The sequence below is a fragment of the Myotis daubentonii genome, chromosome 1, assembly GCF_963259705.1.
Source record: "Myotis daubentonii chromosome 1, mMyoDau2.1, whole genome shotgun sequence".
Classification (NCBI taxonomy): Eukaryota; Metazoa; Chordata; class Mammalia; order Chiroptera; family Vespertilionidae; genus Myotis; species Myotis daubentonii.
The window spans coordinates 185,205,653-185,349,831 of record NC_081840.1 but is presented as its reverse complement, the minus strand read 5'-3'; the positions used below and the strand labels follow the sequence as shown (position 1 = coordinate 185,349,831).

Here is a 144,179-nt window from a genome sequence, read left to right as displayed (position 1 = left end):
TCATACACCATGACCAAGTAGGATTTATCCCAGGGATGCAAGGATGGTACAATATCCACAAATCAATAAACGTGATACATCACATAAACAAATTGAAAGAAAAAAACCACATGGTCATATCAATTGATGCAGAAAAAGCATTTGACAAAATTCAACACCCATTTTTGATAAAAACTCTCAGCAAGGTGGGAGTAGAAGGATCATACCTCAACATAATAAAAGCCATATATGACAGGCCCACAGCCAACATCATACTCAACGGACAAAAACTAACACCATTTCCCCTAAGAACAGGAACAAGACAGGGATGCCCCCTCTCACCACTCCTGTTCAACATAGTACTGGAAGTGTTAGCCATTGCAATTCGGCAAGAAGAAGAAATAAAAGGCATCCAAATTGGAAAAGAGGAAGTAAAACTGTCCTTATTTGCAGACGACATGATATTATACATACAAAACCCTAGAGATTCCATCAAAAAGCTACTAGACTTAATACATGAATTTGGCAATGTAGCAGGATACAAAATTAACCCCAAGAAATCTGAGGCATTTCTATACACCAATAGTGAACTTTCAGAAAGAGAGATTATAAAAACAATCCCGTTTACCATTGCACCAAAAAAACTAAGCTACCTAGGAATAAACTTAACTAAAGAGGTAAAAGACCTCTACTCAGAAAACTACAGGACGTTGAAAAAAGACATAGAGGAAGACATAAACAGATGGAAGAACATACCGTGTTCATGGATTGGTAGAATCAACATCATTAAAATGTCCATACTACCCAAAGCAATCTATAAATTCAACGCACTTCCCATTAAAATACCAACAGCATACTTCAGAGATCTAGAACGAACTTTCCAAAAATTCATCTGGAATAAAAGAAGACCCCGAATAGCTGCAGCAATCCTGAAAAAGAACAAAGTAGGTGGGATCTCAATACCAGATATCAAGTTGTATTACAAAGCCACTGTTCTCAAAACTGCCTGGTACTGGCACAAGAATAGGCATATAGATCAATGGAATAGAATAGAGAGCCCAGAAATCGGCCCGAACCAATATGCTCAATTAATATTTGACAAAGGAGGCAAGAACATACAATGGAGCCAAGATAGTCTCTTCAATAAATGGTGTTGGGAAAATTGGACAGATATATGCAAGAAAATGAAACTAGACCACCAACTTACACCATACACAAAAATAAACTCAAAATGGATAAAGGACTTAAATGTACTACAGGATACCATAAAAATTCTAGAAGAATCCAAAGGCAAGAAAATTTCAGACATATGCCGAAGCAATTTCTTCACTGATACAGCTTCTAGGGCACTTGAAACTAAAGAAAAAATGAACAAATGGGACTACATCAAAATAAAAAGCTTCTGCACAGCAAAAGAAACCATCAACAAAACAACGAGAAAACCCACTGTGTGGGAAAACATATTTGCCAATGACATATCTGATAAGGGCCTAATCTCCAAAATTTATAGGGAACTCATACAACTTAACAAAAGGAAGATAAACAATCCAATCAAAAAATGGGCAAAGGACCTAAATAGACACCTTTCAAAAGAGGACATTCAGAAAGCCAAGAGACATATGAAAACATGCTCAAAGTCACTAATCATCCGAGAGATGCAAATCAAAACAGCAATGAGGTACCATCTCACACCTGTCAGACTGGCTATCATCAACAAATCAACAAACGACAAGTGCTGGAGAGGTTGTGGAGAAAAAGGAACACTTGTGCACTGCTGGTGGGAATGCAGACTGGTGCAGCCACTATGGAAGACAGTATGGAGTTTCCTTAAAAAACTGAAAATGGAACTCCCATTTGACCCTGTGATCCCACTTCTAGGAATATATCCCAAGAAACCAGAAACACCAATCAGAAAGGATATATGCACCCCTATGTTCATAGCAGCACAATTCACCATAGCTAAGATCTGGAAACAGCCTAAGTGCCCATCAGTAGATGAATGGATTAGAAAACAGTGGTACATCTACACGATGGAATACTATGCTGCTGTAAAAAGGAAGGAACTCTTACCATTTGCAACGTCATGGATGGAACTGGAGAGCATTATGCTAAGTGAAATAAGCCAGTCAATAAAGGAAAAATACCACATGATCTCACTCATTCATGGACAATAGAGACCATTCTAAACTTTTGAACAATAATAGATACAGAGGCAGAGCTGCCTCAAACAGATTGTCAAACTGCAGCGGGAAGGCCGGGGAGGGTTGGGGGGCAGGAGGTAGTGGGGTAAGAGATCAACTAAAGGACTTGTATGCATGCATATAAGCATAACCAATGGACATAAGACACTGGGTGATAGGGGAGGCTAGGGGACTGTCTAGGGCGGGGGGATAAAATGGATACATATGTAATACCCTTTGTAATACTTTAAGCAATTAAAAAAAAACAATTTTATGGTTGTCTTTATGTAGATCTTGTATCTTGGCATCTTTATTGCTATGTATATGTTAGATATTGTTGCTATATCAACCATAGGACATGTTTTTCACATTTCCATTTTTAGGTGACTTTTGAAACTTTATCTTGCTTACAAATGCTTTATAAAATCTCATTATTTTTAATAGTTCATATTATTTCACATTGGTTTGATCTTTCTCTGGTCCCAAAGTGCTTTTAGAGTAAAAACAAACCAAGAGCCGACATCCCTTTTCTACCTATAAGCATTTATGACAACATTCAGCACACTCCTCTTTTCCCCTTATACTCTATTACTTGCTGCAAACATGCTTATTTTTGGCTGTTTCAGCTCTACTCAAAAGAAAAGGATGAGCCCTACAGGAATGCCGTGCATGAGAGACACTAGATCTGGAAAAAAATAAATCCAGATGAAGCAGTGGAAAACAAAGAAGAAGAAGAGGAAAATAGAATTAGAATCACAGTTAGTGGTAAGTGCCGAGTACCAGGCTGAAGGGATGATACGGAATTGAAAAAGATTAGTAACAAAGTAAGAAGACAGAGGACCTGGGAGCAGGTTAGGATGGGGAACAAGAAAGAGGTCAGGGAAGGTAGTTCAGAACGAAGCTGTGACCCTGGCAAGGATGCCCAAGGCCTATGTGTATCTGGTGCCGGTTATGGAAACCCATGCAAAACCCAGGATGCAAGCCCTCTCAGAAGCACTGTGTACATTTCTTAAAAGGAAAGTGGCTTCATGTAGCAGACACTTCCAGAGGAGCACACTCACATTAGTGAATGCCTTTTTCAGAACTCTTTGCTTAATCCAGACACCTCCTTTGTAATGTTCCTCAGTGCTAATCCTGCTCTTTTTTTTTTAATTCTCTTTCCCTCTGGGGTTTAAGATAAAGTACAAAGGGAAATGTGGTTATTATCTTTTTATGAATAATATATCAGGACTTGGTTTTGTGTAATTTAATCATAACATTTTATAGCCTATAAAAATCACTTTCTGAATTCAAAATAAATTGTCTTTTACACAGAAAAAATATCCAGCAGGAGCACATATGTTTTTCAAATCCATTTGTTCTTCATGTTAGCAATGTTAAAGGAGGCCTTTCCAGCTAGGCCATACTTGTTCTAAATGTCACGATTGACAGGCTATTACCTTAGAGGAAATATCTTCATTTGCCATCATCTGAATCAATATTGTTGCAAGGGACATTTGATCAGACTAATGAATCACCAGACTCCTTTAGTTTGGATAAATGGAAAACCAGTGAAATATGCTGATATCATTTTTCATGGGGCCAAGAAAAGAAATTCTGCAGACAGAACAGCTGTATTCCCTTTATACTTAAAAAAAAAAAAAAAAAAAAAAAAAAGGACACACAAAAGGAACAACAGTCACTGCTTTCTAGGCTTAACCCATCGCCTCCCACCACTAGACTCCAAAAGACAGCCGTGCCCCCTTGTGTTGTGATAGGCATACACATCACCCCAAAGGCCAGGATCTCTGTGGTACTGCTTTACGCTTTCCATATGCTTTTCTTATCCTTATCTACCAATCCAGCCATTGGGAGAATGGTTTCTCCTCTGATCACCACACACCTGGCTATTCCACAGGCAAGTGACTTTCCAGTTTTTCTTAGCAGGCTCCACACAAAAAATGTTTTACCTTGCAACCCAGAACGTAAACAGACACAAAATAACTAAAATAAAAATGTTAAGAAACAATACTTACCCTTACAACATGTGACATACTCTGATCTTTTCTCATTAATTTTAGCCTCTGTTTTTTAAAATGCTGGCCAAGACCACCAAATCAAAATTTCAGAATCTAATAATGGGTCTCAGACCTCATTTTGAGGAAAAATGCATGAGGAGGACATAGCCATACATTCCCACACATTTCTAATGAGAGTAGGAGGGTGACACCCACTTGAAGAATCATTGAATTATATATAATATCAGCTGGCTTAAATCTACCTTCCTCTCAAGATCTAAAGTCCCAGATTGGAAAGCCATTCATTCACCCATTCATTCATTCATCATGTAGTCATTAAATATGTGTGTGTGTGTGTGTGTGTATGTATGTAAATACCTACTGTAAGTCAGAAAATAGAAGTTAACAGGTCACTATCACATGTATACCACATTCTATCTTCTTTGTAATAAGGCCTATAAGTATCACTGAATGCTGTCATGTTCCAGAAAATATTCTAGCTGGTGGAGACATAGTAGTGAATAAGAACTGTTCCCTGTGATGTTGTTTGCAGGAGGATGTGCTCCATAAAATCATTCATATTTTCTTAGCCAATAATTCCTCACTGGGGTTTGATTTTTGCCTTCTGGGGGACTCCTGGGGACATTTGGCAATACCTGGAAGTAATTTTTGTTGGCATGACTGGGAGGTGTTACTGGCATCCGGTGGATATAGGCCTGTGATACTGCAAAACATTCTACAATGCACAGAACCCCACCTCACACACAACAAAAATCATTCAGCCCAGAATGTCAACAGGTTAGCCCTTTTCTTTATGATCAGTGCATATATTTGACAAAGAAAAAATTTTGAGATGTTAGTAGGCCAGAGGGCAGGAGGAATAGACAGAGGAGGTTGACCAGTTAGCAGCTGTGAGTCAAAGCCAACAAAAGACTGCCCACATTGCTGAATGTATGTTGAAATTTTGAATCAACTTCCAGGCAGCTATTTGAGTAATCAACTTCCAGACACCACCATATCCTTCTTACACATGAACTTTCTGAACTATTGCCTATAATCAATCCAGAAGAAGCAAATATTTCCTTCTTATGTACTACTTACCTATCTCAGAACTCTCTCACTTCACTTCCCATCCCCTTATGGACAGCCATAAGTAAATTTTTTCAAAACAACTTACATCTTTCTTCCCCAAACTTATATAAAAGAACCCATCAACCCCAGGATGGCAGACATGTTTGTCTTCTCCCTCCAGTCCTGCTGGTGGTTTAGACTGCATGTCCCAGGACCTGCCCTTTCTCTGGTTAGCATATGGCTCAATAAAGCCTTTTCTTTCAGGGTAACTCTCAGTCTCAAAGGTTGGTTGGTTGGTTCGTTTTGTTTTGTAACATTGGACAAGATGAGATTCAGGTAAATCCATAGCTGTGAACAGCATTTTCTTCTTGTGATGCTAAGTGGCTTGGTACAGCTTATAGACAAATCAAAAAATTTTGAAGTGTTGGGAGGTGATGGTGAGTAGGCTAAAAAGGGCTAATTCTAAAGTAACCCTGATATTTTGGGGGCTAGCAATTGGAATCCATGCCAGCAAGCTCGGTGTACATTCTTGATAACCTATAATTAAGTCATTACCTCCTTCCCAGAAACTGGTCTTGCAGAACCTGTTACAGAGGCCATAAAACTGAACAGTTCACTGCCCTGGAGGGAGGGTTATTAATGCTGGCACCAAGCCAAACCATCAGAAATGGCCTGGAGCCCCCCAACACCTGGTGGCCTTCTTGCAAGGCCCGCAAAAAGGACCGGAAGCATAATCCATATTTGCGGGACAAAGACCACAGGGAGATATAAAAAGAAAGCCCCCTGAATGTTTCAGTACTCAGATTTGGAAAGCTATTCCCTGAATCTGCTGGTATAATTAAACAGTGTCCCTCCATTTCTTTAAAGCGTCACTTGATTTTTCTTGGGTCTTCTGCAACAATGGGGAATAAAGCAAAAATTAACTGAGTACCACCTGTATGCAGAGGGCTGTGTCCAATTGTTTTGTGTCTATGTGTGTCTGTGTGTGTAGGTGTAGGCTGAGGGCTGGAGGAAGAGCAAGGTGGAATACACAAAGCTTACTCTGATCTTCTTAAACTCTCTCTACAACAAATTCACAATCTGATCTTATTAACCAAAATATTTAATTAATAATATATAGTGGGACTCTAGTTACATCCACATTTTTCAGGAAGCAACTGAATTCTTAAAATAAAGACATTAAACATTAAAAACAAACCAAAGAATGTGAGTTCATGCAGACTAAAGGTAGCATTTCAAGCCCATAAAAGCAAGACACCAATGTTTAGATGATCCAACATGCTTTAGAAGGGGAAAAGATTACCATAAGTATAATAAACAGTAGTAAATCTAGACCAGGACCATGTAAATGGCTAAACTTAACTTTTCTCAAGTATTCAGATTCAGGGAGCAGGGGGTGAGGTGGGAGAAGGGAAATATAGAAATCCAATTACTTAGAAATGCTGAATTGTCTGCAGGGGGGAAATGCTCTGTTCCAGTGTCCACGTAAAATCTATCTGGAATAACTCTCCTGGTAAATCTTTCAAAAAAACAGATTTTCAATTTCATTTTTAATATTGTGACTTCTGATTTTCAGGTATGGCATTTTGTCTTTGTTTTTTTAAGCCTTTGGTTCTAAGGAGCATTCTTGTTCTTTTAAAAATAGGGAGTTCACCCATTAGGTGTGAGTCTAGAGAAGGTGTTCTCAAAAGTATCCTTTCAACCCTCAGATTCCACAATTTCAATAGAGCGAAAGTTGACAGCTCTCTGCATTCATATCTGAGCCACATCTGCTGTCCCCTGAAAATGACCCAACTTCTCAAAAGCCTGTGTTCCTGTTGAATGTATCAAACTCTCCCTTAATTCCCACCATTTGGGAAGGCATGCATTATATTAAACCCTGAGTACTTTATTTGGCACCAGAAATACATAAGACAGTATTTTGAATATGAAGCTTATTTATAGCATTGCTTTCTGAGGCCGAGTTATGAGTTTAGTGACAATTACTATTCCTCATCTGGCTTCAGGGTCTCTCACAAAGGCACACAGATCAGGGAGCAATTACCAAAAGTAGGCAGAAGTCAGCAAGAGGAAAAATGTGGCTCCTTGAACAATCACCAAGGAGAAGGATTAAGGAAAATCATCCAAAGAAATTATCCCAAAGACCAGTGGGGACATGGCATATCCACAAGTTCTCAAGATGCACCCTAATGTCACTGAACCCAGGATGACTAAAGGAATATTTGCGTCAATGTTTTGCTAGAATAACGAATGCAGTTCAAAATATCCGCAATCAAATACGCATTTGTAGATTTGCTCTACCTGCAGTAGTGCTGTCTTACTTCCTTTCCCATCTCAGGTTCTCTCCCCCTCCCCCTCTCCTTTCATCTCCCCTCCCACTCCCCCTTCCCCCATCTCTTCCTTCTCCCCCTTCCTCTCCCTCTCCCTCCATATGCATGTTTATGTGTATGAATGTTTGTGTGCATACACAAAAATCTATTTAAAAATTTTTTAATGAAGAGCTTTTTTGAATTTTTATCACCTTCTTGCTTATCCCAATTCCCATTTCTCACTAAAACATTCAATTTTGAAGTGTGCCTAAATAAGCTTTCTAATGAATAAATATTTCTTTTTTTTTTTTTATTGCTTAAAGTATTACAAAGGGTATTACATATGTATCCATTTTATCCCCCCGCCCTAGACAGTCCCCTAGCCTCCCCTATCACCCAGTGTCTTATGTCCATTGGTTATGCTTATATGCATGCATACAAGTCCTTTAGTTGATCTCTTACCCCACTACCTCCTGCCCCCCAACCCTCCCCGGCCTTCCCGCTGCAGTTTGACAATCTGTTTGAGGCAGCTCTGCCTCTGTATCTATTATTGTTCAAAAGTTTAGAATGGTCTCTATTGTCCATGAATGAGTGAGATCATGTGGTATTTTTCCTTTATTGACTGGCTTATTTCACTTAGCATAATGCTCTCCAGTTCCATCCATGACGTTGCAAATGGTAAGAGTTCCTTCCTTTTTACAGCAGCATAGTATTCCATCGTGTAGATGTACCACAGTTTTCTAATCCATTCATCTACTGATGGGCACTTAGGCTGTTTCCAGATCTTAGCTATGGTGAATTGTGCTGCTATGAACATAGGGGTGCATATATCCTTTCTGATTGGTGTTTCTGGTTTCTTGGGATATATTCCTAGAAGTGGGATCACAGGGTCAAATGGGAGTTCCATTTTCAGTTTTTTAAGGAAACTCCATACTGTCTTCCATAGTGGCTGCACCAGTCTGCATTCCCACCAGCAGTGCACAAGTGTTCCTTTTTCTCCACAACCTCTCCAGCACTTGTCGTTTGTTGATTTGTTGATGATAGCCAGTCTGACAGGTGTGAGATGGTACCTCATTGCTGTTTTGATTTGCATCTCTCGGATGATTAGTGACTTTGAGCATGTTTTCATATGTCTCTTGGCTTTCTGAATGTCCTCTTTTGAAAGGTGTCTATTTAGGTCCTTTGCCCATTTTTTGATTGGATTGTTTATCTTCCTTTTGTTAAGTTGTATGAGTTCCCTATAAATTTTGGAGATTAGGCCCTTATCAGATATGTCATTGGCAAATATGTTTTCCCACACAGTGGGTTTTCTCGTTGTTTTGTTGATGGTTTCTTTTGCTGTGCAGAAGCTTTTTATTTTGATGTAGTCCCATTTGTTCATTTTTTCTTTAGTTTCAAGTGCCCTAGAAGCTGTATCAGTGAAGAAATTGCTTCGGCATATGTCTGAAATTTTCTTGCCTTTGGATTCTTCTAGAATTTTTATGGTATCCTGTAGTACATTTAAGTCCTTTATCCATTTTGAGTTTATTTTTGTGTATGGTGTAAGTTGGTGGTCTAGTTTCATTTTCTTGCATATATCTGTCCAATTTTCCCAACACCATTTATTGAAGAGACTATCTTGGCTCCATTGTATGTTCTTGCCTCCTTTGTCAAATATTAATTGAGCATATTGGTTCGGGCCGATTTCTGGGCTCTCTATTCTATTCCATTGATCTATATGCCTATTCTTGTGCCAGTACCAGGCAGTTTTGAGAACAGTGGCTTTGTAATACAACTTGATATCTGGTATTGAGATCCCACCTACTTTGTTCTTTTTCAGGATTGCTGCAGCTATTCGGGGTCTTCTTTTATTCCAGATGAATTTTTGGAAAGTTCGTTCTAGATCTCTGAAGTATGCTGTTGGTATTTTAATGGGAAGTGCGTTGAATTTATAGATTGCTTTGGGTAGTATGGACATTTTAATGATGTTGATTCTACCAATCCATGAACACGGTATGTTCTTCCATCTGTTTATGTCTTCCTCTATGTCTTTTTTCAACGTCCTGTAGTTTTCTGAGTAGAGGTCTTTTACCTCTTTAGTTAAGTTTATTCCTAGGTAGCTTAGTTTTTTTGGTGCAATGGTAAACGGGATTGTTTTTATAATCTCTCTTTCTGAAAGTTCACTATTGGTGTATAGAAATGCCTCAGATTTCTTGGGGTTAATTTTGTATCCTGCTACATTGCCAAATTCATGTATTAAGTCTAGTAGCTTTTTGATGGAATCTCTAGGGTTTTGTATGTATAATATCATGTCGTCTGCAAATAAGGACAGTTTTACTTCCTCTTTTCCAATTTGGATGCCTTTTATTTCTTCTTCTTGCCGAATTGCAATGGCTAACACTTCCAGTACTATGTTGAACAGGAGTGGTGAGAGGGGGCATCCCTGTCTTGTTCCTGTTCTTAGGGGAAATGGTGTTAGTTTTTGTCCGTTGAGTATGATGTTGGCTGTGGGCCTGTCATATATGGCTTTTATTATGTTGAGGTATGATCCTTCTACTCCCACCTTGCTGAGAGTTTTTATCAAAAATGGGTGTTGAATTTTGTCAAATGCTTTTTCTGCATCAATTGATATGACCATGTGGTTTTTTTCTTTCAATTTGTTTATGTGATGTATCACGTTTATTGATTTGTGGATATTGTACCATCCTTGCATCCCTGGGATAAATCCTACTTGGTCATGGTGTATGATCTTTCTGATGTACTGCTGGATCCGATTTGCTAAGATTTTGTTGAGGATTTTGGCATCTATGTTCATGAGGGATATTGGCCTGTAATTCTCTTTCATTGTGTTGTCTTTACCTGGTTTTGGTATTAGGGTGATGCTGGCTTCATAGAATGAGCTTGGAAGTGTTCCTTCCTCTTGAATTTTTTGTAGTAGTCTGAGGAGGATAGGTTTTAGTTCTTCCTTGAATGTTTGGTAAAACTCCCCTGTGAAGCCGTCTGGTCCTGGGCTTTTGTTTGATGGAAGCTTTTTGATGACTGCTTCAATTTCTTCCATAGTTATTGGCCTGTTGAGATTTTTAGATTCTTCCTGATTGAGTTTTGGAATGTTGTATTTTTCTAGGAATTTGTCCATTTCCTCCAGGTTGTCTAGTTTGTTGGAGTAAAGCTGTCCATAGTATTTTTTAACAATCATTTGTATTTCTGTGGGGTCTGTTGTTATTTCGCCTCTATCGTTTCTGATTTTATTTATTTGGGTCCTCTCTCTCTGCTTCTTGGTGAGTCTGGCTAGAGGTTTATCAATCTTGTTTATCCTTTCAAAGAACCAGCTCTTGGTTTCATTGATTTTCTGTATTGTTTTTTTTGGTCTCTATGTCATTTATTTCTGCTCTAATCTTTATTATCTCCTTCCTTCTGCTCACTCTGGGGTTTTCTTGTTGCTCTCTTTCTAATTCTTTGAGTTGTAGAGTTAGATGATTTACTACCATTTTTTCTTGTTTTTTGAGATAGGCCTGTAGAGCTATAAACTTCCCTCTCAGGACTGCTTTCAATGTGTCCCATAGGTTTTGGATTGTTGTGTTTTCATTGTCATTAGTTTCCAGGATGTTTTTAATTTCTTCTTTGATCTCATTGGTAACCCAATCAATATTTAATAGCATGCTATTCAGCTTCCAGGTGTTTGAGTATTTTGGGTTGTTTTTATTGTAGTTTATTTCTAATATTATGCCATCGTGGTCTGCGAAGACGCTTTTTATGATTTCAATCTTCTTGAATTTGGGGATACTTTGCTTGTGACCCAATATGTGGTCTATTTTTGAATATGTCCCATGAGCACCTGAGAAGAACGTATATTCTCTGGCTTTGGGGTGAAGTGTTCTGAAGATGTCTATTAAGTCCATCTGATCTAGTGAATCATTTAGGATTGCTATATCTTTGCTGGTTGTTTGTCTATAGGACTTATCCAGTGCTGTCAATGGTGTATTAAAGTCCCCTACTATGATTGTATTGTTGTCGATCTCTCCTTTGATATTTTCCAGGAGTTTTTTTATGAATTTGGGTGCTCCTACATTGGGTGCATATATGTTTACCAGGGTTATATCTTCTTGTTGTATTGATCCCTTTAGTATTATGAAGTGGCCTTCCTTATCTCTTGTTAAGGCCTTCACTTTGAGGTCTATTTTGTCTGATATAAGTATTGCTACCCCAGCTTTCTTTTCCTTTCCATTTGCCTGAAAGATATTTTTCCATCCTTTCACTTTCAGTCTGTGTGAGTCCCTTCTAATGAGGTGGGTTTCTTGTAGACAGCAGATGTATGGGTCATGTTTTTTTATCCATTCAGCCACTCGATGTCTTTTGGTTGGAGCATTTAGTCCGTTTACGTTTAAAGTTATTATTGAAAGGTACTTGTTTGTAGCCATTTCTTTTTTTGTGTGGCTGTTTTCTTTCTGAGCTTTTTATTTCTTCTTTTTATATCAGTCCCTTTAGCATTCCTTGCAATGCTGGCTTGGTGGTGACAAACTCCCTTAGCCTTTTTTTGTCTGTGAAGCTTCTTATTTCCCCTTCAAGTTTGAATGATAGCCTTGCTGGATAGAGTATTCTTGGATTCAGTCCTTTGCTTTGCATCACTTTGTAAATTTCAGTCCATTCTTTTCTGGCCTGATGTGTTTCTGTTGAGAAGTCATTTGACAATCTAATGGGAGATCCCTTGTATGTAACTTTCCATCTCTCTCTTGCAGCCTGTAAGATTCTCTCTTTGTCCTGAACATTTGCCATGGTGATTATGATGTGTCTTGGTGTGGGTCTTTTCGGGTTCACCTTGTTTGGGACTCTCTGGGCTTGTGTGACTTTTTTCTTCCCCACCTCAGGAAAGTTTTCTGATATTATTTCTTCGAGTAGGTTTTCTAATCCTTGTTCATCCTTCTGTTGTTCTGGTACTCCTATTATTCGTATGTTGTTTCGTTTCATGTTGTCCCAAAGCTCCCTTAGGCTCTCCTCCTGTCTTTTAATTTTTTTCTCCAATTGCAGTACATTTTGGGTGTGTTTTGCTTCCTTGTCTTCTAATTCACTTATTCGGTCCTCCGCTTCTCCTAGTCTACTGTTGATACTTTCAATGGAGTTTTTCATTGCAGCTATATCACTCTTCATTTCTTCTTGGGTCTTACTTAGGTTGTTGATTTTTTCATCTGTTTCTTCTAGCTTCTTCCATATGTTATCGATTTTTTCATCTGTTTCTTCTAGCTTCTTCCATATGTTATCGATTTTTTCATCTGTTTCTTCTAGCTTCTTCCATATGTTATCGATTTTTTCATCTGTTTCTTCTTGCTTCTTGAAGAGGTTATCGATTTTTTCCTCCATCCGGTTTATGCACTCTAGGATCCTTATTCTGAATTCTTTATCTGTCATGTTGCATGCCTCTGTATTACTTAGCTGCTTTTCTGGAGAGTCCTCCTTCTCTTTCCTTTGGGGGTTTCTTTGTCTACCCATGTTTGATCTCAATGACATATCTAGACCTTGAGTTGTTCAGTGGTTGCTCCCTTGGAGGCAGTGACTCCTTGGTCTGTGGTTGCTCTTCGGGCGGTTGCGGTAGCAGCTGCTCTTCAGTTGTCAGCAGCTCCTCTGGTGGGTGCTGTTCACAGCTGTGGTGGCTCTTCTGGCTGGTGGGGCGAGGTTTCACGTACAGCTGCTGTTCCTCAGCAGAGGATGTGGTGCTCAGGAGGTTGCTGTTGCTTGGATCTGCTGCGTTGATTTAAAGGCACAAAATACAACACAACAAGGCACCACGTACCAGGCACTATACACAAATATATTTACGATATTAATAACCCCAAGTAAAGGTGACCACCTGAATTAAGAGAATTAGGGGATAAGGAAGAAGGAAGAGAAAAAGATAAAAGAGAGAAAGGAAAAGAAAAGTAGGGACCAAAAAAAGGGAGTGCAAAAATGAAATTGGGAAAAAGGAAGGGGGAAAATAAAAGCGAGAAAAGAAAAGAAAAAAAAAGAGCGAAAAGAGAGAATGAAGTGGAAGAGGGGAAGAGACTTTTTATATGAGGAGAATACTCCTATAGAACAGCCATTAATCCCAACAAATTCCAGCAACAGCTCCCTGGATATGAATGCAAACTAGAAACAACCAATAATATAACGATGAAAATAGAATGGTGAACACTAATCCCAAAATAAAATAAAGAAAAAATAAAATGGCACTTTAAAAAATGGTAAAATGGTAGCAGTAATAATACTGGTTAAAAATAAGAAGGTAGTAATTAAAAGGGTAAAATCAGGTGATGGAAAAAGAAGAAAAAAAAAAAAGAACAGAAAAAAAAATAAAAAAAAAATTGGTTTCTTAGTTAAAAAGTGAAAAAAGAAAAAAAAAATTGCAGTAGTGAATGTCCTTCGTTTCTTCTATTCTTCAGTGTGGCTCGCCTTAGACCTTCCAGGTATTCAGGAGAGTGTTGAGTTTCCCTGCGATATACTGTTCCTCTGTGTTGTAAACCACAGTCCTTATTTTAAAGCATGCCGCATTTATTTCCCAGACTGCCTTATTTTGTGTTTAACAAAGAGTCAGTTTGTGGGTCAGCCTCTGGGTGGCAGTGTTCTGGGGTTGGCCTCTGAGGCTATAGGGCCTCTCTGTCCAGTGGAAGTTCACTGCCCAGAGCTGACTGCGTAGTAGTTAGTTACCGGCGCTATGTAGTTGCTGGGATTGAAAATCCCCCTTTAGGCCAGACCCTGTTAACTCCCAGGGACTGATCAGGTTATCTTAATCCTTGATCTCGTTCAGGGTGGAATCTGGGTGTGGCTGTGCTCCTTGCCTGGGGGCTGGGGGAAGGAGACTCACTCTCAGGAGCGGGTGGCTGCCCCAGTCCTGGCCTCAGGGGTGTCTCAGCACTCAATTCACTACCACCTCTCCCGGCTCCCCCTCTTTCCCCAGTCTCTCCCCAGATTCCACTCCTCAGCACACTCTCCCTCTCTTCAGCACAGGTGAGTGTCTGTATCCGAAATGTCCCATGAACAGGATTCAGTGTAAACAAACAAACAAATGCCGGCCGCGGAAACGGGGAAGGCTTGGTTTCTGTAAGCTTCTTATCTTACCGGGACTGCATGGTCAGGTCAGCTCTTCAGGCTGCCCCCTTTAGGCTCAGTCCTCCGTGATCACAGAACCCAGCTCTCAATTTCCCTGGCGGCGCCAGGAATCCCGCAGTTCTCCTTTCCCCCGTCAGGGGCTGTGCCTGTCCCAAAGGACGCGGCTGTCTGCCACGCGGTCTCCCTCTGACTCTCTGGGCTCAGAGGTCAGGCAAACTTTCCTGCCCAAAATCCCTGGGTTTTTTTTTACCTTTCCAGGGGAGTTCTGCTCTTCCCGGCTGCAAACCCTCTCACCAGCTGAGCAATTTCGCCAATTCGGTGTGAGTGTTACTAGCTTCAGCTTCCATTTGCTCCGGGACACGACCTGGGACACGTCTGCCTATATCGCCGCCATCTTGGTTCCTTAAATATTTCTTAAGGATTACATTTTTATGCAACTAGATGTATAGTAGATAGATTTTATTGGTCAACCAGTTTTAAGACAAATTTCAAAGTTAGCCAAACTACCTGTCAGTAGTATCACTTGATTTTTATAGTTTTTCAAAACTATTGAATTATGAGCATCAGATAATTTCTTAGCAACAAGAACTATAATTTAGAGTTTGGGATAGCTGCTAAATAGAAAGTTGGTGTTGTTTTCACATCCATTAGGATTCTGATGAGATTTTCAATTTGAAAGCATTTGACAAATTAATGGAAATTTCATTTCTTAAGAGTTTGGCATGGAAGGAGAGATTATGAAGAAAAAGTGGTAAACGTCAGATAAGACTTCATATGTAGCTTAGGCTGCTAAACATATTTCCATTTTAAACGTAGGACTCATTTTCCGGTCTGTGTTCTGAAACTAATTCCATCACGGAGGTTCCTTCAAGCACAACAGAATGTCTAGGTTTAAGAGAGTTTTCTAAAAAAAAGATAATCATAAAAAAACTGTGTAAGAAAATGGCATTTTAGAATAAAGTCTGGAGTTTCTCACTTAAGAGACTCAGGAGTGACCACTCATGTTTAGGAAAATGTGCCCAGCTATTCACTCCTACCTCTCAATTCCATAGCAATACAGTATTTGAGAGATTTCTAGGAAGTTGGTCCTTCCAGCTAAGACTGCTAATTATCAGGGCCTGAAGTCCCAGGCCCCACCTCCACCCACCCATCCCATTTCTTGCCCAATCCCAACAGAATGTTTTCCCTATCTGGTGCGTCTTGGACTTAATTCACACTCCCAGTTGCTAAAATAGTTTCTAGGCTCCCGAGAAGACCCATAGTTAAAGCAAGCACTTGGAGCTTATGGCACTGAATTAGCCACCAGAACTTGTTTAGGAATTTTGAGGCTAAATCAATCGTCAATCCTATATAATAATAGACAAACATGGTAATTGGCCCTACCTTCGCTAAGCCTCCCATTGGCTAATCAGCGTGATATGCAAATTAACTGCCAACAAAGATGGCGGCTAATTTGCATACTGCAGGCAGGGTGGGTCAGTGCCATCCCGCCTGGCCCACCGGCATCCGGGCCTGCTATTTGCCACCCGGGGCGGTGGAGCAGGACAGCGCCATCCCGCCTTCCCTGCCACCATCCGGGCCTGCTATCTGCGACCCAGGGCAGCGGGCATCCCGTGTGCAACCCGACCCAGGGCAGCCGGGTGGGGCAGCAGCGATCGGCGGGCCCGCCTGACCACCGTCCGGGTGTCCCGTGTGTGACCTGACCCAGGGCAGCGGGGTGGGACAGCGTGGCTCCTCTGTCACCCCAGTTTCCTCATCACAGCTCCCTTGGGGGCCTAAGCCTTTAGTCGGATATCCCCCAAGGGCTCCCTGGCTGCCAGAAGGATGTCTGACTGCAAGCTTAGGCCTGATCCCCTGTGGAGTGGGCCTAAGTCGACAGGTGGACATCCCCCAAGGGGTCCTGGACTGCAAATGGGCGCAGGCCAGTGCAGAGGGATCCTCCCCACCCCACCCCACCCCCACCCCTGAGTGCACAAATTTTTGTGCACTGGGCCTCTAGTCTTCAATAATAATGATACATTCAAAATGAATAACTTGGTTGGACCATAGTCTGGGTAAACACTTGTACCCTAGCTATCAGCTCAGTTCCTGGTGCCTGAGGTCAGTGTCACCTCTCTTATATACTCTGAAGTCCCCCTGGATTGTCCCACCAATTGCCCAAGTTTAGATCACCTGCCTGTGGATTTTCCATGCTGTGGGAAATCTTTACAGCAAAGTTAAAACTTCAGCCCAAATTGGCTTCCTCTCATCACCCCAGAGAGCTCCTGAGCTGTCTTTATCTCAATCCAAAGAGCTGGGATTAGACAAAGCAAGATCATTTTGACATAATTAGAAAGATAAAATGCAAGGGACAAAATCTTTGGTGTATACCAAAATCAAGAAAGAAAAAATCCATCTGAGATGGTCAGTTCTCCTTATTCTAGAAGCAACTATACACACCTCCACAGGTCAGCTATTCCTACATGTTCCGACAAGACAGGGTCCCAGTGACTCTGATGCATAGCCCTACGGCATTACTTCCATCAATTTTTTAAGAATAATCTGGCTTTTCTGAAAAATTATTCTCAATAAAAAGCTAGAAGCTTGTCATGAGTGGTAGAGTCATTTCTCTCACTAGCCCCCCTATATATCCTGAGTGAGTTTCCACCTTCATAGGCCATTTTTATCGCCATCTTCCTAAGGCTAGGTGAACAGCAGCCTCCCAGGAAGGCATTACTATGCTGTTAGCCTGTTGCTCTGTGCACAGTTTTAAACACAACTAATATATTTCCTGTGAGTTTTTCTCATCCCCTTTAAGCCTTAACTTTCTCAGAGTATGTGTGGTGCTGCTGAGCTGTCAAAGGAGCTGTCCCTGGAAAGCTTCTCATTTTTCTTTTAGTGCCACTTCATAAAGTCACAAAGCAAAACAAATCACCCCCATTAAATTATAAAGGCGAACAGGAAAATTCATGAAGGCCTCCTCCAGGACTGTCACTGCCACAATTCATGCTGGCCCACACCCGCTCACCACCACCTCCTCACGCTGGGTGGGGTGCCGGCTCCAGGGAGCAGGACCTCGGAGGCCAGCGTGTCCTCCTCACCAGTTATTCAACTCACCCAGACCGTTTCCACCCTTATCGCCACCAAAAGCGCTCTCGCCAAAGTCACCAGTAACCTAGAGGTTGCATAATCCAACAGGCAACTTTCAAGCATTATTTTTTCTGGCCTCTCAGGAGTATATAATACTCTTGACTACTCCTGTCTATGAGAAAAATACTCTCAAGCTGGCTTCCAAAACATCTCTCCTCCTACCTGGTTTTCTTTTAAGTCCCTTACTGTTTCTACTCCTCTTCTCTCTTAAACTATTGGCCCTTCTCTCTCCTAAACACTTTACTCTCCTTATTCACAACCTCTCTCTAGGCAGACTTGCCCTAACTTCAGAGATTCAGTTACTATCAATATATGAATAAGTCCCAGGAGTTTTTCTTTGCCCAGATATCTTTGTCTAGGACATGTATAGCCAACATCCTCCTGGACATTCAATTTGCATGTCTTTTTGACAAGTTAAATTTAAAATGTCCAGACTAACCAAAGAACTTATATGCATATACACACAGCCCTGGACACAGACAATACTGAGGTGAAGGCCCCGAATGTTGTGGGGGTTGGGTGGAGGAGGACGTAGAGGGGAAGCGGAAATGGGTGACATCTGTCAACAATAAAAAATAAATTTCTTAAAAATGTCCAGAATTGAATTGCTAATCATCCCTCCACACCCTCTCTTCTTCCCCATCTCAGGAAATGTTCCCAGATCTACTCAGTTGTGTAAATCAAGGATGAACCCTTCTCTCCATATTCCTTTCTCCTGCCAATCGCTCAATCCAATCTAGCCCATATCCTAGCTCAACAAACCCAATCCCCCCTCACCACTTCTGCCCCAGGCCTACAGCACACCTCCTGGCTATGACAACTGCCCCTCACTCACTGCGTCCCCTCCAACAACTCACTTCACGTCCTCTTGTGACTCCCATCGCCTCTTGGGATGAAGGAAAGAACACCAGCCTGACTTTCTGGCTCTGCACCACCTGGCACTTACTCTTCCACTCTCCTTTCATTCCAGTCCCTCCACCCTGCCCCAGCCCTACCTCTCTGCTCCCGTCAGCTGGACATTTTTCTGTTTCTCGGTCGGTCTGTCCATGCTCTTCTTTGGTTCCAGCTCTCCCTCAAATGCACTCCCACCACTGTGCCTCTTCTCCTTTTCCATCTGCCTAACTCCTACTTACCTTCAAATCTCCACTGAAACAGCATTGCTTCCTGGAGACCCTCCCTGACCCCTGAGACGAGCGAGGTCCATTATTTTTGCTACGTATCCCACAGTCACTGAACATGCCCTTCTCTAATAGCCTGTGCACTTGGATTTGTTGATATGATGTCCTCTTTTCCAATAGTCTATGGACTTCATTAGTTCAGGGCCCCAGTCTGTCTCATGCACAACAATGTCTCCAGTGTTTGGACAGTGCCTGTCACATAAATGATGTCCAGTAAATATCTCATAATTAAAGTGAAACAGATTTTCTAACGTCCTGGGGAGCAGGAGTTAATTTTTATTTTCTGTTTCTGCTGAACACCTTACATCTTTGTCCGTCGACATCCAGGAGGTTGTTTAGGATTGCCCATGTCTCTTCTATCTTTTGTGCTCACAGTGCCTCACACATTATAGGTGCTTGATAAATGTTTAGTGATTGAATAACAGAAACTAGGGCAGCATGGAAAAATCATGAAGAACACAGGCTAGCCCCTAGCTGGTTTGGCACAGTGGATAGAGCGTCGGTCTGCAGACTGAAGGGTCCTGGGTTTTATTCCAGTCAAGGGCACATGCCCGGGTTGCGGGCTCAATCCCCAGTGGGGGACGGTGCAATGGCAGCTGGTCAATGGTTCTCTCTCATCTTGATGTTTCTCTCTCTTTCTCCCTCTCTCATCCTCTCTGAAATCAATTAAATAAATAAACAAACAAACAAACAAACAAACAAACACAGGGTAAGTATCAAGAGATCTGGCAGAGGGTCCAGTTATACCACTCATTATCTTTAGGATTTCAGGCAAGTTTCTAAAGCTTGATTAGTTTCATTTTCCTCAGTTGTAAAATGGAGATAATAATACTTACTGGTTGAGATGTTGAAAAGATAAAATGAAATAATGTCTGTAAAGCACAAGAATAAGTGCTTACATTCAATAAGGAACAGACATCACTATTTAACTAAAATCCTTAGACCAAATGTCAAAGCCTAATTATGCCTCTAACAAATGAGGAATTATTAAATAAATGACAGTATGCATATACCAAGAAACACTTTGAAGTCATTAGAAATACCTTTAAATACTATTAATGGCATGGAAGAAATGTTCATGCTATAATGTTAACAAAATTACATACTAATTTAATAAATATACATGAAGTACTTAACATGTGCAAATCAAAGTGTTAATGCTGGGGCTATAATGGTCAATAAGATAGCATGGTCCCTGGTTTCATGGAGCTCTATTTTAGTTTGCATAAAGTAACTAGTGGCACATTAATTGAAAGATAATAATATCTCAAATAAGACATTTACATAGAGCCCTACACAGAGTAGCATGTCAATTATATATAAAGTATATGACTAAATTAATGATTGAGTGAAAATCCAGGAAAATAAAAAATGTATTGTGGGCTTATGAGTAATTTGTATATACTTTTCTGTATTTATACAGAGATTGGCAAAAGTAGGTTGTGAGGAATACTCTCCACCAGAGAAGCACACTAGCGCCAACCCCTTCCCCTTCTTCTCTCTAAGGGACCCCGTAAGACTTGCAACCGGGGGAGCAATGGGCAGTGGCAGCTCATCTCAGGCTAACCCCCCGAATCTGTCTCCAAGGCCCCCTTTTCTCTGACTTCTCAGTGAGCAAAATTTTATTCAAAATTTTTAAAAAGTAGGTTGTGAATATGTGAAGCACTGAGTTTATTCTTGCATTATTATTCATTTACTGTATTATTTACTTGTATTACAACTATAAACCTATTTTTGCCCACCCTTGCATATTAACCAAAAACATGTACTAATTTTTTAAATGCAAACCTATTATATACTTCTATAAATCTGCCTTTTTATGGGAAGCTTAGAACTTCTAAATTCTCTATCTGGAATCTACTTTTTCTTAAAGGGAGATATATGTAATACTTCCAACAATAAAATATTTTTAAAATAATAAATAAAAATAAAACCTCACCAAAAAAAATAATAAATAAATAAATTCTCTATCTAGAATCTACCTTTTTTTTTATTTTGTCTTCCTTGGTTTTCATAATAAAGTTGGAGGTAGGTCAGACCTCAGCTTCCTGCTGTCTACACCACACCTGACTCTCTTCCCTACAATGCCAGAAGAATGTGTCAGACAACCAAGTCATAGGCTACCCCCATTTCATTTCATTCATTCTTCTGTAGGGCAAGCCCCTTCTTTGCTATCTCCTTTATCTGCATGTGTAACCTCTTCCTCCTGAGGCCTCATCCTGCTCTCCGCTCTCCCCTTAAGAACTCTCCAGGACCATGTGAACTATCCTAGGTCCTACCCTCTCTCTCTCCTTTCACTCACAGCTAACATTTTTGAGAATGATCCAGACACTTTGTTCTCATTCTCACATCCCACTTATTCTTCAACATCAGCAAACGTGCTCCCACCCCCAGCACTCCACTGAAACGGCTCCTGCAAGTATCACCCAGAATATTCGGTGCCGCATACAATGAGCACTCTGCATTCTAATTTTTAAAAGCCACCTCGCTGGGTTTTGCACAGGCTGATCCCACAGCCTAGATCAGTGGTTCTCAACCTTCTGGTCCTTTAAATACAGTTCCTCATGTTGTGACCCAACTATAAAATTATTTTTGTTGCTACTTCATAACTGTAATGTTGCTACTGTTAAGAATCATCATGTAAATATCTGATATGCAGGATGGTCTTAAGTGACCCCTGTGAAAGGGCCGTTTGACCACCAAAGGGGTCTCGACCCACAGGTTGAGAACCACTGGCCTAAATGCTCCACCCCCTCCCACCCCACCCCTAGCCCGTTTGTCTTTCAGGTCTCAGCTTAAATAGTATTATGTCAAAGCTGTCTTCCCGATTTCTCCTCTTTGCATCACAATAAAGATAAGCTGCCTTAGTTCCGCACTGGAGCTCTCATACACTGCTGGTGGAAACAAGGAGTTTCTTATAAACATGTATTTAATATGACCCAGCAATCTCACTCAGGTATTTATGCAAGAGAAATAAAAGCTTATGTCCACACAAAGACCGGGACACAAATGTTTACAGCACCTTTATTTATAATTGCCAAGAATTTAAACAAAACAAATGTCCTTCAACTGATAATGGGTAAAGAAAGCTACCAAGTTGGTGAACCCATCCATGTGCCAGGAATACAGTGCACCCCCAACTCTATGGAGAAAGAAACTCGTGCCCCCAGGACTTTTCTGGACCTCTCTCTATGCATCTCTCTCCCTGACTGTTCATCTGTATCCTTCATAATATCCTGTATAACAAACCGGTAACAGTAAATAAATTTTGCCCCTGAGTTCAATGAGCCACTATAGCAAAGTCCCACATCTGAAGAAGGGAGTCATGGAAACCTCCAATTTGTAGCCAAGGTGAACAAAAGTCTGGAAAACCAGGGGACCCACTACTTGTGACTGCAATCTCAAGTGAGGGGCAGTTTTGAGCCTTAACTTATGGGGTCTGTACTAACTCCAGGTAGTTAGTGTCAGAACTGAATTAAATTGTAGGACAACTGGTTAGTGTCCACAGAGAAGTAGGGGGATAGTACAGAACTTAGATTGAGAAGATGTGCCATACTGAGTCCAAAGAAAGAAGACTCTGTATTGATTCTTAGATTGAGAAGATGTGCCATACTGAGTCCAAAGAAAGAAGACTCTGTATTGATCTTTTAACATATATGCTTGCTAGCAGAGGAATTAAGGTTACTCCCAGTCAGACAGAACATTTTATACAAGAAATACGTCCATGCTTTTCTGAGGAAGGAAAGGTGCCGGAAAGGTAAATGTAGAGGCATGGGAGAAGGTAGGCCCAAGGAGCCTTATCCTTAACCCCACTGCAGCCTTTCCACCCCGGGAAAGTGCAGGATTGGCAAGCTCTCCCTGGGGTGATAGATCAGGACTCAGGTAATAGCAGAAAGCGCCAATCCTACTCTTAAAATGGATACAAGAGAGCATTTCGGGTTTTTCTTTTTAATGCTTGCTTTTAAAAAATAAAAAAAGGGGAATTTGCCGGGAGCCGGTCCATGCTTGCTGTTTCAAGGGACCTGGCATATATGGCATACTGTTCTTAATATGTTTGCTCACCTTCTTGGCACTATGTGTTTTAACCAAGGTCTCTGAGAAAGGTTGTTTTCCCCAGGTAGGGATTTTCCCCTGAAGTTAGGGAGGGAATAAAACCCCTCAACTAAGTGCCAGGCGGGTAATTAATCCCTTTAACTACGAACAATCATGCTTAAACTACATAATCTTTTCTCCCTGGAATGGAGATAAGAAACGCCCTAACCTTTGTAATAGAAATTGATAGGATTGAATCAACTGGTATAAATACAGTTGTAACAAGACAGAAACACTCAGAACTCAGAACTCAGAGCTTAGAACAGAATTCAGAAGACAGAACCTACGCGGGACCTGGAGATGGAGGAGCTTCGCTGGAGAGAACATGGCAAAAGATCCTGGACTGAACCTGACTGCTGAGATTGGCAGGAGAGCCTGACTAGAACCTGGTGACTCAACCTGGCTGGAGAACCTGTACAGAACCTGGCTGGAGATCCTAACCAGAACCTCTCTGGAGATCCAGACCAGAACTTGGCTGGAGATCCTGGCTGGAGATCCTGGCTAGGCTGCTGATCAACTGAACGCTGTCTCCGTGTCCTTCCTTCTTCGCCGACTCCGTCCACACCTTTGGGGACCCCTGGACCTGCTGGGGTTGGACCCCGGCATGCATGGTGTGAAAAATCCCAACATTTGGTGTCAGAAGTGTTGTGAATAAAAAAACAGATCCATAATAGGAGTTATCATGTGTTTGACGCCTTTTGATTCCTAATGACCAGTTTCCAGGAAGTCCATTATTCTACAAGAAGACACAGATGAATTTGGGAAGGACAGGCATGACACAGTTACTCAAATGGCTCCTCTGGTGTCATTAGGATCCCTTTTGCACTTGAATTATAGATTGAAACCAAACCCTTTATCTTTACTGCTTTCTCCTGAGAGTCCTTCAATTAAAGAGAGAGAAAATATTTCAAGGGAGACATCATGAAAGAATGACTTGCTGCTATTTTCCCCCTTCAGCCCACTAAGGAGGACCTCTTTGCATATATAAGTAATCTTTTTCAAAGAACTACCAAATCATTCAAGGCTGTATGATTTATTAGGGTGGTTTCCACCTAGCAGTCGGGCCTTTCACAGCTAGCCTGGGGGTAAGCAGGAGTTTCCCAACAATTTCTAAGTATTCACTTGTCTTCCACTTTATTCTCCTCCTAAAAGGGCGATGTGTTGGATCCAACCAAACCCTTCCTACCCCAGATTGCTCACTCTCCTGTGACTGTACACCATGCTCAGAGCAGCCCAAAAGAGATGCACCCAGACAGGATTCTATAAAGGAGGCTACTTGCCTAGTTTTGCCCAGTCTGAGCATCACTGTCAGTGAAGTAGGGACTACCCTGTTGCTATTTTCCTGAAGAAAGGGAAAACAGTTTTTATCCCATTCTAAAAGTCCTTATCCTAGAACAGGTCGCTTTTAAAATGTTCATACGAGGATATTCATGAAGAAAAATTAATATGTTATCAAAAATTTTAATAGAAGGTATCCTATGTTTGGCACAATAGGATAATCATTAAGCACCCTTAGGATCTAGTGGCAGGATGGGGAGTCTGTCCCCTAGCCAAAAGAGTGATTTACCTTCTTTTCATGTTCTCTCATCTGAAATCTAACCGCCTTGTGCCTGGCAGGAACCATGCCAATATATCCCAGTCCCTGCCTCAGTGACGCCAAGGCTCTTGAGTCCTCAACGTTGAATACCTGGGGCCTTTCTAGGGGCTTTCCTCTGAACCCATGCTCCTTGAGCTACCTCAATACCTTGCCAGTCACCCTACAACACCCACTGTCTGTACCTTTTTCTGCTCTGACATAGTGATCCACCTGTTTCCTTTAACCTCAGCCCCACAACATGATCACAGAAGTCTCAGGACACTTGTGAAAAGGGGCAGGATTATTTGTAGACAGGCCCCCGAGGTTATGGAACCCCCGAAGTGTGGACCCCATTCTTCTCCAAACCCTAACTTTTTCCACTCCATAGTCCCTTTCCCACATACAACCACCTACCCCCCTCTACCACTTGAGTCTTTGGAGCAAGAGTCTGATCAGCTCAAAATTAGTTATGATCTGCCTGAAATATATGTTAATTATTTGACCACCAGTGGTCCCTTCTACAGCCAAATGCTTATCTTATGACATAACCAATATTTTGCAGTAAGAGGCCAGAAGATTCCTGAATCCTCTTCCATTTACAACCAGTTTAAATTCATTTACTACAGTGAAAGCCACAAAAGGGAAAGAAAACAGGCTACAAATGAGACTTGCCTAGAATTAATGTTTGCAGATTTGATGCTATTTTTGTCACAGAATTAGCATATATTCTGCCTGGTCCAAATAGCTTCCTCTTTCTCCTCTCTGTCCCCTTCCAGAACTCCCAGCATTGGTTAGAATGTAGGGCAGAATTTCCCACAACACACAGATATCACCCATCTGTCTCTAATTTCACAAAATGACAAACTGGAATGGCCCTGAGAGCCAAAAATTCTCTTTAAATCTTTTCTTTAATATGCTAGTTAGGCCAATGGATTTTCTTTTTCCGTCAGTATAAATCAGGCATTTAAAGCCAACTTAAGAAAGGAGAGAGCAGCCTCCAAGTATCTCATTGCTATGCTGCTGATGAGAATTTACATGAAGCTAGACCACTCGGACCCAGTCAACTTGCAATCAGGCCAGGAAGGAGTTTAGTATTGTGGAACCTACTGCATTTCCTCTGCAAAGTAGAAATGGAAAGATCCCACCTAAAACCAAGCTCACCCTCTACACTGGAGCAGGGTGTGTTGAACGTGTCACCCACTGCTGAGTCTAATTCTGCAATGACCACCAATGACCTTGTGTCTCAGTACATGGACTCAGTGGTGAGAGCCAGCATCTCTGACACAAGATGATTTCCGTATTCTCTTGTTTAGAATTTTCTAATACACAGTGGTGTGCTTTTGTGCATAGATAACTCCAAAACATCAGCAATGAGGACCAGATCGCATTTTCAAATGCTTTGCCTCTGATTGGGATTATTCCTTTGAGAGAATGACTTCTGACAAAAGATACTGAATAAAACCAAGGGAACGCGACACAGAATTATTCATTCCCTTAAGAAGCATGATGCCCCAAATGGAGCAGTCCAGAAGGTATTTCATTTGAATTAAGAAATCCTGAGCTTTAATCCTATGTTCCCTTGAGGTGGGTTGAGACTTAGCTTCATCAACATATAAAAAATGAGATGGCTCAGCAGAGCATTCTTCAGAGAAAGTGGCATTACAAGTATGTAAAAAACACAATTTATGACAGTTGATAAAGAGAGAACCCAATTAAAAGTGACGGAAAATTACACTTGACTTTGGGTGGCCAACTGTTGAAGTTGGGCTGCCCCAAAGGCACAGCTGTAATGAGGACTGAGGTGCGGGCGTCTTACTCGGCATGTGATCCCTGGAAGCAGGAGAGAGGGATGGGCGGGAAAAGGAAGGGAAGCCAAAGCAAGGGCTCATTAGTAAGGTCACCACTGTGAGCAATTTGAGCTTCATTCTATTGGGATTCCTGAGAAGGGTACAGAATGCCTCCCAGAATGGGCCACCTGGGAGATGGCAGAGCACTTATGCACCCGTTTCAGTCCCCATTGGCTGAGGGTTAGCCCCAAAGGCACCAATTCTATCCTGCTCCTGCTGCAGCTAGAGAAGGACCTGGGCTGAGTGAGGAGAAACCCAAATTGAGAGCTCGAAACATCCCAGCAATAAATGTGCACACTGCCCATGAAGTCTGAGGGGGTTTGATATGGGTGCCAGAGTGCTTCCTACACTAACCCAAGGCTCTCACCGTGTTCTCTTGCTTATTCGATATGCAGAGGTGTTAAACAATACCTCTCCTTATTATAAGTTATAATGCTTGGGATGAGCTTCTTGAAGAATCGTGTCCCTTCACTTCCAGGCCTTTGTACATGCTACTCCTGATGTTTAGAATACTCTGCCTGTCCTCTCTTCCCCACCTCTACGTTGCTATCTAGACTCAACTTCAAAAGTATGTGCTCCAAGAAGCTTTCCCTGAACCCTAGGGGAGGTTGGTTGATCAAGTTATATGCACCCAAGGAACACTGTGTGATTTGTTTGTGCTATTTATCAAATTTTATATTATTTTTAATATATGTTTTATTGATTTCAGAGAGAAAGGAAGAGGGAGAGAGAGATAGAAACATCAATGATGAGAGAGAATCATTGATCGGCTGCCTCCTGCATGCCCCCCACTGGGGATCAAGCCCACAACCTGGGCATGTGCCCTGGACCAGAATTGAACCTGGGACCCTTCAGTCCGCAGGCCGACGCTCTATCCACCGAAGCAAACCGGCTAGGGCTATATTATTTTTTTTAATCTGTTCTTCTAGTCACACACACACACACACACACACACACACACACTTACACACACACACACCATTCAATCTATCAGTACTGTGAGGTCAAGAAACTTGCTACTTTGTTAACAAATTATATTCCTAACAACTAGCAGAGGGCTTATCACAAAAGTTAATGAATAAATTTTTCTTAAATAAACTAACAGGTGACATAATGAATAAATAAATCAATGAGGGAAACAAAACATCTGTCATCTCTCAAAATGCCTGAAAGCCTACTTTTCTCAGGATGTCCTAGTCCCTTCTCCCCGCTGTGTTGCCTTCAGAGTGATTATTCCAGAGCTTTCTATCCAGGATCTCATATCTGGTCCTTTCTTGGAATAAAAACGTGCAAGTCAATTGCTACAGGGGTATCCTCCAGGTTTTGTCCTCTCCATCTCTGCACTATTCCCAGCGGGCTGTGTCCCACGGGTCATTTGTTTGTTTTGTAGAGAGCACCCACAGGGGTTGACAGCATTGTTAGTTTAATCCTGACCTTTCAGTTTCCTCCCTTGGCTTCTGATAATAATTCTGTCTTGCTCCTATAGGCACAGATGATCTCCATTGCTGTCAAATTGTCCTGTCCTCCACGCCTCTCATTCCTCTTAACCTCGTCACTCTCAAAGGATGACAATGCTGGCCAAAGGCAGAGACAAAAGGAGGCCGATGGGAACCCTCCATCAACAATCTGCATTCTTCCCACCCCAAGGAGCCAAGAAAAATGTCCTCAGGGTTAGGGCCCTTCCAACTCAACTCCCAGAAGACCTAATAACAGCAAAAAGAGGAGAGAACATACCAGAAGTCAGAAAGTCTCTGCATAAGTTCAGGGAGGAATAGCAGTGCAGTACCAAAGCAAATGACAGACCACTATACCCCAATAAATGGGCAGAATTCTCCAATGGGGGATCCTAGGGCAGGCTCCAGAGGATGCCAAATCTGCACAGGGAAGCAGACCTGAGTTCAGGTACACAACTGTCTCCTGGGAAGAGTAACATAAGTACAAATCCTGGTGTGACAAACATGTGTCAAGGAGCTGATTGCTGCTGAGAGTTCTTCGCTCACAGCACGCCACTTCTCCTCTCCTCTGTTCCTGCCATCTTTTCTGCCTGGAAATCTCCTCCCTACTCTCTACCCTGCTCCTCTTACCTCGCTACCTGGGCCTCTCTTTCAGGCAGCCTTCCCTGAACCTCACAGACTGTGCTTCCTGTCACTGCACTCACCACATAGCTTGCCTCTCTTTTACCCTGCGGGTACCTCAAGGAAGGAGCCTCTTATTTGCCTTTATATTTCCAAGGCCTACACCAGTGCCTTGCCTAGAGTAGGCCCCTCAATAAACACAAAATAAATAAGTTAAATGAATGAATGCAGTTATGAGAAGTGCTTGGGACAAGATCTTCAAGAGAGGCAGAAGCTATGTATCAGAACAGGCACAAGACCAGAGATAGGCCATCAATTGATATACCAGCCTGAATCCCCAAGTCCTGGGCAATTGCTCCTTATACTAGTAACCCTGCTACCAGAAGGCAAGATGTCTACGATTCTGAGATAAAACCAAGTATATAGATGAAAGTTCCACAGCCTCAACTCTGATAGCAAAGACACAAACCAGGCAGCCTGGCAGTACTTGCAATGGTCTAATTCTTTCATTCCCCTGGCTTGGCAAATATTGGGGAAAATTTGGAAGTGAAGTTGGATGAGAGTAGAGTGACACGGCATTTGCCAGTGGGAGTAGAATCCATACAAATACCATTGACCTGAGAAAATCACTCCAACCTAGTTTTTTTTCTTCTTCTCCTTCACTCAATATGCTCTAGCCCAGTGGTCAGCAAACTGCAGCCCCTTGAGTGTGGCTCTTCCACAAAATACCACATGCGGGCGCACACGTACAGTGCGATTGAAACTTCGTGGCCACACTTAAGGGGCCAAAGAGCTGCATGTGGCTCATGAGCCACAGTTTGCCGACCACTGCTCTAGCCCCCTCAGCTTTCTCTCACTGTTGACTACACCGAGTTCTTTCCTACCTCAGGGCCATTGGACATACTATTTTCTCTGCCCTGAATATCCTTCTGCCCAGACTTTGAAAGATAAACTCCTTCTCCTCTGTAGATTTTAGCTTAGATGTTAATTTTCAGTGGAGCCTTTCTTGGCCATCTTATTACAAGTAGGTAACCCCATCACAGCCTGTTTCAGTTTGTCCAAGCTGCTATAACAAAGTACCATAGGCGGGTGGCATGTACACAACAGAAATTTAGTTCTGGAGACTGGCAAGTTCAAGATCAAGGCTCTGGCGGATTTAGTGTCTGGTGAAGATGTACTTCTGATTTACAGATAGTTCTTTTTAAAAAATATATTTTTATTGATTTCAGAGAGGAAGGAAGAGGGAGAGGGAGATAGAAACATCAATGAGTGAGAATCATGGGTTGACTGCCTCCTTGCACGCCCCACACTGGGGATCGAGACCGCAACCTGAGCATGTGCCCTGACCGTGAATCATAGATCGATCGATGCTCAATCACTGAGCCATGCCGGCCTGGCTAGATAGTTGTCTTCTTGACATGCCCTCACATGGTAGAAGTGGAGAGGAAGCTTCCTGGGGTCTCTTTTATGAGGGAGCTAATCCTATTCATGAGGGTTTCACCCCCATGACCTAATCACCTCCCAAAGGCCCCACCTCCAAATGCCATCACATTGGGAATTAAGTTTCAACATATGAATCTGTGGGTAACACAAACATTCAGTCTACAGCACACCCAATGATCTCAACCTCTTCTTTTTGCTTTTATCATAATATGTATACAACTTGCAATTACTTTATCTACTTACTAGTGGTGTTGGGGGAGAGGGATGAGCTCTCATTCTGGGATATTACTTCATAAGGACAGGGACCTCACCTATCTAGCTTGTTCACTGTTTTATCTTTAGCACCTAACATGTAACCTGGCACCTAGAAAGAGGTAATTGTTGTTGGTTCCATTGTTGTTGAGTTCTCTGTTACTGTCAAAAGAATTTCAAATTATGAGCTCAGGCATGAGTCTCTTCATTTTTCCACATATTTTGTGTATTTCATATTAGAAAGCATCTATTAATGCTTGCAGAACCATGCCAGCATTCAGTAATGTATAATAAAGGATGCTATGTAGGTCTAAGCTAGCCCTGTGAATAAATCCCTCCTAATAAAAGAAATTGAGATTTCATGATTAAGGGGTTTAGAAATAATCAAGAGGAAGCTAAAAATAAAACTAGCAGAGGAAGAGTGGACCAAAGAATAGCTACTGGCATGCCTTCCAAAATGATGTCCCAGATTATGATTTCATGAGAAAAAAAAATAAAACAACTGCTTGCCAAGCTATATTAAAAGGATGAGTTCTGGGAGAACTTAGAAACTAATCATCGTTAGGCCTATAGACTTTAGCTACTCTCCACAACCTAAAACTTTCCAGGAACCCATTTTTCCTGGCCATTCTGTTCCCTAGTCTGACTTCCCAACATCCTGATGATGTGGTAGGATCAATGGTCTGGTCTTCATTACCCAAACCAGGCCAGCTAAGTTAAAAAAAAAAAAAATTGTCCTAAGGAAACAAAATGAACTTTTCTGGTTTGCAAATACTCAGTGACATCTCTGCTCAGGCCCTAGGCAATTCAAACCTTAGCCTGTTCTTTTGTGTGTGTTTTTCACGTTTGTCTCATTACAGCAGTGAAACCATGTCCCACCTCCTCTAAGCTACATTTCAAAACTGAGTTATAAATAAAATGTTCCTTCCTACATGGAAAGCTAATCTCTTTGTCTTCATCTTTAGAAGGCTTGAAAAGAGCACCACTTTCGAAGTCAGAGAACAAACTCTCCCAGTCATCCCTTTATTCAGCTCACTCCCCACCAACCTGTGAAGTTCAGTCAGGCCCTGCCACCCCTGGGCGTTTGCTATTGCTCCAGTTCACACTGATCATCCTGAACCCATGCAGCTTAAGTTGCTACTGTTTTCTAATTGCATAAGGTAAAGGAGGAACAAAGTGGGAGGAGCAAGAGAGAAGAGATACTAAATTGTGCCAAGGACTATGTCATGCATGCACATTACATAGACAATCTCATTTACTTCTCACCACAACCTTATAAGGAAGAATTACTCTTCACCTTTTTCCACTGTACAAACTGAGGTTCATAAGAGGCTAAGAAACGTGCCCACAGTTCAAGAAAACGTAGTCAGGATTCAAACCTTGGGATCTGACCACACAACTCATGTTCTTTCCTCTGTATTGAAGAGTCAGTTTTATCTCCTCTCCTACTTCACCCCCAAGCACAGGTCATACAAGGAATCAGATGAGGAAGATGAAGGATATGAAAGCTGTGGCATGTTTCAGGAATAAACATCCTAACAGGTATCCATCAGCTGTAAAGCAGAGCATTCAGAGTTTTGGAGATGGGAAAGTGAGCGCACATTATGGTGAAAGAAAGAGCTATTTATAGAGCATTGGGCACATGGTAGAGACACTCCTAACCAACATAGAAGTATGATATCTAGAACCTAGGAAGTAATCACACCTCTGCAGACTCTACTCACCTAACCACATCTCTAATGTTTATTGCAGTTTTAGTCACCTGGGGATGTGTGCTGTGGGATCCACACGAAAAACATGAGAATACTATCAGGAAATGAGAACTCTTTAAGGAATCATGGTTAAATCTTCAAACAATTAAAGGGCCATCTTTTATTAACAAGATACTTGGAAGAGTTCCATTAAATTCTAGAAAACAAAAACAAAACTAAAGAATTCATGCTACAGGAAAGCTCATTTCTAATTTGCTGGGTAAAAGAACTTGGACAATTCAAACCATCCAAAAATGAAACAAGCCATATCTGGACATTGGCAGTTCCCAGTGTTGATAGGTTCACCACATAGCCTGGAAGACCCTTTATTAACTATATGGTAGAAGATATTTGTAATAAGGAATTAAGAATGGACTAAAGCTCTACAAGATCTCATTCAATGCTGTGATTCTGCGACAAATTGCATTTTAATAGAGTTTTCTCTCATTGCAAGGAAATTTGTATTTGTTTCCTACTGCTGCCACAACAATTTACCACAAACTTAGTGGCTTAAAACAATACAATTTATCATCTTACCATTAGAAGTCTGACAGGTCTCACTGGGCTAAAAGCAAGGTCTAGGAAGGGCTGCCTTCCTTTCTGTGGGTTCTAGAGGAGAATCCATTTCCTTGTCTGCTCTAGATTCTGGCTTATGGCCCCCTTTCTCCATCCTTAATGCTGCAACAGCATTCCAAGTCTCTCTCACATATCGCTTCACTCCAACTTCCTCGTCTGCTTCTCTTCCATTTCTAAGGACCCTTGTGATTACATTGGGCCCACACAGATAATTCAGGATAGTCTCTCTAGGTTAAGGTCAAATGATTTGCAATCTTAATTCTATTTGCAGCTTTAGTTCCCTTTACATGTAACTTAACACAATCACAGGTCCCAGCGATTAGGAGACATGAATGTCTTCGGGGTCATGCGGAAGGGGCACGATTCTGACTATCCCATCAAGGTTCTGACAAATGCCACCAGTACATCCCACCAGTGCAAGCTGACATGTGACTCTTTGCCTTCCCTAAAGATCACAGGGGAAAGGAAAGGGATTTGGTGAGAGTATATCAGGCCTCCTCAAGTAAACTTGAGACACTCAGCCTCTACTAACCCAAATCAAGCAAAGAAAATTGCAAAAAGTATTTTTCTGATTAACTAGATCTTACCTCTTGACACAGGATACCAAATGGCTCAGGTGAACATTGACCCCCAAACATTCCTTGGGACCTAAGGCCTAAATAACTAAGCAAATATATCAATAAAAATTATCTAATCAGGGAGCCTCCAAAATTGATAGGCTATAAGATTAGTCAGAAAGAAAAAATTAAAAGGTAGCTAGCTCTCCTCTCCGCTCTCTCCTTTTGTCACCAGTATATATTAGAAGTTAGATGTGTCTTCCTTGTATCTCCCTTCCCCATGGCAGACACTCCTACTCCTTCAGCCTTTCTCACAGCCTGCAACAAGCTTCAGAAGTCTTCCCCAGTCTGCACCCAAACCAGTTACTAGCAATTATCACAGTTGGCACATGAGAAAAAACTATTTGCTCTCTCCTTAGGAAAGACTCTCTGTTTGGTGGGTTGGGGTTTAGAATTGTTGTTATTGCTTTAATAATTACTTTGTACAGGGCAATGAACTGGAAACCATGCCTTCAGAAAAAAAATGTACAATTCATAATCTCAACTGTCTAAGGAATACAGTCTAGTAACATTTATTGCTATTTTGGCTTTTTAAAATATGTTTTTATATTTAAAAGGGAGAAAGAGATAGAAACATCAATGATGAGAGAGAATCATTGATGGGCTGCCTCCTGCATGCCCCACACGGGGGATCGAGCCCACAACTTCAGGCATGTCCTCTGACAGGGAATTGAACCGTGACTTTCTTGTTCATAGGTTGACACTCAACTACTAAGCCACATTGGCCAGGTACTATTTTGTTTTTTATAAGTAGAACTCCTTATTTCACACCATCCTTGCTTGTATTTACATGGAGTTTTGTCATTATACTACCTTAGGAACTCCCTAATTTGAATCACAAAGAAATCCCTGATTGGTCATTTCTTTTCCATAGGCATACTTATCTTATCGTGGAATATTTTTCTAAGGGCCCTTCCAGCCACCATAAAAGGTCTATCAGTCAGGATTCTTTCTGTTGTAGTTGACAGAAAACTCTATTAGAACTAGTTGAAGCAAAAAAGGGAATTGATTGACTAACATCCTAAAAAATCAAGGTGTAAATCTGGCTTTGGCCATTTTCAAAGCCTCCAATGATGCTCTCAAATCGTCTCATCCTCAGCACCACTTCTCCTCTCTTTCCCCTTGTTGACTTCATTCTCCAGCAGGCCCTTGCCTTGTGGGGACAAGATAGCTCACAGCAGCTCCAAACTTACCTCTGGTCTCCAGAAACCCCAGTAGAAAAGAAAATTCTTCTTCTCCTCTATCTACTTCTCCAAAGGTCCGGGACTGAATTTAATTTTAGTGGCTTATTATTGATCTAGCTCAGGTCATGCGCTCACCTGTGAACCAATAACTCTGACAAGAGAAATGCAAACCTCCAATTAGCCAGCCCTCAGCACCTGCCAAATTCTGAAGGAAAAGTTCAAAGGTAGCTGCATTGAGTGCCATTTGAACCACATGAGATAAAAGAAGAAAGAAATGGATTCCCCCAAGAAAAATCTGGATTCTGTTATCAGGGAAAATGGATGCTGGGTAAGCAGAAATATCAGGCAACCCCTATACTTGGTGACAATTTGAGTTAGATTACTAGCAACTCTCTGGTTCAACATGAGCTGAGAACAGGACAAGGAAAAGAATGCCATCATTTGGATAGGAGAGTGTATGGAGGACGCTGTCCAAAGCTTAGACCACAGTCCAAGGAAGTGGGATTAGATGGGACTTCACAGTAGAGGGGCCCCGGGCAATTTGCCTGATATTTTAGGATCAAAGTCCAGAAGATATAGACAGCCACTGAAAGGGGAACACTCACCAAATTCACAAGTCTCATTCATATTGCTTAAGCCTGAAATAACTTCTATGTTAAGAAAATAGAATAAGGCCCTAGCTGGTTTGGCTCAGTGGATAGAGCGTCAGCCTGCGAACTGAAAGGTCCCAGGTTCAATTCCAGTCAAGGGCACGTGCCTGGGTTGTAGGCTTGATCCCCAGTAGGAGACGTGCAGGAGGCAGCTGGTCAATGATTCTCTCTCATCATTGATGTTTCTATCTCTCCCTTCCTCACTGAAATCAATAAAAATTTATTTTTAAAAAAAGAAAAGAAAATAGAATAAGATGACAAAATGATTTGGTATCAGGCAACCTGGTTTTGAGCCCCAACATTTACCAGTGGTATGGTCTCAACATGTCACTTAACCTCTCACAGCCTAAGTTCCTTGGGATTAATAATACTTCTTACCTTGCAGAGAATTAAATGTGACCTAATGTGTAAGAAGGATCATTTCTTAAGGTCATTTCTTAAGATGGCCCTCCCATCCACATGGCTATTGCAATGAGACTTTGCTGCTCCTCTCTTCTGTTCACCCTCCCTTGGAATCCAGGCTGGCCTGGGAGTTGCTTTGTTCAATAGAATGAGGCAAAAACGATGTGTGGTTTCTAAGGTTAGCCTGGAAGAGGCTTTACAGCTTCCATTTTTTCACTTTTGGAAAACTCCCTCTTGGAAGCCAGCCACCACGCCATAAACAAACTCAGGCTAGACTACAGAATAAGGAGGAGCAACATATAGAGAGACCCTGAAAATGGGAAGCTATCTTGAATGTCCCAAGCCTACTTGAGCTCCCAGCTGAACGCAGCTGCAAGAACGTCCTCAGCTGCATCACATGAAGAACATCCCATCTGAGCACAGTCAACCCACAGAATAATGAGAAATAATAAAGCACTGTTGTTTCAATCCACCACGTTTTGGGGTGGTTTGTAACACAGAACTAGTAACTGAGACAATGTGTAGAAAGAATGTTTCTGCAGCTCTTGCTATACTTTTCCTGCAGTATTCCTTAAGAGCAGCGGTTCTCAACCTGTGGGTCGCGACCCCTTTGGGGGTCAAACGACCCTTTCACAGGGGTCACCTAAGACCACCGGAAAACACATATATAATTACATATTGTTTTTGTGATTAATCACTATGCTTTAATTATGTTCAATTTGTAACAATGAAAATACATCCTGCCTATCAGATATTTACATTACGATTCATAACAGTTATGAAGTTGCAACGAAAATAATTTTATGGTTGGGGGTCACCACAACATGAGGAACTCTATGAAAGGGTCGCGGCATTAGGAAGGTTGAAAACCACTGCTCAAGAGGAATTTTGTTTGCACTTTAAGCAAAACAATTCCTTATTTGTAGGACTGTCTTGTGTTGTGCAAGAGGCCCTGCATCACTGACCCTTACTTGCTAAATCCCAGTGGTGCTCTACAATCATTGAGAGAATCAAGGGCACAGGCCCAAAAGCCCCTTGTTATGATACAAATCCAAGACGAGCACTTCCTTCTGGGAGGGTGAGGACTTCAGAGGTTAGCCTCACTAATCAAAGGCAGGAACTGTATTCTTCCTGTGTTTCCTGATCCTCGTTATGAGTTGAAATGCTTTCTTCCCTGGCATTGTATGTTGCCTTAAAAAGAAAGGACTGCATACCAAATATATGGACGGCATGGCAAGCCATAGCCCCCGAGGTGGGAGAACTGAATGTCCTACTTCAAGAATGGCCTGGGCTGGACTACACTGTGCACATTCTCTGTTCTAAGTGCCTAAAGAGAGGGTCGTTTAATCCACACACTTTCCTAGGGGAGCTGCTGAGTCAGCCCAAACCGGAAGGCGTGGCCGAGATCATTTGCCCCAAGCATGGCAGTGAGCGAGTGAATGTTGCCTTGGTTTACCCACCTACACCGACTGTGATCAGCCCCTGTTCCAAGAACGTTGGTGAAAAGCACAGAAACCAGTGACCTTTATGGCTGTGGAATTTCCGTGAGGAGACTCACCTGGACCATGTTTCGTACCTGGTAACCCTCCACACTCCCCGTGTGTCGTGAACTTGAGCGCATGGTTCAGGGTGCTCTCAGAGGAGGGGGCACGCCTAGCCTGCCCATGAGGTGAGGAGGGGCAGGGGGACGTCGGGAGAGAGAATATGGAGCAAGTGTTTTTCAATCTGAACCTCAAAACTGTGATCCTCCAAGGAGAGCGTTACTTGAAGAAAAGACAAAAAAGGTCGAATGGCTTCTCAGGGACTTTGCTTTCTGTGCACATATAAGCCATAGTTCCAGAGCAGGTAGCAGTAGTATTTAGAGCACTCAGATTTCAGCTCTCTTCAATGTGAATGAGGGCGCACCTGCCCATTCATTGCTATTCCGTAACTAGTGTAAAATATGTACATGTTTATCTTTATTTTTATAATGTGCAAATACATTTAAATTTATACAGTTAAAAAAAAAGGACTGCTAATGCAAATACCATACCAAAAGTGAGTTTAGAATGCCTATAAAATTATACTATATCATTTGATAGTAAATAATGCAACTAGATGTGGTAAATCTGGATAGATTCGGCCTTAAAGGGGCTCCAAAAAAAAACCTGTCTTCTGCAGTTAATTAAAGTGTGGTTAATGTAGAAATCATCAGCATTCTTTCTCAAATTTGTCTCATTTACTTAGCACTTGAGGCTCAGGAGAAAATAAGTAAATGAACATTATTCTTGGCTGCATGACCATCCTTGTCTTTTTCTCTTGATGGATCTTTGTAATAGAAACTCATAGTTTAAAAGAGTGACATCACAAGCTAGGGTGTTGCGGAGATGAAACTTCTTGAAGATAAATACCGCTTCCCAGGAGGCAGAGGACTTAAGAAGTGACCTCCTAAAAGGGAGTTGCCATTAACCATGACTATTTATCTGTTCTTTGTAAACAGCAGGGAAGACCAAAACGTTATCTGTTCATTTCACAACAGTGGAATTCCAGAGCTTATACTTTCTTTCCCGGAGAGCTTCAAATTTCCAAGGCCAACTTCAAGTGCAAGGTTTCATTCAGTCAGTCTGAACCATCACTACTTCTGACTTAATAAGATATAAAATATTCCTTCTACCCAATCCTTTTACCCATATCCATTTTCCCCTTTCATATTCCTATTAGTTTATAATCTCATGTTCCTGCTAAAGTATTAGCTGAAATTGGGATGGTAATTTATTTGAACACATCTCTGTCGATTTAACTCTAAACAAAAGCTAGTATGCTAGACTTGCACATACCATCCAAAGAAGACACAGGATGCCAAGTTAGAATTTGGAAAGAAGCTTCCAAAAATAACAAAATTATACTTTAAGTCCTTGTATTATACTTACTCAAGATTGTACAAATTCCCTACTAATGTTAAAGAAGTAGAATAAAGAAGTAACTATATTATTAGACAACGATAAGATCATCTACACTAATAAAAGAGAAACATGGTAATTGGTGTACGACTGCTACCCTTTTCATTGGCTAATCAGCGAGATATGCAAATTAACTGTCAGCCAAGATGGCGGCCGGCAGCCAGGCAGCTTGAAACTAACATGAGGCTTGCTTGCCTCAGTGATGGAGGAAACCAACGTTCCCCGCCTGCGGCTGCAGGCCTCTGAGCGGGCAGTTTAAGAAACTCTGTAACAAATACGCCCAACTTCAGCCAGCAGATTCGCAACATTGTATGCAAAGGCCAGAAACCTACTTTCAGGCCTAAGAGCTGGAGCCAAGCCTCAAGCTAAAGCTGGCCCAGAATAAAAAAAAGAAAAAGAAAAAAAGGAGCGGTTGGGGACTTCAGTCACTCCCAGCCTGAAAACAGCCCTCAGCCCCTCACCCAGGCTGGCCAGGCACCCCAGTGGGGACCCCCACCCTGATCCAGGACACCCTTCAGGGCAAACCAGATCAAGATGGGACACTGGTTACTGTCATTGGGGCGAGCCTCTGGTGGTTACTGAAAATTCTTTGCTCCTGCGCACTGCAGTCGTACCCAGCACTCGCACCCACTGCCAGCGCCGGAGCTGCTGCTCACACCTGCTGCTGGCACCCGGCACTGGCCCCGATTGTTCGGTGCCATCAACAGGTGTGAGCGGTGGCTGCTGGCCCTGATCGCCCCTGAGGGCTTCTCTACCTCCCCCTTCTCCTGAGGGGTAATCAGGGGCAGCAGTTGCTGCTTGCACCCACTGCTGGCGCCAGCCCCAATCGCTTCGCACTGTCAGCGGGTGCAAGTGGGGCTGGCGCCATCAGCACATGGGAGTGGTGGCCATGGGAGCGGGACTGCCTGCAGACAGAGGTCTGGGGGTTGCTGCGGGAGGGGCAAGGTGGGGGCACAGAGGATGGGTCAAGATCTGCCCCTGTGCCCACCACAGCTTATCAGCCCACAGTTCCTTTCAAGGTGCATGAATTCATGCACAGGTAGGATCCCTAGGCCTGGCCTGTGATCAGGGCTAATCTTCCCTTGCTGCCAGCAGCCAGCCCCACCCCCTGACACCACTGCTGGTTGTCCTCTGTGTGTGGGGCAACCGGTGGGGCGATCTGGGCCCTGGTGCCACCTGCGTTCACTGCCACCCACCCCAGTTCCCAGTTCCCCATCGGGCAATTGGAGCCTGCTGGCCAGGGAGAGGAATCAAGAGGTTGACAGGCAGGCCCCAATGGGGTGGTTGGGGCCTGTGGGCTGTGGGCAACCCCTGTGTTGAGTGTCTGCCCCCTGCTGATCAGTGCACACCATCACTGACCAGTCGTCTGCTGTCCGATAAATTTGCATATTACACTTTTATATATAGACTAGAGGCCTGATGAACGAAATTCGTGCAAAGGGCTCAGCCCTCACAGCCCCAGCTGCCTTGCCCCCTGCGGCCCCAGCTGCCTTGGCCCTCTTGGCCCCGCGGCCCTGCCCACTGGTCGTTCTGGAAGGTCGTTCTGCTGTCCAGTCTAATTAGCATATTAGCTCTTTATAATATAAGATACTGACATCAGTGTTTCTTGCGGATATGTACAGATCGGACAGTAAAATAAGCAAATGCAGGAGCTCTCAGATTTGAAAACTAACTACTATATTAAGGAAAAGAGAGAGACCTAAACACCCAATCAATTAAAGTTTAAACGTAAAATATATTACTTAGAAAAAATATATATATGCTAGAACAGTATATTACTTTTTAATCCTGGTCTATTTTAGAAAAATCTGTTTCTTAGTAAATGAATACTACATTTATACTGCAAGTATATTTTTAAGAGTTTACATTTCAAATCCATATAACATTTATTTTAATAAAAGTTGATATTGTAAAAATAAGAAGAGAACATTTTTCACTTTACAAAAGAAAGGACTTACAACCAGGTTTCATTACATAGTAAGACCTTTTGAGAAATTTTAATGTGATTATACATATTAAAAGTTAATGCTTATACAAATTTTGAGAAATTGATCTTTTGTGTAAATTGAGATACACCTCTCTAACAAGGGCTATGATCATTTTCAATTCCCCAAATATCAATCTCTCAAAAGCCCTCTACTCTTTATCACCTTAAATTGTCTGTTATTAATAGTCAGTGAGCTCTGCCAGGAAGAAGCCTCCTTCATCAAAACCATAACTCTTTTTTCTAGTGTCAACCAAAGAAACAGCAAAGGACAGATATTTGCTTACTGTGGTGCCATCAGCCAATCCAGAGAACTAGTCAATTCAAACTTCAAAATAATTCCAAGAACCTGAAACATCTAATAGTCCATTAACACCTATGAGGACTTCAAATAAAGTAATCTGCAGTGAGATTTTCTTTTTTAAAAATTTAAACTCTTCCATCCACTGTGGAATATAAAAAGCATCAGGAAAGTTGTGCATCTCAGATGGACAAACTATTAGATCTATTAACTAAGCAAAAGTAGGAAAAGAGGTCAACTTACGCTAATTAATCTCAATCCTTAAATCTGCCCATGTTTCAAGTATAAAATGGTGGAGAGAGACTAAAGTGAAAGTCTATCTTAATCTGAAGCCAAGCTCTCTCACACTGTCTCCTGATTTTCCTCTATGAGTTTTTATCTGAATCATGAACATCAGTTAATGTGCTTTATGGCTGAATCTTGGTGAGATTGTTCTTGGGTTGTCTTAGCTTCCACCAAGCTCATTTCTGTTTATCTTGATCATGAAATATGCTATATTTGAATTAAAATATAAAGAAAAGGAAAAAGAAGAGGCCATCAGAGAAGCTGAAAATTTTTGAAGCAAACAGGAAGAAGCAAAGAACAATATGAAACTTTGTGCAAAAGAGATAAAAGAGGGGAAAGGAAGAGGAGAAAAATTGAAAGATGTAGAAGATGCAAGTACAAAAAGATCTAAGGACTTCCTTCCAGAGGTGGCAAACTGGGTAATTTGGGCCAACTTTCTTCCAGAAGGAAACTAAAATATCAGGGGAAAATATATAAATCATGTTTTTTAAAGTATCAAAAAGCTAAAAAGAGAGTGTGGAATTACTGGGCCATGACCTATAAGAAAATAGTAATCTAAAGGTATGAGTCTGGTATTTTGCTAAAAGCATGTTGGCCAATCCAGAAAAGGCAGCTAAGGGGTTCAGCAGTGTTTCTGACATCTCATAGGGCCAGAGAAACAAAATGTGCAGTACCTCTGATAGAGAAATTTGTAAGTCTTCTCCGAAAGACAGTTAAGGGGGCCTAGACAGTTTGGTTCAGTGGAGAGAGCGATGGCTCTCAGACTGTAAGGTTCTGGATTCAATTCCAGTCAAAGGCATGTACCTTTGTTGCAGGTTTGATCCCTGGCCCCAGTTGAGGTGTGTGGGGGAGGCAACCAATTGATGTGTCTCTCTCACATCAGTGTTTCTCTCTGTGTGTCTCTCCCCCTTTCTTCCACTCTTTCCAAAGATCAATGGAAAAAATATCCTCAGTTGAGAATTAACAACAACAACAACAACAACAAAAAACAACAAAAAACAAAGACAGTCAAGAGAGATATAAATAAGTAGAAAGATACACTATGTTCATGGATTGGAAGACTCAATATTGTACCGATGCCCCAAGACATAAATAAATCTATGGAACAGCAAAGAGCAACTGGACATGGGCTCATTTATATATGGCATTTGGCATACTACAGATGTAGCACTCATAGAAGTAGGGAAAGGGTGCTTGCTACAACTTGAAATCCATATGAGGAAAATGAAACGACTTCCAACTTCACATTCCATCAATACCTACACCCTACATAATACACATTAAAAAAACTCTTGTATTTATTCATTTATGACATAATTTTTATAAAATCACTGTAAGAGTAAAACTTCTTAAACTTGAAACAACACATTTTCATAAAAAGTAGAATAAATAAATAAAGTGTGAAATGTTCATACAATGAAATACCTTAGTGCCATGGAAATTAATGTGACATGATGGATAAATCTCGATCATATTTTATCTTCAAGAAATCCATCAAGTCTAAGTCCTGCTTGTTGGTATTGTTATGTGTTCAGGTAGACTTTTAAACATGTAGTAGCTACTCCTCCATCCTATTTGAATATTTTGTATGTGAATTTGACAAGACAGTTCCAAAACCTTTGTATGTCTTGGTGCTTGCCTTTGGCTAAGGAAGAATAATAAGTGGCCTGCTACCTTAGAGTCAGTAGTCTGATGATAGCTATATTGTAATTCCTTTTTGAATATATTAGTAAAGACTATGAACATAACATATCTTCTAAGTCTTAAATCATTCATACCCTTTATGATGTTTTTTGCAATATTAACAGCTCTTGGGGAAGACTATTTGGGCACTTGTGAAACTTCAGGCAATTGACATAACATCTCTAAGCCTCAGTTTCCTCAAATGTAAAATAGTAATGCAACCTGCCTCACAGTGTGTTTTGAGGATTAAATAAGATAATCATTCATACAAAGCACTTATAAAGTCTCTTATCTATTACTAGAAGCCTGGTGCACGAAATTTCGTACACTGGGGAGGCGGGTGTCCCTCAGCCCAGCCTGCACCCTCTCTCAGTATGGGACCCCTTGCTCTTCACTGCCCACCTTGCTGCTCCTTAGCACTGCCTCAGAGGTGGGAGAGGCTCCCACCACCGCAGCTGCCCTCGCCAGCAGCTGGCTTCTGGCTGAGCAGCATTCCCCCTGTGGGAGCTCACTGACCACCAGGGGGCAGCTCCTGCATTGAGTGTCTGCCCACTGGTGGTCAGTGTGCATCATAGCAACCAGTTGTTCCACAATTCTGTCAATTTGCATATTAGGGTTTTATTAAATAGAATAATTATCTCTGAAAAGGGGTAAAAACTCCCCACCTTAAATGGTTGTTATGAAGACTAGCTACCTTCTCCAGGCAGCTATTGGAGCTGATTGGATTCTGTCTGGGCACCTGAGGTATGGTGACACATGGCGTAACTGTAAAATTATTTCTTTTCCTGGGGAGGGAGAGGAATGTGTGTGTGTGGGGGGGGGGGGAGTGTTACACAGTATTATGTCCTAATTTGCATTTAGTCATTCTTCCCTTCCCTACTGACAGGAGCCTGGACCCATTTACATTGTCTCTCAGCCCACTGAGTTAACTCCACATCAATACAGACTTCAGCTTGTATCTTCAGCCCTGTCCCAACAAAACTCACCATTTCCTGCTTCTTCAGTCTCCACCCCTCACTTTCACTCGCCCAGGCTAGGCTGCCCCCACAGAAGGTAGACATAGCAAGTAACAAAATCAATACTGATAATGTTTCACATCTTTATTCAAGTCTTAATTTGAAATAAATACTCCAAAGGCTCAATTCTGAAAAGAATGGGTTCTTGTCTAAGATTTAGGATAAATTCATAACAAATGATTGTGTTTTGTTTGACATATGATTTAAAGTAGAATTTAGAATTTGTATTCTAAATTCAAAAATAGAATTTAGAATTTGCATTCTAAATTCAAAACAATTTAGAATATAAATAAAATGGGTTTGTCCTACCTGGCTTGACTCAGTGGATGGAGCATTGGCCTGTGGACTGAAGGGTCCCAGGTTTGATTCTGGTCAAGGGCACATGCCCAGGTTGTGGGCTTGATGCCCCGTGGAGCACCGGCAGGAGGCAGCCAGTCAGTGATTTTCTCTCCTAATTGATGTTTCTATCTCTCTCTCCCTCTTCCTTCCTCTCAGAAACCAATAAAAATATTTTTTAAAAGGAGAGAAAAAAGAAAAGAAAGTAAAAGAAGAGAAGAGAAAATGGGATTAGCGAAAATGCCATGTCAGAACACATTATATAAGACTTTATAGATTTGTGTATAATATCTGCATCTAGTGGGCTGGCCAAGGATTCTATTAACTTAGTAATCAGAGGAGCTAGCATTCATTCATCTATCACTACGACAAATAATGTGAGATGGAAACAGATCCAGGTTCATCAGCAACATTACTAGAGCTGCTACGCTCCCTTTGCACTTGACTCACAGTTCCATTACCAATAACCCATGGCCTCAGAGTAACTAAAACAACAAACAAAACAAACAAACAGCCACGGGACCACTGGGATCCAATGCAATCATCATTCAGCAAAGCTATAGCTAATGGCTACTGATTCAAACACTAGAGTCCACGCTGACCCTGTCCAGTTCTCATTACCGCATGAACCTCATCCTGAAATTCTCCAAAGATATTTTTCTCCCAACAAGTTCCTCTTTGGAGATGTACCATGAAACACTGTAATTCATACATTAAATGGTTTATTCCAGACATCCACCTAATACTGATTTCCACTGTTTGCCTGACTGAAGCCTGCTTGTTACTATGAGACTTTGCCTCTCCAGTTAATTAATATTTTCAGGCACTTGTCTGGAAGACAACCACAGGAGTTGCTATGTAATTGCCATTGTTTACCACGAATTGCAAGGTGCCATGGTTACTTCATCCTTGTCACTGTGATCACTAACATCATCATCACCATCATTATCAATATTTATTGAATGACCACTTAAATGCACTCGGCTCCACTAAGTGCTCTAATGTGCCCTACAGCACAGCTGGCCAATGAAGGCTAATCACCAAATAGCACACCAGAGTCTTACTACTATTTCAGTGCTATTTTTTTAAAGTAATCATTTCTACTCACTTTTGGAACCTAAACGTTAGAAGCATAAACATTAGCAAATTATCCCTTTATTGGGTAATCTGTATCTTTTTAATCTATGTGTCTAACACATATAGACTCTCTTCATATTTGTTAATAAATGACGGTATGAATGAACTTAATAAACAAGTATGCAGAAACTTCTAACAAAAATATCCAATGAAATCTGAGACTCCAGATAAAAAAGAGAGAGTAAAAAGTAGCCGATGCCTCTTAAGCATATTGTCTTCCTTCATCCAACATTGCGTCCAGGGAAAATTAAGTCACATTTTTTCCCTTTAAAGGAAAAAGAAAATTACAGAAGGCAGGTGCTCAGAGATTCTCTTGAGCATCATATGATCTGACATTGCGGAGTTTAAACTTACTCTGCTGAGACACAACTGATGCTCACCTATGCAAAAGACTCTCATGGGGTATCCCAGGTTGACTGTAACCCCCACTGCTTTCTCTCCTCTTCAAGAAATGATAGAATGTAAGGGATATGGACATGAGTATAGGGATAACCTTGAATTTGCTTTTATTTCTTTAAAACAAAAAAGTAAATCTTTCAAATATCTTGGTGCCTGAACTTTATTGGTAAGGGAATTACTTGGAAATATATTGTAACTTATTGTAACATGTCTTGATCTCTCAGCACAGCAGCCAAGAGACCTGAGTTCTAGGTCCTGATCATACAATAATTAGCCCTATGAATTTAAGCAAGTCATTTCCCTTCATTGAATTTCAGTTTTTTTGTAACATGAGAAGGTTGAACAAGGGCCCCACTTCAATTCTAATTACTCTACCTGAGGGCTGCTTTGGAGCCCTCCTTGGATGCTGAAGTTAGTCAAATATGGCCATCCTGGGAAAAGCTAAACAGGACTTCGAGCTTTATCAAGAGTTTTTATATGTCAAAGCAGTTTACCTTCCCAATCCTTCTTCCAGTAATTTCCACATCATGTAGACAAGAGTCAACTGGAAACTTTCCTCAAGCATCAAAGGTCTCATATGGCTGGATTCTATAAATTAGCTTTTTGGACATTTATGTATTCTTTGCTCAAACTTTGTCCCATTGGAGATCCATCTTCTCCCCTTCTATAATAATCTTGCTCAGTCTATGTGGTTCAAGTACAAATCTCTGCATCCTAGAATAGACACATGATACAAGCTTTATGCTTACAGGACTCTCGATTCTCATGACAGTTTTGTGAGGTGGACAAGGTAGGTATAATTCTGCTTTTCACTGTAAATGTAATAAAACAATTAATTGGGTTTCATGACTTCATTAAAACCATGCATACAAGAGCTGCTGCTACACAAACCCCAGAGTTTTCCCCACTTCAAATCTGGTGTTATCTCCATTTCCCTACAAGATTGTGAACCCCTTCACTTGTCATTATATCCTTATTCTGTAAGTAGACAGAAGACTTACCCAAGATTCTGAGAATAAGGTTAATATCATCAACCAATGTAAAAGAAGAAAGCAGACTTTAGCAAAAGCCAATATAAAGATGCAGAATGTCTCTACAAGATTAAAGGTAGGAAGAGCAACACTGGCAGTAGCTTAATCAATAGTATTGATTTAATGTCAGGAAAGAGCAGTTTCAACATGGAAAATTTAAAAACAAGGGTCCAAGAAGGAAAAAAAGGCAATGCTAATCCAACAATGTCTATTTGAAAGAAACTTATAATGAGGGTGACAAAAGAATTTTAGTCAGCGGAGAAATATTCTACAATGAGGGGCAAGGCTAGTTTATCAACCTCACAATAGCCTAAATAAAATATCTCTCAAGTTGATCCTCTTCACTTTACTTGGTATCTATGTACTAACTCGTGACTTTAAATAACCTGGTCACTCTAATTTAATTTAGTTCAACAAGCATGTTTTAAGTATCCTGTGTACAAGGTATTGTGTTGCGGATTGGAAATAATAGAATGAGCAAGAAACAGTCTCTATACTCAAGGGGAATGAACGAGATAAAGGTGAGAAAGAGCCCCATGATTCTGACTTGGGCAACTGGTGGATGCCATTACCTGATGAATATAAGAGGAACAACAAGAAGGAAGATAGGAAAGAGAAGTTTGGTTTTTGAGACATCAGATCAGTTAGGAATGGCTTTGGCTGCAAGAAACAACCTCAAGCAACAGACATTTAATTACCACAACATGAAATCACAATAGGAAAAATGCAGTGTAGGCTAGCGCAGTGGTACAACAATATCACCATGGATGCAGGCCTGTTCCATCCTTTCTTTCACTGTCCTTGGTACTTCGCTTTACTTGGTATCCATGTACTAACTCATGACATTGTACTACTAACCTTGGCACAATGGCATTTTGTCATTGTGCTTGTTACCTCATATTGCAAATTCCAGGTTATATATCAGCTATGTGACTAAAATGCCATCTGTCATCCCTCTTTAATCACTATAATGTCTCTCCTAAACCCCAACATATCAAAAATCAGAATTGGGTGAGGCGGGCCATGAGTGAGCTGTCAGTGTGCAGGTGAGTTGGCGCAGTGCTCTGTATGGTAGCTGTGTCATTGTGTTATGGTGCTATCTCGTACCAACCTGGCTACTGGAATCCCTAGTAGTAAAGTAAAAAATACTTATGACTCTCCAGCACAGATGATGGCTCCATTGACCTTCAGTTTAAGAAAAGCCCACCTAAGATCCCACTTAAGGCCATTGCGCTTGCTACAGTGCTGATTTTGATTGGCACCTTTCTCATTATCATAGGCTCCTCCTGCTGGTGGGCTGTATCAGCAAAGGGGGTGTTGCAGGCCAGCAGGTCCTGTCCTGATCATGGCATCCTGGTGTTCCTGCCAGGATTTTACCACCTACTTATCACCTACTATGCATCTAAAGGCTATTGGGGTCACTTCTACATAACAATTCAGACTTGATGACTGGTACCCACCTCAGCCCTGAGAAGTAGTCAGATGGGACTGAGCTCAGCTTTAAGATACTGAGCAGAAACTATGGTTGAGAGCTAAGAAATTCTACAGTTTTCAGATGTTTAACAAAACAATGGCCAGGTTTTATGGGTCTATCCTAAAGATGTTAACTGAGTTTACAATGAGCTAATTAGGGCATGCTCTATTTTTCATCTCCTAGCCCTGACAGAAAGCTGACAAGTTTTTCCACATGAACCTGTATCATGGAAGAATAGCAATGTTAATTGGAGAAAGTGGAAAGTATTGCTGCCACCACCCTTTTAAGTAGAGCACTTCTTTTAAATAGTCTTTATTGACGGTTTGTTCTTATAACAAATGGAAGAATGCAGTAAGTCAAATTTCTTATTACTAAGTAATTTATATTGAAAATACCTAAGTATCTTACTCTCTATGTTCTAACTTCATGTTCTAGTGAAAGATGTTGGCAAAATCCAATATTAGTGTGGATGCATCTGTAATATTTTTTACTTGCTTTCTTATAAGAGCAATGAGGAATTTTAAACCTCAGAGCAAGTTTTCAAAATGTTAACACTCTCTGTTCACCACTCCTTGACTAGCTCTGATCTGGCTCACCATTAGGTTGGGCACCATATAATTGGGTAATTCTATCCTTTATAGATTCAAATGGATATCATGCCATTAAGGACTGGACTTTCTACTGTTTTCTAAGGAAAAATGTAGATAAGAGTTAGAGTTTATAACCTCATTGTTAGCACCTTGTATTAGTGATGTCATTCTCAAGATTTGGCCTAGATCCCTAGGGAACTAGACTGCCGTAGTGTGATTGTTTCCTAGCTTGCAAAAAGTGACTTATGTTCAAAAGAAATTAAATTGTCAAAATCTTAAACCCTACACTTAAGTAAGTTAACTTTAAACATATTTCAGAAAGCAATTTAATGATTATATGATATCTGAGATTCCCTCCCAAAGAACTCAACAATTATATAAAATTCAGTAATCCAACATGAAAGATAAAAACCAAAAATGTATACACAAATCTACTCATTATTCTCCATCCAGTTACTACACTGGTGGTAAGAAAAATAAAAATACAGTCGTGAATGCTAGCTGGATGGAACTCAGTTCCAGAAGAAAAAAAAAGCAAACAGCCATTAAACATGTAAAAATCTAAAAAGTAAATTGTAAATGGCATTTTCTTTAGAACTCTTGGGCAGTCGGAGGCAACGATGAAATGGCATTCTACAGGTCATCCCCACTGCCCTGTTCACACCCGTTGTTAGAGCCATAGCGCACCTGTTGAATGTAAATTGCTTTATGAACAGAGCCTTCCTGAAAGTAAACAGGCTGGATATTGAAAGAGCCATCTAGTTTGGAGCTTGCTGATATTATAGCGTCTTGATTTCACCAGATGGGAAACAGTACATATAATTTTATTTATGCATATCAAAGATAAGAGAATAGTTTTGGGGTTTTTTAACCTAGACAAATAGATAAGCCAACAACTCCTGTAAATCCACGAATGAGAGTTAAATAGTTACTATCAATGACTCATTAACACGTGCCCACTTGAGTAAATTGCTGTATTACTGAACATATGTTCACTGGAATGTGTAAACAAGGCAAGAAACCTGATTCCATTCATTCTAGAAAGTTGTTCTTTATCAAAGGTAATGATTTCCAAACAGAATTTCTGTTTAGAGTAACAGGGCAAGAGGCAATAACACAAAACACATCCTCCGCAGCCCAGAGTGTTTATTCCTCTAGAGAAGACGCCATCCTTACAGCATGGGTGGGAAACATCCGGCCCACGGGCCATAGAAGGCTCAGGAAATCATTTGATCTGGCCCTGCCAAGGCATTAGGGGTGAGTTAGTTAAATGTTTGACCAAATATAGCAGGCTAATTTTAAGTTGATCATTTTTTTTATGGCCCGAAAATGATGTTATAAATATCCAAATGGCTCTTGGCAGAAAAGGTTCCCTACCCCTGCTCTAGAGACAGACCTGGACAAAATGGTATTTAAAAAAAGCACTGATTTCTTCTCACCACCCTTTTGGCAGCTGCTCACTCAAAGGACATGCAAACACAACACACACACACACACACACACACACACACACACACACACACACACCAATATGCCTTGCCAGACTTCTTGGATGAGCCTCTGTTCCTGAAAATCCAACACTACTTTTATTTACTATTGCCTTTAAACTCTTATGTCCTCAAAATCTGATCTATCCAGAAGCTAAAAAGAAAGTTAAACATAGTATTTACACCAGCAGAGAAGGACTGATGGGACTTCTCCAAAGGGCAATTGCATTTTAAAAGAATGAGTTGGTCCAGACATATGGAAATTTAATAGTAGGCCCTCAGGCAAAATATGCTCCTTTCAGGCCTCCTCTAATCACAACATACTCTACTTTAAAAAAAAAAAAAAAGCCTTTATCAAATGTTTTTACTGTTCTCCAACTAAGGCATTTGGCCAAAACATTCCACAATACATCCAGAAAATATTATAAGCCAAACACAAATTTTTTTTCTTTTACTATTGAATAGTGTCAATTACTAGTAATGCCTGCATGAAACCTGAGAGCTCCTTCTGGTGTGTAAATGTCAAAGGCCTATGCTATCAAAGGATCGTAAAAGTAAACAGAACTCTCAAATACTCTAGTAGAGTCTCAAAAAGAAAGTGTGGATTTGCTTTTGGAAACAGGTGGTGCAAAGAAGCTAATTTGTGGAACTCTTGCTCCTCTAATCCAGCGCTTCTCAACCTGTGGGTCGTGACCATCAGAAGACACATATAGCATATCAGATATTTACATTACGAGTCATAACAGTAGCAAAATTACAGTTATGAAGTAGCAACGAAAATAATTTTATGGTTGCGGGTCACCACAACATGAGGAACTGTATTAAAGGGTCGTGGCATTAGGAAGGTTGAGAACCACTGCGAGTCTAATCCAATGAAGAAGAGCATCAGAGTCGATACGCTGAAGCTGTGAAGGTAGACATCTGGTTGGTTTAGGAACAGGCCCTTTATGTAGACCTGGGCAAAGCTTTCTAAGCAGAGAAGACAACAATGCAATGAGTTTGACTTCTCATAGAACAAAAAGATTAATTTTTTAATTCAGACAAGTAGAGAGCAAGAGAAAAAGTTATGGGGAAAGAATTCAGAGGGCTGGAGAAGAGCCAGAAAATGTAGACTTTATAAACTGATCACTTAACACCTAGGGTTCTCAGAATACACCAGACAAAATATATGTCATATCAGTCTGGATCCTCGTAAGATACCAAAAATCACTCTGAATCTTAAAAATAGAGAAAATTGAAGTTGGGGGATTGATTAAACAGGTAATCAAAGAGCCCAGAAAGCAAGGGATAAGACCACAGCAGGAATCCACTTCTACACTGGGGCAGGAGGAATTGTGTAAGGAAATGGCATCATCAGAGCCCAGAATCATATGGCTTTAGAATAGTTAGGACCACGTAGGGGCCATCATACAGAATCTGGGCATCATGAAGAAAGCTGTCTCATGGGAGAGGAGCCTCACCCAGGACAGGGCAAGAGGAGAAATAACTGACTTATCTTCTCCTGCCCAGAAATTTTCTACCAGTTCCTCCCACTGACCCAACATACCTGAAAATATAATTTCCCATGATACAGAGCAGAGCAAGGGAAGGATGGGAATTGGATCTAAGAGCAAACCGGCAAATGGCAGGCACATAGGTTGGCTCTAAGAGGAAAGGTAGAGACAGGGGGAAGATGGCGGCGTAGGTAAACGCCTGTATTCACCACCTCCCACAACCGCATCAAAATTACAACTAAAATACAGAACAACCACCGAAACCAGTTTGGCTCAGTGGATAGACCGTCGGCCTGCAGACTGAAGGGTCCCAGATTCGATTCCGGTCAAGGGCATGTACCTGGGTTGCGGGCATATCCCCAGTAGGAGATGTGCAGGAGGCAGCTGATCGATGTTTCTCTCTCATCGATGTTTCTAACTCTCTATCTCTCTCCCTTCCTCTCTGTAAAAAATCAATAAAATATTTTTTTAAAAAAATACAGAACAACCAACATCTAAAATCACTGGACAGCTGGCTGAATGGAAGTTCTACAACTAGAGAAGTACAGAAGAAAGCACAGAGACTGGTAGGAGTACAGAGGCGCGGGATGGGCTGGTCCTGCACCCACGTGTGCCGCTTTTTTAATCGGGAGGGAGATCACCTCTGTGGAGGCCACCCAGAGGAGCAAGGGGGCTCAGCCCCACACCAGACACCCAGCCCAGGGTCCCAGAGCTGGGAAAAGAAGTCCCTACGGGCAATAAGAACTATGGGCTGTAAAAAGCAGTGCGGATTGGGGCTGAGTTACATATAGGCTGCTGGAGACCCAGCTGTTCCTCTTAAAAGGCTGGCACCATAAACTGAACTTACAAGGTCCTGCTTCCTCTGAGCTCCAGCGCCAGGCAAGGCTCTGGGGAACCCAGACATATACGTAGAGGAACTGGATTGTCTGCCTTCAGGACAGAAACTCAGGAATAGCTTTCTCCCAGACGGAGGTGCTGGCAGGGATCATTGTTCCTGTGCTGGAACCTCTCTGGTTGCAGGGCTGACTGGCAGCCATTTCTGTTTGCTCTGCCCTGGTGATTCCCTAAGACTCCGCCTCATCCAATTTACAACCCCACCCATGCAGCAGCTTTTGCATATGATTGGCCTTTCCTTGCTCAGGGTAAAAACCTATCAAACAAGCTGCAGCTGGGTCAGGGAGCACCAACCCTGTCAATAAAATGCCCAAGACCCAGCCCCAACACTAGCCTGCCTTGCTTCACAGCTGGGCCTCATCTGAGCACTTCCAAACCTGATACAAAGAGGAAGAATCTGAAGATCTCTCTGTAGCTCCTGCTGGGTGGCTCCAGGCAATGGCTGACTTTGCACCTCCCTGGAGACCCAAGAGCCAGTGTACCCAATGGTCAGTGTCAGACCATACCAGATTACAACTCTACACATCCATAAGAGACACACTCAAATGGCAGACTCAGTGAGCACCAAAGCCCCACTGAAGTCCTGCTCTATAGGGGTGTCTCCTGCACAGCAGCTCCCCCACTATAGTCACAGCTGGTCCCCACAGCCAATTCCTCCCAGTGACACCAATAGCAATCAAGTCTCAACTATAAGACTGTGCCCATAGCACACAAAGGGGTGCACCTAGAGCTCCCAACTCAGGTGACTCGGAAGGTTGAGTCACTGGACTCTATGGAATACCTACTACTACACATAGCCATTCTACCAACTCAAGGAGACATAGCAGCTCTACCTAATACATAGAAACAAACATGGGGAAGCAGCCAAAATGTGGAGACAAAGAAATATATCACAAATGAAAGAAATTGAAAAAAGCAAACTACTGGATAAAGAGTTCAAAACCACAATTATAAGGTTATTCAAGCATCTTCTAGAAACCTCCAAAAAAATGGAGAAGGACCAGTCAGAAATTAAGCATACACTGACTGAAATAAAGAATAATATACAGGAATTTGACAATAGAATAGAGGATTCTGAGAATCAGATCAACTATTTGAAATATGAGAAAGCAAAAACACACCCAACCAGTAGAGCAAAAAGAATACAAAAATATGATTAAATCAGCTGATTTTGCAACAGAAACTATGCAGGCCAGAAGGGAGTGGCAAGAAACATTCAAAGTGATGAATAGCAAGGACCTACAACCAAGATTACTCTACCCAGCAAAGCTATCATTCAGAATTGAAGGTCAGATAAAGAGCTTCACAGACAAGAAAAAGTTAAAGGAGTTCATCACCACCAAACTAGTATTATATGAAATGTTGAAGGGTATTCTTTAAGGAGAGGGGAAAAAAGAAAAAGAAAAAAATCAAAAATATGAACAACAAAATGGCAACAAATATATACCTAACAACAATTAAATATAAAAATCAAAATAAGCACATAAGAAATCTAATAAATAGAATAAACTGGTGAATAAAATAGAATCAGAGGCATGGAAATGGAACGGACTGATGATTCTCAGAGGGGGGGGCAAGCAAGAAGAGATTAAACAAAGATCTGATATGCATGTATACATTACTTATGGACAGAGACAATAGGGTGGTGAAGACCTGGAGCAAGGCAGGAACCAGGTGGAAGGGGTCAATGGGGGGAGAAGGAAGAGGGACATCTGTAATAATCTCAACAATAAAGATTTTTTTAAAGGAAGAAAAAAAAGAGGAAATGTAAATTCCACCTGCCCCCTCCCCCACCTCGATCTAACTGTACAACCCCCCTGCAAATCTTTTCTTGTCTATCTGATTCTGTCTCTCTGGAAACATAACTTGAGGACAGAAGCAGAGGGACGAGTTCCTATTTATAATTAGTGTGATGGATTTTGTGTGGGAGCCTATAAGTCAATCCTAGAACCAGAGAGCTACTATTTCTTATTGATGGAGATGATGGTGACTGCAGTTGTGGAAGGAGCTCAAACTTAGAAACAAGTCTACCCAGAAATTTTTTAAAATCATTGAATGTACCAATTAGTCCTTTTATTCCCATCAAATCAAACTAATGTATTTGTTCTTCCCTCAAGGACAGCATTATCTTCCATCTAATTCTTTTAGCTAGAAACTTAGAGGTCATACTTGTCTCTTCTTTTTCTCCCAACCAACCCTCCTGAAGGTTTAGCCTTCAAAATATATCTCAAATCCATCCATTCCTAATTCAAAATCCTCTCCTCCATCTCCACTCTTAGTCTACTCGCCTTCACCTCTTCCCTAGATCATGGCAAATAGCCTCTTAACTCCTGCCATGCTCCCATTCTTGGGCACTTGCAGTCTCCTCTACCCCAAGTCCTCATATGGTGGCTCTTTCATTATTTACACCTCAGTTCCATCAGCATCTCCTCAGAAAAGACTTCCCCGACTACATATTGAAAACTATCTGTCATGTCACCCTGCTTTATTGTTTTTATAGTATTTTCAATGCCTGAAATTATCTTGCTCTTATATTTGTTTTCTTTTTACCTTCTCCATTAGGAAGTAAGCCACATGAGGGCAGTGGCTGGACTGTCTTAGTCACCATGGCAACTCCAGCACTATCAAAAGCCCTTGGCACAAAACCGGAATGATAAACATTTATCAAATAAATAAATGTTACTCTACCTACTAGATTGCTCATCTTGATCCACAATTTAGACAACACAGATATACACAGTCTAGATAAATTTATGCATTAGATTTCTGCACATGTTTTGAAGGGCTTATGAAAGTACAAATTACCCCCTTCTCCCCCCAAAAATGTTTTAAGCCAACTGATCTACCTTAGTCAACGTGGGCTACTATAATAAAACACCATAAGCTGGGTGAGTTAAACAACAGAACTTTATTTTCTCACAGTTCTGGAGGCTGGAAGTCTGAAATCAGAGTGCCAACATGGTTGGGGTCTGGTGAGAGCTCTCTTCCTGGCTTGCATACTGCCTACCTTCTCACTGTCCTCACATGGTGAAAACCAATCTTTCTCTCTCCCTTCCTTTTATCATAAGGGCACTAATCCCATTATGAGGCTCTACTGTCATGGCCTCATCTAATCTTAATTACCTACCAAAGACTTCTTTCCTAATACCACCATATTGGGGATTTCAGTTTCAACATGTGAATTGTGGCATGGGGGGACAACTCAGTCCACAGCATGACCATTAGAAGAAAATCCAAACATATCAGTATGGGACTTAAGAACCTCAATGAATGGGGCCCCAGCCTGTCATTCCAGCCATCTCCCACCTCCACAATTTCCCTGGATTCCAGTCAGACCAAACTCTCTAAAAATGTCACTTTTCCACATATCTGCCTTTGCAAATTCCCTTCCTTCTGCCTAGAATACTGTTTCTTTTTGTTTGTCTGACACCCTTCAAAATTCAGCACAAGAGTCACTCCCTATTCCATCCTAGATGGAGATAGGCATTTCTCTATTTATGCTCTTTGGGAATCTAGCCCAGACTGTACTCTAGGCTTACCTAGATTTGCATATTTCATCATTATTGTGAATGCACATAGCTGTCTCTTCAACCGGATCATATGCTCCTGGCACCCAGCTTTTAGATACTTAATCAGTGTTCGGTGAACAAACAAATAAATCAGCCCTTGACCAGAGCTCTGAATGCCAGGGTTTTAATCTCCAGGGAGTGGGATATATAAAGATGATGGTGTTTAAATGACTTGGAATTGCAGAACACTGTCACCCACACCTCTCAACCCTGACTACAGGTTACAAACCTAAGAACATGCCTTTTCTAAAAAAACTCCTTTTCTTCAGAGTTCTCCTCTGATGAGCTTTTTTCATCACCCATCCACCTGAGTATATTTTCTTTATTATATGAGGACACAATTTTTTTAATCACGCTAATTTTGAACATGTCACTATGCTATGCATTTGCTCTTCTGTCACCTTGTGTAAGTGAGTTGAAATTACTTCTCTGATGAAATGCCTATGAAGAGCTTTCTGCCTTGTACATTAACCAATGTCTATAATGCATTTTCAGGGGTGCGGAGGGGCGGGAGAGGTGGGGGAGGAGGCAAAAGCAACTCTTCCCAGGGGATTGATGCCCTTCCCAAGACCCCCATCTACATCTCCTCTTGACAAGTCAGTAGCCATGCCAACCTCCAAGGAGTCCCAGAGACCTTGGAGGCTGCCTGCAGGAGCCATCTGTTTTGCTCCACAGCCTCCATCCAGGGGATTTAGGCCCTGCATCTGGCTGAGCCACAGGCAAGAATACAAACCATTCCTGAGGCCAGTCTGTCCTCAATGCGGCTACTCTGGTTCAGGAACTACTGTGGCTGCTGAAGACTTGTCTCTGACCCAGGGTTATTGTTCCCATCAGCTTCTGCTTCCTCCTTGACTTCTGACTATTGCTCCTACTTTCTCTTCACTGTTTTCTGAATTTGGACTAAGCCCTTACCCAAAATTCTCTGCCCTGGGTTCCCAGTGTCTGCCATGATACTCTCAGTCCTGTTCCAGCCTCATCTCCCCTGACCTAAGCTGCCCAGGCCTTCGCCTACATCCTTTTCACCCTCACCTCCCTCCAACCCCCATCCAACTTGTGTCTACCAGTTAGTTACCTACCTGTGCTGGGACCATAACAGGTGGGTGAGGGAGTAGTTCACACCATCCCATGAATGGAACAAATGTTCCTGTGGAGACATTTTTATCAGCCAAGATCACATCTGGCCAACCTATTAACTGCACCATCAATTACCCAAATATATAACTGCTTGATTCTAGACTCCTGAATATGACTTTTAGTAAATGATCATGGAATGTATGGCTTAAAAATACCCTTGATCTTATAAGTCCTTGGGTAACGTTCTCTCTACTTTATCAGTGGACAATTATTCAAAGCTCACTAGTAAGATTTTAAGATAGTAAGACTAAGTACTACTCTTTTGTCTTTTCAAAACTGGCATAGTTCCAAATACATGGTGAGCACCAAATGTTTGACAGTGGAAAGAAGGAAGGAAGGGGGGGGGGTGTCAACCCACTACTTAAATTTCTTCATGTAAATAATTATAACCAATTTGAATAATGATACTTTTCCTCCATTTTTTAACTCTACAGTTGCTCTTTATTTTTTAACTAGTGTCCCAGTGCACGTATTCATGCACATTGAAAGGAAATTAATTAGAAGAAATATTTTAATATTGCTATTCATGTCTTGCTAATGAAATGAAAATAGGATTCCACTGAGTCTCCTACCTACCTACTCCAGAACTTCTGTGAGGATCAAATGAAATGCGACACATGAAAATGCATTACAGACATTTGGTTAAACTGTAAAATGCTTGCACCTGGCTATAAAGCAAGTCAGGTTCCTGGGCTGAAGAAACACCAAGGAGGCTAGTTGCTAGGGAGAGGAAGGCAGGCATTGCTACATGATGTCATTACCCAGCGTCCACAGAGACTGTTTCCAGGCTGGGCTGGGCTGTGGGCCACATTTTGCGTTATGGGGTCTCAGCAACGTTGGCTACGATTTGGCAGGGTGTTGCTCCAGGGTGGTGGCGGGGCCTGTGTCCCACTTGGGGGTGGCCTTGTGTTGGTTTGTCGGTGCCAGGTCTGTGGTGCCATTTATTTTTAAATGGCCAGTGCACATCATGGAAGCTCCTGCGCTGAGCATCTGCCCCCCTGTGGTCAGTGCACATCATAGCCACCATTCGGATGGACACTTAGTCTTTTATATATATAGATAGCTCAAAACTACTAAGTGGACTTGAACAGAATCTTCTACCCACTTCAAGTGCAAAGCCAGTTGTTTGAAATCATTGCTGACTGGAATTAGTTACCCCTGTTTCTCCTTATTATCAAGAAAAAATATATTTTTTTCCTCAGCAGGATCTCTTTAGAGTGTCCATATTTAGAACAACATAATGATAACCCATGAGAGAGAAATAAAATATGTTAATGACTATTTTTCCTGAGAAACAAAGTCATTCAATGTTTGTGAATAAAATGCTATGTAAATGATCTTTTTATAAAAGATGCATTTAAATTTGGCATTGACCTTTGTAGCAGTCATCCCTGGCTTTCTCTCAGTTGGGAACAGCATGCATAGACATCTACAGCTTTCAACAGCAACTCTGTAAATCTCCTTCATTATGTGCTGCCCCTGAGCTGCTGATAGAATCCTCATAACTAGTTAACACATCTCCACAGAAGTGAGAGAGAAAAGTGAATGTTCTTTTTTCCCCCTCTATGAACACAAAATACATGTTTCTCTGAAGGAGACTCAGTGGGAAGGAACAAGCCCTGTTTTCCCATAGTTAGCAACTGTCAGGTAGAAAAAGAAATTCTTCAAGCTAACAGGCTGCCTTGCCACGGTTCTGTGTTTCCCAGGCCACATACCTTGTCAAGGCCATCGTGAGATCAAAGATTACAAGTCTACACAGTTGCACATTGGTTCCCTTTCCTAATTTCAGGGCTCACAATCCAGAGTTACTCACCTGCAGAAAAACATGATACTTCCTCACTACATACAAGTTCACAAAGCAAGCTCAAGCCAGCAGCAGTTCTGGCTTCATTCACTGCAGCCAGCACAGTCTTCCTCAGCCCTGGAAAAATGGTTTCCCTCCTCTCACTCCCATTTCCTAACTAATCTTCTCCTGGCCACAGTTCCTGTTGATTAGGCCCGAATAAAATCTTCTCATTGTGGAGTACTTATCTTTTGCTCATTGTGAAGTGCTTATCTTCCTCTCATTGTGGAGTACATATCTTTAGCATAAATAACATATATATATATATATGCATATCTACACTAATAAAAGAGAAACATGGTAATTGGCGTACAACTGCTACCCTTTTCATTGGCTAATCAGCAAGATATGCAAATTAACTGTCAGCCAAGATGGTGGCCGGCAGCCAGGCAGCTTGAAACTAACATGAGGCTTGCTTGCCTCAGTGACGGAGGATCGTTGGAGGAAACCAACGTTCCCCGCCGGCAGCTGCAGGCCTCTTAGCCGGCAGTTTAAGAAACATTGTAACAAATACCGCCAGACTTCAGCCAGCAGATTCGCAACATTGTAAGAAAAGGCCAGAAACCTACTTTCAGCCGTGGAGGCCTAAGCTGGAGCCAAGCCTCAAGGTAAAGCTGGCCCAGAATAAAAAAAGAAGAAAAAAGAAAAAAAGGAGCGGTTGGGAACTTCAGTCACTCCCAGCCTGAAAACAGCCCTCAGCCCCTCACCCAGACTGGCCAGGCACCCCAGTGGGGACCCCCACCCTGATCCAGGACACCCTTCAGGGCAAACCAGCCAGCCCCACCCATGCACCAGGTCTCTACCCTATATAGTAAAAGGGTAATATGCCTCCCGGCACTGGGATCAGCGTGACAGGGGGCAGAGCCCAAACCCCCTGATTGGCCCTGCTCTGAGCCCGACAAGGGGCTGCACCTAGGGATTGGGCCTGCCCTCTGCCACCCGGGAGCAGGCCTAAGCCAGCAGGTCGTTATCTCCCGAGGGGTCCCAGACTGCGAGAGGGCACAGGCCGGGCTGAGGGACCCCCCCTCCCCCCCAAGTGCACAAATTTTTGTGCACCGGGCCTCTAGTGTATATATAAATGCCTAAGCGACCAGCTGACCAGCCAACCAGCTGACAGGCTGGTAGCTATGACGTGTACTGACCACAGGGGGCAGACACTCAACGTAGGAGCTGCCAAACTGTGGTGACATGGCAGCTGCAGTTCTCAGGTGACGCACCTGGAACAAGAGAGGAGGGAGCTCTCTTGCAATCCGGGACCCCTAGGGGGATGTCAGAGAGCTGGTTTCGGCCCAATCCCTGCAGGCCAGGCCGAGGGATCCCACAGGTGCACAAATCCATGTATCAGGCCTCTAGTATAAAATAATCCTAGTCCTTGTCTTCCATCCTCTGAAATTCTTCAAGGGATGGTGTTACAATCACACCTCATTTTCCAGCAACCACAAAAAAAACCCTTAATATTTTGTCTAGAAGTTATTTTTAGTAGGTCTGTGATCCTGGACCACAGGATTCTGGCTTTATCCTTTATATCTTCAAATTATATTGCCTAGAGCCCCAGGGTTCTGCAGAGTGGTTGGGTAGGGAATGGTGATGTCTTCCATCCCCCACCAAAGTAGCCCTACTCTTATCTATGTAATGCCCTGGGGTTATGGACCTGTGCCCTTAACTATTGGGAAAGAAGCAAGGTACAACCATTTCCAAACACATACACAAAGAACCCATATTTAGGTAACAATATATACACAAAGACACAGGTGGGGTAAAAGAGCTCTTTAGTTATCCCCTGGATCCTAAGTCCATCAGAGGTTTTTGTCAGAGAACCCAGCCTCTCTGGTCTCTCTTCTTCATCTTTTTCTCCCCTCATCATCCCCTCCATCTCTGCAGCCCCTTCCCTCCCCCTAGAATTCTACCTCTTCTTCCCCTCACCTTTGGCAAAGGGGAGGGAAGATGGGGAGGAGGCATGACACATCCAGACCTTCTGTTGGTAGAGAGGATGAAGAGCAAAGAACTCTGCTTCCAGACTCAAAGTGAAATATCCACAAGATAAACTTTGTTCTCCCAATGTAACCATGCAGAAACTTCATTTCTTCAATATGACCCTTTCTCCTTTCTTTCCTTTTATTCAAACTGGCCTCATCCAGCACCCTGACTCACCCACCTCCCTCTCCCTTGCATGTTAATTGTTAAGCCCTCAGAACAATGAGGTTCTGGTCAGCATCAACTAATCTTAGGAACAAAACCTCAGGTCTGTTGACCACAGAAACAGAGTTTCAGTCAAACTAGAGATAACATCTAGGCCTCAATTGCATTTCAGCTCCAGGACGACTCTACAGACCACATTCTTGTGCAACCAGATGACGTGATGCCATGACTGACATCAGGATCAGATACAACAATCAACTACCCCTTACCCTAGCACCTACTAACCAGTAAAGAGCATGACCCTAAACATGACCCTAACTCCTTAGTTCCCTCTATAACCCCTCCCCTGGAAGCCATCAGGGAGCCACAGGTTTGAGCACTGGCTCACTTGTGACTCTGGGTGTGGCACCATTTCCTCAACTAATGAACCCTTACTTCTTTGGCTGCAAACTCCTGTTTGGGTTTTGATTCGTGCAGGCAAATGGACCCCTTTAGTCCAGTAACACAACACTCACTTTTGTAGCAAAACTAAAGATATTATCACACCAACAGAGGCGCTAAATCTTTCAACATTGGCAAATACCCTTTTCTTTTTTCCCAACCAGTGTGCAAATACCCTTTTCTTGTTCCCCAACCAGTGTTCCAGACTGGAGATCCCATATGGGAAAAGGATAGGAGCAGGAGAAAACTGTGCCCTACCATCAAAGAGTTCTATTCAAACAAACAAACAAACAACAAACAAAACTGAAGTTCTTTTACCTCTGCCAAGAGAGGGCTACACCTTTAGCCTAAAAGCCAGGATGACAAAGACACTTGAGCGGATCACAAAACTGAGCTTCCTTTGACCCAGAGCTGGCATACTGGTATAGCGTGTAGTAAGCATTAGAGCTTTCTGGTAATCCACTAAGATATAGGGCTGTTTCCACTGCAGTATAAACTGGGAAAGGCTGACAAATAAAGAAATGAGCTGCTGCTATAACAACTACCACCTCAAGCAGAAACTCGAAAGCCATTGCAGAGGTCTAGCCACCATTCTTTTTTTTATGGGCTTTGTTTGTTTGTTTGTTTGTTTGTTTGATTGATTGATTGATTTCCCTCTGCCACAAAACCAAGATTGGGGCAGCTCCTCAGCCACAGAGCCAGGGGCATGACATGGACTGAAGAATGTATCTTTGTTGCTTTAAGCAACCTCCCCAAAACGTTTGAAATGATACAATTACACACCTTTGTTCATATCTGTGGGAGAAGAGGGAGGAAGGAAGAGAGAATGAGAGGGCAAGAGGAAAAAATGTTTAGGATATCAATGACAAGAGAAATTTTAAGAAATAGAGATCTTTGGTATATTGTCTATCACCAAATGGACTAAGGCATAGATGGTAGATGAAGTGAGAAATGAGAGAATTTCAGTGGAAATTCTGGGCAGGTAGGTGGATTGGGACAAGCAGCTGCTGCCCTGGGCCTAATTGATTTCTGTTCTCAAGGAGACACCACAGTGAACAAGTGAAAAACCATCACACTTACAAGCTTTCTGTCAGCAATGCCCCCCAAGCAACCTCCTCCCTCCCTTCCTACTCCACCAAAAATCAGAACTCAACCAAAGAATCCGTATGCCAGCATAAACACCCTGAAGAAAACTCGATTATTTCCCAGTGTCAGTGCATCATGAAAACCTTTCTAAATGTGAAATCCTCAGGAACAGTGACAGTAACGATGCTCGGGTCCATTCTAAAGCCAGAATAGTTCTTTGTATATGGCTACGGTGATAAGTGAGAAGGATTTCCACACCATCATCAGAACAGGAGGTGGGTAGGGATGGAGCTGGGAAGCAGGAAAGCCTGCAGAAGGGGAGGCTTGTGAGATTGTGTTGGGCTGAGAGGGGCCGGTATCCTTAAGGAACAAGTGAAGTTAGACAATCCCAGATGATAAAAGGCAGAAAGGTCATTTAAAAAAAATTTCTTGGGGTGACATTAGTTAATAAGATCATACAAGTTTCAACGGTACAATTCCATGATACATCATCTGTATATTGCATCGTGTTTACCACCCAAAGGCAAATCTCCTCCATCGCCATATATTTGACCCCTTGTATTCCCCCCACCCCCTTTCTTCTGGTAACCACCATACAATTGTCTGTGTCTAAGTTTTTGTTTTGTTTGTTCATTTGTTGCTTTCAGTTTTATGTTCCACATATGGGTGAAATCATATGATGCTTGACTTTTTCTGTCTGACATTTCACTTAGCATTGATTCTTGATTGCTCTTTCCTGTTTAGGCCCTATATTCAATCAATTACCAAATGCTACTAATTCTAACTCTACCACATGCATCCCATTCATCTCCAACTCCTCTTCACTTCCATGACAGCGCTGAGCTCATAGCAATAGCTCTTCCTGGACCACTGCAATTCTTTCAAGCTGTCTCCCTGGGCCCTGCCCTCACCATCCATTCTTCACAATGCTGATGGATCAATTGAAACACTGCTCTGATAATATCACTCCCCGGCTCTCTAATGCTATGAACAAAAGTTCTAAATCCCCACCCTAGCTTTCAAACTCCTCCCTAAATCAGCTCGCTGTTCCCTTCATATTCTTAGAAATCTGACCAAAATAAATGACTCATTCCTTTATACAACTACCATTTTGTTCTTTCCTGCACCTTGTTTGAGCTCTTGCCTTCCCTTATTGCAAATGTCTAAATCTTACAAATCCTTCAGAACCCAGCCCCATTGCCACTTCCTCCTTGAAGCCTTCCATAAGCCTTCCAATTAGAAGTCATTGCCCATCTCCCACACACCCACCCTCAATCCTGCCACCTCTGAACTCACAGATCACATCACCTGAGTCTCTTCCAGGAGGCTTATCACTCCCACTGGGGTCATCTGTGTGCATGTTTTTCTCCCCCTTATACTTTGCGGCAAGGCAAGGTCTGTCTTGTTCTTTATACCACAGATGGAAAGAGAGAGGGGAGCAAGAGAAGGAAGAGAGACTGTGGTTAGTAATCTGACACTGACACAGTCCAAATGCCCTAAGCAGTGCCCCATCTTAGTTCCTGCTCTACTGCCTCTCTAGGCTTTCAATGTCTTTCCAAAATGTGATGCGGTTATGTCCTCTACCTTCTTCTTCTCCCCTAATTACCTACCCAAAGCAGTCCAGATTAGGTTGCCAGATCCTTGACCTGCAGTGTGGGGCCAGTAGTTTCTTAATGGCAGGAAGAGGGAAGCCAGGAAATAGGACAGAAGCACTTAGGAAGAGTCAGGCTGTGCCAGGGAAGGGAGGGGGAAGTTGAACAATAGATAAAGCCACTTGCCTATCCCGTTATGCCAGAACCATAACGTGAAGGCATCAAATCCATTCACGTGGCTGCCTCTGCACTACACCAAATGCACAATAAACCAGGAGTCCCACAGCACTCCAGGGCCAGAAGCACAGGGTTCTGAGAGGAAGAGTTCTCCCTCCCATAGCTCCACAGGCATGCTGTCCCAGGAGTATCCTTGGGGAATGATAAGTTTGCTATGTTCCAGGCCCTTTGCCAAATGCTGCGCATGATTTATTTAATTTGATCCTTAAAATGCCTGCCATTTTACAGACGACGAAGCTGAGGCTCCACTCCGTGGCCTTTACACAGAGATCCAGTTTGCTGGAGGGTGCATTTCACTGCTGCAGCTTTGCTGTGATACAAGTAGGCGACTCAGATGACAGGGGGCCCCTGCCTGCCCTGATCACGGCCAGCACCCGCTTTCCTGGGAAGACCCTGCTGGGAGGTGCTTCTGTTTCAGCACAGCTCCTCGCATGCAACCTTTCTTTCCATCACCTGTTTTGTTCTGCCAACTGGCACTTCCAAAGCCCCAGTGCTGACTGTGAAGCTCCTGTGTGACCTCATACATTTGATTAGTTGTGAGTGCGGGAACAATGGGTGCTGCCTATCTTCCATCTGCTGTCTTCTTTTCTTCTGGGCCTGCCACCGTCCTGATTAGCGGGGTGGTAACTTCAGCTGGCAAGTACATTCTTGTTGGGTTTTGGCAGCCTGTCATTCCACAACAAATGTTTGATTTCACACTGGTCACACATACTGTCCCTGAAGATGTCTTCACCGCCTTCCATATCCAGGCTGTCTCCACGCATCCTGCATCTCACTGCCAAATGCATCTCGCTCAACAACTTTCAGTGGCTCCCCATTGTCTCAATAATTATGGGCAAGGGTTCTCATCCAATGTTTATAGCCCTCCCTGTTCTGGTACAAGCGCTTTCCAGCCTCTTCTCCAGCCTCTCCTGTGCACGTGCCCTGGACTCTAGCCGACCCAACCCACAGTCCTCTACTCTAAACTCTGCAAATGCTGGCGGTGGGCTCCCTCGCCTTTTCCATCTGTAGAAATCCCAGCACCACCTCAACCCCCAGCGAACATGCTGGATCTCTTCAGGGCTTCCTTCCAGCAAGTTTCTTTAATATGCTGTAGTGGTAGCCAGTTTATGCACAACAAGGTTGAGTGCAATTTAGCCTAAGAGTTGACAGAAATGCTTAAAATTATGAACTAGAACACAGTTGTAGGATAAAAAATGTGTCTTCTGCGGTGAACATACATTTAGCCCAGCTGCTTCTTTATTCTTTGGAACCTTGTTCCGGCAGCACAGCACCTACTGAGAATGTGGTAGTCATACAACATTCTTCTAAGGTGGTTTACTCTGGCATTAATATTTTAGCTCACTTGTTGCAGCTCTCACAGTAAGCCAAAACTGGTGATGTGCAACTGATAGAGTGTGCTGTTCACCTCCCTTCAGATGATTATTCACCTTGAGAATGTTCTGCTCTGCTTTCCTGCTGGGTTCAGTCATGTCTAATCCTTTTATCTGTTTTTTCCATTGATGTTTCCTTTTTTATGACACATACTAATTGAATTTAGATCATGGCCTACAGCAAGCATGTCAAACTCAAAGGCTAACACAGGCCAAATAAACAAGATTTAAGTTTATGTGGGTTGCAAAAAAACAAAAGCTTCAATTTTCATAGAAACATAGGTTTATTTCGATAGAGACGTGCTAAATACAAAGGGCTGAAATAAATGAGTGATTGTTAACATAAAATAGTAGAACATTTTAATAAAAATTAATATTTTTTTCTTGAACATTAACTTACCAGACATTGAATAACTGCACAAATTAATTAGCGTAACGCAAATAAACTTATCTTTCTTGTTCTCTGAAAGTGAAATATTTCCTGTTGCGCACACCAAACAAGTCAGTACAAGACTAATGACATGGCAGTCGGCTGCTAAAATATTCGCTGCTAGTATTAGTGGAGAGAAATGGTGTGCCTGCATGTAAGGCACGTAAGGAAAATGAATGCAACATGATTATAGTAATCAGTCATTAGTGAACATTGTAGTTTGTTATTAATAATTATGTATAACAGGATATTTTAACACTAGATTGCCCAAGGAAGTCATTTTGACTGCTTTTTAATTTCAATTAGAAAAACAATTAGGTATATAAGGACACAATGTCTTAGAATTTTGTGACTTTTTGTACAACATATAAATGCGTTTATTAATAATTGTAGTTACCTCCCCCTCCTTCATTTCCAGTATATATATATATATATATATATATATATATATATATATATATATATGTGTGTTATACCTATATTGCCCAAAAGCAGTCATTTTGACTGCTTGGGAAATTTTAAATAATCAAATGACTCTTATTATTGTATTGAGTAATAACAGTTCGGCTCTGTATTGAAATAACAGTTTTCATTTTTTTTCGATTACCTTCACATGATAACATACAAGTACATGATAAATTGTCGATACTTGATAAGTTGCAGTTGCTCAATAAACTAAACTAGTACTTGTTATTCGAATCTTTATGCAGTGATACTTGTTCTAATAAGTTGTTTATTTTATTTCTTTTGCACCCTAAATTCATGAAAGAAATGTCGAATAGAAGTGAGTTATTGGAAAAGCTAAGGAACATAAGTGAAGAGTGCTCCGATATTATTCTTTCACAATGCAGTCATTTTGACTGCTTTTGGGCAATATAGGTATATACTAAATTCCAGTCTTTCTAGTGTTAAAAAGTAAGTTACAAAATTTTTATTAAAACGTCTCTTACATACCATTATATTGGCTGGGCTGCAAAAATACTCATTGTGGGGCCACATGCGGCCCACAGGCTGCGAGTTTGACATGCTTGGCTGCAGTATCTCTGAAGAAAGGAATTCCGGGGAATAGTTAAGGATGCAATGATAGTTTTCTCCCCATATGTCATTCATCATGGTAATATCAATAACTTCATTATTACAAAGACATCAGCTTATAAGGTCTGGGTCTGGGTTTAGGGTCCCAGAAGTGCAGCACAATTTGGTGTACTGTTTGCCCAGAATAGGAATAAACAGTATCATTAAGAATACAAAGTGAAAATTGTGATCAAGAAAGAAACAGAAACCAGACTTTGGGGAAGCATTTGTAAAGCTCAGGTTTGGGGAGAGATACAGCCCTGAAGATGTAAGTATATCACGAGTTAAAAACTAAGGCTCTCTGGAACAGGCCCGGAAGCAGAGTGCTGGACAGGTCAGGTGAGAGATTTTGAACTAAGGCCATGAACAAGGCAAAGGTGGCACGGGTGCATTTTGAGGGGGGTTAGTTTCACGGCTACGGCAGTAATTACTTCACAAATTATATACCAATTATTTCTGGGTCTCTCCACTCCTGGAAATAGTGTTGAATTGAACTTTCTGGCTCCCTTGTGGGTGGGTAAAGTCAATTGACTAGTTTTAAGCAAATGCCATGTTTGCCTTCTGGGTCAGAGCATTTAACTGAAATTGCACACCTCACCAGAGATCTCCTTTCCCTCTGGAATGGGGATTGACAACGTTCAAGACAGTGACTATAATAGCAACCTGGGTAAGAAAAGGTGGAGCAAAGCCCCCAGCTGACCTGCAAAGGATGTGTAAGATGAGCAAGAAATAAACCTTTGTTATTTTAAACCATTGAGATTTTTGAGATGCCTGTTACCACAGAAGAATCTCACCAAACCTGTCTAATGCAGAAAAAGAGGTAAGCCTGCTGTGTTCAAAGAAGTGAGTTTGCTGAATAATACTCACATTTACACAAGTATCATGATGTAGTGAAAAGAACATCGTACGAGGATGGTGGGATGGGTGAATAGATGAATGGATAAATGGGTAGATACAAAAACATATAAGAAGGTAAGTACTAATGGTTGGAGCACAGAACTATGACTTGGGAATTCTAGGTTTACTCTTATTTACTATGTAGTCTTGAACACCAGTTCATTCAACCTCTCTCGTTGACAATGAGTGTCTTCGTCTGTATAACCGAAGTAAGAGTATCTATCCCACTTTCTCAAAGGACTGAACTGAAAACTGTGGTGGACAGACTCCAGTTGATCCACTATGATCCCTTCTTCCTGGTGTGCATGCCTTTGCTTAATCCCCTCCACTTGAGCATGAGCAGGACCTGTGAGTTGCTTCTAGCCAACAGGATACAGTGAAAGTTACAGGAGATCACTCTGTGGTTATCTATCTATAATAATAAAAGCATAATATGCTAATCAGACCAGATGTCCTTCCGGACGAAGCCGGGGCTGCGAGGGAAGCCTGGGTCCCAGGTGCCTGCTGTCAGCCAGGGGAAGTAAGGCCTATTCTTGCACAGATTTCATGCATTGGGCCTCTAGTCTATACTAATAAAAGCCTAGGTGGTCCTCGCACCCTTGCGCGATACCCTCACATCATCACAAGATGGCCACCACAAGATGGCCAGCAGGGGAGGGCAATTGGGGGCAAACAGGCTGGCAGGGGAGCAGTTAGGCATCAATCAACCTGGCAGGGGAGCGGTTGGGGGAGATCAGGCTGGCAGGCAGGTGAGCAGTTAGGAGCCAGCAGTCCCGGATTGTGAAAGGGATCCCAGATTGGAGAGGGTGCAGGCCAGGCTGAGGGACATCCCCCCCCGCCCCCCCCCCAGCCCCAGCATGAATTTCATGCACCGAGCCTCTAGTATTTATATAAAAGGCTAATATGCTAAGTATCCATCCAACCAGCTGCTATGATGCACACTGACCACCAGGGGGCAGACACTCAATGCAGGAGCTGCTGGGATGCACACTGGCCATTTAAAAATAAATGGCACCACAGACCTGGTGCTGACAAACCAACACTCAGCTTCCCCAAGTGGGACACAGGACCTGCCACCACCCTGGAACCACAGCCCACTAAATTGCAGCCGACACTGCCAAGACCCCATGGCGCAAAATGCGGCCACAGCCCCGCCCAGCCCAGAAATGCTCGCTGTGGGCGCCAGGTAATGACATCATGTAGCAACGCCCGACTTCCTCCCTCTATCGACTAGCCTCCTTGCAGTTTCTTCAGCCCAGGAACATGACAACACGACTTGCTTTATAGCCAGGTGCAAACATTTTACACTTTAACCAAATGTTTGTGAAGCATTTTCCCATGCCACATCTCATTTGATCCTCACAGAAGTCCTGGAGTAGGTAGTTAGGAGACTCGGTAGAATCCTATTTTCTTTTCATTAACAGGAAAATGGAGATTCTTTCCAAGTTGGTCCTCCAGGTGAGAATGCAGCCTAGCTAACACCTTAATTTCAGCCTCAGGAGACCCTAACGAGAGGTCCAGCTAAATTGTGCCCAGACTTCTGACCCACAGAAACTATAGAACAATCGATGTATGCTGTTTTAAATGGTTAAATTGGTAGTAACTTGTTATGCAGAATAGAATAATTAAATGAGTTAAGGTATATCAAAGCATTTAATAAACTGAAAACTGCTAAATATAGGTTAGGGATTAGCAGGACCTATGAGTTGCTTCTAACCAATAGAAGCCTCAAAAACTTCCTGGAGACTTTACATTGTACAAAGCCAAAAAAATTACTCTTAAGTTTTGGGGGGCCCACAAATCATTTTTTTAACCAAGTTTTCACATAAACTTCTCCAATTTTCCTTTAAAGTATTGCATCTACTCTTTTATTATGACCTTGAAGTGCTGACAGCTGTGTCACTGATTGCTTTTGGTCTGTGATATGTATAACTTCTATATTGCTATCAATAAAGACAAAATCTGGGGTTTAACTGCTCCTCCTTAGAGAACTATGAAAAGCCCATGCTGTTTTAACTATGGATCCAATTTAACAGGTATGCTTCAGCCCACATTTCAATGGAATTGCCACTTTTATTTTTACCATTATCCAACATGTTGCTATGACTATTAAGAGTATCAATGAGTACTTGTACTTTGTGTCTCTTTTTTTCATCTGGAGGTTTTTAAATGGATGTTGGAGTGATATTGTCCATGCCAATACGCCAAACTTCATCTCAATTACAGGACTGTAAATGATGTGCGCTCAATTTCTGTTATCAGTAATAGCATTCCTTGCCTTCTGTGGCAAATCTCCTTCCAAGGACCACTGGCCCATGTGTAATCAGCTTTGTGGCTCTGGGATAAGGCAACACAGAGCTTTTCCCTGAATCACTCCAAATCCGCAGTATGATCATTATAATCATGTCTATCCTCTCCGTACAAGGCACTTTGCACACAGCTTATTTAATTCTCCAAACAACCTTGCAAGGTAAGTTTTTTATTTCCCTTTTACAGATATGGAAACTCTGGCTTAGAAAAAATAATTATTTTACCAGAGCTCACACATCTATAAGTCATTGAACCACTATTTTAAATCAGGTATGTTAGGTTTACAAAGCCCACATCCTTCCTCTGCACCTTACCAACCCCTCTAAACACCCAAGACTGAGAATACATCATAGCACCAATTTAAGAATATTTCTCAATCTTCTTCATTCATTTACCTTCTTTTAATATTCCAGCCCTGTGTAGGTGGTAACTGTATAATCATCAGTTCAGAATAGAGTGCTGCCCAGTTCTATAAAGGGAAGGGGAAAGGCTCTTATGTTAGGATTATACTTAGCTGTGAGTGATTTTAAAAAGATGCAATGTTACATTGGCTTAAACAAGATATGAGTTTACTTCTTTTTCATGTAGGCACTACTGTATGAATTTGGAAATGATTAAATCCAGGACCTAGCCCTCATGAAATTTACAATCTAAGGGAAAAAATAAACAACCGCTGATAATGTGAAATAGAATGAACACTTTGCTATAATACATGTATAAGAAAAGGAGACATAGAAGAAGTTAGTTCTAATTGGCAGAATCCAAGAAGCCTCCTTTGAAGAAGTAACATTGAATTAAGCTATGAAGATGGGAAAATGCCAGTAGACAACAAAGGAGTTGTGCAGACATGTGAGATGCAAGCGGGAATAAAGAGCATTCCATGCTAAATAAATAACATGAATAAGAGGAAAGAGTCATAAAAGTATTAGTCCATCTCCCATTTATAAAGAGGAGTACGGGTCTGGAAGAGGCTCCCTTCTTTTGTTCTCCCAATATCCATTCTTCCTTTTTTTCATAATAATAGAATATTTAGCTAAGTACATGGCCACTCAAAATAAAGACCACATTATCAGACACCCATATAGCTAGGTGGACCATGTAATTAAATTCTGATTAGTGAGATATGTGTGTAGATGTATCATGTAGCAGCTACTGAGAACCATCCTTAAGAAACCAGCTAGCACTGCCCTTGGCCCCTCCTACTTCTTCTCTTTTCTTCCTTCCTGCTTAGTGGACTGTAGATACAGTGGTTGATGCTTGAGCAACTACCTTGGAACTTGAGATAACCTTGGGCAAGGAAGTTCCAACATCCTCTAATTCCCATAAATCCTCCCGCAGGTTTAGATTGGTTTTTCAGTTAGGAATGCGGTCACTGGGGAGAATACTTTGCTTGCCTCTTGAGAGCAATGATGAGAATGTATCCTGCTGAAGACACAACTTTCAGAGCAATGTTGAAGAAACACAGGCTATGAAACAGATATCAATTCTAGGTTAGCCCACTTTCTTAACTGTGTTTTCTGTTTGTTGTGTTTTTGCTTGCTTGTTTTAAGATTTTTTAAAATTGATTTTGAGGGAGAGGAAAAAAACATCAATTCGTTGTTCCATTATTTATGCATTCATTGGTTGATTCTTGTATGTGCTCTGACCAGAGATTGAACCCACAACTTTGGTGTATAGGGATAACACTCTAACCAACTGAGCTACCTGGTCAAGGCCTTATCTGTGTTTTTTGAATACGTGAAGGGGTTGGATACCTGCTCACATAACACTTTTTAAATCCTCCTTCCCTTTACATCTACTTCTTTCCCCACAGCTCTGCTCTCCCTCAATCTCCAAATTTCCCTGAAAATTTCCTCCAGAAAGCCCTTCTAATAACATTAGGCCACATGCTGTTTCTCCTCTCCCCCTCTGAAGACCCAGGCATGCAAGCAATATGGGGGAAACATGCCACCATGTGGGGGCTGAGCTCTGGATGGGAAGTCTCTCATTTCATAAGAATCCCAAACTAGCAAGAAACACAACTTGCCCCACAAATATCCTATATAATAAAAGGCTAATATGCAAATAAACCAAATGGCAGAACAATGGAACAACTGAACAACCAGTCGCTATGTGCGCTGACCACCAGGGGGCATGTGTGGAACATGGTGGGTGTTGACCATGGTGGGATGGTGGAGCAGGTGAAGGGGGGGGGGGTGCCAGACCAAGGCGGGGCAACAGTTGCTGTTGTCAGGGCGAGCCTCTGGTGTTTACTGAAAATTCTTTGTTCCACACGCCGCGGTCTTGCCTGGCACCGGAGCCGCTGCTCACACCCGCTGCCGGTGCCTGGCACCAGTCCCATTCACTTAGAGCCATCAGCAGGTGCAAGAGGTGGCTGCCAGCCCTGATCTCCCCTGAGGGCTTCTCCACCTCCCCATGCTCCTGAGGGGCAATTGGGGCAGCAGCTGCCACTCACACCTGCTGCTGGTGCTGGCCCCAATCGCTCCAAGCCATCAGCGGGTGCAAGCAGGGCCGGCACGGTCAGTGCGTGGGAGCAGCAACAGGAGCAGGGCTACCGTCAGACAGGTGACTGGGGGCCATGGTAGGAGGGGCCAGGCGGGGGCAAGGAGGATAGGCCAAGACCTGCCCCTGTGCCTACCATGACCTTACGGCCCGCAGTTCCTTCCAAGGTGCACAAATTCATGCACTGGGCCCCTAGTTTTTATAATTCTGTAGAATTCAGTAAGAAGTAATGTTCTCAATCTTAGTCTTTGATTCTAACACCTGAGAGTGTCTCCAGTTCAATTAATAGGCAACCAAAGAACTTCTAAAGAAACAATAGAAAATGTGTGCATCAGAAAATATTGCTTGCCTCCCCAAGAGCCATTTCGCTTTTTTCCTAACCTATTTTGTTCAGATTTGAGGAAGCAATGTGCTCAAGGAAGTTTAGAACCTAACCCAGCCCTGGAAGATTACACATAATCAGCTGAGCCAGTCATGCTAATCCCATTTTCTCTACCAGTGATTGCTGTTTGAATGGGCAGATGGCCCACTTTTAGTCAAAAAGGTCTATGGGAAACTTATGAGGGGCTTCTCAGAATGAATTTTCTACATCATTGAAAAAGAAGAGGAAGAAGAAAAAGGAGGAGGAGAAAGAGGAGGAGGAGGAGGAGGAGGAGGAGGAGGAGGAGGAGGAGGAGGAGGAGGAGGAGAAAGGAAGCACTCTGTTTCCTGTTTGAATCCAGTTGTGTGAGAACACAATGCTCAGAGCTGTGATAGCCATGTGTGAGCATGAAATGAAAATCAAAAGAATCACAGAGAAGCTGACCCAGAACTCAAACATCAACTGTGCTGAATTAATAAATTTCAGAAACACTTATTTCCAGATATGTGTTATGTAAACAATAAATTTTTGGCTCCTTTAAATTCAATTTCTTTTTTGTTGTTGTTGTTGTTCATCCTCACCCAAGGATATTTTTTTCATTGATTTTTAGAGAGAGTGGAAGGGAGGGAGACACAAAGAGAGAAACATTGATGTGAGAGAGACAGATGGATTGGTTGCCTGCCACACTCACCGGGGGCATGTCCTTGATTGCAGTTGAACCTGGGACCCTTCACTCTGTGGGCTGATGCTCTATCCACAGTGACAAACCGGCTAGGACAATATTATATTAATTAAAGCAAAAAGCATTCTAACTGACAAAATATTCATGAATGACATTCATTTGTTTCCTTTTCACTCAATATTTCATGGTTATTGGAATTATACATAAATTTATTGAATATTATTAAAAGTAGAATCTTTGCTTTTATTTAGTTATAATTATATATTAGACATAATTCATGATCTCTGTTGATAATATTCGATAGATATAATTAAAGTTCATTGGCATATGAAGCAAAATCTTTATGAAGATTGTCACAGCCAAGTCATTTTACAATGTCTAAAAAAATTCCTTACCATCTCATTTTCATTTCCTTATCTGACTGACTCAGCCCATTGGCTATTCAGCCAAAGAGGTTGACAGCCATGAGGCATGCCCATTGTGTATGAACCACACTCTTGGGGCTTAACTTGAGACAAGGCATAAAGATGGCCCAAAGCCTCTCAACAGAATGAAAAACCAAGTGATCAAACTGGAAGATCTGTACACAGGGCAAAAGTGTTCATAAGACCCTTGATGAAACTCTACAACTTTTACAGTGAAAAGTTTAAAGGTGAGAAACTAATGACAATATGTCTGCACTACCTTTTCCCAGCTGGTGCAGATTTCATCTGAGTACTCTAGGACACAGTATATGTTTATATGCAGCCTTCTTCACAGTCACTTTTCATTATCATCTGATCTTGAATATCATGGACCCAGCTGTGTAATGTACCTGCCCTAATGTGCAATGCATTTATTTCAAAATGCCATTCGTAGATTATTTTCTCTCAAGTCTGCGACATACATAATGAGATAATGTGGTGGAAAGCGCTCTGAAAGCTGTAAAGTACTATAAAAATGTTACTATTTTTATTACAACTCCAGATTTTTTTTTATTTTAAAGTGTTCAAGTGAACAATAGCTTTGTGAAAACCCTCTCATGATCCCAGAGAGGCTGATACCACAACATTGAGACACATACCTAGAGATAGATCTGTGCTAATGGCTTCCATATTTAATAGACTAAAATTCTGTCCAAGAAATAGAAACACTTCAGGAATTCTCCTTCCCCTGTTTCTTCAAATGAATATGCAGTGAGCACTTCCAAGCATGGACAATTAAAGCAGGTAGCCCTTAGATCATCTGTAAAACAGATGCAATATTGATCTCTATGTTCTGATCTCACTATTTTGAATGTACATCACAGGATTAGCCCCAGTAGCCAGCTCAGCAGGTGTTCAATAAATATGTGTGGAAATGAGCTGAATCCATGAAAAAGTGTGTAACTTTTTCTACTCAAAGCCTAGTCCATAGTCTAGCTACAGTGGCATCATAGGGAGCTTGTTAGAAACGCAGAATCTTGGGCCCCACTCCAGACTTACCAAATCAGAATTTGTATTTTTTTCTGTGACAATATTTTATTTTATTTATCTTTATTGTTGAAAGTATTACAGATGTCTCCTTTGTTTTGTTTTGTTTTGTTTTGTTATTGTTGTTGTTTTCCCATTGATTCCTCTACCCCATACCCACCCCTCTCAAACCTTTGCCACACTATTGTCTGTGTCCATGGGCTATCTACACTAATAAAAGAGAAAAATGGTAAGTGGCGTACGACGCTACCCTTTTCATTGGCTAATCAGGGCTATATGCAAATTAACTGCCAACTAAGATTGGCAGTTAACTGCCAACAAGATGGCGGTTAATTTGCATATGTAGGCACAATGCAGGGAGGCGAAAGGGAAAGCAGGAAGAAGCCCCCTGCCACTGACAGTGATCGGAAACCCAGGGGGGAGCTAAGAGCTGGGGGGCAGGGCAAAGGCGGCCCTGGGGCCGCCTTTGCCCTGCCCCCCAGCCATGATTGGAGAATCAGGCACCTTTGCCGCCCTGGCCAGTGATAGCAGGAAGTAGGGGTGGAGCCAGCGATGGGAGCTGGACACGGTCGAAGCTGGCAGTCCCGGGAGCTAGGGGTCCCTTGCCTGAGCCTAAAGCGAAGCCCATGATCGCGGGGCCGCTGCAGCTGCGGGTCCCCACTGCCCGGGCCGGACGCCTAGGCCAGAGGCGTTAGGCCTGGGCAGGGGCGGAGCCTGCAACCGCAGGGAGCTGGGGGTCCCCTGCCCAGGCCTGACACCTCTGCCGGAGGCCTCAGGCCTGGTCAAGGGGCCGATCCGGTGATTGGTGATCGGAGGGTGATGAGGGTCAACTCCTCTGGCCGAGGCATCAGGCCTGGGTGGGGGGCGGAGCCGGGGGTTGGGGGGATATGATGGTCCCCTTGCCCAGACCTGAAGCCTGGGTCAGAGGGGTCAGGCTTGGGCGGGGGGTGGAGCAAGCGATCAGAGGGAGATGGGGGTCCCCTGCCCAGGCATGATTCCTGGGCCAGAGGCCTCAGGCCTGGGCGGGGGCCAGAGCCAGTGATCGGGGGGAGATGGGGGTCCCCGTCCAAGCCTGACACCTCTGGCGGAGGCGTCAGGCCTGGGCAAGGGGCCGATCAGGCGATCGGAGGGTGATGGGGGTCTACGCCTCTGTCAGAGGCATCAGGCCTGGGCAAGGGGCCAATCCTGCGATTGGAGGGTGATTGGGGTCAACGCCTGAGGGCTCCCAGTATGTGAGAGGGGGCAGGCTGGGCTGAGGGACACTCCCCCCCCCCCACCCAGTGCACGAATTTCGTGCACCGGGCCCCTAGTGTATATATAAGTTCCCTCCTACCCCACACCCCCGCCTTCCTTCTGAAATTCGTCAGTCTGTTCCATGGTTCTATGTCTCTGGATCTATTTTGTTCATCAGTTTATTTTGTTCATTAGATTCCACATATGAGTGAGATCATGTGATACTTGCCTTTCTCTGACTGGCTTATTTCACTTAGCATAATGCTCTCCAGGTCCATCCATGCTGTTGCAAATGGCAAGAATTCCTTCTTTTTTACCGCTAAGTAGTATTCCATTGTGTAGATGTACCACAGCTTTTTTATCCACTCATCTGCTGATGGGCACTTGGGCTGTTTCCAAATCTTAGCTATTGTAAATTGTGCTGCTATGAACATAGGGGTGCCTATATCCTTTCTGATGGGTGTTTCTAGTTTCCTGGGATATATTCCTAGAAGTGGGATCACTGGATCTAATGGGAGTTCCATTTTTAATTTTTTGAAGAAACTCCATACTGTTCTCCACAGTGTCAGAATGTGTACTTTAACAAGCCCCACAAATGTTTGTGTTCACCTTGAAGTGTAAGAGTTCTGCTGCAGTCAACACGGTCTGTGAAGTGTTCATATCCCTTCAGTCCTCCCAGAGATGACTGGAGACAGCTCCTGTGTACACACCACTGCACGTGTACCCCTGACAGCACTCGCTAACTCAGGAATGTGTCCTCACATGTAGGCCAGGAATGCTGAGAGCTTAATGCCCTTGCAGGCACGGTGAGTTGATATATGAGCACCACAGTTTTCCTGGCCTTCAAAAGGGAAATTTCCAGGCAATTCCACATTGTCTTTCAGAGGGTCCCCAGGGATACCGAGCTCCAGTTGCCCACAGTGATCACCCACACTGCATACTGGCTTTGCTATATTCTCACTTCTGCATTCCCTCAGCATTGCTTCCTGGACTCAACTCCCAAATAAACTGTCTCCCTCTAATCCTTGTCTCAGGGTCTGCTTTTGGAAGAACTCAAACTAAGACAAGTTCTGATAGTCTACGCTAGCTATTCTAGCCCCTTGAATTAGTCAGCTCAGGCTGCCATAACAAAATACCATAAACTGAGTGGCCTAACCAGCAGGTATTTACTTTCTCACAGTTGTGGACACTGGAATTCTGAGCTCAGAGTACCAGCCTGGCCAGTTTCCGGTGAGCGTTCACCTCCTGATTGCAGAAAGCTGCCTTCTCACTTGTGTCCTCACAAGTTAAATGAATGCCCAGTAGGTCAATGAGACCATGTAGATGAGAGCAAAGAGGGAATTCAGCCACCTGGCTTCTAATTCTGGTTGCACCACGAAGCTCACTGGGCCTCTGTTTGCTCAAATGAAGTAGCAGGGTGTTAGACAAGGTGATCACTAAGGTACAGTAAGGAGAGCAGGGCAGGAACCAGGGTCCCTTCCAACACACTAAACTGCTTCTCCCAACAGTCTTCAAGAGCAACAACAAAACTCAACAAGTTATAACATTACACTAAAAAATAGACCTCGCTCTTCTGTTCCTCAAATCCAAATCACTTTTTACAACCCGTTCATGATAATTCACACTAATGAAAGAGAGCATTGGCATAAATAATTCAGAAATTCACTAATAATCAGCCCAGCTGTAAGACACTCCTGCCAAAAGCAGCATCCTAGGAGGCCACCGGCTGGGGAGGTGGCAGGCAGGACTCCCAGTGCATGCAGATGCTCTGCAGTGTAGAGACAGCCTGTCACCAGCCTCAAGATCAGGTTTAGGAAAGCATAGTCACTTTCGGGCGCTTTAGTGGTAGAGACTGAGGAGACAATTGCCACATGTGGCCAAGAGGTCGAGGGCAGCTGTGGGTTTTCAAAAGCTGACGTTACACAGAAGTCTGTGCAAGTATTCTGCCTCCTTCTTTTTTTAAAAATCCTCACCCAAGAATATGCTTATTGATTTTTAGAGAGACGGGGGAAGAAGGGAGAGAAGGAGACAGAAAGCGAGAGAGAAACTTTGATGTGAGAGAGAACACATTAATGTGCCCTGACCAGGAACTGAACCTGCAACCTCTCAGTGCACAGGACGACACTCCAGCCAACAGAGCCACCCCAACAGGGCTCTGCCTCCTTCTTCATCAAATCACGTCTTTGTTTCAGGAGCTTTGTGGACAGCCACCGTCATTCCACATGGCCTCTCCTGGCTTTGGATATTGCTGTAGGAACCTGATGGAGCGCCATGAGAAAGGTGTCAGAAATCCTGTGGAACTTCAGCTAAGTACTGGGCAACTCACCCACTTCAGTATTCTCAAAAAGAAATGGGTGGGGCTTTGCAGACTCACGGGTTGAGTAGCTCTAAGCAACACATGCTCTGCCCCTTCCATTCCCTCCCATTTCCCTCTGCCAAGAGCATGACATCTGGGAAAAGCTCCCCAGTGGATCTGATTGAATTCACCCCCATCAATGGAGTCATACGTCTTTGTTCTAGATTCCCTCACAAGTTAGAGTTCAATTAAGCCTATTCCTACCTTCCCTGGCCCATAGAGGAGCACCTTTTATACCACCGCAGTCTCAGAAAACATCAGCAACCACATGGGATTACACCAAAAACACAGTCATGTATGTGGCCCTAGCCACACAAATGTAACCAAGCATTCATTTATCAGTGGTTCTCAACTTTCCTCATGCCTCGACCCTTTAATACAGTTCCTCAATGTTGTCGTGACCTCCAACCATAAAATTATTTTCATTGCTACTTCATAAGTGTAATTTTGCTACTGTTATGAATCGTAATGTAAATATCTGATATGCAGGATGTACTTTCACTGTTTGCGACACATAGATTGAGAACCGCTGAAAGTAAAGCCCTGAATATTTGTGTAACCTTGAGTCTGAACCCCAACAATTGTGAACACTTGATGAGAGGGACTGAAGAGAAACTGGAGCACCCCAACCAAGGCAGAGTCATCAATGCCTCATATTGGTGTAATTTGAAACTAGCTAATCCAGACTTTAGGAAACCATCTATTTTGTGATGATTTGTTGGGGCCATATAACAAAATCACATCTGTGTCTGACACCTCTTGCGGCCCCGTTCACATCCTCTCTGCCTAACATTTTATTCATCATTACTGACGCAATCAACTATGCTCATATGTAACCTGATTATACAGTATGTCAACTGCTCCAAATATACTGCTCACTTTCTGCCCCAGGCTTCTCTGTCACTGTCAAGCCATGTGAGATGCCTACAGGCCAGCTATCCTGACCACACAGATAGTCATCTGTGTAGTGGGAGGAAGTTAACACCAGGGAGCAAACCTTGATCAAGAGGGAATGAGAGGCAGTAGATAAGTCCCTCTGAGGTTCATTACACAGTTCCTCAAAGGGTCCCTGGAAGGACTGAGCCCCGGTGTCTCACAATTTACCCTTGGATTGGCTCCTTCCCTTCCCTCTTTCATGTTTCCAATATAAATATCCTGAATGCAAAACCAAGACAGCTGTCAACAAATTCTTGTGGTCAGACAGAGATAAAGTCCACATAGGTGTTGGTAAGTCAGGAGGTAATGACCCCTGGCATGCAGTAGCATCACAACCATCAAGGTTTCCTATGTGGATTGAGGGAAGAAGCCAAAGGAAGTGAAGTATTGGAGTATGCACTGGCAGTACCCTTGAACAGTATGGCGCTCATGATAATGACAATAATTGTAAATTTCTTGTTTTATTTAATAGACTTAGAAATCTTGACAAAGGAAAATGACAGGCTCAGGTTAGCTAGCTAGCAATTCAAGGCACACTGTGAACGCCAACAAGCCTCCCTTGCAGAATGTAAAGGGACCTTTAAATCTTGCAGTCTGTGCTGAAAATCAGGGATGGGATTTACCTGTAGCAGAGCTACAGAGAAACTGAATTTACAGCCTCAATAGGTTTCCTATGCCCAAGTCAGGGCCCTGATTGGAGAGAGGGGGGTCTCGGGATACAGAAGACTCAGCACGGAGATATAGCAGGAGGTGGGGACAGAAGGACCCGTGGGCCCTTCTCTGTACCTAAGGACACATGCGGCAGCCCCACACACTCAGAACTAGTTTGTGAACAGTGTGACCTTGGCTATAAAGCCAGTGGAGCTCCTATCACTGTAGTTTGAGTTACATTTTGTAAATACATCATTATCTTCATCATATTCTCCCCCCCCCCAAAAAAAAATACCCTCAGGCTTCATTATACACATGAATATATTCAATCTATATTTTAACTTTTAAGAAATTGAAAAAAGGAGAGAAGAACTGGTAAAGAAGATAGCTTAGGAGATTAGAAAGAGCAAAGGCTTGCCCTAGCTGGTTTGGCTCCGTGGATGGAGTGTCAGCCTGTGGACTGAAGGGTCTGGGTTCCATCCTGGTTAGGGGCACGTGCCTGTGTTGCGGGCTCGATCCCCAGTAGGGGGTGTGCAGGAGACAGCCAATCAATGATTCTCTCTCTCTCTCTCTCTCTCTCTCTCTCTCTCTCTCTCTCTCTCTCTTCTCTCTTCTCTCTCTCTATCTCTCCCCCTCTTCCTCTCTGAAGATAATAAAAATATTTTTTTAAAAGAAAGAGCAAAGGTTTTAGAACCGCCCAGATGAGAGTTCAAATACCAACGCTGCTACTTGCTGTTAGCCTTAAGCATATCCGTTTCCTCATCTGCAAAGTGGAGGTGATCTGCCAGTAGTTGTGATGTTGAACAACATCAAGTATGTAAAGCTCCTAGCTCATAGGCAGCATTCAGTACGTTATCTATATCTTTCACCACGTAAACAACTGAGCCATTTCTTTCGATATAGAGTGAGCACTGGCAATTATCAACTTTGTACATTTGGTATAAACCAGGAAAATTATTCCATTTGCTGGTCTAGATGGATATTTCCTTATTTTGAGGATAAAATAAGCCAATTTCTCACCTTAATAATATGGCAATTCCAACCTCGTTAATTTACATATACTAATATGTGAGTCAGTTAAACTTATCTTTAATAACAAAGCTAACACAAAGAAATTATATTAGAAACCCTTGATTGAAGGTTTGGCTCCATTTTTATGGCATTAAACTGCTGAAATATTTGGACTGTTAACAGTTTTTAATAATTACCGTCACGGTTGCAAAGCTCCCGCATTGGCAGGAGTGTTATTTCCCTCTTGAGTTTCAGTTCCATGGCATAATGTGGAACGGAGCTTTGGCGACTGTCCAGGGAATCAGGTCTTATAGACAGCTCCACAGGCCAAACACATCTACTTCTGTAGCTAAACCTATGGCAGCAGCCTTTGAATTGACCATTTCACCCTGAATCTCTCTGGGCAATAATCATGCCCAGGAACATGGCTGAGAGGAAGGCTTCGGGTAACCAGATCAGACAGGGAGAGAGGCCACATAATCCGGTGCAGAGCCCTCTCACAAAACAGATCTGTAGGGGACTGATCAGTATTCTCTAGTATCGAGGCTCCCTTCAGAGAAGCCATTTGCAGAGCATTCCTCTGTAGGGGTGATCCCTACTGAGAAAGTCCTTCCAACTCAACTGCCAAATCTCATCACTTACATGAATGAGTCTGAGTATTTAAAAATCATCTGAAATGAATATTTTCTCCAAGAGAGTCCAAAGCACAAGTTATTTAAAAAGTAATACTGGTAGGTTGGAAAAGAATCACAGATCAGGTGATAAAAAGAGAATTCTAAAAATACAAAACCTGTCTTTTTTGGTATGGAAAATGCAGTGCTAGCCCTAGCCAATTTGCTCAGTGGTTAGAGCGTTGACCCGTGGACTGAAGAGTCGTGGGTTCGATTCTAGTCAAGGGCAGGTACCTCGGTTGCAGGCTCAATCCCCGGCCCTGATCAAGGACGATTTGGGAGGCAACGAAGCGATGTGTCTCTCTCACATTGATGTTTCTCTCACTCTCTGTCTCTCCCCCTCCCTTCCACTCTCTCTACAATGGAAAAAAATATCCTCAAGTGAGAATTAACGGAAGGAAGGAAGGAAGGAAGGAAGGAAGGAAGGAAGGAAGGAAGGAAGGGAAAATTCAGTGCCATTCATTCTTTCTTTCATTCAACACTTGGTTACAGAAAGTGCATCATGTACCAACATTAGAAAAGTCAAGTAAACATAGTCCTTGCCTTCCAGATCTTCATAATCCACTCCATCTAAAGACAGTCTGATAAAATACTATAATGTAACATTACTTATATATGTGAATAGAATGTAAGAGTATTAAAGGGGGGAACAAAGCTATCGTGTTTAATTGAGTTTTATATACAAAAGATGGGAACAGTAAAATGTATATACATTGGCCAAACACAAGAGGACATCTCTGAACACCTGTATTGGGAACTGCCTGAAATAAAATTGCTAACTATATTACTTTACTAGGTTAAGAGCTGTGGCATGATTATGGAGTGGTGAAAGTACTTTAAAAATTCTTTTAAGAGGAAAAAGAGTTGAGAAACTTTCCCAGGCATGATAGAAGTTCAGGTAAAAAATAGAGAGGGAGGCAGTTATTTCTGTAGCATATTGTTTAATTTGCACATTTTGACTAAGAGAAAGTCTTTGACCATAGCCCAGTCAATCATGTTCCCCTCAGAGAATTTTGAACAGGGACCCAGCAATTCCAGTCAATCAAGTGTTTTTTCCACTGAGCACTTGAAGAGTCAGAATAAGCCAGCCAACACAGAGTACAACAAAGCAGACAGAGAACCGAGTTGCTAGACTTGGCAACTCCAAGGCTGAGTGATTTGTAATAAGTAATCTCAGAAGACAGCACATCCTTCCAGCATAACTCATCTGCTCACTAAACTCAAAATGCCATTGGCATTTCTAAGAAATGCAAATTTATGCTTTCCTTTCAGAGCCCCACCACCAATTCAAGCCCCTGGCTCTCAATAAAGTCTACTCCAATCACTGTAGCCAACATGCCTCAATAACTTTCAGACAAACTTCTAAGAAGAGATTGAGGCTGGAAATGAAGTGCTTCGGTCTTACTTCATCCTACAGCATCTCCCAGACACACCAAAGTGTGAAAAGCCTCCGAAATACAGTATGCATTTTATACTTACAGTACATCATAATTTGGACTAGCCACATTTCAAGCGCTCAGCCATGACATTTGGCTAGTAGTTAAGCATCTTGGCCAGTGCAGCTCTAGTGTTTGACTCCAGGTTCTGCCACTTTCTTATTGTGTGACATGAATAGGCTACTTAACCTCTCCAGGTCTCATAAAGTGGTTTTGTAACAATAAATAAATTTTAATTAACTAATTAATTAATTAGTTAGTTAATTAAAATGGTTTTGTGCATTAAATGGTATATTACCTGCAAATCCTTTAGCATAGTGTCTGACACATAGAACACTCTCAATGAATTTTAACCACTAATTTTATCACAAAATACAAAGGTAAACAGAAAGGAAAGCCAAAGAAAACTCATACTTCAATGGCACTTAATAAAAAGATTTATAATAAAGTAACAAGTGAATAAAAATCCTATTTTGGCTGTTAGAATTCCTATGTGTTTTGTGGTGTTTGAGAGCTAGTTTAAAATTCAAATCCTGGTTCTGCCACTTATTAGCTGTATGAAATTGGGAGATTTATATAATGACTAGATATTCCAGTGCCTTTATCTGTAAAGTGGGAATAGCAATGGTATCTAACACATTTGATTGTGCTAAAGAGAAAATGAGTTAGTAGATGTGAAACATTTAGAACAGGGCCCAATAGTAAAGATAAGCAGTAGCTATCATTATCATCATCATTATTATAATACTAGAGGTTCGGTGCATGAAATTTGTGCCCTGGGGGGGGGGCTGTCCCTCAGCCCGGCCTGTGCCCTCTTGCAGTCTGGGAGCCCTCAGGGATGTCCAACTGATGGCTTAGGCCCACTTCCCTCCCCACCCCTTGGCAGTCAAACATCCTTAGCACTGCTGCAAAGGCAGCAGAGGATCCCACCACCGCTGCTGTGCTTGCTAGCTCTGAGCCCGGCTTCTGGCTGAGCAGCGCTCCCCCTGTGGGAGCACACTGACCACCAGGGAACAGCTTCTGCCTTGAGTGGACAGGCTGTAACAGGCTCTCCAACATCCCCCAAGGGGTCCTGGATTGCGAGAGGGTGCGGGCCAGGCCGAGGGACTCCACCAGTGCATGATCACCAGGCCAGGGAGGAACATGGGAGGTTGCCCAGCTGGGGAGGGACCGCAGGAGGGCTCTAGGGCATCTTGCTCAGTCCCAATTGGCCAGACCCCAGCAGCAAGCTAACCTACTGGTCAGAGTGTCTGCCCCCTGATGGTCAGTGCTCGTCATAGCAACTGGTCGACCAGTCGACTGTCTGCCCCCTGGTGGTCAGTGCACATCATAGCAAGCAGTTGAGCATCCTTAGCATATCATTAGCATATTACACTTTGATTGGTTGAACAGACGACTGGACACTTAGCATATTAGGCTTTTATTATATAGGATCATTATCACTATTACTATTGTTATATTACCATCCAAGATAGTTAATGGTATTCTAGTCATTGGGTTTCAGGTCCTTAGCTTTCACAAATTACATTCTGACTTTTCGTTGACCCCAAATTAAACACTCTATTGTGTATATAATCAGGAATTTTGTCTATTCAATACAAGGGCAAAAACATAATTACAACAGACTTGTTGGAAACATCCAGCTCATACACTTCATAATCCAATTCACAATTACAAATGCTGAGAAATAAAACCAGGATGCTGGGGACTAGGCTAATTGAATGAATGATAACCAGATATTGGCCCTGCAGTTTTCCCTCCCCTTCTCTCTTCTCCCTATATCACAAGGGCTAGAAGCCTGGGAACTAAATGTCATATACTCAGTTTCCAGCAGGGTACTGTGAATGGTTTAGTTGACAAGGAGATACACTCATGCAAGACTTAGAAGGCAGAAAGGGGGTGGAATTACTCTGCTTCCTCTGCTAGTTTTTGCAGATAGGGAGGCTTCTCAAATGGTTTTTTTTATTGCATTTATTGGGATGATATTGGTAAATACGGTTATACAAATTTCAAGTGTAAAATTCTATAATACATCATCTGTACGTTGCATTGTGCAATCACCACCCAAAGTTTGGTATCCTTCCATCACCCATTTACCCTCCTTAACCTACCCCATTCCCTTTCCCCTCCAAAAACCAACATTGTTCTAGGTGGCAATGAGTTCTTTTGTTTGTTTTGTTTGTGTGTGTGTTTCTTTCTGTCGCATAGTTCACAAATGAATAAAATCATATGGTTCTTGCACTTTTCCATATGACTTATTTTGCTTAGCATGGTACTCTCAAGATCCATCCATGTTGTTGCAAATGGCGATATCAAATGGGAGTTTTTAATAACAGCTTCCAAGTTCCCTTGAAATTCCCTCCCTTAGGGCTGCAGGGAAGCTATGAGGCTGACAGTGGTTTCTTATCAGTTGCTGACCACAGAATGGCATCAGAATCTCTCTGGCTCCTTGGATGGACCATAGCTGTGGTTGTCCTCTTGACTTTTCTCCTCCAGTCCTCTCAGTGATTTTTGTAGGTACCTTATTCCCCATACTAAATCTTGTTCTAGTTGAAATACCTAGAATGATTTTTGTTTTCCTGGCTGATCCATGACTGACACTGCTTTTATTTAAAAATGATATCGACTCCCAATCTAGCTAATACCTCTAAGAGATTCAGGTAGTAAAATGTCAGGAATTAACTTTAAAAATTCTAATTCAGTGGCAAAGTTTAAGTTCAACAATAGTAATAAAGAAAGCAGAAGCCATTGCCATTTCTAAATGTCAAAGTAAATACCTTTTTACAATAAAAGAGACCTTTTTCATATGTTGTCCCTGCCTCCAGATTCAACCTAAAACCATCTGTGATTAACTGAATGTTTGTATGTCCCCAAATTGATGTATATTGCAGGCCTCATCTCCAATGTGATGGTATTTGGAGGTGGGGCCTTTGGGGTGTAATTAGATTTAGATGAGGTCATGAGGGGGAGCCCTCATGATGGGATTAGTGCCCTTATAAGAGGAGGACCAGCAAGAAGGCAGCCATCTGAAAACCAGGAGAGCTCTCACCGGTCACCAAGTCTGCCGGCACCTTGATCTTGGACTTCTCAGCCCCCAGAACTGTGAGAAATAAACGTGTGTTACCTAAGCCACCCAGCCTATGGTATTTAGTGAGAACAGCCCACATTGACTAAGACAAGACACTGTCTCCCACCAAAGCCCATGCTCTTCGTCATGAGCCCACGTCTGTCACACTACACCGTAACTGAGAGCCACTGCCACCCCCTGAAGAGTAGCCTTGGGCCACATTGGTGCCTGTGCTTAGACTCCAGAATCAGTGCCATCGCCATGGAGAGATACCGCATCCCATAACTACTCTACTGAAAATCTCGCTTCCTTGATGACAGAAGCCATTAGCCATGAGTTAGCATAATCATCCCCATTTCTGAGAACAAAGAGGTTAATGCTAAAAAATATATATATATTTTTTTTTGCTAAAAATGTTTTAATGCTAAAAAAATTTTTTTAACTCTATGGGCTCAAAATAAGGCTAAGTCTATGGTGGATCTTCTTGATCTTAGGTTGGAATAAATATGTGATAAGTGTGATTCCAAGCAGTCATTTTGAAAACCACGGAGCATAAGAAGAGTTTGTTTGGGTCTAATGTAGCAAACCTTACCTAAAAGCACCCTAAGATTCCCACTTACACAGGAACAAGTCCAGAGGTGGGGCCCTTCCCTAGAGATGGCTTAACAGAGATGTGACCAAAGCCTCCTGGCTCACTAGGCTCCTCCTGCTAATGAGACACAAAGCAGATGGAAAAGGCAGCTGAGATTAGAACAGAGTGTTCTTTGAGGCGTCATGCTCTGTGTTTCCACAGCAACATCGTACCTGGAAGAAAGCAACCTTGTGATGAAGCTCAGCACGTCTGTCTCCATAACAACAGGATCATGGCAACTTGGCCATGACTCCTCCCTCTTCCTCCTCAACAGTGACCACAGTAACTGTACTGCACACCCTCAATTCCAGATGAACAACTCCACCTCTGAATTTCTGTGACGGATGTCTTAGTCAGGTTCCCCAGAAACAGACCCTGAGATGAGAATTTGTCTTGAAAGTGATTTATTAAAGAAGTGCTCCCAAGGGAAACCAGAAAGGAAGGGGAGAGTGGGGTGGAAAAGGGGAGAAAGCCAAGCAGCAGTGTTGCCCCAAGCTCTGTCCTGCAGAGGGTAACCTCAGCCTGCTCTCAGAGTTGCCTGTACCCATTTGTTATTACTTAGCAGTAACCCCAGGGGGATGTAAATCCCACGTATTTTCAGCTTTTTGCCTTTATGGAACAGCAGGCCCCAGGAGTTCCAGAGAAAGGCTGCATGCACTGGCTTTGGAAAGCACAGCAAAATCAGGTGGTGTGCAAAAATAGTAAAATAGTACTCAAGGGGAACTGAGCACAGCTCCACCATATCCACTACATTGGAGAAGACTGAGGAACGCAATGGAGAAATGGTTGAAGAAGAAACCGTGACATTGGTAATGCCTTCTCTTTCACACATGTCAGACAGTGTTTGCCTGAGGTTCTCCAAGCAGGCTTTAAATGCCAGGGTCAGAAAAAGTAAAGTCAACTGGCAGCTACTAGTCATCAACATTGTGCCTTGCACAGGAGTGGAAATCACGGAAACATCATGTAACAGGACATATTGTTCCATGCAATAATCTGAGGTTCATGCTATCCAGAGTGAGATCATATGTTGGTGCTAGAAGCAGAAATTAGGAGTGATGCTACTTCCTTGCATGGCCTCAATGATGATACTTGACAATGGAGAGAGGACTCAAGTTATCAGAAAAGGGGCTGAAAAAGGATTGCCCCTCAACCCTGGCATTCAGAACTTTAGAGCCTGGGTTTGATTCTGCCCTATCCCTCACTTTCTTTGTGACCTTAGACAAGTTCATTAACATCTTTGAATATCATATTTTTCTTTTGTAAAAATGGATATGTTATATCCTACACTAGATCTCCACTTCTGGAGAAATGGAATAGGCATTATTTTCCCTATCTCTCCCACTAAGTACAACTAAAAATCCTAGACATTAGAAAAACTAACATAAGACTCTGTAAGGTGGAGAGAAAAAGGCAGACCAGCTAGAGACCTCAGCAACCAAGGAAGGACACGGTGCCGAATTCCACGAGTTTTCTTTTTGCCTCATTTATCCCAGACTTGGAACTGAAGAAGATAGCAACCTAAAAACACAAACAAGCACAGACAAAAAACCAAACCAAAACAAAAAACTTTGCTTATACTAGTCAAAGGACCAGGAAAGGAGAAATCTAGCAATATAAAAAATTTTCAGACAATAACTACTCTAGTCCAGGTCAAATACCCCAGAAAATACTGTGGCCCCCACCAATCCTCCACTCCAGAAAATGTAAAGTGTGGAGCCTAGACTTCCACCTTTGCAAGGTCATAATGAGATACCCTACAACCACCACCAGAAGCAGAAGGCCAACTAGAAAGCCAAGACTTTCATCACCACCAGGCATAACAAGCCCTCTATTCCACTGCCCCAATGGGGACTAGGGCGTGAGTCAGAACTTCCACCTCCACTGGCAGTAGCAAGGTGTCCCCTTCTTCTTCACTGGGGTGGCATCAGAAAAAGCCTAGTGGAGAGTCAGAAATTTCCTCATCACCCACTGATAACAAGGAAACCCCATAATTGTGTCAGTAGAGACCAAGAGGAGAGATTTAACTCTCACCCCCACCCAGAGCTGAAGAAGAGCCCCTACCCCAACCTTGGGTGTCAGTGGAGGACAGATGGATAACAGAGAATGAAGTAGCACCCTCACCCCCAGCCAGAGCAGTATCAGAAAAAGCAGCTAAAACAGGAGGTTTAAATGAGATTTAGGGTGATATAACATAATATAAATATGTCCAAGTTTCCATTGAAAATCACCCATTATATCACAAACCAAGATAATCTCAAACTTAATGAAAATGTCAATCAACAGATGCCAAAAATAAGATGACAGAGATGTTAGATTTTGAGGCAGCCATTATAAAAATGCTTCAACAAGCAGTTACTAACATGTTTAAAACAAATGCAAAACTATGCCACAGCAAAAAAATTAAAAGATATAAAAAAATCAAGTGGAAATTTTATAATTATAAAATATAAAAACCAAACTAAAAAGTTCAGTGATAGTTCACAGCAGAATGAAGGGAATAGAGAAAGAAGAAACCACAACTCATCGATATTAAATAATCTAAATAGCCCTGTAACTACTTTAAAAATTGACTTCATAATTTTAAAACTTCCAAAAAAGAAAATAGCTTGATGGTTTCTCACAAAAATTCCTTCCTCTCTAAAAATCAATCAATAAATAAATAAATAAACAAACAAACAAGCATACGTTCTGTTACCATGCGATCCAGCAATCACATGGAAGTGATATTTACCCAAAGGAGTTGAAAACTTATGTCCACATAAAAACCTGCAGATGGATTTTTATAGCCATTTTATACATAATTGCCAAAATTTGGAAGCAACCAAGATATCCTTCAGTAAGTGAATGAATAAACTGTAGTACACCCACACAATGGAACATTATTCAGTGCTAAAAGGATATGAGATATCAAGCCGGGAAAAGACATGGAACAATCTTAAATGCATATTAGTAAGTGAAATAAGCCAGTCTGAAATTGTTACATACTGTATGAGTCCAACTATATGACGTCCTGGAAAAAGAAAAACTACGAAGACAGCAAAAAGATCAGTAGTTGCCAGGGGTTAGCAGGGAGGGAAGGACTAATAAACAGAGCATAAGGAATTTTTAGGCCAGTGACACTACTCTGTATAATATAATGGCGGATATATGTCATTACTAGAGGCCCAGTGCACAAATTTGTGCATGGGTGGGGTCCAGCTGGCCCAGCCCCAATCAGCAGATTGGGGCGGGCCTGTTGGGAGGAGGAGATGGTGGGAAGTTGGCTGGCCAGCCCTGCTCCCTAATGGGATAGAGGGGGGCGATCAGGGGCAGGGCTGGCCTGGGGGAAGGGTTGCGGGGAGGGGGGTGCTGGCCAGCCACTCCAACCCTATCTGGGTGGGAGAGGCTGATCAGGGGTGGGACGGCTGGGGAGAGGTTCCCGGGAGGTTGGCTGGCCAGCCCCACCTCCTGATCGGGCCAATTCATTGGCCGCAGTGGGCATCATAGCAACCAGTCCTTCCAGTCATTGCAGCGTTCCGGTTGCTGGCTTTTTATATATATAGATAACTTTGTCCAAACTCATAGAGTGAACAATAGAAGAAGTGAACTCTAATGTAAACTATAGGCTCTGAGTGACAATGATGTGTCAATGTAACTTCATCAATTGTAACAAAAGTACCACTCTGATGGAGGATTTTGACAATGGGAGAAGCTGTGTACAAAGCAGGAGGTATATGGGACATCTCTGTACCTTCTGTACCTTGCTGTGAATGTAAAACTGCTCTTTAAAAAAAATTACATTTTGAGAGAGAGAGAAAGAGGGAGAGAGGGAGGAAGAAAGGCTATTTAAAATAAAAACAGATAGCCCTGGACTGTGTGGCTCAGTTGGTTGGGCATCTTCCCATGCACCAAAAGGTTGCCGGTTCGATTCCTGGTCTGGGTTGTGGACTTTGATCCCAGGTAGGGGGCATTCTGGAGGCAGCTGATCGGTGTTTCTCTCTTCCTCTTTCTAAAAATCAACTTTAAAAATCTTTTTTTTAAATAAAATAAAAACAGATAGGTTCACTGGAGAATTCTATCAAACATTTAAAGAGAAATTAACACCAATTCTATACAAGCATACCATTTTTTATTGCACTTCATTTTATTGTGCTTTGCAGATATTTGTGTTTTTACAAGTTGAAGGTTTGTAGCAACCCTGCGTCAAGCAAGACTATGGCCCCATTTTTCAAATAGTTCACTTTGTATCTGCATGTCACATTTTGGTAATTCTCACAATATTTTAAACTTTTTCATTATTTTTATGTTTGTTATGTTGATCTGTGATTAGTCATCTTTGATGCTACTATTGTAGTTGTTTTGGGGCACCATGAACCATACTTACAACATGGTGAGCCATTCTATAAATGTGTGTGTTCTGACTGCTCCCCTGACCAGTCACCCGCCCCAACACCCCCTGCCCCTCTCCCCCTCTCCTCAGGCCTCTCTATTTCCTGAGAGGAAACATTGAAATCAGGTAATAACCCTACAGTGGCCTCTAAGTGTTCAAATTAAAGGAAGAGTTGCAAGTCTCTCACTTTAAATAAAGAGCTAGAAATAATTAAGCTTAATGAGGAAGGCCTATAAAAAGCCACGATAGGCTGAAAGCTAGGCCTCTTGTGCCAAAGAGTTAGGCAAATTGTGAATGAAACGTTCTTGAAGGAAATTAAAAGTCCTACTTCAGTGAACACAAAAATTATATTTAAAAAAATTTTTAAGGAGAAATAGCCTTATTGCTAATATGGAGAAAGTTTTAGTGTCTGGATACAACATCAAACCAGACACAAACTTCCCTTAAACCAAAGCCTAATCCAGAGCAAGGTCCTAACTCTCTTCAGTTCTATGAGGCTGAGAGGTAAGGAAGCTGCAGAGGAAACGTTTGAAGACGGCAGAGCTTGGTTCATGAGCTTTAAGGAAAGAAGTTGTCTTCATAACATAAAAGTACAAGGTGAAGCAGTAAGGGATGTAGAAGCTGCAGTAACTTATCCAGAAGATCTAGCTAAGATCATTAATGAAGGTGTCTACACTAAACAGATTTTCAATACAGATGAAACAGCTCCATATTGGAAGGAGATGCCATCTAAGACTTTCACAGCTAGAGAGGAGGAACCAACAAGAGAGCCAAAGCTTTAAATGGCAGGTTGGCTCTCTTGTTAGGGACTAAAGCTGCTGGTGAAGTTGAAGCCAATGCTCATTTATCATTCTGAAAATCCAAGGGCCCTTAAGATTTATGCTAAATCTGCTCTTCGTGTGCTCTATAAAAACAGCAAAGCCTGGATGGATTTTAAGCCCACTGTTGAGACCTAGCTAAGAAAAAAGATTGCTTTCAAAATATCACTGCTTATTGACAATGCACCTGGTCACCCAAGAGCTCTAATAGAGATGTGCTACGAGATTCATGCCTGCTAACACAGTATTCATTCTCCAGTTCATGAATCAAGGATAATTTCAACTTTAAAGTCTTATTAAGAAATACATTTTGTAAGGCTACAGCTGCCATAGGTAGTGATTGCTCTGATGGATCTGGGCAAAGTAAACTGAAAACCTTCTGGAAAGGATTCACCCTTCTAGATGCCATTAAGAACATTAATGATTCATGGAAAGAGATCAAATATCAACATTAAGAGGAGTTTGGAAGAACTGGATTCTAACCTTCAGGGATGACTTTGCAGGATTCAAGACTTCAGTGAAGGAAGTACCTGCAGATGTGGGGGAAACAGCAAGAGAACTTGAATTAGAAGCGGAGCGTGAAGATGTGACGGAATTCCTGCAATCTCATGATAAAACTTTAATGGATGAGGAGTTGCTACCTAGGGCTGAGCAAAGAAAGTGGTTTCTTGAGATGGAATCTACTCCTGCTGTGAAGACTGATGAAATGACAACAAAAGGTTTAGAATATTACATACAATTAGTTGACAAAGCAGCAGCATGGTTTGAGAAGATTGACCACTATTTTGAAAAAAAGAATTCTACAGGGGGTAAAAATGCTATCAAAGAGCACCACATGCTACAGAGAAATAATTTGTGAAAGGAAGAGTCAATTGGGTGTAGCAAACTTCCTTGTTGTCTTATTTTAAGAAATAAGTAGCATAATAATGATTAATAAAAGCAAGTCTAAGAAGACTACATACAATGTGATATAATCTTTTTAGAGTTTAAAAACAGCTAATAAAAATATATTGTTTACATATATGATACATACATGTATATGATATATATATGTATATATATATTAACTTTTTTAAAGTAAGGCAATGATATACACAAAATTTAGGATAGCTATTGCCTTTGAGGGAAACAGGTAAATGGGCTGGGGGTGGGGAGAAGAGAAACAACATAGGCAGATGTAATTGTCATTGTTTATTCTTGAGTCAGGTGTTTAGTTTTAAAGTTTTTTAAATAATTTTTAAGGGATTAAAAAAAGATAAACTGTTTAGATATAAACCAAAAGAAATCCAGTATAGCAATTTTAATAATAGACAAAAAAGAATATATAAAATGAAAAACATCATATGGAATAAATAAGAGTTATATATTGGTATTAGGACTAAGAGACCAAGAAGATTTAATGACAATGAATGTATATATTATTAAATATATATATTTTTATATATATTAGTAGGCTTGAAATATGGAACAATAACTGACAGAACAATAAATTAAACTCCTACTCAGAGATTTTTAAGTCACCATTTTCAGAAATAGTTAGTCTAAGTAGAAAAAAACAAGAGCAAAGATATAGAATACTTAATTCTCAAACTAAAACTAAAAAACACCTTATGAAATATAGATGCAAAATTTATATAACCCATTCCAAACTGTGAATTTGGGGATTTTCAGAGCTGCCTTTGTTTCTTCTCATACATTTTAACATTTAGCCTTGAAAAACTAGACTCTTATAACTCTGGTGAAAAGTCTTAGCAAGATAAGGAGCTAATATTTCCTCTTCCCCCTGAAGCTGCCAGAAAAGCACAGAATATTCTGCATCATAAAACTGACCTGACAACTTTAATTCTAGCAAAGGTTTGTAAGACATCCAGACTTCAGAAGCTGCTGCTATATCCCAGGGAAATAGTTCCTCCTCTCTAAAAGACTTAGAATGCTGATGGGTTGTTTTATGGTGGATTGTCCTGGTGATAATACCTAAAATGGCATCTTAGATATGTAAATACTTGTTGACTTCCCATGTTAAGCCAGAAAGAGATCATTGACACTTAACATGCGTAGAGAAAACAAGTAAAATGACTTCTAGAATTCCGTTTTACACAGTTTGATTGAAGGTCTCATTTTATTTAAATAAATGAATAATGGTTGGGTTAAACAAAAGTCATGGGGGAATTATAAGCTACTTAGAACTGAATGACAATGAAAGTATTATATATTAAAATCTGAGCGATGCACCTAAATAGTACTGAGAGGGAAATTTATGTCTTTGACTATACTGAAGGAAGATTAAAAACAAATTATTTCTCTTCTTAGTCCTCTGTCTTTCCCTTCCATTTTTTCCCTGCCATTTTTCCTGAACAATTCAGTCCTAAATTTATTTGGGGAGCCCAAGAGAAGTAGGCATTCACATCACAAAATGGGGAGGGGGTGAGCCATGGGGCCCAGAGCCTAAAGTAGGTGAAGAGGGGGGCATCCACACCAGGGAGTGGCTCAACTTAGACAAGCAGGGCATTGTGTCATCTCAATGCAGATGCCCCAGAGAGTCACAGCCCCATCAGGTGAGGAAGGCAACCCCGTGTAAGGGCAGCCTGGCCTGACAGGAGAAGAATGGGGAGAGTGAGGAGGGTACCCTACAGGGTGGGTATGGTGGCAGGGGTGAGAAATTGGTTACATACTGGGGATTAATCAAATAACAAAGAGTGTCCCAGAAGTCTTCATGCAATTTTAAGCTTTAATAACTCAGAACCATACATTCTACAAACTTATAAAAATTAATTTTAATGTTTGAGTATTGGGATTTCTTTCTTATTTGGGTTTTTAACCTTTGAAGGATATTTAATTTAAATGTTTTGTTTCAGTCTCTCTGACTGGAGTTGGCAAATGTTGACTAAAACAGAATAAAATGTTACATGTATTCAAAAATTCACAACCTGGGCATGTGCCCTGGCCAGGAATCAAACATGCCACTTTTTGGTGTTTGGAATGATGCTCCAACCAACTGAGCCACACTGGCCAGTGGGTGTGGGCTTAGTTTTAAGAAGAGCAAGATAGGAAGTAGTCTGCCACATCACAGAACCCTGACCAGTCATGCCTCACTGTAGACTCACTAATTGGCTACCCTGACCTTGATCTTGAATCCTTCTGTGCTCAAACTCCTCTCTGCTAAACAGCTTTTAACTTTGGAAATGCATCCCTGACTTACTCTCTTATCCCAGATCCTCTGGCTGGTGAACCCTAATTTTGTATTTCAGTCACTGATGTTAGGCAACAAATCACCCCAAAATTTGGTGGGTTAAAACAATGGCAATCATGTTCTCGTTATCTCTTATGGTTCTGGGTGCTGACCAGATTGAGCTGGGCACTTCCACACTCAGTCAATCAGGAGGTGACTGAGGCTAGAGTCCTCTGAAAGCTTCCTCACTCTTAAGTCTGACAGTCATTGCTAACTGTTGGTTGTGATGTCAGCTGAAGGTCACATGTGACCTGGGCTTCCTCATAGCATGGTGGTGAGATTCCAAGAGCTAGCATCCCAATATATCCCAGTAGCAAATCTGTCACCTTTATGACCTAGTCTAGGAAATATCTCTTTGACCACAGTCCCTGGCCATGCATGTTCAAGGGGAGAAAAAGTAGTCCCCGCCCCTTAAATAGCAGGAATATCAATGTCACATTGGACAATAAGCATATGGAATGGAGATCTTGTTGCAGCCATCTTAAAAAATTCAATCTGCCATATTTTGGATCCCCCTTGGTATGTATGTTTGTTTCTCTGGCTTGACCAGTTTCCAATTATCAGCAAGCCAAACTGCACTTTTCCACTTAGAACTCTCATCCATCTGGTCCTGTTCAGCTTGCGGAGTCCCCATGGCACCGAAATTTGCATCGTTCCAGCACTGGTGCTGCCTGCTCCCAGACTTCTTCCTCTCCCCTTGACTCCTCACCACTGATCCTCCCTCCTCTCTTGCCCCAAAATGTATAAGGATATAACATTAGCAGATAGCACTGGTCATATACTCTTGAAAATATTCCACCTTTCCACAACTGGCCCAAGGAATACAAACAGGCAGATATGAAATATGATAGCAATAGACATGCTTCATTAAAATTTAAAACTATTCAATGACAGTGCACTCTTGATGTTGGTTTGTGTCATTCTTATAAACGGACAACAAATGTTCTCCATGTCAGTATCCTGGAAGAGCTCTTACTTTTTAAGTACCATGTAGAAAAAAAAGTTATTCTGCACAAAAAAATTCCTGTCACCAGAAACACTGTGGCACCCTCTACTGTCAGAAAACAAAGTTTAATGGTAACCTGAGTTCATTTTCCCTGCAAAGTTCACCAGCATCTTTGTACCATAAGCTGCCAATCATCTCATCCAGATGTAAAAGCATAAATCAGAGAGGGGAGGAAAGTTATGGAACTTAATTCGGGCAAGATGGTGAAGGTAAAGAATGAACATTCAATCAGTGTATATAATTAAATGTTAATAAGTAAAGAATATCAAAAAGTAGCAGATATGTGATACATCATAATATAGCTACCTTTGTCTAAACATTTTACAGAAGTAAATCTTCACAAATGACCCACAAAACACAGAAAGGTTAAATAAGTTGCCCAAAGTCACACAGCAAGCAAATATAACAGAACTGACAGATACAAACTGCCTCCAGAGCCTGTGTCCTTAACCATTCTACTCTACTGCCTAATAAATATGACTACTACCAGGGGGGAAACTTTCTCTACATTTATCAGGAGTTATTATGTATTATTTCTCTTACCTAAAAGAAAACTGATTACCAGGAAAATTACTTGCCCCATACTAAGCAGAGAAATTAGGAAGTAATCCAAGTCTCCCATCCACAATCAAACTATCTGAAGTTCAGAAGATCCTTTCCCTTCTAAATTTAGAAATTTGTTCTTTTGAGAAATCAAAATGTACTACAATGACCTCAAAAGAAATGTCCCTCATCACAACCTCACTAAAATCTCTGAGTTACTTTACAAAGAGAATGGATTCCCCCTATAACAAGCTCAGAGCTATACAACCAGACTAATTCATCCACCGGCCAACCAGTCAGCAGACAGCCACGCAGAATGTTTCACATCGGAAGACCAATTCACTTGTCTTTCCTCAGAAAGAACAGAGCAACCAGCTCCGGTCATCCTCAGTGGGAAAATGAGTCAAGGAAGTGAGAGATGTCCAAGGGACTGGAGAGCCTAGGGCTGCAGGCTGAATGGCAAGGACCTGGGATGGTGCCGGAAGAACCTCATGGTCTGTGAGGCCCTCTAGGCAGAGTAAGAAGCAAGACCCAATCCACTTGAGGCCATTAGTCCCTGGGCAGTCTCCCAAGCTCGCCTCAGTCAGAACCCACGTGAGAACGGTAAGGCATAGACTCTGTTCCAGTGGCTGGAGATCTGGGGACATTGGTCCAGTTCACTGAGCGCAGATGCTAGAGGTCACCTCAGTGCTGCAGGCAGGAAGGGTGAGCTGTAAGGTCCACTGATGGCCCAGGACGCCCCAGGCACTCTCCTGAGTGCTCACACTTTATCTTATCCAAACCTCACAACACAAAGTTGTGGCTACTCTCTCTATTGTACAAACAGTAAAATGTCTGGAAAGTTAAGGCCCACGGTCATGTTAGATTGACAGAATTTGAACTTCTGTGCTTCCAAAGTCCAAGCCATTTCTATTATATCAAGCTGCTCACTCAATTGTTAGGCAACTCAAGAGTTGTTTCTGGCCCCTCCCCTAAACCTTTAGACTTAGCCTAGGAGCCTAAATGTTTGGATACACAAATACAACTAGATTTCTACGCCCAGCTGTTACATTAGGAAATATAGCTTGAAGAAGATACTTTTTCTATTTATTCCTACATGTTTTCCATTCTTTTCCCTTATTCCTCATGTCTCCCTTCTCCCAACTCAGATCATCTCTAATCTGTATGTCTGGGTAGGTGTTTATGCACAAGGAGGCTACATTTATCCCAGCCTGCAACACACATACATATACAGAGCCTCTGATGAGATAATGGTGAAGAAAATACAGAAAAACTCTTCCTTTGCAGGTCTTCATAGAAAGCTTGGGCAAGTAAATTGCAGTTTTCTGGAATTCAGTTTGATCAAGCAAAACCAAAGTGGGTTAAAATATATGGTCTTCCAACTCTAAAGTCTATAACTTCATTATTTCAAACAAATCCGTTAATCTTCACAGCAAAATAGCCCCAAAGAAATACATCAACTCACAAAGTAAAAGGCCAAAAGAGACATTAATTCTGACAAATAATGCTCTTTGCCTAGGACATCAACATGATTTGATTGTAAAAGAAAAAAGTGCACAGATTACACCAGCCAGCACTGTTTCACTCTCAAGATGGCATAGTGAAAGTTGGGTCTTGCCTGGTGCCACAGCCCACCGTCCCTGGAGGTCAGGCCAGCTTTAGAATCTATACCAAGAAGAAAGTTATTTATCTGCAAGTTACATTCAGCCCACATGGCCTGACCAGATTCAGATTACCTTCATTTAAAAGATACCAGGACAACATGGCTATCTCAGGGCCTTTGGAACCGGGATTCCTCCATATTCTTGTCTCAGCTAATCAATTCTACCCTCTTTGAAGTACAGTTGACCCTTGTATTAAGCGAGTTTGGACTACACAAATCTACATATAAGTGGGTTTTTCTCAATTGACGAGCATTGTTCCAGGGTCAAAGGGAAGTTGAGAATCCGAGTATGTAGAGGGCCTGCTGATAATATACCTGGATTTCCAACTGCACAGGTGGTCCAGGCTCCTTATCCCCACATTGTTAAAAGGATCAACTTCATTAGAAAGCCTCCATCCTTCTCTCCTTGGCTTCCCCATTCACCCTACCCCATCAAAGGAGTTACCTGAGGGTGAAATTTGGAAGAAAGCCTTTGCACATATATCGCTTAAGCCCTTTCTAGGCTGTAGCCTTGCCCCTTGCAGCTGCAGTATTTAGGACTCACTACTTCCCTCCCCAGGTGTACTTAATGACTGTACAGGTAAATTCAACCTAGAATAAGGAAGAGCAAACTTAATGTGGCCTTGGTTCCAAGCCACAATCTACTTTCCCCATTAGCAGCAATGTCTGACTCCCAAATTTACTTCTCATTTGATACAGAACTTGATGCAGAACTCCGGAGGAATATAACTCATTAAAACTTTAAGAGAAGGCACAGATCATATTAAGTTCCATATCAGGTACTATACTAGTTGTTCTAAAGCAGCGGTTCTCAACCTTGGCTGCACATTAGAATCACCTGGGAATCTTTTTAAAATCCTGATTTCTGGGCCTCATCCTCCGGAAATTCTGTTTCTTTGTTATGGGGTGGAGCCACAACATTAGTAACAAAGAATCAGAATTTCTGGAGGATAAGGCCCAGAAATCAGGATTTTAAAAATATTCCCAGGTGATTCTAATGTGCAGCTGGTTGAGAACCATTGTTCTAAAGGAAATTGGATATCAACAAGGGAGATTAACTTAACGTGCAAATAATCTAAGCAAAGGAGAAAATGCCAATTAGAGACTTCAAGCAAATGTTGTGATGTCACGTGGGAGGTGGGAGTAAGTGGGTGGACAACAGTCTGGGGCAATCAGGGATGGGTTGCCAAGAGATCTTCTGATGTTGTGAACAGGCTCTAGATAGTGGTCGCCAACCTTTCAGACCTCACGGACCACTGGTTGGCGACCACTGCTCTAGAAGACCCAGAACTGTTTTCTCAAAGTTCTCCAAACTCGGCTCCTCAGAGTCCCCACCCAAGAGGATGAGGAGCCAATGGCGAAGCCCCACCTAAGCCCACTCTATTGGCAATGGTTGGAATTGTGGCAACTTCTAGACAGACTAAAGGCCTGTTTACCATACTTAGCTCGTTCTGAATTCTGACTCTAAGAAAAATAGAATACCGTATTTTTCCGTGAATAAGACACCCCCAGGTAGAAGACGCCCCCTACTTTTCCAACCCAAATTAAATCAATATTTTAAACATTTTGCTGGTTTTCCTCTTAAGGCCTTCTTTTTTGGCATCTTAAAGAGTAGTTCTTCCTGTTTTCTCCACTGTCTGATTGATCATACACCCAGTGGGAGAAGGTCCAAATTGTCTCTCTGCAACTCTATATCCATACTCTTTTGCATAGCTGATTACATTCAGTTTGAATTTTGCAGAGTAAGACAATCACTTACCGGTATTTATCTTTTTATTTTTTGACATCTTTATGGGCTCAGAACTCTCCGGTCCCTGTTGCATCTGCACACTCCCCACCTTCAACTCCACCTCCAATTATGGCATCAGCTGACGTCACTAACAATAAGGCTCATGATTGGAGGAAGCCTGTTTGACAAGGTATGGGCAGCTATGCACCTGCTGGCTCCCTCCTCGGCTGACTTCTGTGTATAAGACGCCCCTCAATTTTAGTCTAACGATTTTAGAAGAAAAAAAAATAGCGTCTTATACATGGAAAAATACGTTATGCAAGAGGAGTGAAAACAGGACAATAGTTGGAAGCAGATGTGTGATTAAGGGAAGTTTTGACCCTGGGAGAAAACAAGTGCAACCAGCCTGATGCTCGGATCCTGATCAGGTTTACCAGAGCAAATGCCTGGCAGGCCTAAGCAACATTTAGACAAAGGCAATCCTTAATGAACTGTCAGGCATTACACCAGGGGTCACAGAGCAAGCCTGTTGACACCCATAGGTGACTATTCTAAATTAGTAGTTAATTTAGAATTAACTACTAATTCTAAAATAGAGAACACGTAAGTCACAGGTTCACACACCTCCCAAAGACCACACATTTGTGGTCCCTAAGTGACAGAACCAAGCCAAAAAGTTGTCCGGAAGTTGTTCTAAGGGCTCCTCACTTATTGAGCCACTTGACACTAGAAATCAGGAAAAACACTCCTGTAGCACTGTCACACATCCACCTCTCCTGGGCCAGGGCAACTTGAGGTCATTTACTCCTCATTTTTTTATAACCTGGCACAACTAGTGCAAAATACAATTAGTTAAACGGGATAAATGAATAGATGAACCTATCAGCCAGATTCCAGCACGACTTGATTCCTGTCTTCTAGTTTAAGAAAGGTTCCTGATACCATCACATTTCAACCAATACATTCTAGTACTAAACACTCCGGGGTGGGGGATCTAGTCATGGAAGTTTTACCCACAAATGTACATATGCTTCTATCAGATTCTTAAATACAGTGAAAACTTAGGAACGAGATGTTTTTTGAATCCCATTAGAAATTCAGCAAATTCTTAGGAACAAGGCATTTTGAGGTGAAAAGCCCCATCACTGTCCTCAAAACATCATAGGCCCTTTCTCTCACCCCCAGCCACCCTGGGTGAGGGTGCTCCCACAGCCCATCTTCTTACCCCTCTACCTTAGCTCCCACCAATTACCTCCTGTGTTTGTCTTCCACACGTCAATTGCTACAGGGCTTTCAGTTTTAGTTGTACCACCAACCCCATCCCTGCTTTGTCCACAGTAAATTTTATATACAGTGCTTCATAAGCAATGTTGAAATGAGAAGGGGAAAGGCAAAAACTGAGCCATAATAAAGGAAATACTAAGCTTTAAAATTGGTACAGTGCTATAGTGTACAGAGGGAGAGGTTACAAATTTTGGATATTAATTAGCATTCATGGAGAAGGTAAACTTTGAGATGGATTGTGAAGAAGAGGCAGGTCTTTGACAACTACATTTTTCTAAGAATGTTCCATGAGGAACCCATGTGTGCAAAGGCAAGGAGCAAAAATTCAGAGGAGATGTGTTTAAGAAGTATATGTAAATGAAAAATAAAACTGAAAAGATAAAATTGGAGATTATTGTAAAGGTTTCAAAGCAAGGAATCTGGGCTTAATACACAGTTGCGAACTTGTACTTTATTTTGACCAAAATTATAACAAGTCTAAGCTATGCACCAAGAAATTCATAAACATACTGAGTTACTAGTTTTTAAAGTAAGTACACTGAGATACAAATTAGGGACAATTATGCTGTTTCTTATTTCAGGGACAGACAATTCCTAAGACCACACTAGGCCTACATTCCTGTAAGCTTTTTAAGAATGAAGTTAATCTGTTATAATAGTAACAGTAGTTATCTCTGGAAGATGAGACTTGCCTTATTTTTTTTTAATCCTCACCCAAGTATGTTTTTTATTGATTTTAGAGAAGGAAGGAGGGCGGGAGGGAGAGACAGACATTGATGTGTTTGCCTCCCGTACACAACCAGACTGGGGATTGAACTTGCAACCTAGGTATGTTCCCTGACCAGGAATCAAACCCTGCAACCCTTTGGTGTAGGAGACAATGCTCCAATCAACTGAGCAATCCAGCCAGGGCTATTTTCTTCTTACATATTTCCCACAATAAAAATATTTTTGAATTAGGAAAAGCCCCCCAAAATTAAGACTTTCCATTTTATTACATACTGAATGCTGAGGTACTTATGATTGTAAATGAGAAATGAATTGACATGTCATGATCAAATCTTTGAAGCCTTGACTTCAAGGGCATTTGAAAACTGCTTCAAGCACACAACTGGCTATCATAAACAAGCAATTACATGCTAATTCTGCTTATTTTGGACGAATTTGGATCCTGAGTTGAAGATTTAAGTAATCTGCTGGGATCCAACCCCAGCAGGTCCAGGGGTCCCCAAAGGTGTGGACGGAGTCGGCGAAGAAGGAATGACACGGAGACAGTGTTCAGTTGATCAGCAGCCTAGCCAGGATCTCTAGCCAAGTTCTGGTTAGGATCTCCAGCGAAGTTCTGGTCAGGATCTCCAGCCAGGTTCTGTCCAGGATCTTTTGCCATGTTCTCTCGCTAGGTTCTGTCTCTAGGTTCTGTGGCCAGTTTCTGTCCAGAATCTTTTGCCATGTTCTCTCGCTAGGTTCTATCTCTAGGTTCTGTCTCCAGTTTCTGTCCAGGATCTTTTGCCATATTCTCTCGCTAGGTTCTGTCTCTAGGTTCTGTCTAGGTTCTGTGTCTAGTTTCTCTGTCCTGTTGTCTTGTTACATCTGTATTTACACCTGTTGATTCCAATCCTATCAATCTCTATTCCAAAGGTTAAGGCGTTTCTTATCTCCATTCCAGGGAGTAAAGATTATGTAGCTTAAGCATGATTGTTCGTAGTTAAAGTGATTAATTACCCGCCTGCCACTTAGTTAAGGGGTTTTATTCCCTCCCTAACTTCAGGGGAAAATCCCTACCTGGGGATTCAACCTTTCTAAGAGAGGTGACCTTGGTTAAAACACATAGTGCCAAGAAGGTGAGCAAACATATTAAGAACAGTATGCCATATATGCCAGGTCCCTTGAAACAGCAAGGATGGACCAGCTCCTGGCAGTAATCAGATTATGAATTAAAATAAGACATCTAAAACTGGAAGGTCTAACAAATCATGAGATCCTCCATAATAGATGACTTAACTATTAGGAGTACTTTGGCAAAATAGAAGTTTGAGTCAAAGGCAGTGTGGTACAGTGGGTTTGGGGTCACACGCCTGGACCTGATTCCCAGCTCCAACATTTAGTACCTGTCATTTACTTGAGCATGTCATATAACCTCTGAACATCAGCTTTCTCATCAATAAAATGAAGACACCTATGCTACAGGATTATGGTAATGATGAACACTAATGCATAAGCCTGGCGCATAGGTTCTCAAAACACTTTTATATAGTCACTCCTACTCAAAGATCCAGTGATTATGATTAAAAGCAATCATATAACTTAACTAGTTTAGCAGGATAACAGAAACAAAAAGTATTACAACTAGAAAACTAGTCTTTCTTTATCTGTATTCCGAGTAGTAACACCGAACAAGATATCCCATTGCTTCACCAAATCAAGATAGGCAGTGCCCCCCTGCCCAGGCCAAAGAAATAGGTGAAGGGAGAGATCGCAAGAGTAAAACACGTAAGACAGGAAGGCAAGATAGAATAGAGAAGATCTAGGCCCCAAACAGGAAATCAATACTGCTGCCTTTATCCAGGTAAAGAAATTTCAACAAAGGAAAAAATAAATGTACCAGAAATGTTGGGATCTCTAGTTATAACACTATCTTCCTTACTCACAGAAGATTCAACTAGCTCAAAGTTAGAAATGTAATGGGAGTTGACTGATTAAGTACACACTGTACTTCCTAAACTAAAGCTTTTTATAAACAGACTAAGTTGGATGTTGGGATACTACTGCTAAAGTATTGTTGTGCATTGTTCCTGAATTAAGTAGTATATTTAATTCTACTACACGAGTCCAAAAAACTATTAAAAAATCAGAGATCTTGCCAGGAATATTATGTACCCTTTCTACCCATCTACTTTAAGCATTTAGGGAAGAATCCACCCACTTACAACAAAGACAACCACTGTATGCATAAAAAAACAAAAAAAAAAAACACAAGTTAGAAGCCTAGCAAGTATGAGGAACACTAGAATATACCACCATAAGGGATTTTTATCTATGTAGTTTTTTGTTGTCTTTGCAGCATCTAGTCCAGCAGTTCTTAACCTGTGGGTCGTGACCCCTTTGGCAGTCAAACGACACTTTCACAGGGGTCGCCTAAGACCATCCAGCATATCAGATATTTACATTATGATTCATAACAGTAGCAACATTACAGTTATGAAGTAGCAACGAAAATGATGTTATGGTTGGGTCACAACATGAGTAACTGTATTTAAAGGGCCAGAAGGTTGAGAACCACTGATCTAGACCCATACCCAGCACAAAGTAGTTGCTCACTAAATACTTACTGAATTAATTATTCTTTGAAGGAATTATTTTGGATAACCAAAACAAAATTATTGTCAATGTTGATGGTTTTCTTAAGACTTAGAAGAATTCTATTCTTTTACATTTTTCCCAACTATTCTTATGGAAGAATACCTCAAAACAAAAGAATGTTTCTTTTAAGAAATATTACAGTATAAGATTATATTGCCCTAATTAAGCCAAAAACAGATAGTCTTGGGGAAAAATTTTCTATAAAACACTGTTCCAATATAATTTTATTAGCAGTTATTATGTCAAAATTCACATTTACAAGATCCAAAGGACTGTCTTAGAAATTTCTAAAGCATATGGAATTAGATTTTAACAGTAAGATAGAACATATTTTTATTATAGTACAGCCCTTAAAAAGTCAAGAATAATACTTAGAATTAATTACAGTTCTGTCAAACTAGAAATGAATTCTGCATGCAGAATGCCATTTAAAGCAAAGTTCCATGAATGTATAACATATTTCTATGGATGTAAGTTTTAGTGGCAAACATCATTGGCTTCCAAACAACTGACACTAAAGGAATTTTCAATCAAAACACAGGTGCAGTGGTGTTCATTAAATATAGAGATATGATAATTCTATAAAGAGACCCTGAATCCTTAAGTATTTGTAATATGACTTTATGCTGTGACACATCAACTCTAATGCATAGATTCTGACACATTATGACAATAGGATACTAAAGATAGCTTTGTTCTATCAGAAAATGCTGAGTTTTCCAGTGCAGTATATGCTGGTCACTGCTGATCTAGTGTAATTCTACAGCCTCCAGCCTGAGCAGTATTGTAGGATTCACAAATGTTACACTTCATGCCTAATATATGGAACTGGACTGTAGATCTTCCATTGCAATCATTGCAGAGAATCTAAAAAGTGAAGAGATAAATTCAAATTAAGAATATTAAACCTTAGAGATATAAAGTGACATTGCTCAAAACATTTCCTCAGAAATCATAGTGAAGATGTAAAAACATCTAAACATTTTCCTAAGTAGAAATGCCCTATTTTTTGTTCACTGAAAACTCTAAGAGGCTACTTTGAATTCAGAAAATGAAAATGTGGATTTGCGCCAAGAAGTCTATTTTAAAATAGCTCCCGAGTGGTATAAATAGTACTATCATGAAAAGTAACATAGGCACTATCAGATCAACACCTATACAGGTACTCCTCGACTTATAATGGGGTTACATTCTGATAAACCCATTATAAGTTAATACTGTAAATTGAAATACAACTACTGGACATCATAGCTTAGCCTGGGCAGTTTCTACTGAATGTGTATTGCTTTTGCACCACCATAAAGTTGGAAAACCATAAATCAAACCACCACAAGTCCAGGACCATCTGTACTTACAATTCAAAATAACATACATGATTTCATTATTTTCATTAACACTTAGAAAACTGTTATTTAATAAAACAAATTGTTACATACTTATCATGACATTTTTGCTTATTCTTTAGGTTTTTTTGTTTTGGCAGTGGAGAAATTAGGATCACTTTACTGCTAACACTAAACAAGAAGAATGGGAAAGCTATTGCTCAAAAGCCTAAACTCCTTGATGGCTTATAATCAGAGGATTTTAAGGAGTTAGGGGAAACAAGTATTTGGAAGTGCTAGTGGGGTGAGTTTTAATTGGGGAAACGGGAGATTGACTATTTATGTTTAAGGGACTTCTTCAGCACCAGGTCTTCCTGGACAACAGACCCTCCACTTCCTTTACTTTATGTTTACTCTACTAAATTCCTAGTCTTCAATGCCTCAGGAATGAATTAAAGTTCAAAAGTAGTTCTAAAATTGAACAAAGAGAAGCTTTTGGCTCATCCCTAAAATGTCAATAAGATGCCATTTAGGAATTAATCTTTTCTAGTACTAAGACCTTGAAAAATAAAAAAGGTGTCACCCTGAAAATTGATCAATACTATGTGAGAAAAGCATTAGTTTTAAAAAAAGTCACACCATAATAAGAAGACTTAAAAAATTTACTCTAAATTATAATTTGGAAAATAATTCTCTTATGATCTAAATGTAGAGAATAGATTAGTAGTTGCCTAGAGCTAGTGAATTGGGAATGACTGCTAATGGGTACCAGGTTTCTTTTTGGAGTGCTGAAAATATCCTAAAATTGATGGTGATGATGTCTATACAACCCCAAGAATATAATAAAAAGCACTGAATTGTATACTTTAAATGGATGAGTTGGATGGTATGTGAATTATATCTTATTAAAGCTGTTATTTTAAAAAATCGTCCACATGGAATATCACACACTGCAGCCTATAGTATAGTAAAGCATCATGTGATTATCAGTTTAGTATTCCAAAAGCGACCACTGACTTTACTAACAATTCAATTATCCACATGAATTATAAAATGCTCGTGTGAATAAAACAAAAAATAATTTTCATTTGGCTTTCATAAGTGGTTCTGATCCTTTTGTGTAGAAGTACTTAAACTAAACTAATGATGTTTAGAAAATTTAAATGTCCAAAAATTATTAAAGCACCGGAAAGCTATTTAGAATTCTAATTCTGACCTGTAATTCAATATACTATGCTGAGAATAGACAGAACCACACCTCAATTAATGGAGAAAAGATGATCATTCTCTATAAGGCAAACGGCATAGAAATACTTCTTATATTTTAGGTTACAGGCTAATAAGACCAAATTTTAAAAGTCTAAGTAAGATAGAATAAACAGGTAATAAACATTAAAAACAAAAAAGTGATCCTCAAAAATCAGCAAACATGTTTGCTTGAAATCAATTGAAAATAAAACATCAAACCAGTAATTCACCTCTACTCAGGTACATTACTGACTCTGGCAAGTAATGTGTAAACAGTTCAGAATAAAGTTTGTGCCTGCCACCTAGTGTTGGGAAGAATTGCACAAAGGTATTCTTAGAACTTTTTTTTCCTGGTCTTTTAAGTTCAAAGTAACTAAAATTTAAAGATTGCTTTGTCTGTTCTTCCTATTAGATCATCCTATTGGCATCTATACCAAAGCAGTATTTTTGAGAAAGATTTGATCAAAAGGACAAAAATAAACAGGAACATCAACAAAAAATTTGGAAAGTTTTCAGCACTGATTCTACTCACATCTACAGTCATGTTCTGATATTCAGATGGCATAGGAGTCTGTGCTACCTCATCATCCAGCTGTCTCCAGTACCTCGTCATATCTAAAGCAGAGTGCATACATAATGGACATCTGTAGCCTCTAGAAAAGACAGAAAAGTTATTTTCCAAATATTAAACTAGAAGCATATCAACTCAAGTATAGAAGATACATGCTAACTGATACATAAACCATCCAAGACAGGGCATTAATCTATATTTGAAGACAATCTGTTACAAACCTGGGAACTTTTATACTATGAAAGTTTTCAATTAAATCTTGAAACATATGGCATTCTTTAAACCTACTTCTTTCTTCTCAGTTCTCTAAAATGGATAGGAATTAGTCCCTAGTATTTGTAGAATATACTTAATATATTTTAAAAACCAATTTAAGCTGCTTTTTAGTTAAACAACCTCAATTTCTGAATATATTTAAGTAAAGAAGACACTATATTCCTTAAAACTTATTCAGATATTATTTCCTAAAAGTTCTGAAAAAGTTTCCTTCTATCTGGCTATTATAAATTAAAACTTCTGCTCATCAATTTGCAGAAACAAAATACATTTTACACAGTCACCTCTTTCCTAATTATTATCTCAATTTCACATCCTTCCCCCACAATAAAGTCTCAGCTTTAGATAATCTTGCTACCAGCTTTCTTTGCAGCTCATTATACTGGGGCAACATAATGACTTAACAGAATTTTGAGCAACATGCCTTAGCACTTTCACAAAGCTATGATTGCCTCTGTCAGAGACGGTGCTCCCTGGTGAGTGTATCCAGGAAATCAGAGGTAACTGTCTCCATTTGTAGGATGAGATAAGGCATCTTGCATGGGGACCAAGATATAGTCCTACACCCGCAAAGATGCTTTCCCAGTTTAACACTAGTCACTTACCCTACCCATCTGAAGATAAATATGTCATGCCCAATATACTAATAGCAATGAAAAAGAAGAAAACAAAAAATCCAGACATCTTACAATTGTAACATTTTAAATGTCAAACACTCACTCTTTCAACATTTCTTCATAACATGTTCTGGGGGAAAAAACAAAAAAAAACCACAACACATTACTTTAGTAAAACAAAAACTATTTCCAAACATCTTTTGAGAAAAAAAAATTTACTTTACCTATGTAAAAGATGTCCACATGGCAAAACATGGGCAACAACACGAGATGTGTGAATGTCCTGTGCAAAGAAATAAATGTTACTGCTTACATGAAGACAATATAAACAGCCAAGTATTTTAAAATCAAGAGGGGATATTTCCAAAGCAAAAAATATTGTAAGCTTACCTCTAAACATATTGGACAATTCTGCCGGGAAACATTTTCAATACACTGTTTAAAAGAGAAATTCAAATTACCAAAAGCTTAACTAGATGGAAATAGCAGATATAATATTATTAATGATAAAAACTAACAAATAAAGGAAACAAAACCAATTTATTAAAGATAATAATTAACAGTCCAGCTGGTGTGGTCCAGTGGTTGAAGGTCAATCCATGAAACAGGAGGTCATAGTTTGATTTCTGGTCAGGGTACATGCCCAAGTTTTAGGCTCAATCCCCAGCAGGGGTCATGCAGGAGACAGCTGATCAATGATTCTTTCTCTCCCATCACTCATCTATCTCTCTTTCCCTCTCTCTCTCTCCCTGCCCCTTCCTCTCCCTGAAATCAGTAAAGACATATTAAAAAATAATAATAATAATTAACATTAATACATGTTTCCTATGTCAGGGAAGAACAATTTAACTCTCACAACTATTTCAGGCTTTGCAATATTACCTGAAATAATTAAATTGCTTAATATATCTGAATTATTCAAATTCTATTCATTTTACAAGTAAGGTAACTTAGTGAGTCAAGACGTACCAAAATTGCAATGATAACGTTTGGAACTTTTCTGTTTTATATGTGTTTTACTCCAAAGCTAAACTGCTTAATAATATTGATAATGATAACAGTTCATGTTATCAAGAGTTTATCACATGCCACATACTAAGTTCATTACCTGTACTAGTCTAATTCTCACAACTCTAAATAAAACACATAATTATTACCCCATTTTAAAGGTGTGGTACCTGAGGCCTACAAAAGCTAAATAACTTCTGAAATTGTGGGGAAGCATGGGACTTGGCTGAAAAGTCTGTAAGGAGGATTCTCTGAAAGGTCAGAGGCGTCTGGGGCACCTTGCCGAAGGTGGCAGACCCTGCCTTAACTTTTCCAAACAAGTCTGAGCCCCGGGTGTTTTGCTACAATATTTATGCTTAGACTTCAAAACGTCCTTGCTTAAAGGGTACATATGCTTTCTCAAGGATGCTTACCCTGCTGATAGTATCTAATAGTTAATTTTTGTTCAAGCTGTTGTGACAATAAAAGCCTAAGGAGGCAGGCAATCAGGGCTTTTTGGCTCCTTATGCCAACTAGCCCCTTGGCCTCTCTTTCACAAAAACATGTGTCTATAATCATCTGTTGTTGAGTGTCTGACAGTCAGCCCCAGCAGAAATTGCATCTTGTAAGAGATAGAATAATATCTGAGCTCCAACAGGAAACCTCCAGGGTATGAGTTCTTAATGTGACAAGACAGTGTCCGATTAGATATGGGAAGGTAAAGGAAAGTAGCAAACCATGGATATGACCAGATTTTTAAAGAAAGCACTCAAGTAGATGGCAGGACCATTTACTAATCTAATCTAATAAAAGAGAAACATGGTAATTGGCATACGACCGCTACCCTTCCCATTGGCTAATCAGGGCAATATGCAAATTAACTGTCAGCCAAGATGGCCACCGGCAGCCAGGCAGCTTGAAACTAACATGAGGCTTGCTTGCTTCAGTGACAGAGGAAACCAACATTCCCCGCCTGCCTTGCAGGCCTCTGAGCCTGCAGTTTGAAACATTTTAACAAATATAGAAGCTAAAAAAAAACACCCAGAAACCAGCTTTCAGCGAGCTGGGATCTCAGAGCTGGAGTCAGAGCTGGAGTTATACATTGTTTCGATTACCTACTTTCAGCCGCGGAGGCCTAAGAGCTGGAGCCTCAGAGCTAAAGCTGGCCCAGAATTAAAAAAGAAAAAAGAAAAAAAGGAGCGGTTGGGAGCTTCTGTCACCCGCCAGCCTGAAAACAGCCCTCAGCCCCTCACCCAGACTGGCCAGGCACCCCAGTGGGGACCCCCACCCTGAAGGGTGTGTGACCAGCTGCAAACAGCCCTCAGCCCCTCACCCAGACTGGCCAGGCACCTCAGTGGGGACCCCAACCCTGAAGGGTGTGTGACCAGCTGCAAACAGCCATCATCCCCTCACCCAGGCTGGCCAGGCACCCCAGTAGGGACCCCCACCCTGATCCAGGACACCCTTCAGGGCAAACCAGCCAGCCCCACCCATGCACCAGGCCTCTATTCTATATAGTAAAAGGGTAATATGCCTCCCGGCACCGGGATCAGCGGAGCCGAGAGGCCTCCCGGCACCGGGATCAGCGTGACAGGGGGCAGCGCCCAAACACCCTGATCGCCCTGCGGCTCTGTGTGTGACAGGGGGTGGGGCCACAACCTCCCTATCCGCCCTGCTCTGTTCATGACAGGGGAAGGCGCCCCAACCTCCTGATCAGCCCTGCTCTGTGCCTGATACGGGGGAGCTCCCCAACCTCTGATCGCCCTGTGGCTCTGTGTGTGACAGGGTGCGGCGCCCCAACCCCGCCCCCGCCCCCCCCCCCCCGCCCCGGCACGGGCCCTGCTCTGTGTGTGACAGGGTAGAGCCATAACCTCCCCATCGGCCCTGCCCTGAGTGTGAGAGTGGTGGCGCCACAACCCCCTGATCAGGGCCCTGCTCTTGGGAGATAGAGGGCGGCGCCACAACCCCCACCACGGGCCCTGCTCTGTGTGTGACAGGGGGGAGCTCCTCAACCCCCTCATGGGCCCTGCTCTGTGCGTGACAGGGGGCAGTGCCCCAACCCCCGGATTGGCCCTGCTCTGTGCGTGACAGGGGGTGGCGCCGCAACCTCCCCATCGACCCTGCCTTGAGTGTAACAGGGGGCGGTGCCCCAACCCCCAAATCAGCCCTACCCTGAGCGTGACTGGGGGTGGCATTGCAACCTCCCGATCCGCCCTGCTCTGTGCATGACAGGGGGCAGCGCCCCAACTCCCCAATCGGCCCTGCTCTGAGCCCAACCAGGGGCTGCACCTAGGGATTGGGCCTGCCCTCTGCCACCCGGGAGCAGGCCTAAGCCAGCAGGTCGTTATCTCCTGAGGGGTCCCAGACTGCGAGAGGGCACAGGCCAGGCTGAGGGACCCCGCCCCCCTTCCCCCTGAGTGCACAAATTTTTGTGCACCGGGCCTCTAGTACAAACAATAAAAGAAAACTGAGAAACAAAATAAAAATATCCTAAGATAAATGTGTACATTTTTGAAAGACAACATAGCATATCTTGCTATCAAACACAAGTCTATACAACCAAACTCAATCCTTTTACTTCAAACAAATTCACAATCTATTAAACAAGTACCATAAGCCGGGCTAAAAACCTTGAGGGTCATCTTTACTCTCAGGTTCATTCTTTCTCTCTTATGCCTTGTCAGCCTATCCCACATACTAGTATTCATTATTCACTTCAACTTCTCTTATCACTTTACTATTTTAGGTCAGTTATTATCTAATATCTATTTTTAAAAACCCTCACTAGTTTCTCCATTCTCTAAATTCTAATATTAGATAGAATTAGTACTATTAATGGTAGTTTATTACTTTTTTCCTAAATAATGAAAAATAATTTTAAGGACCTGGGATCATAATATAATTGCTACATCAAGATTAAAAAATATTTATCTAATTATTAAAGAAAATATAAGATTATTTCCTGAATTTTCTTGGAATGCTGTGTGCTAACAGGTCACACTGCTTCATATTTCTCCTGTACTTCACATTTTAAAAGCTTCTTAAAACTAACACCAATGATAAAAATTCATAAACCAATTTAGAAGTTGTCAACAATATACTAGTAACTGATATAAGTATTCTTACATACTACAAAGAAAAGGAATAGACGACCAGATATTCTCAAGCACATTATTTTAGAACACCTACTCTGACACTGCTTAAAAATAAAAAGCAACATAGCTGTACTTAGTTAGTAACACTGAAAATTCCCACACTTCCAAACATATTAAGTTTTAAGCTAATTTTCAAAAAACTGTTAATACTTTTAAAAGTATGCATACTGGTACCTTGTGCTTTCCTTGGAGATTCATAGCTAGGCATAAGTTACATTTCAAACAGTGGAAAAAATCTTCCTTTGGACCTATCCTGAAAGAAAAAGGAAAAGGCAAAAGATTAGATTTATTTTTACTACAGTGATAATTTGTTCATCATAACACAAGAGTCAGATAGCAGCATTCTAGACTAGGGTTTCTCTACCTAGGCTTATTGACATTTGGAGCCAGATCATTTTTGGTGGAGAACTACCTTGTGCACTATAGGATGCTTAGCAGTATCTCTGGCCTATAACCAGTAGATGCCAGTAGCAGACTACTTTCCTTCCCAACGCAGCTGTAACAATCAAAAATGTCCCCAGACATTACTAAATATGCCTGGGAGGGGAGGAATCATCCCTGGTTGAAAACCTGTTTTATGATGTTTGTACACCAAAATTTACTTGATAAGTCTCATAAGTGGACAAATAAAGAAAACTGTGTTTAAGGCATTGGGAAGGCCCTGGCTGGTGTTCTCAATGGTTAGAGCATAGGCCAGTGAAACAAACGAGGGTGGGTTCAATTCACAGTCAAGGGCACATACCTGGGTTGCAGGTTCGATCCTGTGCCCCGATGTGTGAAGGAGGCAATCAATCAATGTGTCCCTCTCACACCTCTCTTTCTCTCTCCCTCTCTCTCTCCCCCCCACCCCCCTTCATTCTACTTTCTCTAAAATTCAATGAAAAAAAAATATCCTCAGGTGAGGATTAACAAAAAAAGGGGACATTGGGAAGGGAACAGATGGTATAAAAACTGAAATTCATAGGCTTGATTATCTTAATAGGTGTTTATAACCTAAAAATAAAAAATGTTTTGCTATACTGGAGCTAAGAAGACAGCCACCTTTAAACAACATTATGAGCTCCTGAAGGTTATAAAAGCATTGAATTTGGCAATGCATAGACCAATGTAATGATAAACCAGAATCTATTTATCATGTACTTGAGCTCTGGAGTCAGTACTGAATCTTGATGATGCAAGTGCAAGAACCAGAAGTAATTATAAGTAGAACCTATTCAAATTATATCCAAACCTTGGAATCAAGACACAGGGTAGATGATTGGTAAGAAAACATGACCCACACAGACCCACCTAGGAATAAAGGAGTCACACAGGCTGAAAGTGAAGAGATGAAAAAAACTATTCCATGCAAATGAGAAGAAAAAGAAAAAAAAGTGGGGTAGCAATTCTTGTATCTGAAAAATAGACTTCAAAACAAAGGCCATACAAGACACAAACAAAGACACTACACAATACCAATCAACCCAACAAGAGGATATAACCCTTGTAAACATATATGCACTGATTATAGGAGCACCTAAATACACATTAAAAAGTACTTTTGGTGGACTTTAAGGGAGAGATCTACAGCAAGCATGTCAAACTCTCAGCCCGTGGGCCGCATGTGGCCCACACTGAATATTTTTGCAGCCCAGTCAATATATCAGTATGTAAAAAACGTTTCAATAAAAAGTTCGTAACTTAATTTTTAAAATATCCTGTTATACATAATTATTAATAACAAACTACAACATTTGCTAATGACTGATTACTATAATCGTGTTGCATTCATTTCCCTTATGCACCTTACACGCAGGTGCACTTTTTCTCTCCACTAACACTAGCAGCAAATATTTTAGCAGCCAATTGCCACGTCATTAGTCTTGGACTGACTTGTTTGGTGTGCACCACAGGAAATATTTCACTTTTGGAGAACAAGAAAAATAGGTTTATTTGTGTTATGCTAATTAATTTGTGCAGTTATTCAGCGTCTGGTAAGTTAATGTTTAAGGAAAAATATTAATTTTTCTTAAAATGTTCTATTATTTTATGTTAACAATTACTCATTCATTTCAGTTTTTTTTTATTCAGCATGTCTCTATTGAAATAAACCTACGTTTCTATGAAAATTGAAGCTTTTGTTTTTTTGCGACCCACATAAACTTAAACCTTATTACTCTGGCCCGTGTTATATTAGCCTTTTTGAGTTTGACATGCTTGATCTACAGCAGGGGTCCTCAAACTACGGCCCGAGGGCTACATGCAAATACAAATATTGTGTTTGTTCCCGTTTTGTTTTTTTACTTCAAAATAAGATAAGTGCAGTGTGCATAGGAATTTGTTCATAGTTTTTTTTTAAACTATAGTCCGGCCCTCCAACGGTCTGAGGGACAAGTGAACTGGCCACCCGTTTAAAAAGTTTGAGGACCCCTGATCTACAGCAACACAGCCAAAGTAGTAAAATTTAACACCCAACTGACATCACTGGATAAATCTCTCACACAAAAAAATCAACAAGGAAATAGCAACCTTAAACGACACACTAGATCTGAGGAATTTAATTGATATTTATTGAACATTTTATACCAAAGCAGAATATACATTTTTTTAATATATAATTTCATTGATTTTTTACAGAGAGGAAGGGAGAGGGATAGAGAGTTAGAAACATCGATGAGAGAGAAACATCGATCAGCTGCCTCCTGCACACCCCCTACTGGGGATGTGCCTGCAACCAAGGTACATGCCCTTGACTGGAATCGAACCTGGGACCCTTCAGTCCCCAGGCCGACGCTCTATCCAGTGAGCCAAACCAGCTAGGGCAGAATATACATTCTTATCAAGCACACATAGAACATTCTCAAAGAGAGACCACATGTTAAGATACAAAATCAGCCTTAACGAATTCAAGAAGATTGAAATCATATCAAGCATCTTCTAGAACAGCCGTGGACAAACTACGGACCGCGGGCCGGATCCAGCCCGCTTGAAATGAATCAAACTAAAAAAAAAAGAGACCGTACCCTTTTATGTAATGATGTTTACTTTGAATTTATATTAGTTCACACAAACACTCCATCCATGCTTTTGTTCCGGCCCTCCGGTCCAGTTTAAGAACCCATTGTGGCCCTCAAGTCAAAAAGTTTGCCCACCCCTGTTCTAGAATCACAATGGCATGAAACTACAAATCAACTACAATTTAAAAACCTCAAATATATTCAAATACATGGAGGCTAGTATATTATTAACCAAACAACGAGATCAAGGAAGAAATCAGAAATTAGCTGGAAACAAATGAAAATTAACACACAAAAACCCAAAAATCTATGGGACACAGCAAAAGCAGTCCTGAGAGGGAAATTCGTAGCATTACAGGCCTACTTAAAGAAACAAGAAAAATCTCAAGTGAATAATCTAGCCCTACAACAAAAATAACTAGAAAAAGAACAAAGAAGAGCCAAGAGTAAGTAAAAGGAAGGAAATAATAAAGATCAGAGCAGAAATAAATGACTTAGAGACAAAAAAAAAAAAAGATCAATGAAACCAAGAGCTGGTTTTTTGAAAAGATAAACAAGTTTGATGAACCTTTAGCCATATTCATCAAGAAACAAAAGAGTCCAGCCAGCATGGCTCAGTAGTTGAGCAGCAACCTATGAACCAGATTACTGAAAGGGCACATGCCTGGGTTGCAGGTTCAATCCCCAGTGGGGGCATGCAGGAGGCAGCTGGTCAATGATTCTCTCTCCCTCTCCCTTCCTCTCTGAAATCAATAAAAAAATTAAAAAAAAAAAATTTAAAGAAACAAAGAGAGAGGACCCAAATAAATAAAATTAAAAATGAAAGAGGTGAAATAACAATTGACACCACAGAAATACAAAGGATTGTAAGAAAATACTATATGCCAACTATATGCCAACAAGCCGGACAACCTGGATTAAATGGAAAAATTCCTAGAAAAATGCAACTTTCTAAAACGGAATCAGGAAGAATCAGAAAACATGAATAGGCCTATAACAACTAATGAAATTGAAGCAGTAATCAAAAAATTTCCAGCAGCCAAGCCAGTGGGCTCAGTAATTGAGCATTAACCCATGCACCAAGAGACCATTGGTTCGATTCATGGTCAGGGTACATGCCCAGTTGCAGCTAGATCCCCAGTGGCGGAGGGGGGTGCGGGGGGTGAAAGTGCAGAAGGCAGCTGGTCAATGTTGATGTTTTTCTCTCATTGATGTTTCTACCCCTTTCTCCTTCTCCCTTCCTTTCTAAAATCAATAAAAAACATTTTAAAACAAACAACAAAAAACCTCCCAGTAAACAAAAGTCCTGGACCAGATGCTTCACAAGCAAGTTTACTGAACATTCAAAGAACTAACACCTATCCTCCTCAAATTATACCAAAAAATTCAAAAGGAGGGAAGATGCCCAATCTCTTTTTACTAGACAGCATTATCCTAATTCCAAAACTATATAAAGACATTACAAATCAAGATTATAGGCCAATATCCCTGATGAACATAGATGCTAAAATCCTTAACAAAATATTAGCAAATTGGAACCAGCGATACATTAAAAAGATCATACACCAGGACCAAGTGGGATTTATTCTGAGGACCCAAGGCTGGTATAATATTCGCAAATCAATAAATGTGTATATCTCATAAACAAAATGAAGGATTAAAAAAAATAACATGCTCACATCAATAGATGTTAAAAAAAGCATTCAACAATATCCAGCACCCGTTTATGATAAAAACTCTCAGAAAAGTGGGAATAGAGGGAGCATATCTCAACATATTAAAGGCCATATATGACAAACTTATAGCAAAAATTATACTCAATGGGCAAAAACTAAAAGCATTTCCCTTAAGATTGGGAACAAGACAAATCCAATATGGCTGAGATTGAGAACTTCGATAAATTGAAATTAAGAAGATAGAAATGCAAGAGAAAAATCCACTGCCTTCAAAAGAAACAATTGAACAGGAGAAGCGAGCAGGCGAATCCTAACGAGGTAGGCACTGCCAATACCCACTGTACATTCAACAAGGTTTGGCTTCTTATTTTGCTCCTTTCAGCTGTTTAACTTTGTAAAATGCAAAGAGGTTAGATCAGCTTAGGTGACTGTGGTGCCCCTTTTCACATCAGAGAACTACTGACAACGAAGGTGGCACCTGCCTCTCCCATCTGCTTTCAAGTAGAAAGGAAATAATTCCAAAGATAAAGAAGAAGAGGGACCCTTCTAGTCAAGATGGTGGCATAGGTAAACACAGTACTTGTATCCTCCCACAACCATATCAAAATTACAACTAAATACAGAACAACCATCATTCAGACCACCTGAAATCTAGCTGAATAGAAATCCTACAATTAGGGATTTAAAGAAGCAGCTGCATCAAGACCGGGAGGAGGGGCAGAGATATAGAACAGGCTGGTCCCACAGCCATGTGTGGCAGAAAAAAAATCAGAAGAAATGTATCAGGTACGGAGGTCTCCTCTGAGGAGCAAGGGATCCCAGCCCCCCATCAGGTTTTCCAGCCCAGGGCTCCAGTGCTGGGAAGAGAGGTCTCTGTAATTTCTGGCTGTAACAGCCACCATGAATTGAGGCTGAGTAAGACAAAGGACTGCTGGAGTTCCCAGTCAACTCCTCTTAAAGGACCTGCACATGAACTTACTCTGACTCACTCTGAGTTCCAGCACTGGGATAGCAGCTCGAAAGGCACCAGGAACATACAAGGAGGAAATGAATGTTTGGCATCAGGGTGAGACCTAGGGGAGGGGCGCCACTTTCTCCCAGAGAGAAGTAATGGCAGAGGCCATTGTTCCTTTTCTGAACCCTTTCCTCACAAAGCCAGCAAGCAGGAGCCATATCTGAGTCTCCATCAACCTAACTATCACCATTTGCCTGCTCTGGTGATTCCCTGAGACTCCAAACCACCAAACTTACAGGCTCACCCAGGCTGTTTCCAGTGCCTTTTCAATGGGAAAAGTCAGGCTTCAAAATTTCCTAAAATCCTTCAAACAAGCAGCATCTGGCCTCAGTGTGCCCCATACCTCTCAGTAAATGGCCCCGAAGAACTAGCAGCAGCTGCAGATCACTTTGTAGCTCAAGCTAGGTGGCCAGTGGCAGTTGACCTTGACCTCAACCTCCTTGGAGGCCCCAGAGCCAGTGCACAGGGTGGATAGCTTCAAACTACATTAAAACACAACCCAAACACCTACACAATGACAGGCTCAAAGGGCAGACTCAATGGGGCGGGCCTCTGCACAGCTGATCCTCCATGGCTGCCAGTTGCATCACATATTGGCCTGGGGGTAAATCCCTCCTATTGATGTGCCAATAGCAATCGAGGCTCAACTACAATAGGAGAGTATACACGGCCCACATGGGGGTGTGGGGAGGGACACAACTGGAGTGCCCAGCTTGGGTGACTGGAGAGCCTGTGCCAATGGACCCAGAGGACACCTACTACATTAGGCCACTCTACCAAGCTTGGGAGACACAGTAACTCTACCTAATACATAGAAACAAATACAGGAGGCTGCCAAAATAAGGAGACAAGAAAGCATGTCCCCAAAAAAAGAGCAGAACAAAACTCCACATAAAGAACAAAATGAAGATAAGCAATCTATTAGATGCAGAGTTTAAAACACTGGTTATAAGGATGCTCAATGAACTTACAGCATTAAAAAAAAAAAAAGGCATGAAAACAATAAAAAAGAAGCAGTTAGAAATGAAGGATATACTAACTGAAATGAAGTTTAATTTACTGGGAATCAACAGTAGAGTAGATGAAGCCAAGAATTAAATCAGTGATATAGAATAGAAGGAATCAAAAAACACCCAGTCAGAACAGCAAAAATAAAAAAGAATCCAAAAAAATTAAGAGAGTGTAAGGAGCCTCCTGTGACAACTTCAAGCATACCAATATTGGCATCATGGGGATGCCAGAAGGAGAAGAGAGACAGGAAGAAATTCAAAAACTATTTGAAAAAATGACAGAAGACTTCCCTAACTTGGTGAAAGAAATAGACATACAAGTCCAGGAAGCAAAGATAGTACCACACAAGATGAACCCAAAGAGGTCTACACCAAGACACATCATAATTAAAATGCAAAAGGTTAAAGACAAAAAGAGAATCTTAAAAGCAGCAAGAGAAAAGCAGTTAGTTACTTACAAGGGAGCTCCCATAAGATTATCAGCTGATTTCACAACAGAAACTCTGCAGGACAGTAGGGATTGGCAAGAAGTATTCAAATTCAAAGTGATGAAAAGTGAGGACCTACAACCAAAATGACCCAAAAAAGCTACCATTTAGAATCAAAGGACATATAAAGAACTTCCCAGACAAGAAAAAGCTAAAGAAGTTCATCACCACCAAACCAGTATTACATGAAATGTTAAAGGGTCTTCTTTAAGAAGGAAAAAAAATATGAACATAAAAATAGCAACAAATACATTTGCTGCGCCAACTAGCGGTGGGGTATCTGAAGCTGGCTCGTAACCCAAATTTTAGCTCGCAACTCAAAGCAAAAAATCGGCCGAGAGACGGCTCGTATCTCGAAAAACTCGTTAGTCGGGACACTCGTAAGTCAAGGCCCCACTGTAATGACTAATCACTGGAGTATACACTTGAAACTAATATAATATTATATGTCAACTGGAATTAAAAAATTATTTTAAAAATTTTTTCAATATATTTTTATTAATTCAGAGAAGGAATTGGGAGATATAGAAACATCAATGATGCAAATCATTGACCAGCTGTCTCCTGCACATCCCCCACTAGGGATGGAGCCTGCAACTCGGGCATGTGCCCTGACCAGGAACTGAACCATGACCTCCTAATTCATAGGTCAATGCTCAACCACTGAACCACACCGGCCAGACTATTTAAATTTTTTTTAAAAAGAAGGTATTATAGAAGAGCAATTGAAATGGTAAATATAAGAGAATACTAACCATTCAGGAAAACATCTTACAGAGTTTAATTCTATATAACAAAGATGTAATATGCAAATGGTGGTTACATAACGACCAACCATGTAACAACCCAATCACAGATCAGCAGGAGGGTAGGGCAGCAAACTACAAGCGGGCGGCAGGCAGCAAGCTATGAGGGGGGGCAGGTGGGCGGAGGGAGCTACAGGAGGGCAGGGCAGCGGGCGGATAACTACTGGAAGGCGGCAAGCTACTGGCGCACAAATTCATACACAGGACTACTAGTAAAAATAGAATAGAAAAAAGGCTGATTAATCCAAAAGTGGCAAGAACGCAGAGAAAAAAGACAAATACGTAAATACTACAGCAGTAGAAAATACTAAAACTGTTAATTGAAATTAATATAGTTATATTAATAAATGGACTAAATACTTCAGTAAAAAAATCAGTCTTTATCAACTCAATAAAAACATAAAACCCTATTATATTCTGCTTACATGTACACAGCTTAAATGTAAATACTATACAATATGTTTGCAAATAAAAAATGAGAAAGGATATACAAGCAAAAACTAATCAAAAGAAAGCTGATATAGTAGATCTTAAGATAAAAACATTAATCAAAAGAAAGCTGATATAGTGAATCTTAATGCAGAAAACATTATTAAACATTAAAAAATTATTATATAATGATAAATGAGTCAATCATAAAGGAAAATATAACAATTCTATGTACGTACCTAATAATACTGCTTTAAAGTATATAAAACAAACACAAAGGAGCATGTATTATATGCTTCCATTAAAGTACAAAAAGTCAGGAGAGTGTTTACCTTGTGGGAGTGTATTGCCTTAGGGCATAAGAAAGTCTATTAACGTATTATGAATATTCTATATTTTTATTTGGGTAGTAGTTAAAAGAGTGTGCTCATAAGCAAACTCATAAGGCTGTTCATAATTTCTGTATCTTTTAGTATGTTTGCTATCTAGCCTTAAAAACAAACTATAAAATAAAAGAAAGTGATTTAAAGTATTCAACATAGTCATTATCTCCTATGGGAACAAAGAGAAAAAGACTGACATAAAACACTAGGAGCCTCAACATTAGTATCATTCTATTTCTTAAACTGAGTGGCTTTTTTGTTTATTACTATACTTCAAGACATACGTACACTACATATATGCTTTTGTATAATTCTAATACTTCAGGATTTTTTTTTAAAATTCCTATATACCAACATGTGAATAGTAGCTTGTCAGTGGGTGGTTGGACTGTAGGTGGTTTTATTTTTCTTTTCTACTTTTCCATATTTTCTGACTTTATAAAAACTTTTGTAATCTTTTAAAAACAAATTTTTAAAAGGGAAAAATCCACCGTTAATTTTCTACCTCAGATACTTACAAAACACTTCATTATACAAGCATATTTTATATCCCAAAGTTAAAATGTTAAATAGCCACATAATAGTTGGTGGGCTAATTAAATGATTATTATAAAAAAAGCATGAAGAAAATGTTTAGAATAATGGAATGCTTTTTTATCTTGATTGTGTTGGTAGTCACATAAATATGAATATTTATGAAAATTTACTGGGCACTTAAAATGAATGTTTTATTAGATGTAATTATATTCCAATCCAGTTGATCTTTAAAAACGATTATTGTCCAGATACACTAGAATTAGAAAAGAATATTTTACAGTACCTACAAATTCCACAGTTTTCACAATGATACTGCTTCTTGTCTTTGTCAAACAGATGGCATATACTGCAATAATATTCTCCAAACAATGTGCTACACTCTTCACAAGTCTGTTGGGCCTAGAAAAAGGCACACATAAGTAAAAATTGGGATAAATTTACCAAAACATTTTGAATTACTGTTTGAATATCCAGAATTATGTTAAAGTATATGCAGTTTTATTTTTATAAGGTTTTAAACACTTAAAGCAAAGATATTGCTTACTTTGAGAGCTGCCGTACTTGGCAATACTCGATTAAAATTTTAAAACCACCTTAGTAAAAAGTTTTTTAAAATAAAGAAAATAAAAATGTGATAAAATCTTACATGTTGAATTTTTTCACAATTTATGCACTGTACTTCCTTTACTTTAAAGCGATCTAGCTGATGATCTTCCTTGTTATCATGGCACAACCGGCAAGTATACAACTTGTCACAGCAAGGTGCCTAATGCCCAGGGGAGAAAAAGAGTTATAATAAGCAAGAGAAGACAAGTTTGCAATGCAAAAAGAAATTTTCTCCCTCCTCTTCCTGGAACAAGTTCAAAGAATACAACCTACAAATCAGTTGGGTAAGCTGATCCAAAACATAACATTTCACTGTTTCTTGGCATATTTTAACTATTCTTTTCAACATCTATGTTTGTATCAAGTTGAACATAACCTTGTCCTTAAAGACAAAAGAATCATGAAAGATGCAAATCTCTAGACTAGAAATTAACCCTCCAACACCCTAAACGGCAAGCCAGTAACAACTTCTTGACATTTCCAGATAAATTCATTTACCTACTTCAATCGCTAAATATTGACAAAGACTGTCCACAAAAATCTGTTCTCTCCTTCCTCCCAGCCATACTACAGTTCCTAGACTTTCTCGCTGTTAGTTGTGGCCAAATGACTAAGTTCTTACCAAGAGAATATGGGCAGAAGACATCAGTGCCACTCCTATGCCTGAATATTCATTAAGAAACCAGGCATGACTCCTCCTTCATGTTCCCTTTTCCCTTTCCGTAGATGAAACCTGTACATGGCAGCAACCAGCTGATGACTATATGCCCTAAAACATGGCAAAATAATACAACTGAAAAAACTTGTCTCTGGAGTGATCATGTAGAACAGAGCCTCATCAACAAACAGGATCACTCACCTTGGAACTGTTAGTAGGAGAAATAAACTCATTATTCTTTAACTCACCTTACTCTTGAGTCTTTTTGTTATAGCAATTTATTTAGCCTTACCCCAACTAGTACATTAAGAAGTTTTCAGACTAGCAAACTAACCCAATATTTTCCAGTACAATGTAACCTTTTAGCTCCCCACTCATTTCTGAAGACTTCCTATGCCATGGCTTACCATGATATAGTTTATTCCTTAAAGATTTTAACACTCAACTGGCTGCCTCTCTCTCCAACACTATTCTTGTCCTAACTCTTAGTGACCTGCACATCCACAATAATAATCCTCCCAATACCCTGAACTCTCAGTTACTTGCCTTTCTCACTTCAACATATGCTCAGTCATATACTACAGAACGGTGGCTCTCCAACATTTTGGTCTTAGGACCCCTTTACACTCTTAAAAATTATTTATTATCCCAGAGAGCTTTTGTTTATGTGAATTATATCTACTAATACCATATTATAAATTAAACTGATAGGTCCTGAAAATATTACTTTTAAAAATAATAGTAACAAGCCCATTACATCTTAACATAACAGTTTAATGAAAAATAAGTTATATTTTCCCCAAAAATTTCTGGGTTCTCAATTCTGTTCTCATTCAATTAGTTTTGGTTGAAGTATCTGAAGAAATTTTGGATTCACACAAATACGTAGCTGGAAATGGGTGTACTTTAATAGCCTTTTCGGAGAATTTGGATATTGTTCTCCGATACTATACAAAAACTCAACAACTCTTGGTTAGTTGCAATATGGACTCTGAAATCATATCAGTAAACTATTCTCCCTGTTACAGTAAAACCCACTGACCTATCTTGAACTCTGAATGTATCTTTTACTCATGCACAGGTCATTTGGAAAGTATCAGCTCACTGAATTATGCAATATTAAAAAATCACATTTAGTAATATCACTACCCATCTCATCAGAAATTTTTTTAGGTATTGGGAAGCATTCAAGCTCACAGTGACTAAGACATGTTTTCCAAAATTTACTTGGTACGTGAAAGCTCAAATTTTATCAGTTAGTTGTTTTCCTGGTAATGACACAGTCACCCTTCTCTCCTTTTTAAGAAAATGTTCACCAAATACCCAAGCTTGAATAACCATACTTCAAGTAAAAATATGCTGTTCAATAAAAAATGCAAATAGTTCAGTTCATAATACAATTGCACAAGAGCTTTTCCTCACAAAACCACCTAATTTGTGGATGATGAAAACATCAAACATGTGAAGATATAATCAAGGGATGAGATTTTATAAAATTAATAATTTTGCTGCTTAAGTTTTATCATTGACATTCTTAAGTGAACCTGGCTTTTTGCTTTGTTGGTTTTTTTGTAATATATAGGTGTAGAACAGTTCAGTGGCCCTGCCTTGATTTGTGCTAAGGTGCCAGCAGTATTAATCACTAGTTTTGCACACACTTAAAAAGACAATGTCTTAATTAGACATTGAAGGAGAGTAGTTTTGACCTTGAGAAGTCCATTCATCCCACATGGAGAACCACTAATCTAGAACTGAGGCGTGTTTGTAACTTAATTTCAAGTATGGAATTCTCTAAACACTACCTCCTCTCTTTCCAACACACTCCAATTCTTCTGTACACACCCTGGGTTCCTTCTCTCTTCCTCTACCTACTCACTTACCCAGAATCTCAACTGGTTAAATCCAACTCTCTCCCACTTAACTTACATAGGAACAGCTGAACACAGATCAAGAAAAAGCACCTCAACACTGACTGGTCTCAATTTAAAGTCATAACCACTAAAAAAAAGTGGGTTCTTACTACCACGTTTTCCCAGTCAATTCCCTCATTCTTCCAGAGTGTAGGTCCTAGAACCTAGATTACTTCACAACTCCTCTCCCTTTAAACCTTGAACACCTCTTCCTACCTCCTTACAACCTGCTGAATGACCTTGCTTCTAATTTCACTATGAAAACAACAGAAATAATCAAGAGAACATCCTCCCACAAATCCTATCAACCTACTTGCAAATGTACCTTATATTCTATCTTCCTTTCTGTTACAGAATCTACAGTCCATGTTATTACCGAAGGCTAACTTATGCACTGGGCTCTATGTTCTCTTTGAATACCCAAGGACAGCGCTCCCACCTCTCCCTCCTATTTTTGCGCCTCTCCCTCCTATTTATTATAAAATGTTCTCACTTTCCTGGGTCATGTCCAAGAATATACACACATGCAGCAATATCTCCCATCTTCACGGGAAAATAATCCCATGACCCCACATCTCCCAGCAACCACAGCCTTGTGCTTTTGTTCTGTTACAACACACTCCAAGGGCTGCCTACGAAGACCGTTAGCGGTTCCGCTATCCCCTTCTCTCTTGAATGCACTCCAATAAAGCTTCCTCCCAGGAGCTCCACGGAAGCTGCTCAGGATACCAGCTGCCTCCTCCTGGAGCAATGTTTAGTTCTCTTACTCCAACAGCAGCATTTGATTTAGTTGATGACTTCCTCCTAAAAACGTTTTCCTCTTGGCCTCTGGTATTTAAGGAAGACAGAGGGGAAGGACCAAAAAAAAAAAAAAAAAAGCATCTGATAACTCAAGGCCCATTAGCTTAGTGTTATGAAACGCAGTTACAGTGCATAGTTTCTTGGGGGCTAGAGGGAGGGCTAAAATGTTGAATTCAGCTTTAGATCTCCAGCTTGAAAGCGTGACAGAACAACTCAGTGGAAATGGAAGCATAAGAATAGCATTCAGTTCCTTACACCGCACGTGGTGAACGGCCAAGCTTCAAAGGGCTCGCCCGGCGCAGTGGAGGAATAGTCACCAAACCAGGGCCTGCAAAAAAGCTTTCGATGGTCTTTACAGGCCTCATAGTTCTTCAACAGGAACTTCTATTATTCGCTGTGTTTTATATGTGAGGCGCTTAAAGGGTAGTTTGCTCAAATTATTACGGAGCAAGACTAAGATCTGGGTGTAGGGCTGTGGAGCCCCAAATCTCAAGCTTTCTAAGCAAAATCCTCAAACTCTCTTTCTTGCACGAAGAATCAGGAAACTTGAATCGGATGGGTGCCTATTTTTAAAATTACAGACTGACTAGAAATGTTTCTCAAAGTGAACCGCGAAAGTAACAATATATGCATACCAGGCACTGCCCTACCCATCGCGTCCTGCTTGGTGGCAATTACAAGACTGTCTTCCTAGTTCACACATCCATGTCGGCCTTGGCAGGCCTGGCACATTCTGCCTCTCAAATGCAGCTGTACAGAGTATCTACTACAGGAGCCGAAATCCTATCGGACTCTCTGCTTGTTATCCCTCATCCATTATTTCATCACGCTGGAAGGGGATCCTGGGGAAAGGCCAGCACAGGCCCGAGACTGCCTCAGTCTACTTCCAGCAGCAAAACAAAAACAAAAACAAAAAAACAGGTAAATAAACCCACTGATAACGGGATCGATGTGCAAGCCCAGGCTCTTCCCAAACAAGGACCGACCGCTTTGCTTGCCAAGCACAAAACAGGAGGAAATGCGCGGCCTGTGGACGCCTCGCCAAGAACGTTCTCCGCAGCAGGAACGCAGGTGGAGGCGAAGAAGGTAGCAGCCTCACAAACAGCTCAGCCTCAAACTTAAGCCCAGACCTAACCGCCTTGCTCACTCCATCCCCAGCCCGGCCCGGCGGAAGCTCGTAGGGGAAGAGCCCAATTAAGTCGTCACCTTCAGGAGACATCCTCTGTCATAATGCTCGCAGCCCCGCCGCCCTGGCTCGGGGCCTCGGGCGCCATCTTCCCGCACCAAGGCCGCCATCTCCGCTCCCTCCCCTGAACACTCCGAGGACCCTTCTCCCAGGATGGAAACTACGTCCAGACGAACAGCGCTGCCCTAGCACACCCAACCCGGCCGCGGTGGCCAGCGGAGCCAATATGGCGGCTGAGCACGTGACCCGGGGCAGTGGGATTTCCGGCCGACCGAGCGGAAGCCGAGGAAGACGCAATCTCTGTCGTCGACGTTAGTCGCTCTCCTCGCTGCTAACGGTAATGACTCTTAGGTAGCCTTTGCTTTCCCCACCCCATGGCGACCCGCCCCAACTCTTGGGCGTGGCTCGGGCCAGAAAGACTGCAGCGGCGCCCAGACGCCCGGCGGCCTCCGGGGAAGGGCCCCTCTCCGGCCGCATCCGCACCTGACAGGGCGGCCCCTCCCTCTCCCGCGCGGGGCCGCGGCCTCGAGAAAGGGGCGGAGCTCGGCCCGGCCCCAGGCCCCGCGCGGCTCCCGGGCGCGCGCCGCCACTGCTGGGCACCGGGACGCTCACCGGCGCCCGGCGCTGCTTCCCTGTGTCCCCCCTCCCCCCTTCCCCTTTACTTGCTCTTTATTTCTTCAAATTATGTGTTAACATTTACTGTATACCAGTCACCAGCTAAGTCGTGGGGACAACGAAAAAAAAAAAAAAAGGGAAAAACACGCCCCACCGTGCCGCCCTGGGACTCACAGACTGAGGGGGAAAGACTTTAATTAGAGAACCTCTGACATACTGTTCGTGTGGGGTGACAGCTTTGGGACGTGCTGGGGAGAAGCGTGTGCTCTACGAGAGCTCCGACTAGCGGAGCGCGGGCCGAGCGGGGCCAGGAGGTCTCCCCGGGGCAGCCGCGCGAGCCGGAGGCTGGGGACGGGCCGGCGGGCGGGGGCCGGGGGGGTGTCCCGGTGCCGAGCCCCGAGGCAGAGCCCCCCTGGGAGGCAGCCGCGGGGGGGAGACGCGCAAACGCGCCCACGACATTGGAATCCGCGCCTCGGAGCGCCGCTCGGTACCGCTGGGCTCGTTCCGGAGCCGAGCCCCGGGAACGGTGAGGGCGAGGCTGCAGGTGGAAGAACCCGTTCGCCTCGGGCTTTCTGGTGAGATTCCCTTCACCCGGAAGGAACCGGGGACGGGGACTGTCCCCCGGGCTCCGAAGTCACTAACGCGGCCGTTCGCTTTCTTTCAGTCCTGGTATGAGCCGCTAACGTCATGGTGAAATGCTGCTCGGCGATCGGATGTGCCTCCCGCTGTCTGCCCAACTCCAAGCTCAAAGGCCTGACTTTTCACGTGTGAGGCTCTTCTCTGTCGTTAAGCCGAGGACTTCCAAAAGCCAGGCGCGGTTTTACTTCACTCTTAAGTTTTGGACTTCAGTTCCCCCGTTCTTTTTTAAATAACCTTTCCGCTTAAAATGTGCAGTGGCGGTGATAGCTTTACGCTTTTAATTGGGTTCAGAAGGTAAAGATGCCTGCCTGCCTGCCAGGGTGCCCGGCCAGAGCCGCGCTGGCCAGCGCCCCGTGGCATTTCAGCACACCTTCCGGGAAAGTCGGCGCTGTGCACACGCAGCTTACAACCCGCAGGGAGGACCTTTGCCCGAATGTTTTCTGTCCTTGGACGCAGACAAACCGTCAGCTGTGGATCTTACCATAAAGTATTAAATGTCCTTTGAAATTTCGTTATACCATGAGAAAAATTTAAATGAGGGCCATATGTCTACAGCACATGATTAATGGGAAAACCTGACTGTTAAAACCGAAAGTTACAAAAGCATGAATGTTGGTCGTTTCTGCTGTACTGTTTCCCAAGGGTAATAGCAGACTGGTTAAGAAGTTAATTTAGTCACATCCTTAATTCAGGTATAATATCAGTAAGAGTTTAATTTTAAAATACTTTTTGTATTTTTTTCCAGATTCCCCACAGATGACAATGTAAAAAGAAAATGGGTATTAGCGATGAAAAGATCTGATGTGAATGCTGCAGGCTTTTGGGAGCCTAAAAAGGGAGATGTGTTGTGTTCAAGGCACTTTAAGAAGACAGATTTTGACAGAAGTGCTCCAAATATTAAACTGAAACCTGGAGTCGTACCTTCTATCTTTGATTTCCCACCTCACTTACAGGTGTGTTTATGAGGTGCTGCTTGCCACCGTTACTCACTCTTTATGGTGCTATTGAAGAAGCGTCACCACACTTGCTTTAAAATCCTTTAAGTTCTTAAAGATGTAAACTGCTGCTTCAGTCTGTGAACTATGTAGTAGGAGTATTTTACCAGTAGCCGCTCAGAAATATTTAGAAAGGTTAGGTGAAATGAACTGCCCCTAGGAGTTAGCATAACTCAAGATTTGTGTCTGAAAAATAGAGGAACATAAGAATGGTTTAAGTAAAGGTCCAAGTTGGCAGTCCTGCTCACTTCGGTTTAGAGCCACATACATGCAAACTTGAAGCCGAGGTAAGACTGGAAGGGGGGAAAAAAAAATAAGAAGAACAGGAGAAGGTAAGGAGAGAAGAGGCCTAAAAAGGAAATTGAAAGGATTGGGTAAGTACATTCTAGTTGAATTCTGTTTTTTCTCAGTGATATTAGTGCTGTGGGTTGGCTGCCTCACCCTCAATACCTTTCTTGACTTCCTGTACCTGGAAGTGTATTTGCTTCCATAAACTTTAGACTGACTGATCCAACGTGGAAAGTTCCGAGAGAGCCTGTGGGTTCCACAATAGTCATGAGCCTCCATTGAAAGGTATCTCCCTCCAGACAGCTGAAAACAAGGGAAGGAGCCCAGCAGTGTGGCTGCACCCATGTGATCTTGGTCACTTTCTGCAGTTGTTTTTGTTGTGGTACCTGAGTTATCAAGTAGAGATGCCTCACTTTCTTCCTTGTTAGTAAACGTGCAATATCTTGTGCAATTTTCTCTGAAGGGTGCTTATCCCATAGTAAGGTGTTATCTATCTGCAATGTTAAGAGGACCTTAAGAAATATTGGCATAATAAACCAAATAAAACATGTTACTTTAAAAAACTATTTCCTAATAAAGAAAATTTTATTATAGGAAATTAGATAATAAAGGGAAGAGAAAATAAAAATTAATAATAACTACATAATCCAGAGATAATACTAACACTCTGATGTGTATCTTCCCAGTCATTTGTATATGTATGTTTATATAAAAATTCATCTCTACCTATATAGTCTTATAAAAATAGAATTTTACTGGCCCTGCCGGTGTGGCTTAGTGGTTGAGCGTCGACCTATGAACCAAGAGGTCATGGTTTGATTCCTGGTTAGGCCACATGCCCGGCTTGTAGGCTCAATCCCCAGTGTGGGCTGTGCAGGAGGCAGCTGATCAATAATTCTCTCTCATCATTGATGTTTCTATCTCTCCCTCTCACTTCCTCTCTGAAATCAATAAAAATATATTTTTAAAAAATAGAAATATACTGTATTTATATCCTCTCTTTTATTGGCTTACCTTTCTTTTTTATTTTTTTAGTTGATTTGCGAGGGAGAAAGACATCGATGTGAGAGAGAAATATCAATCAGTTGCCTCCTGCCCCAACCAGGGATCAAACCCACAACCCAAGTATGTGCCCTGACTGAGGATCGAAGCCTTCCCTCTCCCTTTCAGTGTGCAGGATAGCACTCCAGCCAGGGCATGCAAGAGGCAGCCTATGGATGTTTCTTTCTCTCTCTCTCTCTCTCTCTCTCTCTCTCTCTCTCTCTCTCTCTCCACTATAATATGCCATTGTATAGACTAATTTTTCCATTTAACTACGACATTTTTGTTCATGACTTTTGATGCACTTATGTCTACATTTCTGAAGAATATATGCACACTTCTCTGTTAGAAGTGGAATTGCTGGGTCCTATTATGTGTCTGTTCAGCTTGAGTAGATATGTCATAATTTTCCAAAGTGCTTTGCCAGTATATAGTCCCACCATCAGCATATTAAAGTTCCTAAGGATCTATATCCTTGCTAGTACTTGTTGGTGTGAGCTTTATACTAGTAGAACATTTGTAATGACCATATAGCCATTGATTCTATGTATGAACAATAATTTATGTAATTAGTTCTCACTATTATAGATAAACTAGAGGCCCAGTGCACAAAAATTTGTGCACTCGGGGGGGGGGGGGGGGGACCCTCAGCCCGGCCTGTGCCCTCTCGCAGTCTGGGACCCCTCAGGGGATGACCACATGCTGGCTTAGGCCCGCACCTTGGGGGATTGGGCCTAAGCTGGCAGTCAGACATCCCTCTGGCAGCCTGGGAGCCCTCAGGGGATGTCTACTTGCCAGCAGGGAGCAGGTCTAAGCTGCAGTTGGACATCCTTAGCACTGTTGAGGAGGTGGGAGAGGCTCCCACCACCACCGCTGTACTGGCAGCCATCAGCTTGGCTTGTGGCTGAGCAGAGCTCCCCTTGTGGGAGCACACTGACCACCAGGGGGCAGCTCCTGCATTGAGCATCTGCCCACTGGTGGTCAGTGTGTATCATAGTGACCAGTCATTCCCAGTCGTTCTGCTGTTAGGGTCAATTTGCATATTACCCTTTTATTATATAGGAGTGCCTGGCCAGCCTGGATGAGGGGCTAATGGCTGTTTGCAGGCTGGCCACAGCCCCTTCAGGGTAGGGGTCCTCGCTGCGGTGCCTGGCCAGCCTGGGTGAGGGGCTGATGGCTGTTTGCAGGCCGGCCATAGCCCCTTCAGGGTAGGGGTCCTCGCTGGGGTGCCTGGCCATCCTGGGTGAGGGGCTGAGGGCCGTTTGCAGGCTGGCCACAGCCCCTTCAGGGTGGGAATTCCCGCTGGGGTTCCTGGCCAGCCTGCGTGAGGGGCTGATGGCTGTTTGCAGGCTGGCCAACCCCCCCAGCCGGTATCCTCACCCCATGAGGGTGTGGCCAGCCTGAGTGAGGGGCTGATGGCTGTTTGCAAGCTGGCCACAACCCCCAGCCACCCAAGATCCCAGTGGAGGCTGGCTGGAAGCAGGTATCTGGGGTTTATTTGTCTTCTATAATTGAAACTTTGTTTCCATGAGTGGAGGCCACAGCGTGCTCAGGGCAGGAGGGAAGCTTGGCTTCCTCCATCGCCCAGGCAGCCAAGCCCCCTGCTTGCTCCAGCTCCATGGCTGCCAGCCGCCATCTTGGTTGGGTTAATTTGCATAGTCGCTCTGATTGGCTGGTGGGCATGGCTTAGGACGTAGCGAAGGTATGGTCAATTAGCATCTTTGTCTTTTATTAGTGTAGATTATCATCTTTCACTATTTTAAATAGCACTATAATGGACCGTACTGAATCTTTGTACATATCTTTATTTCCTTGCATTAAATTCTTTAAAATTGTTGGATCAAAAATTTTACACATTAAAAAAATTTTTTTAAGAAATCCTTTTTTTTTAATTAATGCAAGAGAGAACAAGAGAGAAAAACATGGATCGGTTGCCTCTCATATCCATCTCAGTGATCAAACCCACAACCTGGGTATGTGCCCTGACCAGGAATCAAACAGGACACCTGGTATAAGAGACAAGGCTCTAACCAAGAGCCACATAGGCTAGCTAGGGTCACATTTTTAAGACGTGCTTTTGATACCGTTCTTCCCAAGGCCTACCACAAACCTACATCAATCTGTTCCCCTACTAACAATGCATATGCATGTCTGTCCATCCCAACTCTTGGGAGTAGTTGTGTTTTTTACTTTTCCTAAAATTAATAGGTAAAAATGTCATCTTACTGTTTTAATTCATCTCTGAATATTAGTGAGTTTCTACATTTTGTGTGTGTTTATTCGCCATTTATATTTCTTTTGTGTGTGTGTGTGTGTGTGTGTGTGTGTGTGTGTGTATGTGTTATATCTTCAGGTCCTCTTCTATTTTCATATTTTAAGGTATATTATAATGTCATATATATATATATATATATATATATATATATATATATATACACACACACACACACACACACACACACACACACACACACATACACATACCGAGGATATGAACCATTTAACTGCCATCTGTGTTGCAATTACTTTTTGTTGTCTTTAATTTTAATTAATGGGGTTGGTGTTTTTTTTTAATTCAGACTTTTTTGTTAAGCAGTCAGTGCTATATTTTCTCTTATATTGTCTGACTTTGCCTTTCCCACCTTAAGATTATCTAAACACTAGAGGCCCAGTGCACAAAATTCATGCACAGGGGGAGGGGGGTTTCCCTCAGCCCAGCCTGCACCCTCTCCAATCTGGAACCCCTTGATGGATGTCCAACTGTGACAGGCAGTAGGACATCCCTCTCACAATCCAGGACTGCTGGCTCCCAACTGCTCGCCTGCCTGCCTGATTGCTCCTAACTGCTTCTGCCTGCCAGCCTGATCACCCCTAACCACTCCCCTGCCAGCCTGATCGATGCCTAACTGTCCTCCCCTGCTGGCCTGGTCGCCCCTAACTGCCCTCCCCTGCCGGCCTGGTCACCCCTAACTGCTCTCCCCTGCAGGCCTGATTGCCCACAACTGCCCTCCCGGGCCGGCCATCTTGGGGGTGGCCATCTTGTGTGTTGGAGTGATGGTCAATTTGCATGTTACCTCTTTATTAGATAGGATTCCCTATATTTTTTATAGATCCTCATAGTTTTTATCTTTATATAAATTTTTAATACATACACTTTCATCATGTTTTATTATGTATAAGGATATAACTGTTTTCTTATTTCATTTTGACATTATTTATAGCTTTTCTCCACTTACTCATAATTCAGTTTTTTATTTTAAAGGCTTTTAGAATAAAAAACCATATTTGAACTATTTCTAGATTTGTTTTTGTCCAAGAGAGTAGCAAACCGCTTTTACTATTATTTCTGTGTAAAATTTTTTTAATACCTGGAGGACATATCTTTTCTCATTATTACTCTTCTTTTTTAGGAAAATTTGTGCTTCTAAATGAACTTTAGAGTAATTTTGGAAAAGTTCCTTTAAAGTAATTTCAGTGGAATTTAAATTTTACTGACTTTTAAAAGCTGTTTTCATTAAAGGAAATGTATTAATTTTACAAAGTTAGGAAGGAATAAAATTTTTAAAAGGACGGAAATATCTATAATAATTTTTATTAACAATTTTTAACAGGGGAAAAGAGAACAACTTCCTTGTAGAAAACACTTTATCCTCAAAACCCTTCCAGTCACAAAGCACAATCACAAGCTTGTTGGTGCTTCCACGTGTATCGAAGAATTTCGATCCCAGTTCATTTTTGTAAGTAAAAGTACTTACTGAGCTAATGTTGATATTTTTAAGATGAATTTTTCCTTTCCATTAAACCTTTCAAAATCTTATTAAAAAAAACCTATGGGTTTAGATGTTTGAGATTTTTCTTTTTTAATCTGTAATATCCAAAAATAAACTGCTTCCCAGAGCCATCATAATACAATAACAAATTAGAGGTAGTTAAGCCTTTGTTTACATATTTAGTTAAAAGAATGCTTTCACAAGGATATTTCAGCCAAGAAAATGCAGTTCCTCCCTTTAGATACTATATTTTTATATGGAAACATGTAATTTAAAAAATAGTTATGTCTTTAGGTTTTAAAGTATAATCATGCACATACAGAGTAGCCAAGCTTGCACTTATTTATACACTAGGGGCCCGGTGCACGAAATTCGTGCACTGGGTGTGTGTGGGGGGGGGAGTGTCCCTCAGCCCAGCCTGCCCCCTCTCACATACTGGGAGCCCTCAGGCGTTGACCCCCATCACCCTCCAATCGCAGGATCGGCCCCTTGCCCAGGCCTGACGCCTCTGACAGAGGTGTCAGGCCTGGGCAGGCGACCCTCATTTCCCCCCATCACTGGTTCTGCCCCCAGCCCCCTCCGATTGCTGGCTCTGCCCCTGGCCCAGGCCTGATGCCTTGGCCAGAGGCGTAGACCCCCATCACCCTCCGATCACCTGATCGGCCCCTTGCCCAGGCCTGACGCCTCTGACCCAGGCTTCAGGCCTGGGCAAGGGGACGACCATCATATCCCTCCAATCCCCGGCTCAGCCCCCCGCCCAGGCCTGATGCCTCGGCCAGAGGAGTTGACCCTCATCACCCTCCGATCACCAATCACCGGATCGGCCCCTTGACCAGGCCTGAGGCCTCCGGCAGAGGTGTCAGGCCTGGGCAGGGGACCCCCAGCTCCCCGCAGTTGCAGGCTCCGCCCCTGCCCAGGCCTAACGCCTCTGGCTGAGGCGTCCGGCCCGGGCAGCGGGGACCCGCAGCTGCAGCGGCCCCGCGATCATGGGCTCCGCTTTAGGCCCAGGCAAGGGGCCCCTAGCTCCCGGGACTGCCAGCTCCGACCGTGCCCAGCTCCCATCGCTGGCTCCACCCCTACTTCCTGCTATCACTGGCCAGGGCAGCAAAGGCGCCTGATTCTCCGATCATGGCTGGGGGGCAGGGCAAAGGCGGCCCCAGGACTGCCTTTGCCCTGCCCCCCAGCTCTTAGCTCCCCCCTGGGTTTCTGATCACTGTCAGTGGCAGGGGGCTTCTTCCTGCTTTCCCTTTCGCCTCCCTGCATTGTGCCTACATATGCAAATTAACCGCCATCTAGTTGGCAGTTAACTGCCAATCTTAGTTGGCAGTTAACTGCCAATCATAGTTGGCAGTTAATTTGCATATAGCCCTGATTAGCCAATGAAAAGGGTATCGTCGTACGCCAATTACCATTTTTCACTTTTATTAGTGTAGATTCCATTGTCGGATCATGTTAGAACCAGGCCTGGAATTCAGATCTGTTTTACTATCTTGATTACTATAGCTTTTTAATAATTCTTTAAATCAAAGTTGGTAGTCTTCCAACTTTGTTCTTTTTCAAAGTTGTTTTGGATATTCTGGGTCCTTTGCATTTTTATATGAATTTTAGAATCACTTTGTAAAACATCCACAAAAAAAGCCAGCTAGAATTTTGACTGGGACTATGTCGGATCTATATATTCATTTGGAAAGAATTGCCATCTTTTTTTTTCTTTTTTAAGAATTACAATCTTAATAAGTCTCTTTTACATCTTTTAACCCCAACTCATTATATCTCTTCATATATTGAGGCCTTTAAATTCTCTCAGTGGTGTTTTATAGTTTTCAGTGGACAGGTCTTTCACTTCATTTTTGTAAATGATACTGTTTTAAATAGAATTGATTTTTTTATATTGATCTTATATCTGGAAAACTTGCTAAACCCACATATTAATTATCAAAGCTTTTTGTAGAAGCTATCAGATTTTCTACATCATGTCGCCTGTTATTAAAAAATTTTTGATTCTTTTCAATATGAATAACTGATTTCTTTCTCTTGCCCTGCCTTGAACATTCAGAGCTATACCAAATAGAATTACTAAGAACTCATCTCCATCCTTGCTCCTGATTTTTTTAAAATTTATTTATTGATTTGAGAGAGAAAGAGGAAGGGAGAGAAAGAGGCAAAAACATCATTTTGTTGTTCCACTTATTTATGCATTCATTGGTTGAATCTTGTATGCACCTGACTGGGGATTGAACCCACAACCTTGACGTATAGGGATGATGCTCTAACCAACTGAGCTACCTGGTCAGGGCTCCATGCCTTGCTCCTGAGTTAAGAAGAAAACATTCTGTCTTTCACCATTAAAGACATTAATATGACATTAAATATGATGTTAACGACAGCTTTTTGTAAATGCCCTTTATCAGACTGAGGAAGTGTTTTTTTTATTCCTAGTTTGCTGAGAATTTTTATCAGAAAAGAATGCTAATTTTGTCAAATGATTTTTTTTTATCTATTGAGAGATTATATTTTACTTTTTTTTACTTTGTTAATATGATTAGTTACATCAGTTGATTTTTCAATGTTAACTAAACCAGATGCCGGGGTCCAACCCCAGCAGGTCCAGGGGTCCCCAAAGGCGTGGACGGAGTCAGCGAAGAAGGAATGACACGGAGACAGCGTTCAGTTGATCATCATAGCCGGGTTCTCTTGTCAGGGTCTGGTCAGGATCTCTAGCGAAGTTCTGGTTAGGATCTCCAGAGAGGTTCTGCTTAGGATCTCCAGCCAGGTTCTCCAGCTAGGTTCTGTCTGAGATCTCCAGCCAGGTTCGGTCACCAGGTTCTAGTCAGGTTCTCTTGCCATATTTCTGTAGTCAGGCTCAGTCCAGGATCTTTTGCCATGTTCTCTCCAGCGAAGTTCTTCTGTCTGTAGGTTCTGTGTAGGTTCTGTATTCTGAGTTCTGACTTCTAACTTCTGTGTTCTAAGTTCTGTGTCTCTCTGTCTTCTGAATTCTGTCTCCTGAGTTCTGTGTCTTGCTGTCTAGTTACATCTGTATTTATACCAGTTGATTCAATCCTATCAATCTCTATTACAAAGGTTAGGGCGTTTCTTATCTCCATTCCAGGGAGTAAAGATTATGTAGCTTAAGCATGATTGTTCGTAGTTAAAGTGATTAATTACCCGCCTGGCACTTAGTTGAGGGGTTTTATTCCCTCCCTAACTTCAGGGGAAAATCCCTACCTGGGGATTCAACCTTTCTCAGAGAGGTGACCTTGGTTAAAACACATAGTGCCAAGAAGGTGAGCAAACATATTAAGAACAGTATGCCATATATGCCAGGTCCCTTGAAACAGTAAGGATGGACCGGCTCCCGGCAAAACCATCCTTCCATTCCTGGAATAAACCCTACTTCTTAATGATGCGTTATTTCTTTCATATATTATTGGGTTCAATGTTAAGATTTTGTTTAGAATACTTTCTTGTATGTTCAAGAATGATATTGGCCTGTTATATTCTTTTGTTACAATCTTTTTGTCATTATCAGAATAATGCTGAACTCAATGAGTTAAAAAATATTGCCTCTGTTTTTTATTTTCTGAAAGAATTTGTATAGAATTGGAATTATTTTTTCCATAAATATTTGGTAGAATTCTCCAGCAAAGCTGTCTAGGTCTGAAGTTTTCTTTGTGGAAGAGACTTTTGCTAGCTTGTATTTTCCAAGGGGTTTGTTCATTTCATCTCAGTTGTCATTGCCTATTAGCTTAAAATTGTTCATAATACTTCCTTATTATCTTTTTAATATCTATAAAATCTGTAGTAATATCACCTCATTTCTGATCCTTTGTTTCTGTTCACTTTTATTGCTGATCAGCCTGACTAGACAATTATCACTTTAGTTGATCAGTCAAAACTTTATATCTTGGGCCTTGTATTGGTCTTTTAAGATAGGTGTCATTCCGGTCTCTTATTTCATTTTGGTTGGAAGCAAAAGTTCTCTTCACTAATTTTAATATTAAATAAAAGCTTTTCAAAATGTTTTATAGTGCCTTTATAAATGTCAGTGTTATCTTTCATATTTTCAAATGAAAGAAGTATACCAGCAAACATAAGCATAGTCATAATAAATATTGAGAGAACTTAAATTATTTCTTTAAAAATCGAAGGCCCATAACACCCAGCCTGAGGGCCTGCTTCAGTCAGTGCTCCTTTCCTGACTTCCTTTATAAAGTCAACTGTTCATCAAACTAAAGTTACAAATTTAACAATATAAGGGTTTTTTTAATTGTTAAAACTTAAACTTAGAAGCCCCACACTTAGGGAATGAAAGCCTTATAGTCATTGTGGGTTTCATGGTGTTCATAAGCAGATACCTACTTTGAATGAGAAGTGAATCCCATCGATAGCATTCTGCTCTCTTGTCTGTCTGGCCTTCAACAAAAGAAAGAGGTTCTAGGCACCTGAAATATTGCTTACTCCCTTATCCTCTTCTTATGTTCACCAACTTACTGACACCAACTTACTATCACCAACTTAAAGGTCTTCTCTAAGCACAGTACTGGAGAAACAGCTGAGGCCTAGTTATAAGCTTTTGGCTAATTACTTGTCTGTTCATTTTACTAACTTGGTATTTATGTTTTTAGGAACATAGCTACAGTGTAATGGACAGTCCAAAGAAACTTAAGTATAAATTAGATCATGTGATCAGCGAGCTAGAGGATACCAAGAAAAGTCTGCGGAATGTTTTAGACCGAGAAAAACGTTTCCAAAAATCATTGGGGAAGACAATCAGGGAATTAAAGGAGGAATGTCTCATCAACCAAGAAACAGCAAATAGACTGGAAGCTTTTTGTTGGGAGTATTGTCAGGAGAGCATAGAATGAGACTATATTTCATGAAATAATTTCACGTTATGTTTAACTTAAAATTTTTGGAAAGTAATTCTTATTTACCATCATTAAATACTGTCTATCATTTAGAGTGCTTCTTTGGATCCTCTTCAGCATTAAGCATTATAGTTGTTATCCAAAGACGGTTTTTGAAGACATGCAGAAATTTGTGTTCTCTTGTTTTGGTGTGACTTGTGACAATTACATTTTTATATACCTAGACTAGTGCCAGGTCATTATTGTAAGTGAAAAGATCAAGAACATTCCTCTGGACTGAGGAAATGATGTCATATCAGCATGTTAAGCTACAGTAGTAGGAACTAAGCACTTCTTCAGCAGCAGCAGATTTTTCACTTCAAAGGAATACTTGTATTGTTTACATAGGTTCTCTTTATGGTAAATATGTTCAATTACACTTTAAATGTATCTTACTGTAAAGCAGAATTTATAACACATGTCAATCTTGGATCCATTCCAAGGTGCTTTTGTTATCAGTAATACCAAAAGATCTTTTTACAAGACATCTCATGGTACTGACCCTGAGAACAGCATATGGTACAGAACTTTAGGCTTTTAAAGTTGTCCAGAGACAAGTTAAGAAGACCCCTGGACAAGGTCTGTTTTCAATACAGTACATTGTTCTTCCTCACTATGAGTAATTTGGTGTAAACCTGTGTAGCTTTAAAAATTTCAGAAGGGGTCATAAATCTGATTTTTCTAATAGCTAGTTACTCTGACAGTTCTGAACATTCTTTTTTTTTTACTGGAATTTCATCATATGCAATAGTAGTTGGAATTTGAGTGTCAATTATTTCAGTGTGTTAACTAGAAATGAACTGCATTTTATGCTAAAATGTTCATTATAATTTTATTTGTGATATATTAATATCAATAAGGATATGGTCACTTGATTTTTTTTATATTTAAGAATTCTCTGTTTTAATGCATGTTATATTTTTATATAGGATTCCAAACCTTCCCCCTGAATGGGATTTTACCCACATTTGACGGATCAGCATTATGCTAAGAAATCACTGAGGTCATATATTTTTGCTACCTTAAAAAAACCAAAAACTCATTAGTTACCCATTATTTATTTTAGTTAATTTAAGTTTGACTTCATAATGGACATTTCATTGGGAAGTTTGGGTATGACCTTAGGTTTTATAGTGATTCTGTGACAGATATGGAGATTTTTTTCCCTCACCCTATTTTTTAATGTAAAAATTAAAGTCAGTGGACAGTGGAGAAAAGTACAGTGGGGCATTGACTTACAAGTTTAATTCGTTCCGAGATCAAGCTCGTTAAGGAGCTCATTAACTCAAATTACTCTATCAACTCAATGCAAAAAATCTGCCGAGAGACAGCTGGTATCTCAAAAAACTCGTTAGGACACTTGTAAGTCAAGGCCCCACTGTAAAAGGATAGATCCAAAACAGTGTGTTCAAATTCTAGCTCTCTACAGGCTGCTTAGAATAAATCAAGCCCGGGAGACCTTCACAAAAATCAAGTCCCAGCTTCTGCCACTATCAGTTACCAGTCACTTTTACTACTTGTGTTCTTTTTCATTGGTCTTCGTATCACTGAGCGAGAGATAACTGTGAGAAAATATTGGTATCATCAATGACTTGGAGCTACCTATTTGCTCTTTATTTTTATGGAGAAGTGATTACCAATAGAAATATGACATAAACAAGGTCCTCCCCACCTGCCACCCCAAACAAATACCTGAATACAGTATATACCTCAGTTCACGGTTCCCAGAGAACAGTTCTTAGCCTGGGGAAGAGCTGTTCTCTGCAGAGCAAAACCAGTCATCCCCCATCCAGAGGTTCCTCCAGCAACCAAGGTCAGCCTAAGGGTTTTACTTTGTTTTAAGTCTTGGAGTGGCCTCTGGATTCTGGAACAAACCAATATACAAGTTCAACCTCAGCACCAAATCAGGTATGAAGGACTTGATATGGCGTTTTTCTCCATATAAAGTTTAAATCTTTAGACTTTGGTTGCTAAAGTTAATCATAATTATAACATAGTCTTTAATTGGAGAAATGATGAACTGTATTAAAATATGTGTGCTTTGTTTTAATAAAAAGATAAAATTGTTACAGAAATAACTGGGGGGTGAAGAATCTGTTATATATTTGAAAAAGAAAATATTTTCTTTAGTAATGTGCTCTATGTGGTTTTTGTACATTTAGTTATTCAATAAAATGAACCAAAAAAAATCCAAGAGTTTGCCTTAATTTTTTCCACATTTTCCTCACCACCAATAATTCTAAAATCATAGTTTACTAGGTTAGATGACCAAGTGGCAGGCCTGCTTCTACTACAATTTGGACCTGCCATAGACCCCTTTCCTGCTCTGGGCCTCACTCAAAACTGGCAGCCTTTCATGTCACACAGTGTAGAGCAGAGAGCAGTATTCTTAGGTGTGAAATATGCTGCCTTAAAACATAGACATTAAACACTCTGCTACCACCTTCATAGTGAGATGCAATGCGCTAATGTGGCTTGTACTTCAGTGGGGATGTCCTAGCATGCCCCTGGTCACTGGACACCCCTCCACCAAATTTTACTGATGTAGGCTCCTAATGCCTTTCTCTTCACTGTGCACTGCTCTATTGGATGACACGCATGGTCAGTAGATTTCATACCACAACATCTGAAAATTTAAGTGTTTGAGTCTCGTTCAGTCTCATTTATTTAATATTTATCTTAGGCACATAAAGAAGTTTACAGACTAATATAATTAATGTGCTAACCTATTACGTGTAATGCTTTCAAAGCCCCATACACTATTGTGTGGGATACAAAGATGATGAGGCATTCATAACCTACAGGGATATACAAGTATGTAGCACAAATACAGAGAAGTGGAAAATTATCAGGACTGTGTCAATTAGAGAAGGCAGACTATGAAACTAACCGAGCCTCAAAGTTCCGAAATGGAACATTAGTGTGTCAGTGTGATTTTTAAAGTTCTATCCTGGGTCCTGGATTCTGTTAGCTCCCTCCTTGGATGTGACAATAAAAGAACAAACTACCCAGAGACCTAGGTTCCAATCTCAAATCTTCCACTTTATTAAATACAGTCTGTGCCCTCTCGCAATCCAGGACATCTTGAGGGATGTCGGAATGCTGGTTTCAGCCCAATCCCCGCAGGCTGTCCGACATCCCCTGAGGGATGTAGTAGTGCATGAAGTGGCAGGCGGCCGAGGAGGAGCCCAAGCCCAGGCCAGGCACCACGCCTCTCCTGCTCATCCCAGCCCTGCTACGCCTGCCTGCTCCCCTTGCTGCTCAGCAGCTCTGTCGCGGAGGCAGGAGAGGCTCACTCTGCCACAGCTGCACTCACCAGCTGTGAGCCTGACATCTGGCACCCGTGGGTCAGCTCAGTGGCACTCCCACTGCAGCTCCTGCATTGACCATCTGCCCCCTGGTGGTCAGTGTGCGTCATAGCGACCAGTCGATCGGTCAACTGGTCATTTGGTCGCTTAGGCTTTTACATATAGAGACTAGGGGCCCGGTGCACGGAATTCGTGCACTGGGTGTGTGTGTGGGGGGGGGAGTGTCCCTCAGCCCAGCCTGCCCCCTATCACATACTGGGAGCCCTCAGGCGTTGACCCCCATCACCCTCCAATCGCAGGATCGGCCCCTTGCCCAGGCCTGACGCCTCTGGCCCAGGCGTCAGGCCTGGGCAGGGGACCCCCAGACCCCTCCGATTGCTGGCTCTGCCCCTTGCCCAGGCCTGATGCC

The 144,179-nt window shown here is 41.6% G+C and overlaps 2 protein-coding genes and 3 pseudogenes across 10 annotated transcripts; 4 read left to right on the top strand and 1 right to left on the bottom strand.

Annotated features, from left to right (window-relative positions):
• The first annotated feature begins 47,568 nt into the window (after window positions 1-47,568).
• LOC132239329 (transmembrane protein 230-like) lies at window positions 47,569-47,924 on the top strand (annotated as a pseudogene).
• Window positions 47,925-91,877: 43,953 nt separating this feature from the next.
• Window positions 91,878-93,624, top strand: LOC132239269 (tigger transposable element-derived protein 1-like; annotated as a pseudogene).
• A 12,112-nt stretch (window positions 93,625-105,736) lies between these two features.
• On the bottom strand, window positions 105,737-128,368 carry RCHY1 (ring finger and CHY zinc finger domain containing 1). Of its 5 annotated transcripts, XM_059668385.1 has the most exons (10): window positions 128,228-128,366; window positions 124,316-124,421; window positions 123,693-123,812; window positions 123,330-123,445; window positions 113,881-113,959; window positions 109,955-109,999; window positions 109,789-109,847; window positions 109,668-109,694; window positions 108,633-108,753; window positions 105,737-106,397 (listed from the first exon to the last, which is right to left on the bottom strand). In XM_059668385.1, the coding sequence occupies exons 2-10, from the start codon at window positions 124,391-124,393 to the stop codon at window positions 106,269-106,271; spliced, it is 774 nt and encodes a 257-aa protein (XP_059524368.1). In that variant the 5' UTR covers window positions 124,394-124,421; window positions 128,228-128,366; the 3' UTR covers window positions 105,737-106,268. The 5 variants fall into 5 exon arrangements, with proteins under 5 accessions (XP_059524368.1, XP_059524357.1, XP_059524376.1 ...); XM_059668374.1 differs by lacking the exon at window positions 124,316-124,421 and having other exon boundaries at window positions 128,228-128,361; XM_059668393.1 differs by lacking the exon at window positions 128,228-128,366 and having other exon boundaries at window positions 124,275-124,411.
• On the top strand, window positions 118,571-118,692 carry LOC132217945 (thymosin beta-4-like; annotated as a pseudogene).
• A 37-nt stretch (window positions 128,369-128,405) lies between the features above and the next one.
• On the top strand, window positions 128,406-142,639 carry THAP6 (THAP domain containing 6). Of its 5 annotated transcripts, none has more exons than XM_059668426.1 (5): window positions 128,406-128,544; window positions 129,487-129,589; window positions 130,207-130,414; window positions 135,397-135,522; window positions 140,181-142,639. In XM_059668426.1, exons 2-5 carry the CDS (start codon window positions 129,510-129,512, stop codon window positions 140,418-140,420), a joined length of 654 nt encoding a protein of 217 aa, XP_059524409.1. In that variant the 5' UTR covers window positions 128,406-128,544; window positions 129,487-129,509; the 3' UTR covers window positions 140,421-142,639. The 5 variants fall into 5 exon arrangements, with proteins under 5 accessions (XP_059524409.1, XP_059524447.1, XP_059524428.1 ...); XM_059668436.1 differs by lacking the exon at window positions 128,406-128,544 and adding an exon at window positions 128,815-129,051; XM_059668464.1 differs by lacking the exon at window positions 135,397-135,522.
• The last annotated feature ends 1,540 nt before the right edge of the window (window positions 142,640-144,179 follow it).

Excerpts from the sequence above, each read along its gene's own strand:
- RCHY1 (XM_059668374.1), bottom strand. The coding sequence starts at position 128,317 with ATGGCGGCCTTGGTGCGGGAAGATGGCGCCCGAGGCCCCGAGCCAGGG. Across the intron at positions 113,960-123,329 it reads GAAAACTGTGGAATTTGTAG|GATAGGTCCAAAGGAAGATT; the intron begins GTACTGTAAAAT and ends TTTTTCTTTCAG. Across the intron at positions 109,848-109,954 it reads ATTGTCCAATATGTTTAGAG|GACATTCACACATCTCGTGT; the intron begins GTAAGCTTACAA and ends TTCTTTGCACAG.
- THAP6 (XM_059668426.1), top strand. The coding sequence starts at position 129,510 with ATGGTGAAATGCTGCTCGGCGATCGGATGTGCCTCCCGCTGTCTGCCC. Across the intron at positions 129,590-130,206 it reads AAAGGCCTGACTTTTCACGT|ATTCCCCACAGATGACAATG; the intron begins GTGAGGCTCTTC and ends ATTTTTTTCCAG. Across the intron at positions 135,523-140,180 it reads TTCGATCCCAGTTCATTTTT|GAACATAGCTACAGTGTAAT; the intron begins GTAAGTAAAAGT and ends TTATGTTTTTAG.